Source organism: Stegostoma tigrinum, chromosome 1, assembly GCF_030684315.1.
Source record: "Stegostoma tigrinum isolate sSteTig4 chromosome 1, sSteTig4.hap1, whole genome shotgun sequence".
Lineage (NCBI taxonomy): Eukaryota > Metazoa > Chordata > Chondrichthyes > Orectolobiformes > Stegostomatidae > Stegostoma > Stegostoma tigrinum.
Window position 1 is genome coordinate 35,828,218 of NC_081354.1, and position 144,179 is coordinate 35,972,396.

Below are 144,179 nucleotides of genomic sequence, written 5' to 3' on the forward strand. Positions count from 1 at the left end.
AGCTCCTCTACTTCTACACTGGCACATGGTACTGGGAGGAATCCAGTGATTTTTTTTATTGAGATTCTGCTTATTGATCTCCTTTCTTGCTCTCCAAAATCTATCCTCTGGATCTCAAACCTCTTCCTACCTATATCATTAGTACAGATACGGAACATCCTCAGAGTATGTTAAAACTGCTTATGACAGCCTTGACCATGCAAGCAATAGGATATCCTGGATTCACACAGGCTGCAAAAAACGTTGGTCCGTTCCACTATCACTTACCCAGTGTTCTTCTTACTTCTCCTCACTATGCAGTTGAACTACTTATGATGTTCTGGATGTGGCTCTGGCTGGATCCCCACCCCTCCCAACATGTGGGTCATCATCCTTATCTGATTCAGAACTGAATTCTGGTTAACAGTAAGTTAATCAGAGATGCACTATCTGCTTGGTTCTCTTAGACTGCTTCAAGGTCACCCATTCCCTTACCGCTAACATACAATCAAATTGTGGGATGACTATGCCCAAAAATGAGCTATTCATGGAATTTTCAGTGTTAAGAATGCAATGCTGTGATACCACATGCTGGTAAGATCAGAAGCCTGGAGCTCGAGCTATTCCAGCTGGTACAACCATAGATGAGGCGCATACATTTAAAAGGCATCGGGATAGCTATATGAATAGGAAGGGTTTAGAGGAATATGGGCCAAATGCTCACAAATAGGACTAGATTGAATTGGGATGTCTGGTCAGTGCAGATGAGTTGGACTGAAGGGTCTGTTTCCATGGTGTACAGTTCTTTAAGCTGGAATACAGGAGCTGCTTTTGTTACATTCTCAGCACGGTGGCTCATTGGTTAGCACTGCTGCTTCAGAGCACCAGACACCTGGATTTGATCCCACCCTTGGGCGACTGTCCACGGAGTTTGCACATTATCCCCATGGCTGTGTAGGTTCCTGCCAGGTGCTCCAGTTTTGTCCTCCAGTCCAAAGATGTGCAAGCTTGGTTGATTGACTATATTAAATTACCCATTGTATTCAGGGGTGTAGGTGGGGAAGGGTCGGGTCAGGTCGGCTCTTCGAAGGGTTGGTGTGGACCTGTTTGGCTGACTGGCCTGTTTCTACATTTTGTATGCTGCAATTTTCAAATTCAAATTTGAAAAGCTGAAGTATTGTTTTAATTGCTATGCTGGTCATACCAATATTGGTATCATTATGATCATTCAAGCACTAATATGAATAAATAGTGCATATGAAAATTTGAGATTCTACTTTGAATCATGCAAAGGACACCTATCTCAATGTATAACATTGCTCAGAATAGAAAGTTGAACACTGCCATTATATGATCTCTTCTTCAGATTCCTCAATATTTTTAGAAGACCTGTAACAGGTATTCTAAATTAATCCTTTTGAAAGGTTCCACCAGATTGAATAGAGCATGACAATTCATGCAGCCTTACTTCAATCCATTTGAATGCTTGGTTCCGGGGAGTAGTTTTAGTGAGTAGTCCATGTACCCAAACTCATGTTTGAATGTGAAGTTTAGTTTTACACTTGCAATGAAACAGAAAATATTCCTCAAGTCTGAAATCCATAAGAATCAGGTAAGCGTATGGCAACTCAAGCAACCTGAAGAGCTGTGTCATCAGTTAAGATTATAATCACCATACTCAGTCCAAGTTACACCTTTCTATGGAGACATACTCAACCGCACTCTGATATCGAACATCTCAAACATGCCTTTATTCATCTGCTTCAAATGCTGTAAGATGTAGAAGCAGAATTAGGCCATTTGGCTCAGCACGTCTGATCTGCCATCCAATCATGGCTGAACTGTACTTTATTTTCCCCCCCTCACGTTGAAAAGAATTTAGGCCAAATAGCATTTTATTTTAAGAAAAGGGAATGAATGGAGTGCTTTAAGCTAAAATCTTTCACCACGTCTTCCTTCACTTTAGGTCTTTTAAAACTGAAATTCCGTGGTGAATTACTAGGAAACATACAAAACAAAGCTAATGCAATGAGGGATAGCAAGAACTGTAGACGCTGGAATCGGAATCAATACAGCGTGGAGTAGGCCAGCCAAAGTTTCGGGCCTAGACCTTAAACATCGACTCTCCTACTCCTCTGATGCTGCCTGACCTGCTGTGTTCCTCCAGCTCCACAGTGTATCGAATAATGCAATGGGATATTCATTAGGGAGTCACACAACTGCAGAGGGAAGTGCAGCAATGCATGTAGAATAAAGTAAACCCTTTACTTCACAGCAAATTACATTTTCAATATCAATGGAAAAATTGCAGACTACTACAAAAAGCTTAAAAATGACTAATGTTGAAACTGCAGAAACCCAAAGAAAAGTCCATACGCAAGACCACTTTTAAGGAAAAAAACCTGTTGATTAGACACACATTCTAGTTCTAACATTAGAAGCTAGGAATATCAGGTACTGTTCTGGTGATAATGGGAACTGCAGATGCTGGAGAATCCAAGATAACAAAGTGTGAAGCTGGATGAACACAGCAGGCCAAGCAGCATCTCAGGAGCACCAAAGCCAACGTTTCGGACCTAGACCCTTCATCAGAAAGGGGGATGGGGAGAAGGAGCTGGAATAAATAGGGAGAGAGGGGGAGGTGGACTGAAGATGGAGAGAAAAGAAGATAGGTAGAGAGGAGAGTATAGGTGAGGAGGTAGGGAGGGGGCAGGTCAAGGAGGCAGGATGAGGTAGTAGGTAGGAAATGGAGGTGCAACTTGAGGTGCGAGGAAGGGATGGGCGAGAGGAAGAACAGGTTAGGGAAGCAGAGACAGGCTGGGCTGGTTTTGGGATGCAGTGGGGGGAGGGGATGAACTGGGCTAGTTTTGGGATGCAGTGGGGGAAGGGGAGATTTTGAAGCTTGTGAAGTCCACATTGATACCATTGGGCTGCAGGGTTCCCAAGCAGAATGAGTTGCTGTTCTTGCAACCTTCGGGTGGCATCATTGTGGCACTGCAGGAGGCCCATGATGGACATGTCGTCTAAGGAATAGGAGGGGGAGTTAAAATGGTTCACGACTGGGAGGTGCAGTTGTTTATTGTGAACCGAGCAGAGGTGTTCTGCAAAGCGGTCCCCAAGCCTCCGCTTGGTTTCCCCAATGTAGTGGAAGCCACACAGGGTACAATGGATACAACATACCTCATTAGCAGATGTGCAGGTGAACATCTGCTTAGTATGGAAGGTCATCTTGGGGCCTGGGATGGGGGTGAGGGAGGTGGTGTGGGGCAAGTGTAGCACTTCCTGCGGTTGCAGGGAAAGGTGCCAGGTGTGGTGGGGTTGGAGGGGAGTGTGGAGCAGACAAAGGAGTCACGGAGAGAGTGGTCTCTCCGGAAGGCAGACAAGGGTGGGGATGGAAAATGGCTTGGGGGGTGGGGGTCGGATTGTAGATGGTGGAAGTATTGGAGGATGATGCGTTGTATCCGGAGGTTGGTGGGGTGGTGTGTGAGAACAAGGGGAATCCTCTTGGGACGGTTGTGGCGGGGGCAGGGTGTGAGGAATGTGTTGCGGGAAATGCAGGAGACGCGGTCAAGGGCGTTCTCGACCACTGCGGGGGGAAAAGGTGCGGTCCTTGAAGAACATGGACATCTGGGATGTGCGGGAGTGGAATGCCTCATCCTGCGAGCAGATGCGGCAGAGGCCGAGGAATTGGGAATAGGGGATGGAATTTTTGCAGGAGGGTGGGTGGGAGAAGGTGTATTCCAGGTAGCTGTGGGTGTCAGTGGGCTTGAAATGGACATCAGTTTCTGTTCTGTCAGCTTGATGCCTTCCTTGTATGGGTAAACATTTTTAAACATTATTCAACAATTCTGAATCTAGGCCAATAAAAAAAACTGTGTGCAACTTAGTTTTGTGTTCTGCAAGAAATAACATGCATAGAAATTTAGTGTTCAAAATGCAATCTGGTCTTTCTGCACCTCCTGGTGGTCAGTTCAGAATGTGTCATGTCAGTACAGCACACCAATCATCACAAAATCTGAAGTGCACAGGTTGAAGTCAATTTACAATATGAACTAATACATAAATGCTGAAACAAAACAACACAAAGTATACACAGAATGAAATGTTGTCAACTGTTTATTTTTGAAAACTAACAAAACAAACATTAACAAATTACTAGAATAAACAAAGTCCTCCAATTACCATATCGTCCTCCTCTCTAAGGTAGGACAATAAGAGGGCATAATTATTTTTGTCATTCATGGCAAATCTGATAAATTTACAGAAGTACTTTTTGCACATTTTAAAGGCTCACAAAATTCTGTGAATGTAACGTAGTTACTGCAAAGTTGCTCATGTTAGACCTCAAGTACCTTGAATAAATTCAGTGACTATGACTAAAACAAACCATAGTCTTACAGTAATGAAGTGTTCAAATGTTAGAAACATCTTTGCTTAACAGAAAATGTGTAACAAAAAATTAAAGATTTACAAAATGTAAATCTTAAAATTAAAATTTCTGCTTACAACCCCCAATCCTAATGTTGCTTAATTTTATTTCTCTTCAATTTCCTATTTCAATACTGCCTTGTGGTGACTATTTATTCATACAAACAGACAGGACCCTGTAGGTTACTACTGAATTTAGTGACCTAGTGGCAACTAAGCCTGATTGAAAAATGCATCCAATGTGCCAAGGATAAATCTACTTGTTTAATCAATGTGACCACATCTTTACACACTAGATTTTAAATTGCCTTTGCAAAAAAAAAAATCCTTGATAGCCAGTGTTCAAAAATTATACTTTTTTGGAAGATGTCTTACAGCCCTATGAAGCACAAAACATTGAAAAGAAAAAGATGTTCTGAGAAAGACTTATTGTTGTTTCGGTGTGGAGTTTGGGGAGCAATACTAGAATTGATTTAAATAAAAATCAAAAAAATAGTAGGAAAGAGAAAGTGGACAATAATGATTAAGAGGGCAGTACACAGTATCTGTTAATCTGGTAGCTGCAGTCTTTGCTTTCGAGTGCACAAAACTGCCAAAAGAATTACTGATTCAGACAGACAGATTTTTTAGGAAATAAGACCTGCAAGGAGGAAAGTATATCCCCAGTTATCATCCAAAACAAGAAGATAATTGCACAAGCTTTGACATTATATTTCAGCATTAAACTTGCAAGCGCAAGTATTGGATGTTGTGGCATTATGGTTATCAAAATTGTGTTCGAACTAATTTAGCCACAGAGTATTAAGACAATCGGATCACAACTCAATTCTTTTCATGTAGACTTCTGCAACCCTGCTGTATTTAGTTTTAGTTTTAGAGTTCTATTATGCTCAAACATAACAATTACATCTCCCTCACAATTCAAATACCTTGTTTCTTCTTCCTAGGATTAGGTTCTCCTAATCCTAGGAAGAAGAAACAAGGCATTTGAATTGTGAAGATGGACTTTCACATAGTCCATCTATGTGAAAGAGATAGAAGGTTGCTTAAACCTGGAATTCTTTTCCTAGATACAATAAGTGGGCTGCGTAGATTTCCTCCTCTCCTTCCTACTGCCATCTAATTTAGTGTGAAAAACTGATTTCCCACCTTCTAAGACCTAGTAGTGTGCAAGGGTACATTCATTCACTGTAGTTTTGACATTTCTTCACTGTAAAACAGTTGAGATCATGGGTTCAAGTGAATCTTCAGATTATGTATCTATAATCCATAGCAGAAATAATATAATGTTCAATTTCATGACAAGCAATCCAATTAATTTCTCAGTTGGACTACCTGTCAGAAAGGCAGGGATGGCAAAAACTGCATGTTTTTTTTTAAAATGTTCATGAGAATTATTACTGGGCTGACTTGTACTCACTCGTAATCGAGAGCTAGATCAGTAATGGCTTGACTGCACAGCTGGCTGTGTTTGTGAAGATAGGGAAATGGTGACTTGTACAGGAACTTTTGAAGGAAGATTGGATGGATAAGATGATTAATGCCAAGTTGAGGGATCAAAATCTCAATAACACACACTTAGTCTGTATCAAGGTCACAATTATGAAGAAAAACTAACTGGCCTCCATATTGCATGGACATATCTCACTATATTCTAAACAATACATTTTAATTGTACACAACATAACATAGTGGGTTAAAGCTGATTCATCAGATTAGTGTAAGATGCTCTACATCAACCAGTTGGATTTACTGCTTTCAAATCTGAAAATATCTCAACATATACAAGTTACAGCAGTTCTAACAACCTAACAAATCATGAGTTAGGATTCTCATATGATGATTTCTGGAATCATTCTCTTTTCCAACAGCCTGGGGATCAAATAAAATACATTAGCATAAGGCAGATGTTTTTTTAAAAAGTGAAGGGCTGTTCAATATTCTACCAAATTGAATATATCAGTAGGATTTGTACTAGTACTTGGTATTTTCTACAATTATAATGGTGAAAGCTAGGCACTTCCCTACAGGAATGCATCACCAACTAGCCACTGGATTCCTAGTGTACACAGTCACAAATTGGACAAATTTAACCATGTGTATACTTTTGAAGCATGGTATATTCTTGTTTCTGAGGTCAAAACAGTTGTGCACTATACTCCTACATGCTATAATAATGGAAAAAATAAACTTCATGTCTAACTCTGTGACAAAAGCTTCACATCTACTTTGCACCATACACATTTTCAATCATACTCATTTCCAAGTACAGAATTGCCTCTGGTGCAAACAATGCAAATTGTTTTAATTTAGGCAGGGTAATTAAATACTTAGAAGCTTCTTTTGTCAGATAATCAAAGCATGGTGTGTAACACTAACCACTCCAATGCTATACGAATGAACCAAATATAATATTACATAAGAATTGTCTATTTCACAATAAGGTAGTTTGAATTTTGGCCAGTTATTCAGTGCGCTGTTATTTTTCAGTTTAGAACCTTTACAGAAAAATCTCAGTAACAAACTGCTAATCATCACCTCACTGCTTTTGTAGACCTTATGAGTGAGCAAGGAATCCAAGAAGGGTATTTTTTCTTTAAAGTCAAATCTAAAGCAATTTATTTAGGTACAAACATTTCTATGGTGGAACGGTAATCTAGAATGAATTAAAGCAACAGACATTCCAAAGTTTAATTTGCACTTTGCCTACTATTCACACTAATATATCTCAGCCTTTAGATGTGAAAATACGAACAGTGCGTGATTGAGTTTACAGTTCAAGATCTTCTTAGTATTTTCCCTCATTGCATTTGGAATACTTCAGCATTTGGATTCTTCATCAGCCAGGTACCAAAACCATGATGTACCAGCGATGATTTCAGCAAAACCTTTGCTTCTTGATATGACTTGGCCATCATCTGGAAGAAATGGCAAATCAAAGAGGTATAAAATTTGAGTTTGAAGTAAAAACAAAATGCTAAAAAAAATGTGCAATCATTCAACAGCTAATATGAAGAGATTATTCCCTCAGAATTGTTTTTTTAATTCCTTTGTGGGATGTGGCCGTCACTGGCTGGGTCAACTTTTATTGCCTATGACTGGTTGCATTTGAGATGGTGGTCGTCAGCTGCCTTCTTGATCAGCTCCAGTCCATTTGGGGTATGTAGACCCTCAATGATATTAGGAAGGGACTTCCTGAATTTCGACTCAGTGACAGTGAAAGAACCGATATACATACACATGAAGAAGAGAACAAAGAACCAAGAGAATTACAATACAGAAACAGGCCCTTCGGCCTTCCGAGCCTGCACCGACATGCTGCCCATCACAACTAAAACCACCTACCCTTCTAGAGACTGTATCCCTCTATTCCCATCCTATTCACATATTTGTCAAGACGCACTAAGTCACTATAGTATCTGCTTCCACCAACTCCCCCTGGCAGTGAACTCCAGGCACCCATCACCTGCAGTGTAAAAAAAACTGGCCTCATACATCATCTTTAAACATTGCCTCTTAAACCCATGGCCCCTGCTTACTGACTCTTCGACCCTGGGGAAAAAAAAAGTCTGACTATCTAGTCTGTCCAAGCCCTTCATAATCTTGTAGGCCTTTATCAGGTCAACCCTCAAGCTTCGTTGTTCCAGGGAGAACAACCGAAGCTTCTCCAACTTCTCCTCATAGCCAACACCCTCCATACCAGGCAAAATCCTGCTATATCTTTTCTATATCATCTCCAAAGCCACCACATCCTTCTGGTGGTGTGGGGACCAGAACTGAACATAATATTCCAAATGTGGGCCTAACTAAGGTTCTGTAAAGCTGCGACATCACCTGCCAATTTTTAAACTCAATGTTCCGGCTGACGAAGGCAAGCATACCGTATGCCTTGTTGACTACCTTTCCCACCTGTACTCCCAGATCCCTCTGCCTATCAGTACTCCTAAGCATTGTCATTTACTGTATATTTTCTATCTGGATTAGATCTGCCAAAATGCATTGCCTCACATTTTTCTGGATTAAACTCCATCTGTCATCTCTCTGCCCAAGACACCAACTGATCTATATCCTGTACATCCTTTGATGGTCCTCATCATAATCCGCAATTCCACCAACCTTCGAGCCATCAGCAAACTTGCTAGTCAGGCCAGTTACATTTCTCCTCCAAATCATTTATATATATTACAAATAGAAAAGGTCCCAATACTGATCCCTGATGAATGCCACTAGTCACATCCCTCCATTCAGAAACGCACCCTTCCACTGCTACCCTATCTTCTTAAGACCGAGTCAGTTTTTAATCCATCTCGCAAGCTCATCTCTGACTCCGTGTGACTTAACTTTCTGCATCAGCCCGCCATGAGGGACGTTGTCAAAGGCCTTAATGAAGTCCAAGTAGACAACATCCACTGCCCTACCATCATCAATCATCTTCATTACTTTCACAAAAAAACTCAACCAAGTTAGTGAAACACAACCTCCCCTTCACAAAACTGCATTGCCTCTCACTAATGCCTGCATTGATTTCCAGGTGAGAGTAAATTCTGCCTCGAAGAATCCTCTCCAATAAGTTTCCCTACCACTGATGTAAGGCTCACCAGCCTGTTGGATTATCCCTGCCACTTCTTAAACAAAGGAACAACACTGGCTTTTCGCCAATCCTCTGGGACCTCCCCTGTAGCCAGTGAGGATACAAAGATTTGCCACAAGGCCTGAGCAATTTCCTCCCTTGCCTTTCTCAGTATTCTGAGGTATATCCCATCAGGCCCTGGGGACTTGTCTACCTTAAACTGTTTTTCAAGACCCCAAATACCTACTCCCTTTTGATCTCAACAAGACTCAAAACTACCTATATACCCTTGCCCAGACTTACCATCTGCCAAGTCCTTCTCTATAGTGAATACTGATGCAAAGTACTCATTTAATACCTCGCCCATTTCCTCCGGCTCCACACATAAATTTCCTTTCCTGTCCTTGAGTGGGCCAACCCTCTGCCTGACTACCTTCTTGCTCTTTATGTATAAAAAGCCTTGGGACTTTTTTTAATCCTGTTGGCCAATGACTTTTCATGACCCCTTTCAGACCTCCTGATTCCTTGCTTAAGTTTTTTTCTAATTTCCTTGTATTCCACCCTTGATTCGTGTGTTCCCAGCTTCCTAGCCTTGAAAAATGCTTCTTTTTCTTTTTGATTAGGCTCACAATATCTCTAGTTATCCAAGGTTCCCTAAACTTGTCATACGTATCCTTCATCCTTAAAAGAACGTACTAGTCCTGAGTTTCCAGTAACTTACACATGAATGATGATATTTCTAAATCATTTATGAAGCAGCTGAAGAAAACTGGGTACAGGACACTACCATGAGGAACTCCTATAGAGGTGTCCTGGACTCAAGATGATTGACTTCCAACAACTATAACCATCTTCCAATATGCTAGATATTACTCTAACATTAGAGAGAGATTCCCCCAATTCCCACCGACTCTAATTTTGCTTGGTCTCTTTGATGTCATACTCGGTAAAAGCATAGCCTTGATGTCAAGGACTGTGGCTCTCACCTTACTTCTGAAATTCATCTCTTTGTCCATATTTGAACCAAGGTTGTAACGAAATCAGAAGCTGACTGTCCGTAAAAATCAAAGAATCCTTACAGAGTCAATGGCAGGGGGAAGATGGTATATGGAAATCAACAGGACCTTTCTCAGTCTGTTTTGCCTGCTGCCATGAAACTTCATGATGTCTGAAGTCAATATTGGGGACGCACACTACACCATAGCATCTGGTGCACCTGTCCAGATAGTAGGACAGGACATATCCAGGGATTGTGATGGTGGTGTCTAAGACAGTCATTCTTGGAATCAAACAAGCTATTGCTTGACAAGTAGGGCATGCAGCGTAGTTTGATCTTAGTAGGATAATAGGTCAGCACAACACTGTGGGGCAAAGGGCCTGTACTGTGCTATATGTTCTATGTTCTAGTCTATGAGGGAGCTCTCCCAATTTTGGCACTAGTAAGGAGGACTTTGGCAAGGCTGTTTTTGCCTTTGCAGCTACCTGTGCCAAGGTTGATGATAGCTGGTCCATCCGATGGCAATTTTTTTTTGAGACTTTACAGTGATTGATAAAACTGAGTGTCTTGCGAGACCATTTGAGACAGCAGTTGACCGTCATCTAGATGGCTGAGAGTCTGCGGTCACATGTAGGCCACACCAGGTAAGGATGACAGAGATAATGGGAACTGCAGATGCTGGAGAATCCAAGATAACAAAGTGTGGAGCTGGATGAACACACAAACCTGCCTGCCCTGGGCGACATATTGTCTTCACCTGCTCCTGTCCCACCGAACTCATCTCCACCTATCTGGACTCCATTTTCTCTCCCTTGGTCCAGGAACTCCCCACCTACGTCCATGACACCACCCATGCCCTCCATCTCCTCCAGAACTTCCAATTCCTTGGCCCCAACACCTCATTTTCACCATGGATGTCCAGTCCTTATACACCTGCATTCTTTATGCAGATGGCCTTAAGGCCCTCTGCTTCTTCCTATCCCGTAGGCCCGTCCAGTCCCCCTCCACCGACACCCTCATCCGCCTAGCCGAACTCGTCCTCACCCTCAACAACTTCTCTTTCCTACAGACATAGGGGGTGGCCATGGGTACCCGCATGGGCCCAAGCTATGCCTGCCTCCTTGTAGGCTACGTGGAACAGTCCCTCTTCCGCACTGACACTGGCCCTAAATCCCATCTCTTCCTCCGTTACATTGATGACTCTATCGGCGCCGCCTCATGCTCTCAAGAGGAGCTCAAACAGTTCATCCACTTCACCAACACCTTCCACCCCAACATCAAGTTCACCTGGGCCATCTCCAACACATCCCTCATCTTCCTGGACCCCTGTGTCTCCATCTCAGGCAACCAGCGCGAAACTGACGTCCACTTCAAGCCCACCGACTCCCACAGCTACCTAGAATATACCTCCTCCCACCCACCCTCCTGCAAAAATTCCATCCCTTTTTCCTAATTCCTTCGCCTCTGCCCCCAGGATGATTCACTCCACTCCCGCACATCCCAGATGTCCACGTTCTTCAAGGACCGCAACTTCTCTCCCGCAGTGAGTCGAGAACACTCTTGACAGTGTCTTCCGCATTTCCTGCAACACATCCTTCACACCCCGCCCCCGCAATAACCACCCTAAGAGAATCCCCCTCGTCCTCACATACCACCCCACCAACCTCCAGATACAACGCATCGTCCTCTGACACTTCCACCATCTACAATCCGATCCCACCACCCAAGACATTTTTCCATCCCCACCCTTGTTTGCCTTCCGGAGAGACCACTCTCTCCGTGACTCCCTTGTCCGTTCCACACTCCCCTCCAACCCCACCACACCCAGCACCTTCCCCTGCAACCACAGGAAGTGCTACAATTGCCCCCATACCAGGCCCCAAGATGACTTTCCATATTAAGCGGATATTCACCTATACATCTGCCAATGTAGTATATTGTATCCACTGTACCTGGTGTTGCTTCTACTACATTGGGGAAACCAAGCGGAGGCTGGGGGACTGCTTTGCAGAACACCTCCGCTCGGTTCGCAATAAACAACTGCACCTCCCAGTCGTGAACCATTTTAACTCCCCCTCCTATTCCTTAGACGACATGTCCATCATGGGCCTCCTGCAGTGCCACAATGAAGCCACCCGAAGGTTGCAGGAACAGCAACTCATATTCCGCTTGGGAACCCTGCAGCCCAATGGTATCAATGTGGACTTCACAAGCTTCAAAATCTCCCCCTCTCCCACTGCATCACAAAACCAGCCCATCTCGTCCCCGCCTCCCTAACCTGTTCTTCCTCTCACCCATCCCTTCCTCCCACCTCAAGCTGCACCTCCATTTCCCACCTACCAACCTCATCCCGTCTCCTTGACCTGTCCGTCCTCCCCAGACTGACCTATCACCTCCCCACCTGTACTTCCCTCTCCACCTATCTTCTCCTCTATCCATCTTCGGTCCGCCTCCCCCTCTCTCCCTACTTATTTCAGAACCCTCTCCCCATCCCCCTCTCTGTTGAAGGGTCTAGGCCCGAAACTCCAGCTTTTGTGCTCCCGAGATGCTGCTTGACCTGCTGTGTCCCTCCAGCTCCACACTGTTATCCAGGTAAGGATGAGAGATTTCCCTCATGATGGGTTTTTCCAACAATTGACAGTGATTTCACAACCATCATTAAATTCTTAGTTCCAGACATTAATTGAATTCTAATTCCATTTATCACAGTGTAATTACAAAACAGTACTTGAGCTTTTGGATTAATAGTCTAGCAATAATACAAGGCCATCGCGTCCCCCATTGTATATTCTTGATATCTCTGATGAGGAATTGACAAATGCAGGAGTAGCAGACATGCTTTTATTAAGCAATTAAACATTTTACAATTAAGGAAATGAAGATTTTCATGTGTCAAAATCCAGTATAATGTACTGTTAGTAAATCTACAATGAAATCCATATGAACGGACAGTGTCCTCACCCCAAAAAAAGATCGGCAAAAATCAGACACTTACTATCCCAAATAAGCTGTATTGCAAAGGATACAAACTTAAACTGAAAACAGTGACACGAAGGCCAAGCAAAATACAACTTATAGAGAACATCTGACGTATCAAGTGTGCCATTGACTGTAAGAGGGAGTAGGTGAGAAAACATCTTTGTGCAATGGAGATAATGGGAACTGCAGATGCTGGAGATTCCAAGATAATAAAATGTGAGGCTGGATGAACACAGCAGGCCAAGCAGCATCTCAGGAGCACAAAAGCTGACGTTTCGGGCCTAGACCCTTCATCAGAGAGGGGGATGGGGGGAGGGAACTGGAATAAATAGGGAGAGAGGGGGAGGCGGACCGAAGATGTAGAGTAAAGAAGATAGGTGGAGAGGGTGTAGGTGGGGAGGTAGGGAGGGGATAGGTCAATCCAGGGAAGACGGACAGGTCAAGGAGGTGGGATGAGGTTAGTAGGTAGCTGGGGGTGCGGCTTGGGGTGGGAGGAAGGGATGGGTGAGAGGAAGAACCGGTTAGGGAGGCAGAGACAGGTTGGACTGGTTTTGGGATGCGGTGGGTGGGGGGGAAGAGCTGGGCTGGTTGTGTGGTGCAGTGGGGGGAGGGGATGCACTGGGCTGGTTTAGGGATGCAGTAGGGGAAGGGGAGATTTTGAAACTGGTGAAGTCCACATTGATACCATATGGCTGCAGGGTTCCCAGGCGGAATATGAGTTGCTGTTCCTGCAACCTTCGGGTGGCATCATTGTGGCAGTGCAGGAGGCCCATGATGGACATGTCATCAAGAGAATGGGAGGGGGAGTGGAAATGGTTTGCGACTGGGAGGTGCAGTTGTTTGTTGCGAACTGAGCGGAGGTGTTCTGCAAAGCGGTCCCCAAGCCTCCGCTTGGTTTCCCCAATGTAGAGGAAGCCGCACCGGGTACAGTGGATGCAGTATACCACATTGGCAGATGTGCAGGTGAATCTCTGCTTAATGTGGAATGTCATCTTGGGGCCAGGGATGGGGGTGAGGGAGGAGGTGTGGGGACAAGTGTAGCATTTCCTGCGGTTGCAGGGGAAGGTGCCGGGTGTGGTGGGGTTGGAGGGCAGTGTGGAGCGAACAAGGGAGTCACGGAGAGAGTGGTCTCTCCGGAAAGCAGACAGGGGAGGGGATGGAAAAATGTCTTGGGTGGTGGGGTCGGATTGTAAATGGCGGAAGTGTCGGAGGATAATGCGTTGTATCCGGAGGTTGGTGGGGTGGTGTGTGAGAACGAGGGGGATCCTCTTGGGGCGGTTGTGGCGGGGGCGGGGTGTGAGGGATGTGTCGCGGGAAATGCGGGAGACGCGGTCAAGGGCGTTCTCAATCACCGTGGGGGGAAAGTTGCGGTCCTTAAAGAACTTGGACATCTGGGATGTGCGGGAGTGGAATGTCTTATCGTGGGAGCAGATGCGGCGGAGGCGGAGGAATTGGGAATAGGGGATGGAATTTTTGCAGGAGGGTGGGTGGGAGGAGGTGTATTCTAGGTAGCTGTGGGAGTCGGTGGGCTTGAAATGGACATCAGTTACAAGCTGGTTGCCTGAGATGGAGACTGAGAGGTCCAGGAAGGTGAGGGATGTGCTGGAGATGGCCCAGGTGAACTGAAGGTTGGGGTGGAAGGTACTCATATTCCGCCTGGGAACCCTGCAGCCATATGGTATCAATGTGGACTTCACCAGTTTCAAAATCTCCCCTTCCCCTACTGCATCCCTAAACCAGCCCAGTGCATCCCCTCCCCCCACTGCACCACACAACCAGCCCAGCTCTTCCCCCCCACCCACCGCATCCCAAAACCAGTCCAACCTGTCTCTGCCTCCCTAACCGGTTCTTCCTCTCACCCATCCCTTCCTCCCACCCCAAGCCGCACCCCCAGCTACCTACTAACCTCATCCCACCTCCTTGACCTGTCCGTCTTCCCTGGACTGACCTATCCCCTCCCTACCTCCCCACCTACACCCTCTCCACCTATCTTCTTTACTCTACATCTTCGGTCCGCCTCCCCCTCTCTCCCTATTTATTCCAGTTCCCTCCCCCCATCCCCCTCTCTGATGAAGGGTCTAGGCCCGAAACGTCAGCTTTTGTGCTCCTGAGATGCTGCTTGGCCTGCTGTGTTCATCCAGCCTCACATTTTATTATCTTTGTGCAATGGATATCTTTTTAGCCAGCTTGATAGTAGCAGAAAAAAATGCTCTCTTTTTGCAAGCGAACAGGCAAATGCTGTGAACTGTCAGTCACAGGCACTGAAATTGCAAAGAGAGGGGAGGTGGAAATAGACTACATCATGGCATGAATGAGGCTGCAAGCTCATCTTTGGTCAAATATGCCACTTAGGTTTTGAACAAACTGTTGCCAGGGAGAAAAACAAAGACTACAGTGAGGACCTAAATCAATGTAATAGAATGGAACTTTTCTGAACACAAATTACAGCTACTAAAACTTTTACTGGGATAATATTTAAAGCTGAAAGTAACTTTACCTTTGCTGCATGATATGTTGGAACTGTAGATAAATCTTCTCTATTTGCTTCTTTTGCAACAAGATAGAAACGACTCAGCATGGCAGCTTTGCACAAGCGACTGGTCATGGAAGTACCACTTTTAAATGGTGAGCTTAAATAAAAATAAATACCAGTTTTGAAAAAGGCCAATAAGAAGCACTTCCAAATTTAATATTCTAACATATTTATTTCAGTAGATAAACTCATCATGAAGGAAGTTAATCATATCGATATAAATTTCACAAGTGAAAATCTTCAAATAATGGCACAGACTGGAATGGTGAATTTCAGAGTAAGCGAGGTGAACTGACTTTTTAAGCTTTGTTCTTCAGAAGGCACTGCAAATGTAACTTTATGGCAGGTACATCAGAACCTCCCAAACACATTGATTAGGACATTGATCATTGGGCACAATGAAGCAAAGAAAGAAACAAAATGAATGAGAATGAGTCAAATGCAGCCAAGAAAGGGAAAAAAACGAGGGGTAAATGAATGGAGTGAAAATGACAAAAGGAAATTTAAGAAAACAATTGAAAACAACAAGATGACAACAACACTGGAAATCAGATTGTTGTGGAAATGTATTTGTCTTAAAATGTATAAAAATGATTACCTAACATTAACACGAATGTCAGAATACTCAGATAATTTGAAGAGTTAAGATCAAATTAGAGTGCAGAATCTCAAAGGCTTTGGACTGGCAGTCTTTTTAATATTAACCAATTGATACAGATTTTAAAGTTAAACAGAATAGGAAGAAAAAGCTATTTCAATACATAAGATACTATTATAAAAACTATTAATTGTAAAGATCCATCTGCTGTATTTCAGGGAAGCAAAACTCAATGTCTTTATCAGTTCACCCTACATGCAAATCCTGACCAACAGCAATGCAGCCAACTCTCAACTGCCCTCAAAATTGGCCTAGCATGCCACTCATTTCAGTTGTGTCAAAACTGCTAAAATGTTACTCTTGAATGAAACTAGATAACACATCAGCCTAGGGACCAGAAATGACTGGCAAACTCAGACCTGTCAATCCTGCAAAGTCCTCCTTTTCAATGTTAAGGAACTGGTGCCTAAATTGCGAAAGATGTCTCACAGACTAATGAAACATCAGCTCGACAATAGGTGCACCTACAGAATCGTACCCTTTACTGTTCCAAACTCCATCATCACTTGAATATGTCCTGTCCCACCAAAAGGACGCACAAGGAATGGCACAAAATGGTATACCATCAGGAAGGAGCTGCCTTAGGATGGTCAGCATTGCCTCTGGACCAAATGAAGTCCACAGCACCAAGTCAAAGACAGCTACAAAACCTTCCGCTGATTACCATCTACTATCCAGCTTCCAATAAGAATTAGTATACATTAAACACCACTTGAAAGAAGCACTGAAGGTGGCAAGGACACAGAATGCATACTAGCTTCAATGTCCACTACCAAGAGTAACTTGGCATCACTAGTATTAACTGTCAGCAGCAGGTTGTGAAGCATCCAATAAGAGGGATAAACATCAGTGACTTCATCCTGTTGAGTCTGCCTGCTGCAGATGCATCTATCTTTGAATACATCAGTAGGAGAGACCACCAACTGTCTTCATACTGAGGATACCCTTCACCATATTCTGTGGTACTCCCATGCAAAATGGACAGATTTCAACTAGATTCAGCATCTCATTAATGAGCATCTATGAAGTGCTATGCACTATCAGAATTTTGTTCAACCGCACTCTGCAATCTTATGGCTCAGCATAACCCCATGCTACTGTTAACTCAAGGTGTGGGATCAAACCTGGTACAGTGAAGATCGCTGGAGGGCATGCCAGGAGCAGCACCAAGGATACCTGAAAATGTGTGTTCAGCTGGTGAAGCTACAAAACAAAACCATTTGCATGCCAAACAGCAAAAGCAGCAAATGACAGCCAGAGCGAAGCAATTCCACAACAAGAGATCAGATGTGAGCTCTGGAATCCTGCCAGATCCAATTGAGGTTGGTGACATATAACTAAAGAATTCACTGGAGGAAATGGCTCTATTAATATCCCATCTTCAATTCTGGGGAAACCCCGCACATTAGAACAAGATAAGACTGGAGCACTGGCAACGATCTTCTGTCAGAAATTTTGAGTAGATAATCAATCCAATTTCCTCCTGAGGAGCCCAACAGAAGAGATGCAAGTCTTCAGCCAATATGATTCACCCATGTGGCCTCAAGAAATAGATGATACTGCAAAAGCTCCATAGCAATATCAGCATAGCACTGAAGAATTCCACAGCACAACAGTACTCCAAAAGGGTTAGAGACAAATAAAAACTGTAGACGCTGGAATCCAAGGTAGACAAACAGGAGGCTGGAAGAACACAGCACGCCAGGCGGCATCTGAAGGAAAGGAGAAGTCAACATTTTGAGTATTTCCCTTCTTCAAGGCTCCAGAACTAGAGCACGCTAAAAAACTTACTAGTCAAGCTGTTTTAGTTAACTACAATATAGGCATCTATCTAGCAATACGGAGAATTGCCAAAGTATATTCTTTTCCTTTCTTCATTCACGGGATCTGGGCATCACTAGCTCAACCAGCTTTTATTGCCCATCCTTAATTGCCCAAAGAGCATTTCAGTGCTAGCCACATTGCTGAGAGTCTGGAATCACATTTAGGTAGTCAGGTCAGAATAGCAGATTTCATTCTCCAAGAGTCATAAGTGAACTAGATGAGTTATTCCTGACAATGGGTAATGGTTTCACAACATTATTAGACCCTTATTTCCAGACTATTATTGAATTCAAACTTCATCTACTATGGCGGGATTCAAACCCAGGTCCCTAGAACACTACCTGGGTTCCTGGATTAACAGTCTAGTCATAATACCGTTGGGCCATTGCCTCCCCTGTCTCCTATACATATATAGGGCCAATCCAACCCAGCCAAATATTGTCCACATCAATCTATTCTTGATCATCAGTACTGCTATCAAGCAGCACCTGCACAACAATAACATTTTCACTGACTATGAATTGAATTGGGTTGGGTTCTGCCTGGGTCATGACGCTCCAGACCTCATTACAGCATTGGTTCATGCATGGGCAGAAACAGCTGAATTCCAGAAGTGAGGTGAGATTGATGTTAAAAGGTATTCAAAACTACATTTGACCAAACGTAGCATTAAGGAGCCTTAGAAAAAGTGGAGTAAATGGGAATCAGGAGTAAAAGTCTGCTTGAAGTCATATCTAGTACAGAGGAGGATGGTTATGGTTACTTGAGGTGACTTGCCTCAGCTCCAGGACATCTGCATAAGTTTCTGAAGAAGGGTCGAGGCTCAAAATGTCAGCTTTCCTGCTCCTCTGATGCCGTTTGGTCTGCTGCGTTCACCCAGCTTTGCACCTTGTTAGGTCAGTTGCTTCCACAATGTTCCAGCCTATCCAGCCTTTCCTTATAACTCAAACCTTCCACACCCAGCAACAACCTGGTAAATCTCTTCTGAACCCTTTCCAGCTTGACAATATCATTCCTATAAAGGGGCAACCAGAACTGGACACAATATTCCAGAAGAGGCCTCATCAACGCCCTGTACAACCTCAACATGACTTCCCGACTCCTATACTCGAAAGGACTGAGAAATGAAGGCAAGCGTGCCAAATGTCTTTTTAACCATCCTGTCTGCATGTGACAAAAACGTTAAAGAATTAGGTCCCTCTGTTCTACAACAAAACCAAGGCCCCATCATTAACTGTATAAGCCCTATCCTCGTTTGTTGTACCAAAATGCAATACCTTGCATTTATCCAAACTGAACTCCATCTGCCATTTTTCAGCCCATTGACCCATTGGGCCAAGGTGTCTCTTTAATCTTAGAAAACCTGCTTCACTGTCTACTATACCACCAACTTTGGTGTCATCTGCAAACTTACTAACCATGCCTTCTATATTCTCATCCGAATCATTTATGTAAAATGACAAACAAAACAGGACCCAGAATCGATCCCTGTGGAACACTGCTGGTCACAAGCCTCCTGTCTGAAAAGCAAAATCTTCAGCATTACTTATGTCCTGCTGTTGAGCCAATTATGTATCCAACTGGAAAGCTCACCCTGAATCCCATGTGACCTAACTTTACAAATTAGTCTTCCACGTGTCAAAGGCTTTAGTAAAATCCAAGTAAACAACATCTACTGCTCGGCCATCACCAACCTTTTTCGTAACACCTTCAAAAAAAAAACTCCATTAAATTTGAGAGACAGGTCTTACCTCACACAAAACCATGCTGATTATCCCTAATCAATTTCTGCCTCTCTAAATGTCCATAAATCCCATCTTTTATAATCACCTCCAACAGTTTACCCACAACCGAAGCCAGGCTCACAGGTCTATAGTTTCGCAGTTTCTCAATACAACTTCCCTAAAGGAAAAGGTACAATACTAGCCAACTTTCAGTCATCAGGCGTCCCACCTAATGCTATAGGTGATGCAAATATTTCTGCAAAGTGTCTCGTAATTTCCTCCTTTACTTCCCACAACATTCTGAGATACATTAGATCCAGTGCTGGAGATTTATCCACTTTCATATTCTCTAAGACCTCCTGAACTTCCTCTTCTGTAATGTGAACTATTTTTAAAACATCAACGTCTGTTTCTTTGCATTCTCTGGACTCCATCTCTTTCTCCACTGTAAAAACCAATACAAAATATTCACTTATTATCTCTCCCATCTCCTGGAGTTCAACACAATTACAACTGCCTTGATCTATGAGAGACCCTATCCTCTCTCTAGTTACCCTCTTGCTCAATGTATTTGTACAATCTCTCTGGATTAGCTTTAACCTTATCTGCCAATGCTATTTTATATCCCCTCTTTGGCTTCCTGGTTTCTCTCAATCAATATAAACAATGTAGGGGCATAGTTAAGAGATTCAATTGAACCAAGTTGTCCATTTTTGTCCGTAAAATTCCCTTTTATTCTTGACTAGAACCTCAATATCATTATTCATCTGTTGTTCCTTAATCTTACCAGCCTTACCATTCACTCTAACACTTCTGAACTCTGATCATCACACTCTTCTACACCTCCCACTTGTCAGACGTCCTTTTACCTGCAAACATTCTACTCCAATCATTTTTTGGACATTCTTGTCTCATATCATTAGAATTTGCCTTACTCCAATTAAAAACTTTAACTTTTATGGAAGACTTATCCTTTTCCACAGCCATTTTGAAACTAATAGAATTATGATCGCTAGACCCAAAGTGCTCCCCCACTTCCCTTCAGTCACCTGCCCTGCCTTATTGCCCCAAAGGAGGTCTAGTTTTGCTCCTTTTTAAATAGGAGCATCCACATATTGATTTTAAAAAAATTCTTGAATGCTCTTGACACCACGGTAGTCTCAGTCAATGTTTGGAAAATTAATATCCCTCATTATTACAACCTCACTATGCTTACATATAATGGGAGATTTCCCGACATACTTGTTTCTCAATTTCTCTTACGATTGGGGGTTGGGGGGCCTATAATACAATCCCAAAGTGATGCAATTTCTATCCGTATATTTTCACTGGATAATTCTTCAGAAATGTCTTCCCTAGTTACAGCTGTAATGTATTGCTTAATCATGTAGGATGTTAACAGGAGAAACAGCTGGAGCACTGCAGGAGAGGGTTTCCAAACCGATGGAGCATGCTTGGGGAGGTGGGGGGGTGCAGGCAGGATCACATGGCTGTGACCAAGGTGGGGAGCCTGAGGGGTCAAGAACCCCAACTCTGCCGAGGATGGAATCTGCAGGGGCTAGGACTGTGTGGGGGGGTGGGGGTTATGGGGGCGGCGGCAGAGTTTCCCCTATAAGTTGGGAGTCTACGTGTTAATGAACGTGTTGCCGTTGAAAATTGCGTTCTCTTCTTTCAATCAGGTGGTTCTCAGATCTTTATTTGTTTGTTTTCATTCACCCGTTTATTGTCCATATCTGTTCTCTCCCCCTCCAAGGGCAGGCCAGAGCTGACCACAAGTGTGAGGTGATGCACTTTGGTAGGAGTAACCGGAAGGCAAAGTACAGGGCTAATGGTAAAATTTTGGTAGTGTAGATGAGCAGAGAGATCATGTACACATCCTTGAAAGTTGCCACCCAGGTTGACAGGGCTGTTAAGAAGGCATACAGTGTTTTAGCTTTTATTAATAGAGGGATCGAGTTCGGAACCAAGAGGCTATGGTGAAGCTGTACAAAACTCTGGTGCGGCTGCACTTGGAGTATTGTGTGCAGTTCTGATCACCGCATTATAAGAAGGATGTGGAAGCTTTGGAAAGGGTGCAGAGGAGATTTACTAGGATGTTGCCTGGTATGGAGGGAAGGTCTTACGAGGAAAGGCTGAGGGACTTGAGGCTGTTTTCATTAGAGAGAAGGTTGAGAGGTGACTTAATTGAGACATATAAAATAATCAGAGGGTTAGATAGGGTGGATAGGGAGAGCCTTTTTCCTAGGATGGTGACAGCGAGCACGAGGGGGCATAGCTTTAAATTGAGGGGTGAAAGATATAGGACAGATGTCAGAGGTAGTTTCTTTACTCAGAGAGTAGTAAGGGAATGGAACGCTTTACCTGCAACGGTAGTAGATTCGCCAACTTTAGGTACATTTAAGTCGTCATTGGATAAGCATATGTACGTACATGGAATAGTAGGTTAGATGGGCTTGAGATCGGTAGGACGGGTCGGCACAACAGAGGGCCGAAGGGCCTGTACTGTGCTGTAATGTTCTATGTTCTATGATACCAAACTCCTCACATTTCTTGCCTCCCTTTCTATCCTTCCTATAGCATCTAAAATCTGGGACACTGAGCTGCCAGTCTTGTCCATCTCACAGCCAAGTTTCTGTAAAAACAATGACACCCCAATCCCTAAATCCTAAAAATGCCTTGATCATTACTCTTGTATGAATGTAATTTAGTTCTTCAGTTACTACATACTCTGGCTCTCTTGTCTTTCTTCTCTAACTGACATGCACTCCTCACAGTCAGATCCTACCCCATCAATCCTTCCACTAATGATAATGGGAGCTGCAGATGCTGGAGAATCCAAGATAATAAAATGTGAGGCTGGATGAACACAGCAGGCCCAGCAGCATCTCAGGAGCACAAAAGCTGACGTTTCAGGCCTAGACTCTCTCTGATGAAGGGTCTAGGCCCGAAATGTCAGCTTTTGTGCTCCTGAGATGCTGCTGGGCCTGCTGTGTTCACCCAGCCTCACATTTTATTATCTTGAATCCTTCCACTAACACTACTACTAATAACTCCTCCACTTGCCTTCACTATCAATATAAAGTCTCCCTTAACAGAATGAGGGAATCTCCCTGCTAAGATGTTGGTCCCTTCCCAGTTTAGGTTTGACCCATCCTTTTTGAACAGGTCTTTTCTATGCCAAAAGGCATTCCAATTGTCCAAAAACCACAATCCCTGAACAATACACCAGGTCTTCAGCCATCGATTTATCTCCTTTAACCCTTTGTTCCTTCCCTCGTTTGAGTTTGGCATTAGGAATAGACCAGAAATTCTCTCTTCAGGATTTTAAAAAATATTCTACCGAACCTCAAATTCACTCTGTACTGCCTTAATCTTTTCCCTAAAAATGTCATTCCTACCAATGTGTACAATAATTTCTGGTTCTCAATTTCAAAACTTTCCTAAACCTAGGACCAGGAAAGCAACAAACCATCCTAAATTTACACTCATTGCCAAAGAATCACCTAAGTTATACAACTAGGTTGGTAGAGAGGGTTCTAAACTAGTGGGGGAAAAAGTGTCACATGAAGGAAATTCCAATAGTTTAATGAGAAAGACCATGGCAATAAAGCAATGTAGCAATATAGATAACAATAATCAGAACGACTGGAAGGGATAAAGCAACAAAATTAAGAGTGCCAGTGACTAAGGCCAGGAGTTAGCAAAAGTGAGAAACACAACTAAAATCTGTGTCTGAGCTCGCAAGATGTGAAGCTGGATGAACACAGCAGGCCAAGCAGCAGAGGAAAGTTTGACGTTTCGGGTCGAGACCCTTGTTCAGAAATGGGAGAGGGGAATTCTGAAATAAATAGGGAGACAGGAAGGAAGCGGAAAGAAGATGGATAAAGGAGAAGGTAGGGTGAGAGAGACAGTCATGTCAAAGAGGTGAGGTTAGAGCCAGTGAAGGTGAATGTAGGTGGGGAGTTAGGGAGGGGATAGGTCAGTCCAGGGAGGACAGACAGGTCAAGGAGGTGGGATGAGGTTAGTGGGTAGAAGATGGGGGTGGGGCTTAAGATGGGAGGCATGGTTAGGGAGGCAGGGACTATCTGGACTGGTTTTGGAATGTGGTCGGAGGAGGGGAGGTTGTGAAGCTAGTGAACTCCACATTGATACTCTTGGGCTGCAGGGTTCCCAAGAGAAATATGAGATGCCGTTCCTGCATCTTTCAGGTGGCAGCATCGTGGCAATGCAGGAGGCCCAGGATGGACATGTTCCCTGGGGGGGGGAGAATGAAATGGTCGGGAGGTGCAGTCATTTGTTGCGAACTGAGTGTAGGTGTTCCGCAAAGCAGTCCCCAAGCCTCCGCTTGGTCTCCCCGACGTGTCTGACCGTTTGTAGTGTTTGTACAAAAGAAAGCTCTAATAGAAAAAATATCTATGATCTGAAAACCCTGTCAGAGACATGGCAAGGTGACCAGAGCTGGGATCTGATTATTCAAGACATTTCAACATTTTGTAAGTACGAATACCTAGAAAAATAGGTTTTCTTTGAGGTAGCTTCATTAGTTAAGGAAGACATTTAGTTCCAAAGATCAAGCTGTAGGATCAATTTGAGTGAAATTAAGAAACGGCAAAGGCAGGAAGTCAGAGTCAATATAGTGTGGAGCTGGAGGAACAAAAACTGACGTTAGCGGTGGAAGTGACTGTCAGCAGTGGTTCCGCTGCTGTCACTTTTGGTCTACCTACATGGCCATCCCCATACACACATCCACTGCTAGCTCCAACTCTACACCTAGTCCTAACCTCAAGCCCAATCGGGTAGTCACTACAACCCCAGACCTCCCCTTCACTGAGGTCAAATGGTCAGTCCTCAGCAATAGACTATTCTTCATTCCCCAGCGCCCACAATGAATTCTGTTGGCCTCTGAATGTTGAATTTTTCTGCCTCTTCCATCTCTGCAGCTATTTGTTTGACAGGGAGCGTAACCCATTCTCTGCCGATGCCTTCGCCCTCTTCCAGCAAACTTCATCCTCCTGGACACTACCCCATGGCCTCCTACCCTACCTTGACTTCTTCATTCCAACTAATGTCATGACATCAATTGCCTTAATCTCTCCACTCCTCTCATTCACTCCAACCTCTCCTCAACGGAATGTACAACCCTCCGCTGTAACCCCAACCTCACCATCAAATCTGCAGATAAGGGGGTTAGGGGAAGGAGCAGTTGTGGTATGGTGCACAGATCTCTACATCATGGGGGCCAGGTGCCAACTGTGACACCTCCTCCTACCGCCCCCTTGATCACCTCCCACCCACAGCTTCCAAGCTCATCGTTCCTAACCTTGCATCGCCCGGTTCCAGCTTCTTCCCAAAATCCACCAACTTGACCTTCCCGATTGACCCATTGTTTCTGTCTCTGCCTATTCCTGTTTCACGGAACTCATCTTTGCGTACCTTGATTCTGTCTTCATCCCCCACCCACCCCATCTGCTTTTTGTAGGGACTGCTCGTTCCGCAACTGCTCACATCCACTCCATGCCAACCACGACACACCTGGCACCTTTCCTTGACACCGCAGGAGGTGCTATACATGCCCCTACACCTCCCCTCTCAACTTTATCCGAGGCCCAAGACAAACTTTCCATATCTGACAGGGCTCACCTGTACATCCTCCAACCTGGTCTACTGTTTCTGATGTTCCCGATGTGGCCTTCTCTAGATTCGGTGACAGATTTGTGGAGCACCTGCGCTCCATATGCCATAATCACCACCACCTCCTGGGTGGTGGGCATTTTAACTCTCCCTTCCACTCCCTGGGTAACATGTCCATCCTGGGCCTCTTCCAGTGCCACAATGCCACCACATACAAACTGGAAGAACACCACCTCATTGTGTCTTGGGAGCCTAAGGCCTGATGGCCTAAACATAGAATTCACCAGTTTAAAATCTCCCCACCCCTGGCCTCATTCCAAGTCCAACCTGTCCTCTCATCCCTGCCTCCTTGACCGGACATATCCTGTCCATCTCCTTCCCGACCTGTCTGCCCACCTTTCCCACTGGCCAATCCCCACTACCCCTACCTGCATCCACCTATCGCCATCCCATCTACCTACCCCCAGCCTCACCCCTTTTTCCTCTATTTATTTCCCAGCTCGTTCCACGTCTCCAGTCTTGAAGGGTCAAAGCCTGAAACATGGACTCCCCTACACCTTGCTGATGTTGCCTGACCCACTGTGTTCCTCCAGCTCCACACTGTACTGACTGACTCCAGCATCTGCAGTTCTTGCTATATCCTAAGGCAAGAAGTCATGCGGAAACTGTTTAAAGAGCTCCTAAAATTAAAGATATGGTATACAGCAAGAAACGAGAGGCTTGAAAAAAATAATAGGCAATCTTAATCTACATAAGATTGGATGAATCAGAGTGGCAATCAGACAGGAAGTGGAGTTTGTAAACAATTTTGGATGGTTTCTTGGAGCAGCAGATTCTAGTGCCAGAGTGTAAATTATTCTAGACCCAGCAGTGTACAATGAGATAACCTCCATTATGAAATTATAGAATTTTACATTCAAGATTGCGAGAAGAAAAGTAAGGCCAACACTAATGTTTTAAACTTTAATAAAAGCAATTATAAAAAGGTATAAAAGATAGAGCTGGCCAAAGTACATTTGGAAATTAGGTTAAGAAATGGGTCAACAGAGATGAAGTGGCAGACATCCAGGGAGATATTTCCTAACATTCAAAGATGCACTCAAAACAAGGAAGTATTCAGGAAAGGACACATTTTGTTGAAGACTTTCATTTTGCATTCATGAGCAACAATGAAGAAACAGCAAAACAGTACAAAGTGAGGACTGTTTGAGCCCATGCTGATTTCTCTTTTTTTAATTCTTATTCATCTATCAATTTTGAATTGCGAGCTGGAATTGACTGTAGACTTTGGGCAGCTTGTGGTAAAAGCAAAAGAATAGATCAGCCTAGCTTTGGTTATTTGAGAGGTCAGGCCTGGAGGCTAAACTTGGGCTGATTTTTGATTAAGGGGCTTAAGGAGACATAGCAACTTCAGGAACAGTATTGCATTCAAATAGATAGCAGAAGTTGGCAATTAGCAAGGTCTGTACTTGAGAACTGGTTTCAGCAACTCGAAAAAATCCTCTGTTTAAGCAGATGGCAGTTTTTGGATGGTAATTGAGGCCTCAGGAAGAGACAATTAGCTTAAGTTTTTTTAAACTATTTTTTCTGAGATGATCTTGGCTGCCAACAGGACAGAATGAAGATTTAAAATCTCCCTGCCCAATCTGCTACACTGGCTTGCAGAAGTTAAAAGTATTTAAAAATTTAGATGTATTTAAAATTTTACCAAAGATTTGTAGGTCAGAGTGTGGGTGAGGTTGTTGACTTGCTCACCAAGCTGGCTTGTTTTCGTTGACATTTTGTCACCATGCTAGGTGACATCATCAGTGAGGCCTCCGACGAAGCAGTGTCGTTCTACTCTGCTTGGAGTTTATACTGTTTGGTCCATAATGGTGAGTAGTGTCATTTCTGGTTTTGAGCTGTATGGGTTTGTATCTGGGGTCCAATTATATTGGTGAGGCCTCAACGATGATGTCACCTAGTATGGTGACAAAACGTCTGAACAGAAACAAGCCAACTCCGTCAGCAAGACAACAACCTCAATTAAAAATATTGCTGCCTTTGCCTGAGTAAATTGAGAAGGTGGCCCAAATTTGCAGTTCTGGTAAAGCAACCAAGCAGTCCACACTTATGCCTGTGAAACGATGCAATGTGAAAGCCATTTAAGTTAAGTTATCCCACTTCCTACAGACTAAGGGGGTGGCCATGGGCACCCGCATGGGCCCCAGCTATGCCTGCCTCTTTGTAGGTTACGTGGAACAGTCCCTCTTCCGCACCTACACAGGCCCCAAACCCCACCTCTTCCTCCGGTACATTGATGACTGTATCGGCGCCGCCTCTTGCTCCCCAGAGGAGCTCGAACAGTTCATCCACTTCACCAACACCTTATACCCCAACCTTCAGTTCACCTGGGCCATCTCCAGCACATCCCTCACCTTCCTGGACCTCTCAGTCTCCATCTCAGGCAACCAGCTTGTAACTGATGTCCATTTCAAGCCCACCGACTCCCACAGCTACCTAGAATACACCTCCTCCCACCCACCCTCCTGCAAAAATTCCATCCCCTATTCCCAATTCCTCCGCCTCCGCCGCATCTGCTCCCACGACAAGACATTCCACTCCCGCACATCCCAGATGTCCAAGTTCTTTAAGGACCACAACTTTCCCCCCACGGTGATTGAGAACGCCCTTGACCGCATCTCCCGCATTTCCCGCGACACATCCCTCACACCCCGCCCCCGCCACAACCGCCCCAAGAGGATCCCCCTCGTTCTCACACACCACCCTACCAACCTCCGGATACAACGCATTATCCTCCGACACTTCCGCCATTTACAATCCGACCCCACCACCCAAGACATTTTTCCATCCCCTCCCCTGTCTGCTTTCCGGAGAGACCACTCTCTCCGTGACTCCCTTGTTCGCTCCACACTGCCCTCCAACCCCACCACACCCGGCACCTTCCCCTGCAACCGCAGGAAATGCTACACTTGTCCCCACACCTCCTCCCTCACCCCCATCCCAGGCCCCAAGATGACATTCCACATCAAGCAGAGGTTCACCTGCACATCTGCCAATGTGGTATACTGCATCCACTGTACCCGGTGCGGCTTCCTCTACATTGGGGAAACCAAGCGGAGGCTTGGGGACCGCTTTGCAGAACACCTCCGCTCAGTTCGCAAAAAACAACTGCACCTCCCAGTCGCAAACCATTTCCACTCCCCCTCCCATTCTCTTGATGACATGTCCATCATGGGCCTCCTGCACTGCCACAATGATGCCACCCGAAGGTTGCAGGAACAGCAACTCATATTCCGCCTGGGAACCCTGCAGCCATATGGTATCAATGTGGACTTCACCAGTTTCAAAATCTCCCCTTCCCCTACTGCATCCCTCAACCAGCCCAGTTCGTCTCCTCCCCCCACTGCACCACACAACCAGCCCAGCTCTTCCCCCCCACCCACTGCATCCCAAAACCAGTCCAACCTGTCTCTGCCTCCCTAACCGGTTCTTCCTCTCACCCATCCCTTCCTCCCACCCCAAACCGCACCCCCCGCTACCTACTAACCTCATCCCACCTCCTTGACCTGTCCGTCTTCCCTGGACTGACCTATCCCCTCCCTACCTCCCCACCTACACTCTCTCCACCTATCTTCTTTACTCTCCATCTTCGGTCCGCCTCCCCCTCTCTCCCTAATTATTCCAGTTCCCTCCCCCCATCCCCCTCTCTGATGAAGGGTCTAGGCCCGAAACGTCAGCTTTTGTGCTCCTGAGATGCTGCTTGGCCTGCTGTGTTCGTCCAGCCCCACATTTTATTATCTTGGAATCTCCAGCATCTGCAGTTCCCATTATCTCTAAGTTAAGTTATCTGGCCAGTTTTGTTACTTTTTTTAAAATCCCTTAACTGTGTTTGTCTGTTTTGTGTGAATGGGGGCTTGAAACAAATGTTTCTGGTTTATAGCATAGATATTAATTAACTTATCCTGTTTGATTTTTCCTTTGCTACAGTTAATATGCATTTATTAAAATCATTAAATACAAAATTGGTGTGTGGAACTAATTATTCAAAGTCCAGAATTGGTTATTCAAAAGTCTGGTTAGGAACTATTAGAGTAATTTTTGGGGGTCTTTGATAGTTTAGTTTCTTTGTGTTGTGAAAACAGAGATAGATGGTACTCACTGCTGTCAATGTGTATCAGTTAAGGAAGTGAAGGCGCTAATCAAACAAGGCGCTAAATCCAGAAATGGTGTTGAGCTTGACTGCTGTTGGTGGGCTTGAATCTCTCAAGAGTCAATTGGAAATTGAGGAACAAATATGTAGAAGGCCTCAGAATAATTGGGTTTTAACAGTAGGGGATTTTAATTTTCCAAACAGACTGGGAATGCCATACTGTAGAAGAGCTTGGATGGAGAGGAATTTAAGCATGTTCAGGAAAATTTTCTTATTCAATATGTGGACTTATCACGAGAGAAAGATCAAAACTCGACTTACTCTTCAATATAAATCAGAGGAAGTGACAGACGTGCTCATGGGGGAGCACTTTTGGACCAGCGGTCATAATTCATAGTTGAGAGGCAGAGGCCGAGTAGTATTATCACAGGACTGTCAATCCAGGAACCCAGATAATGTTTTGGGGACGTGGGTTTGAATCCTGCCACAACAAATGGTGGAATTTGAATTCAATAAATAGCTGGAATAAGAGTCTAATGATGGCCGAATCCATTGTCATTTGTTGGAATACCACACCAGTTGACTAATGTCCTTTAGAGAAAGTAACCGTCATCCTTACCCGGTCTGGCCTACATGTAACTCTAGACACGCAACAATGTGGTTGACTCTTAACTGCCTTTTGGGCAATTAGGGATGGGCAATAAATGCAGCCTAGCCAGCGATGCCCTTATCCTGTGAATGAATAAAGGAATTCCATCAGTTTTTAAATAGCTACATAAAAGAATAGGACTTTAACTTTCAGATCAGGCTTAAATTACAGTAAGGCCAATTTTGATGGGATGACTCAGGAGCTTTCAGAAGCTGATTGGAGGATGCTGTCGCAAGTAAAAGGATGTCTGGCATGTGGGAAGGATTCAAAAATGACGGGTTCAGAAACAGTAGTTCCTGTTAGTGTGAAAGGCAAGGCTAGGAGAATGTAGGAGATGCTGGATGACTAGAGATATCGATGTTCTGGTCAAGAAAAAGGAGACATATGTCAAGTATAAAAGGTGGGATCAAGTGATTCCCTTCAGGAGTATAAGAGGAGTAAGAGTACACTTAAGAGGGAAGTCAGGAAGGTGAAAAGGGAAGAGGGAAATCAGGAAGGTGAAAAGGGAAAATGAGATAGCTTTGGCAAATAAGGTCAAGAAGAATCTCAAGAGATTCTACAAGTACAAGTACATTAAGGGCAAGGGTTACCAGGGGGAGACAAGGGCCCCTTAAAGATCAATGAGGCTGTGAAATCAAAGGAAATGAGTGAGATACTAAGTGAATATCTCGCCTCAGTATTTACTGTGGAGAAAGACAGGTCAGAGAGGTAATTTGGGGAAATGAACAGCAACGTCTTGAAAAAAATCCACATTAGAGGATGAGATGCTGGAGGTCATAAAATAGGTAAAAAGGTAGATAAATCCTTAGGACCTGATCGGGTCTATCCCATAACATTGTGGGAACCTAGGGAAGAGATTGTGGGGATTCTTGCAGAGATGTTTGCATCATGAACAGCCACAGATGAGGTGCTGAATAACTGAAGGGTGGCTAATGTTGTGCTACTGCTTAAACAAGGAAAAGCCAGGCAACTGTATACTGGCGAGCCTAATGTCAGTGGTGGGTAAATTGTTGGTGAGGTTTCTGAGAGATAGGATTTGCATGCACTGGAAAGGCAAGGACTGACTCGGAATAGTCAACATGGCTGTGTGTGGGGGAAAATGTGTCTCAGAAACTGGACTTATTTTAATGAGGATACTAAGGAGATGGATAAGCACAGAGTGGTAGGTGTTGTCTATATGGTCTTTAGCAAAGCCTTTGACAAGGTCCCACATGGTCAATTGGTTAGTAAAGATAGATCACATCAGAGCCAGGAAGCGATAATGAATTGGATACAAAATTAGTTCGATGGTTGATGACAAAGAATGGTGGCAGAGGGTTTTTATTTAGATTGGAGGCCTGTAACCAGCAGGGTCCTGTGAAGATTAGTTCTGGGTCCACTGGATGGTTAGTAAGTTTGTAGCAAGAAGGTTATCTAAGAGTACAAAGAGATCTTGATCAGATGGGCCGATGGGGTGAGAAGTGGCAGATGGAGTTTAATCTAAATAAATGCGAGGTGTTAAATTTTGGTAAGGCAAACTAGGGCAGGACTTACACAATTAATGGCAGGGCCTTGGAGACTGTTGTTGAACAAAGGGGCCTAGGGGTGCAAGTAGGTAAGGACACTTTCTCCTCAAAAGTATCGTCCGAGGTAGAAAGGGTGGTGAGGAAGGCGTTTGCCTTCATTGCTCACAGCAATGATTACAGGAATTGGGTTTTACGTTGCAGCTATACAAGACATTGGGAATACTGCATACAATCTGATTACTTTGCTACAACAAGGATATTGTTAAACTAGGAAGGGTGTAGGAAATGTTTACAAGAATGTTGTTGAGACTGGAGGGTTTGAGTTGTAAGGATAGGCTGGCTGGGCTTGGGCTTTTTCACTGGAGCGTAGGCAGTTGACGGGGGTGACGTTGTAGAGGTTTATAAAATAATGAGGGGCATAGATGAGATGAATAGCCAAGATCTTTTATTCAAGTGTAGGGGAGTCTAAAGCTAAAGGGTATAGGATTGAGGTAAGTGGAGAAAGATTTAAAAAGGGGCCTCATGGGCAACTTTTTCCACACAGAAGTTGGTGCGTGTATAGAATGAACTGCCAGAGGAAGAGGTAGAGGCAGGTACAATTATACGATTTAAAACATATTAAGACAGGTACATGAATACCAAAAGAGGGAAATGGACCAAATGCAGTAAATAGAACTAGTTAAGTCTGGGATACCTAGTCAGTATGGGCGAGTTAGACGAAGTCCATGCTGTATGAATCTATGCTGCTGCACCAATCTACAAAAGTGAAGAGTATTATAAACACATTGCTGACATGAGACTTGTAAATGTACGACACTGGGGAGATGTACTGGTTGTAATTATCTAAAATTCCCTAGACTATGGAAGTGTCCCATCAGACTAAAAAATAGTGAATGTAATTTCTCTATTCAACAAAGGAGGGAAGCAGAAAGCAGGAAAAGAGATTTTGATTTGACCGATTTGTCAGTGAACATTGTGGTACACAGTGGTAAAATATAAATTTAGCTGCTTTAGCTGGATGAATTATATAATGCATGCTATATAAATGGAAAGCAATTGCAGAACACTGCAGTGGAGACGGTGATTACAAGTTAGTAAACAGGCAAATGGAATATTGCTGATAACTCCAAAGAGAATTAAGTATAAAAACAGGGAATTTTCAATACAGATGTACAGAGTCGAACATCAAGAATTGCAGGAGCAGAAATAGGTTAATAGGTCCATCGAGTCTGTTTCACCATTCAAATGGGAACATCGCTGATCTGAAACCCTTCAAATTCACTTTTCTGCATTTTCCCGATACCCCTCAATTCATTTACTGATTAAGAATTTGAGTCTTTAATATTAACCCAACCTCAGCAGTACAAAATGTAACAGATTCACTATCCTCCAAGAAAGGCAATCCTCCTCACCATCTCTGCCTTAAATGACAAATTCTTAGCCGATGTTATCTGGTTCTAGATACTCCCCACAAGCGGAAATAACCACTCCACACCACACCTACCCTGTTAAGCGTCCCGAGACTTTTGTATCTTTCAATGAGTTCTCCTCTCCAAGTCTAGGCTTAACTTACTCAATCTCTGCTCAAAATCCTTCCATATCTGAATCAACCTCATGAACTTGTCTGGAATTCCTCCAATATCAGCATCTTTCCTTAGATAAGGGGGATCAAAACTGTTCACAGTATTCAAGATGTGGTCATGACTACTGCTTTTTTACAGTTTCAGAGAGACCATATTTGAGACATTTTGGATAGTTTGGGTCTTCTTACTTAAAGGAAGGATACATTTGCATTAGAAGTTCACTCAATTGATTCCAGAGATCAAGGAGTCATTTTAAGAGGAAAGGGGCATGTTGGGACTGCAAATATTGGAGTTCAGGAGAACAAAAGATGATTTTGTCAAGTGCTAAGACTTGGCAGAATGGATGCTGAAAGGACACTTTCTCTTCTGAGCTGAAGGGTGCAAGTTGAAAGACAGGGTCTCCCATTTAAGATTGGCAGTAAAGAGAAATTATATTCTTTCAAGTTTGTTAGTATGTGGAATGCCCTTCCTAGTGGAGCGTAGGCAGGGTTATTGAACATTTTTAAAGCAAAATTTAAGGCAAAAGTCAATCGATTCTTGAGCAAGAAAGTAGGTTGACTGCAAAGTATAGCAATGTCTCTATCAATTCTGCTATGATCACATACAGAACAGTCTGAAAAGGGACAAAAACCCTTCTCCTTCTCATTGCTATTTTTGCAACCTGTTTGTACAGTACAGTGTACCAAAATGTTGCTAATATATTGCCATAGAAATTGCACAAAACTGCTAAAATCACCAAAATAGCTACCAAAGGCATCTTCTGTATGTTCTGATATTTGCCCTCCACATACGTAAATGAACTGAAGTCCATTCAAGCACTATTTGGTTGGATTTTCCTCGTCTTGGCAGAGATCATGAGTCAGGAGCCTTCCCAAATTAGCAATCTCACCACCTAGCTAGCAGTGACACTCACACTATTTTCATAGCATTGTTAGTGCCATCATTTCTGAAGAAGGCCCAAAGCCAGGTGATTAAAAGACACGCTTCCATTTCCCGGAACACTGAGCTAGTACTGTGAATGTTAGCGTGAAGAATCACCTCCCGATAACTCCTAAACCACTTACCATGTTTCCACTATGGATAAAATAATGATAGTGGAATCAATTAGAATGAACAGATGGCCACCTCTTCCACTGGTTTAAAGCTTCACTGGTTGGCTAAATTGTCAAACAACAATAAATCAAAGCACAAACACAACTGGGTACTTATTCTAAAAGAAATTGTTTGTGGGATTTATGCATTGTTGATAATTCATAGAATCCCTACAGTGTGGAAACAGGCCCTTCGGCCCAACAAATTCGCACCACCCTCACAGCACTCACCCAAACCCATCCCACTATAACCCACCTAATGTACAATTCCCTGAACACTACAGGCAATTTAGCATGGCCAATCCACCTAGCCTGCACATCTTTGGACTGTAGGAGGAAACCCGAGCACCCGGAGGAAACACGGGGAGAATATGCAAACTCCACAGACAGTCGCCAGAGGATGGAATTGAAACCGGGTCTCCGGCACTGTGTGGCAGTAGTGCTAACCACTGTGCCACCATGCCACCCCTACTAAGGCAACTACTTATCAGCTTGCTGGACTACTTCACAGTGCAGTTAAGAGTCAAACACATTGCTCAAGTCTGGAGTCACAGTAGGTCAAAAGGTAAGGAAGGCAGATTTCCTTACCCGAAAAGGAAATCGTTCCAGATTTATTAATTCAATTTAAATTTTTCTCTGTTGTTGTAGGATTTGAACTCATGTCCCCACAGAATTAACCTGGGCCCTGAATTTTGAGACTCAATACTGTGCAATGTTGAGAGCATTTCATCCACCAGAAGTATTCTTACGTATATGAACACTTTCATGTCTAACTACAACAACTTTTAAGAACAATGCCCTGCCAACAACTGCATTAAAATATTAGTAAATTGGCATACATCTAATTATTACAATATGCAACATTGGCAATTCCCATTGACAAAGAAAGTTTTCCGACTCCAGAACAGGTCACAAATAGCAGGAGAAAGGACTGAAGTGTAAAATTAGAGATATTAAAACACAATGAAAGCTTGAGGTCATAGAATTCATCTAAATACCAGAGCAGAACAGTGATATGATTCTTTTCACCTCCACTCCCCCCAACCCCTGCCGCCAAAAGTAGGAGACTGTGCAGAAATATGACACTGACAATTGAAAAATTAATCGCAGAGCAGGGTAACCACACTGACATTGCTCAAGTGTTGGCATTTACTTGAACTTGGCATAAAGATCATAAAGGGACAATATTGTACATGGCCTTTTCCCGCATTGTGGATAGTAGTTTGTTACCTGCGGCTTTAATGTAACTGGAAGAATTTACACTTTGTATCTGTAAAACTCTTCCAAGAACTATTCCTCCTACAGAAGAGACTATTTTGATGCTGTTGCATATATAATTAAAATAAAGTGTGACAATCTGAATGGTGTTACTAGAAGTCTGGAAACTTATTAGTACTAATAGGTACTGAAAAGGATAGCCTTGATCAAAAACAACAAAGCAAAAACTTTAACAATTTAAACACCTGAAGCTGAGTGACAGGTATTTTTAGAGGATGAGAGATACCAGGATGCAGCAATTCAGTTAATGAGAAATTGGAATTTAAGAAATCAAAGGCAGAGATGTATTCATCATAGATGATAGTTTATCAACATCCATAATTAAATCTGCCAACTAATGGAATAGAACAAACTAATCAAGAAACTTATCTAATAAAAGATTTTTGGTAATACAATAGTTTAGACAAAAAGTAACAAGTAGTACTTTTATTACACTAATAGATAATCTGCACAGAAATATTAACAAAGTTACTCAAATAACATAGCTTGTAACAGTTTTTGTTTTACCTTTCAGCAATCCTTCCAGTTGTACCACTCACCACTTCTACCAAAGAATCTGACTGAGACCAGTTCAGACTGAGGGTTTTATGAACAGAATTTGTTAGACAGGGGTAGGCAGTTTCTGTAAGACATATTTGTGGTTTGCTGACAATGTAGAAATTTGGAAGCTTTGAAGTCAGTGAGTCATCTACACGCTGTTTAATTGCAACCTCTACTCCACGTGTATCTATGCAGTTGGCATCACCTGGAGGGCCAAATGAAAAGGTGATTTTATAAGCATTTGAACTGATAGGCTTCATTCTTAATTTAGATGTAGGAGAAGGAGGTGAGAAGCATGACACACAGTAAGGTAAGATTTGACACAAGTTGCAGGACAAATCATGAGGAAGACTTGTAATAATCTGAAACAGAGAAATTACTGGAAAAACCCAGCAGGTTCAGCAGCATCAGTGGAGAGAAATTAGAGTTAACATACAACGTCCAGTGATCCTCCTTCTGAATCCTTTTTCCATTGTGGAGAGGGAAAAACATCATATTTAAACAATAAAAATTCAAGCAATTGTGTTTCTAAGGTTTAATAAGCAGAGAATTTTCTAATAAACATTTTACTTTGCAAGCAATTTAATCACCACAGCCAGCTTTATGGATAGCAGGCTATAAGCCCAGTCATTCAAAAGCTTTTGCCTCAAAGTATCCTGTATTTTCATAACTTCCATTTAAAATCAGAAAAGATAATTTGCACTTGAACACTTGGCTAAAAATGATTAAAACCTAGAAAGATCAAAATTAGTGAGAGTTCAGAGGATTTCAGACATTTAAAAACAACACAAGAGTTCACAGGGGACCCTGGGGCTAGCCACCACTGTTGTTGGGTTCAGAATCATAATTGCAAAATTAAAATTGAGATGGGGCATCAAATGAAGTTTCTAAGTTGATTGGCTAGGGATTCTGTCTAAACAATTGGCAGATTAATACAGAATTTATATTTGTTGTTTTGAATTAAAAATTAATACCAAGGTTATGAACTAAAGTCTGATATATGGTGTTAGGTTATACCCATAATCTCACTGAAAATAGTGGCTCATGTTTCTTATATTCTCAGTCACTGTCTGCTGCTGACACTCAAGGGCTTCAAAATTGTATGCATGTCTGGATGCTAATATCAAGTATTTTGCTTAACAGATTCACCCCACTGCTTTGACATTGTTCCCTGGAGAGCTCTCTTAAGAGTCACAGATGCCTACAGCATGGAAACAGGCCCTTTCACCCAAGCCACCCAATTTTCACAGCTTAATCTAGTCCCATTTGCCTGCCTTTGGTTCATATTCCTCCATAACTATCCCATCCATGCACCTGTCTAAATTTTTTTTTTGAATGACAAAATTGTATTCACTTCCACCACTACCTCTGGAACTACTGCTCCAGACACTCACCACTATGAAAAAATTGTCTCTCTGGACTCTCTTGTATCTCTCCCTTTAAGCCTATGTCCTTTAGTTTGGACTCCCCTACTATAGGGAAAAGCTGTTGACCATCTACCTTTTCAACGCTGCTTGTGATTTTATATCACCAAATGCCCATAGTGTGGGAACAGGCCATCCAGTTCATACTAAACCTCCAAACAGCATCCCACCCAGGATCATCGCCCTACATTATCCCTGCAATCTTGCAATTCCCATGGCTAATGCACCTAACCAACATGTCCCTGAATACTATGGGAAGTTTAGCATGGCCAATCCACTTAACTTGTACATCTTTGGACTGTGGGAGGAAATCAGAGCACCCAGAGAAAGCTCATGCAGACACAGGGAGAGCGTGCAAACTCCACACTGATAGCTGCCCAAGATTGGAATCGAACTTGGGTCCCTGACACTGAGGTAGCAGTGCTAACCATAAGCCTTTATACTTCAACAAGGTCACCCCTCAGCCTTCCACCCCCCCGTAAAAAACAAAAAAAGAAATCCCAGCCTATCCAATGCCTTCTTATAACTCAAGCCTTCCAGTCCAGGTTGCATCCTAGTAAATATTTTCTGCTCTCCTTTTTAAATTATTAATATCCTTTCACTAGGGCGACCAGAATTGCACGCAATACTCCAAATGTGGCTTCACCAACTTGTACAGCTGAAATAAGATGTCCCAACTCAATGCTCTGACCAATGAAAGCTAGCATGCTGAAAGCCACCTTCACCATTCTTATTCCCCCTCAACTTTTTTCGCCCCCTCATGATCACAATTAGAATATACCTTTCAAATTGAACCAGAGTCAGAGTCATTTTTTCAGGAATTTTGAGGAGAGCTTCTTTCTGTAAGCTCAAGCAGATTATCTGATGAAATTTTCTACTTCTCACCCAAGTCTGAATGCAACATGACTCCAGGGCAATCAAAAGGTAGAGCCAATTGTCACTGGATGTGAGTTTGCTCGCTGAGCTGGAAGGTTAGTTTTCAGACGTTGCGTCACCATTCTAGGTAACATCATCAGTGAGCCTCCGATGAAGCACTGGTGTTATGAAATGCTTTCTATTTATCTGCTTAGGTTTCCTTGGGTTGGTGATGTCATTTCCTGTTCCTTTTCTCAGAGGATGGTAGATTGGCTCCAAATCAACGTATTTGTTGATGGAGTTCCGGTTGGAATGCCATGCTTCTAGGAATTCTTGTGCGTGTCTCTGTTTGGCTTGTCCTAGGACGGATGTGTTGTCCCAAAGTGGTGACCTTGCTCATCTGTATGTAAGGATACTAGAGGTAGTGGGTCATGTTTTGTGGCTAGTTGATGTTCATGTATCCTGGTGGCTAGCTTTCTGCCAGTTTGTCCAATGTAGTGTTTGTCACAGTTCTTGTAAGGTATATTCTAGATGACGTTCGTTTTGCTTGTTGTCTGTATAGGGTCTTTTAAGTTCATTAGCTGCTGTTTTAGTGAGTTGGTGGGTTTGTGGGCTAGCCACAAAACGACATGACCCATTACCTCTAGTATCCTTACATACAGATGAGCAAGGACACCACTTTGATTGGGACAACACATCCATCCTAGGACAAGCCAAACAGAGACACCACGAGAATTCCTAGAAGCATGGCATTCCAACCGGAACTCCATCAACAAACACATTGATTTGGAGCTAATCTACCATCCCCTGAGAAAAAGAACAGGAAATGACATCACCAATGCAAGAAACGATATCACCAACCCAAGGAAACCCAAACAGATAAATAGAAACTGGGCCATAACACCAGTGCTTCGTCGGAGGCTCACTGTTGATGTTACCTAGAATGGTGACTGATTGTCTGGGAACAAAACTTCCAGCTCAGTGAACCAGCTTACATCTGCAGCAAAATAAAGACTCACTCTTGTGGACTGAGAGGAGGAGAGCGCTGTGTTGGAGGTAAAAGGAAGACGTCGGGTTGGCTGTGCACCCTTGCAACCGGTGGATCTCAAAGCTGGCTTCCACCTAACGCTGCTTCAGGGGAGCAGCCAACCTGCAACGATGGCTGCGGCGAGTGCTCGTGCCCCAGGTCAGGGGGTCCGGAACACCAGCTGTGTTTCCGTGAAGAAGGTGGATGAAGGTGCACCTGTGGACCGCACCTTCTTCGTGAAGAGGGTCCTGTTGGACTGTTGTGAGTTCGCTGCTGTGGACATTTACTGCCTGCAGGGTTTCCCTGGAGGAGGTTTTTACGATGTAACCTTAAGGAGTGCCAAGCTTTGAGAGTGCTTCCTGGAGGTTTTCAAGGAGAAAGGTGGTGAGGGCCCCCTCTCTGTATTGACCGCTGTCCCGCTGTTCGTGATGCCAGCGCAGAGGAGCCGTATGGTGAATGTACACACGTACAACCCGCATCTGCCAGCAGTTGATGTCCTGACCTTCCTTGGAAGGTATGTGAAGGTGGAAGGGGACCTAACCGACATCATGGACCCCTTTGGCATCTGGACCATTAAGAGGCAGGTCAAGGGGACGCTGAGGATGGCCGTGGACGGGAACATTGTACACCCACCATCCAGCTTCGCGATCAGCGGGAGCAAGGGCTACCTGACCTATGCAGAGCAACCTAAAGTCTGCCATGCCTGCGGTAAGTCATGTCACGCGGCGGCTGACTGCAAAGCCACCATCTGCAGGAACTGCAAGGAGGAGGGACACCTTGCAAAGGATTGCCCACAAGAAAAAAGCTGCAACCTTTGCAGGGAAGCGGGCCAGCTCTATAGGACATGCCCATGGCGGGGGACCACCTATGCCCAGGTCGCCGGCAGGGGCCAGCGCCCCCCCCCCGCCCCCCCACCGAGGAGAGGGAGGCACCAGGGCCCTGCAAGGACCCCACTAATGTGCAGGAGGGCCAGGTCGTGCAGGAGGGCCCAGCCCCGCAGGATGGGCCTGAGGCCAGCAAAGCTCCCCTCCAGGTTCCGTTACCCACCCCCACCCGCCCCCCAACAACCCGGAGTCGATGGAGGCGGCAACAGGCGACCCAGGGGAGTGGACGACGGTCCGGAGAGCAAGGAGGAAGGCGCGTCGACGGGCCCAGGAACCACAACCATCAGGCCGGAAGAGGCAGCTACGGGGGGCTATAAGAGCTCCTCTGACGAGGGAGTTTCGGAGGGGGCCCACCCAAAGCAGAAGCCAAAGATCTCAAGGGAGACGGAAAGCAGCATCCTGCTTCCGGGTGATGGGAGGCGTCCTGAGGCTCCCGCCGACACCCAGTCACGTGCCGCTGGACTTCCAGGCAGAAGGAGGAAACAGCGCGTCCCCAGCCTGACCCAGAGCCGGACTCTTCCGCCTCCGTACCCCCGACCGGGGTGGGGGGAGGGGAATGCCACCCGGAAGGCAGCACGGACGGTTTCCTGAGCCCGGAGAACGTCCAGCAGTTAGCCTGGGCAATGGGCATGAAGGGACAGATGGAGGGGCTGGATCTTGGACTTTGGGAGGGTACTGCGGTCACTGCCCACGATGGGGGTACGAGTTGCGAGCATTAATGTGCGCAGCGTCAAGTCCACCGCAAGATGCGTGTCCACAGTGGCCTACCTGACCACCATCAAGGCGGACCACCTGTTTCTGCAGGAGTGGAGTGCGGGATACGCACCTCAGCACATACAGGAAATGGTCCGGAGCCTGGACCTGTGGGCCTTCGATCTGGTCGGGGGGGTAGCGACTGTCGCTCCTCGGGCCTGGCTATTCTGCTGCGGGGGCGCAACTTCATCTCTCAAGTTCAGCACGTGGTTGGGGGGGGGGGGCGCCTCCTAGTGGCTGAAGTCACCTACAGGAACGCTCCCCCGAGGCTGATCGTGTACGCCCCAGCAGTACGGAGTGAACGGTTGGCCGTCCTGCAGCGGTTTTCACCCCTGCTGGCTACGTCCAGGCCGGTCATCCTAGGTGGAGACTTCAACTGCATCATCGATGCAGATGGAAGATCCGGCGTGGGGGACAGCGGGTGGTGGGAGTCAACTGGACGTCACGTCCAGATTCCTGATGGGCACGGTGAAGGACGCCAAGCTGCTCGACGTCTTCAGCACCCTTGCAGACGGAGCGCAGCGGAGATACAGCTGGTCGCGGCCAGACGGGTCTATTCGCTCAAGGATAGACTTCCCGTTTGTGTCACGGGCATCGAGCTGGTGTTCTTCTCTGACCACTGCCTCCTGCTGGCCGACTGTCACTTACAGGACGACCAGCCGGCCGGCAAGGGGACGGGGAAGCTTAACATGACTGTTGACCCCAGAGAACGTCGAGGGGCTTAAAAGGGAGTACGCCGGTTGGAGAACCGTGAAACCCCTCAGTCTCTGGGCGACTGGTGGGAGACGGTGAAGGAGAACATCAAGAGGTTCTCTCTGTTTGGAAGGCGAGAGAGGGGTGGGGAAAGCTGTCGCGACTCCAGAAAAGGGTGCAGAACCTGCTCCTTCTGCAGTTGATGGGGGTCGATGTCACTGAGGACCTCCGTGAGGTGAGGGGCCAGCAAGCCTCGCTCTTCACCGCGGAGGCCTCCAGGATAATCTTCTGGTCCAGGGTCCGCTTCGTGGAGCGGGATGAGACGTGCTCGCATTTCTTCTTTCAGAAGGTGCACAAAGAGAGCTCTGTGCTTAGCTGGCTGAAGGAGGACGACGGCTCGGTGACGTCGTCTCGGCCCAACATTTTGAGGATCAGCAGATCCTTCTATGCCAGACTGTACGACACAAAGTCCACGGACAGCACAGCCTCCGAGTCATTCCTGTCATCTATCACGGAGGTCTTAGATGACGGCACGAGGGAGTGGCTGGACTGGCCGATATCCCTGGACGAGCTGACCAGAGCCCTCAAGTCCTTGGAGAGGAATAGGACTCCCGGGAGCAACGGCTTGCTGGTCGAGCTGTATTCCACTCTGTGGGACCTGGTCGGCCAGGACCTGCTGGAGGTGTACGATAGTGTGCTTTGGGCGGGGGAAATGTGCAAGTTCATGAAGAAGGGCATCATCACTCTCATTTACAAGAGGAAGGAGAAGAGGGAAGAAATTAAGAATTGCCGTCCCATTTCACTATTGAACGTGGACTACAAAATCCTGGCCAACGTCATAGCCAACTGGGTCAGGTCTGTCCTGGAGTCTGTGATTCACCCTTACCAAACCTGTGCTGTGCCGGGCAGGAAGATCACCGAGAGCCTCGTGCTCATCAGGGATACGATTGCCTACGTGCAGGACAGGTGGGTGGACACACCTCGTCAGCCTGGACCAGGAGAAGGCCTTCGACAGGGTCTCTCACGCTTACATGAGGGATGTCCTCTCCAAATTGGGGTTCGGGGAGGGCATCTGCAATTGGATCTGGCTGCTCTACACCAACATCGTTAGTGCAGTCTCGATCAACGGGTGGGAATCGGACAGTTTTCCCGTCAGATCTGGAGTCAGGCAGGGCTGCCCGTGCTCTCCTGCCTTGTTCGTGTGCTGTGTGGAGCCCTTCACCGCATCCATCAGGAAGGACGTGAGCCTGAAGGGCACAGCTATCCCAGGCAGCGGAGGCCTTCAGGTCAAGACCTCTCTGTACATGGATGACATCGCCGTCTTCTGCACCGATCGTCGGTCGGTGAGTAGGCTGTTGGACATCCGCGGCCAGTTTGAACTGGCCTCGGGTGCCAAAGTCAATAGGAGTAAGAGCGAGGTCATGTTCTTTGGGAACTGGGACGACCGCTCCTTCATCCCCTTCACCGTCAGGACAGGCTACCTGAAGGTGCTGGATGTTTGGTTCGGTGGAGCTGGGGCGTGCACTAAGACTTAGGAGGAGCGTATCACCAAACTGAAGCAGAGGCTGGGCAGGTGGACGCTCCGGTCCCCCTCGATCACGGTTAAGAACCTGGTTGTCAGGTGCGAGGGGCTTTCAGTACTGTTGTATGTGGTGCAGGCCTGGCCTATTCCCTGGACCTGCGTCGCTGCGGTCACCCGGGCCATCTTCAACTTCATTTTTTTTTGGGGGGGGGGGGGGGTCGAGGATGGACCGGATCCGCAGAGACACCATGTACAAAGACCTGGAAAATGGGGGGAAAAGGGCGTACCAAACACCACCCTCGCCCTGACGGCTACCTTTGTGTGCGTCTGCATCAAGCTGTGTGTAGATCCTCAGTACGCAAACACCAAGTGTCACTACTTACTGAGGTTCTACCTGTCCCCGGTGTTGCGAAGGATGGGCCTGGCCTCATTGCCGCGGAACGCTCCGAGTAGTTGGACCGTCCCGTACCACCTGTCCTTCATGGAGAAATTTTTGAAGGGAAACACCTTTGACTACAAGGCCGTCAGGCAGTGGTCAGCACGTAGTATCCTCGAGACCCTTTGAAAAAAGGAGAGGGTGAATCCCGTTGTGTGGTTCCCCACGCAGACTGCCAAAGTCGTTTGGCAGAATGCCTCATCGCCAGAAGTTTCAAACAAGCACAAGGACATTGCTTGGCTGGCGGTGAGAGGGGCTCTGCCAGTGAGATCCTTTATGCATGCCCGGAATCTCTGCCCCACCCCACACTGCCCTCGAGGCGGCTGCGGGGTGGACGAGACTGTCGATCACCTCCTTCTGGAGTGTGCCTATGCGCAGGTGGTCTGGAGGGGGATACAGTGGTATTTGTCGAGGTTAGTCCCGAGCAGCTCCGTGACACGGGACTCCGTGCTCTACGGGCTGTTTCCCGGGAAGCACACTGAGACCAACATCAACTGCGCCTGGAGGGCCATCAATGCGGTGAAAGACGCTCTTTGGTCTGCCTGCAACTTGCTGGTCTGCCAGCTGCAAGAACTGACCCCGACTGAGTGTTGCAGACTGGCGCACTCCAAGGTCCAGGACTACGTGCTGAGGGACGCGCTAAAGCTTGGGGCAGGCCGCCGCCAAGGCGCGGTGGGGAAAGACCACCGTATGAAACCCCTCATTCAGAACGGAAAAAAGGGCCCTACCTGCTAACTGAGCCCAGCTGCCGCCCTCCCCAACTGGTCAGGGGGCCAACGGGGACTGTGCGGGGTGACGACTGCCGGGGTATTTTCTTTGCCTTGTTTTTTTTTCCCTTTAGTTGGTGTACATACCCCCGGGTAACCTGGAGCGGCTTGCATGACTGGGTAGGTGTATAAATGTTTTATTTTTTGTACATCTTATGAATAAAGTATATATTTTTTTTAAATAAAAAAAAGTGACGAAACGTCTGAAAACGAACCTTCCAGCTCAGTGAGCAAATTCACATCCAGAACCTCAACCTGAGCTACAAATCTTCTCAAAACTCACTACCAAATTGTCACTGTTAGAGCTTGCCAGGTTTCTCACTGTCTAGGCCATATTTAAATCCCAGCCATGCAATAGCTCAAATGCTGCAAGTCAGGAATTGCTCTTTACCATGCACATAATGGGAAGAATGACCATAGAGATAGCAGATAGAACAGTTGATACCCACTTCACTGAGGGGGATCTGGATACTCTGGTGGATGCTGCAGGGGAAAGGAGTGCCTTTTTCCTCAAGACCATTAGAGGAAACAATGGGGCCAGACCCTACCAGCCAGGTGTGAAGCAGCCATCTGAGTCACTGTAGTGTCCACTGTCTGAAAAGCGTCAGATCATAAGGCATTGGAGCTAAAGTAGGCTATTAGGCCCATCGAGATGGATATGGGCCAGCATAGGAAAGTGGGACTGCTTTAGTTGGGAAACCTGGTTGGGATCAACAACTTGGGCCCAAGAGGCTATTTCTGTGCTGCATGATGATGACTAAGTCTGCTCTCATTCAATGAGATTGTTGCTAAGACAGAGACAATGGATAATAATTTGGATAGAACAAATGTGCAGTGATAAATGAAAAAGGTAGGAGGTTGGCATTAGGTAGAAGAACTGGTGGAGGTACAATGGGCCAAATAGCTGTCTTCTGCGCTGTAAGAATTGTGGTTCTGTGATGATAATTTTCAACTCCTTTCCTGCCTTTTCCTCGTAACGCTTGAAGCCCTTACAGATTAAAAAAATCTATTTACTCAACCTTAAGAATGCTGCAAAACCCAGGCTCATCAGCATTTGAGAATTCTACAGATAAACTACTCTGAGAATCAATTCCTCTGCACCTGTGTTAAATGAGTGATCCCTTATTCTAAGATCTTCCCTCCCTCGCTCACAAGAAGGAGCAACAATACTCCAAGGAGGTTAACAACCTTCTACACGCCACAAGAGTTAACTGCCACCATCTTCTCTCTGCTCCTACTCTCAGCTAAAACTCTGCTCTTGCACATACTAATCACCAAAGCTCATGGTGTACCACTCCAATTGTTATATCCCTTTGTGGCTCTCACCCAGCTCAATATTTTCCTGGCCACTGTTTCCTTCACAGTCAAACGGGGTACCTTTATCCCACCTACAACACCACTAACAGCTTTCATCTTACTCAATCCCACCTTTTGATTTACTGGTTAAGAAAATGGCTGACAATAGGTCATAAAAGGCCAACATGGGTGTCGAGGTGCCTGACACTAGTTTTTCTTTCCTCTATGCAGGGAGAAATCTATACAAATTTAGCTGGGAAAGTGTGCTGATAAGCTTGCCCCACTGTTGCACATGTAATCACAAAACGTGTAGATACATAAAACAAAATTCCAATGAAGCCACCAAAATGGCCAACTTACCAGACTGCTATCCAGAACAGAAGCAACCAAGATACTTCAGTTCCAGTAAAAACAGTTTATTGTAACAAGTGAAAAAGTTATTTTTAAGTCATACAGTTTAAAATATACTCCTTCAAACCCCAAACACGTAATTATAATTCAGAAAAACAGAAGACAGAGTTATACACATATACTAATAGGTAGAAATTAGACAGAGGAAACAAAATTTCCAAGATGGCAGGTCCAGACCACAACTGGAAAGTTCTTTTTGTCTCAGTCCTTTTGTATGCAATGTATGGTGTTGACTGCTGTTTGACTTAATAATTGACTAGGTAGGTTTAGGCCTTTTGTTTGCAGAGTTCTTTTAAGTTTTGTTGGATATTCTGTCCAGGTTCCTCAGAGGACAGGTTACAGGTGGAGGGAGAGGCGCACACAGACAGAGAGGCGCACACAGACAGAGAGGCGCACACAGACAGAGAGGCGCACACAGACAGAGAGGCGCACACAGACAGAGAGGCGCACACAGACAGAGAGGCGCACACAGACAGAGAGGCGCACACAGACAGAGAGGCGCACACAGACAGAGAGGCGCACACAGACAGAGAGGCGCACACAGACAGAGAGGCGCACACAGACAGAGAGGCGCACACAGACAGAGAGGCGCACACAGACAGAGAGGCGCACGGGGGTGGATGTTTTCACCTCTCCGCTGCGCTTGTACGTAGTCATTTTTAATATCGTAGTTCAGCCAATCAAAAAGCTGTAAATTGACAAAATTTCTCTAACTCAATAGATTCTTGGCACCATTCAGTCTCAAATTTTCCATTCTTTTGTATCTTAAAGGCAACAACTTATGCAGCACTTAACAATACGTATCTTGACTTTCAACTTGCAAAATTTTCCAGTTTTTATCCACATACTGCAAACCAATTTCAATTCAAGTTTACAAGTTCCCAAAAAAATGAAAAATATCTGGTCCCTTTCAGATCCCAGAGTTTGGTGAAGACTGCGACCATTCACAGGGAAACAGATATCGCTCCCAAGTGACTTACCGCTAGTCCTGGGACAAGCTACTTTGGCAGTGCAGGGCCACTCATGGCCTATTCTCCAACTGTAATAAAATAGGGTCCCTGACCCTGAACACCTCAGGCAGCCAACTGGCCATGTCCAGGCCCCTGGACTGATATCACAATGCCCTTAATTGACTTGAATGGGACTCTGTAGCTAATGACAGTCTGTCCACTATTGCCCAGGGTCTCAATAACTCTAGTCATCCAAGTTCCCCTATACCTTCCAACATTACCCTTCACTACAACAGGAACACACTGGCCACGAACCCTCAAACTCACTTTTGAAAGCCTCCCACTTATCAGATATACCTTTACCTGCAAACAGCACCCCTCAATACCTTTTTAAGGTTCCGATCTAAGACCATCAAAATTAGCCTTGCCCCAATTTAGAACTTTAACTTGTGGACTAGATCTATCCTTTTCCATGGCTATTTTGAAACTAATGGAAGTATGGTAACTGGCCCCAAAGTGCTCCCCTACTAACAGTTCTGTCACTTGCCCTACTATATTTCCCAGGAGGCGGTCAAGTTTTTCCCCTTTAACAGAGCCACAAAGATGATTCTCGATAGGAGTGAGAGAGACAAGGTAGTTGTCATGGGGGACTTGAACTTTCCAAATATTGACTGGGAACACTATGGTTAGAGTACTACAGATGGGTCAGTTTTTGTCCAGTGTGTGCAGGAGGGCTTCCTGACACAGTATGTAGATAGGCCAACAAGGGGCGAAGCCACATTAGATTTGGTACTGGGTAATGAGCCTGGCCAGGTGTTAGATTTGGAAGCAGGTGAGCACTTTGGTGATAGCGATCACAATTCTGTTACGTTTACTTTAGTGATGGAAAGGGATAGGTGTATACCACTGGGCAAGAGTCATAGCTGGGGGAAAGGCAATTACAATGAGATTAGGCAAGATTTAGGGAGCATAGAATGGGGAAGGAAACTGCAGGGGATGGGCACATTAGAAACGTGGAGCTTATTCAAGGAAAAGCTCCTGTGTGTCCTAGATAAATATGTACCCGTCAGGCAGGGAGGAAGCTGTAGACTGCGGGAGCCGTGGTTTACGAAGGAGGTGGAATCTCTGGTCAAGAGGAAGAAGGCTTATGTTAGGATGAGATGTGAAGGCTCAGTTAGGGCACTTGAGGGCTACGAGGTAGCCAGGAAAGACCTAAAGAGAGAGCTCAGAAGAGCCAGGAGGACACACGAGAAGTTGTTGGCGGATAGGATCAGGGTAAACCCTAAAGCTTTCTATAGGTATTTAAGGAATAAAAGAATGATGAAAGTAAGATTAGGCCCAATCAAGGATAGTAGTGGTAAGTTGTGTGTGGAGTCAGATGAGATAGGGGAAGCGCTAAATGAATATTTTTCAACAGTATTCACTCTAGAAAACGACAATGTTGTCAAGGAGAATACTGAGATACAGGCTACTAGACTAGGTGGGATTGAGGTTCAGAAGGAAGAGGTATTAGAAATCCTTCAGAAGGTGAAGATAGATAAGTCCCCTGGGCCGGATGGGATTTATCCTCGGATCCTCTGGGAAGCCAGGGAGGAGATTGCCGAGCCTTTGGCCTCGATCTTTAACTCGTCGTTGTCTACAGGAATAGTGCCAGATGACTGGAGGATAGCAAATGTAGTTCCCCTGTTCAAGAAGGGGAGTAGAAACAACCCTGGTAATTATAGTCCAGTGAGCCTTACCTCAGTTGTTGGTAAAGTGTTAGAAAAGGTTATAAGGGATAGGATTTATAATCATCTAGAAAAGAATAAATTGATTAGGGATAGTCAGCATGGTTTTGTGAAGGGAAGGTCGTGCCTCACAAACCTTATTGAGTTCTTTGAGAAGGTGACCAAACAGGTAGATGAGTGTAAACTGGTTGATGTGGTGTATATGGATTTCAGCAAGGCATTCGATAAGGTTCCCCACAATAGGCTCTTGTACAAAATGCGGAGGAATGGAATTGTGGGAGATATAGCAGTTTGGGTCGGAAATTGGCTTGCTGAAAGAAGACAGAGGGTGGTAGTTGATGGGAAATGTTCATCCTGAAGACCAGTTACTAGTGGTGTACCGCAAGGGTCAGTGTTGGGTCCACTGCTGTTTGTCATTTTTATAAATGACCTGGATGAGGGCGTAGAAAGGATGGGTTAGTAAGTTTGCAGACGACACTAAGGTCGGTGGAGTTGTGGATAGTGACGAAGGATGCTGTAGGTTGCAGAGAGACATAGATAAGCTGCAGAGCTGGGCTGAGAGGTGGCAAATGGAGTTTAATGCAGACAAGTGTGAGGTGATGCACTTTGGTAGGAGTAACCGGAAGGCGAAGTACTGGGCTAATGGTAAGATTCTTAGCAGTGTAGATGAGCAAAGAGATCTCGGTGTCCATGTACACAGATCCTTGAAAGTTGCCACCCAGGTTGACAGGGCTGTTAAGAAGGCATAGTGTTTTAGCTTTTATTAATAGAGGGATCGAGTTCCGCAACCAAGAGGTTATGGTGAAGCTGTACAAAACTCTGGTGCGGCCGCACTTGGAGTATTGTGTACAGTTCTGGTCACCGCATTGTAAGAAGGATGTGGAAGCTTTGGAAAGGGTGCAGAGGAGATTTACTAGGATGTTGCCTGGTATGAAGGGAAGGTCTTACGAGGAAAGGCTGAGGGGCTTGAGGCTGTTTTCATTAGTGAGAAGGTGGTTGAGAGGTGACTTAATTGAAACATATAAAATAATCAGAGCGTTAGATAGGGAGAGCCTTTTTCCTAGGATGGTGACGGCAAGCACGAGGGGGCATAGCTTTAAATTGAGGGGGTGAAAGATATAGGACAGATGTCAGAGGTAGTTTCTTTACTCAGAGTAGTAAGGGAATGGAACGCTTTGCCTGCAACGGTAGTAGATTCACCAACTTTAGGTACATTTAAGTCGTCATTGGACAAGCATATGGACGTACATGGAACAGTGTAGGTTAGATCGGCTTCAGATCAGTATGACAGGTCGGCACAACATCGAGGGCCGAAGGGCCTGTACTGTGCTGTAATGTTCTATGTTCAATGCACTGAATGTGAAATTCTTCCTGAAGACTAAAATTTCTCTCCATTCAAGTCCTTAACACCATGGCAATCCCAGTCAATGTTAGGAAAATTAAAATCCCCTATTACAATTCTAATATTCTTGTAACCATCAACAATCCCCTCATATACTTGCACCTCAATCTCGCTGACGACTGGGAGGTCTATAGTGCAATGCTATCAACATGATCTCCTCATATAGACTTATACTCAAGGATGTCCCCTCTCGGCACTGCTGTGATGTTCTCCCCAATCAAAAACACAACTTCACTTCCCCTTCTGTCCTTCACATAACGTCTGTACCTTTGACCATTGGGCTGCCAGTCCTCTCTCTCCCTCAGCCACATTTCTGTAAGAGCTATAATATCCCAGTCCTGTGTACCCAACCATGCCAGAGTTCATTTGCCTTACCTGTGAGGCCTCTTGCATTGAAATAAATGCAGTTTGACGCAGGTTTCCCTTGTTTCCTGCCTTGCTCTTGCCTGCCCTGTTAGTGCTAGATTATCAATACTACATTTGCTATTTAACTTGCCTTCATTAACTTCTGTTTTGTCCTCAAACTTCTTTTTTGATCCAGAACCCACTCCCCATTACAGTCTAGTTTAAACCTTCAAGTGGCTCTAGCAAATCTCCCCACAAGGACATCAGTTTTTTTTCCCCAGTTCAGGTGTAACTTGTCCCTCTTGTACAGATATCCTCTATCCCAGAAAAGACCCCAAATTATCCATGAACCTGAATCCCTGCCCCAGCTCTCAACCCACACATTCATCTCCCAAATCCTCCTATCCTCTCACTAACATGTGGCACCAGCAGTAATCCGGGAATGACTACATTTTAAAATTCTGCCTAACTCCCTATAATCACTTTCAGGACCTCATCCCTTTTTCTACCTATGTCACTGGTACTATTGTGTATAATGGCTCTGGTTGCTCACTCATCCCCTCAAGAATTTCATGCAACCACTCAGACATCCTCGGCCCTGGCACCAGGAAGGCGATACACCATCCGAGAGTCTTGATCACTGCCACAGAAATGCCCATCTGTGCTGACTAGAGTCAGCACCCACTTGGACTTTGCCCGACCCTAGTCTAAGCACAGCCAGTCATGGTGCCACAGGCCTGGCTGCTGTCGGACTCCCCTGAGAGGCTATCCCCTCAACAGTATCCAAAACAGTATTGTTGTTTGAAAAGGGAATAGGTACAGGAGACTCCTTTACTACCTGCTTGCCTCTCCAGGCTATCACCCATCTGCCTCACAGAACCTATGGTGTCATTACTGTCACACTGTAATTAGTGTCTACCTCACTCTGGGCCTTGTAAGTCTGTCAATGTGTCTAAATGCTGCTCCAAACCATGTGGTATGTGAGCAGCTGCAGCTGGTCACACTTCCTTGCAGACATATTTCTCAGGGACACTAGACAGTTCCCTGATCTCCCACATCTGACAGGAGCAGCATACCACTGCCCCAACTGCTATCTCTGACCCTTCAAAGTATAACAGATCAGAATCTTACCTTGAGCTTACCTCAAATGTTGATCATACTCCTCATGGAACCATTCACCAAAACCCATACTTAAACCCCCATGAGCACCACTCAAAATGGCCACTCAGCTAGAAGTTGGGCCTTCTTTTTATTCACTCCCATGCAGCTGCTAGTGACTAAGCTGACTCCTCCCAGAATCCTCCTCAGCACCACCCTCTGTTGAATACTCTTGCACCATTCGGACACCAGCTCTGTGCTCTTCTCCTTAGTCGCGGTGACTGAGCAGACTCCTCCCAGAATCATCCTTAGCTGCTTCTCAGCAGTTCCTGCTAGTGGATGCTCTTGCAATCTGTGGCACGGGCTCTTCTGTGACTCCCTCCCTAGTTGCAGTGACTGAGCCAACTCCTCACCAAATCCTCCAGAGGTACTTCTCAGCAGCACCCTCTGTTGGAAGGGCAAAACAGTGACTAGGGAGAGAATTGGGCCTCCTAAAAGGGGCAAGTTCACCTAAGTGCAAAGCCACATCAGATGGTTGAGATCTTAAACGAATATGTTGTGTCAGTATTTACTGTCGAGAAAGGCATGGATGATAAGGAACTTGGGAAATAGTGATGTCTTGAAGAGAGTCCACATTAAAGAAGTGGTGATGCTGCAAGTCTTAAAACAGATTAAGATAGATAAATTTCTAGGACATGAAGAAGTGTATCCCAGGACTTTGTGGGAGGCTAGACAGGAAATTTTGATATTTGTATTATAAACAGCCATGTGTGACACGCCTGAAGATTGGAAGATCGCTAATGTTGTGCTAAGAAAGGCTGCAAGGAAATGCCTCTGACCTACAGACTGGTGAGCCTAACATCTATGGTGGGTAAATTGTTAGAAGGCATTCTGAGTCAGGCATTTGGAGAGGCACGTGATAATGGGAACTGCAGATGCTGGAGAATCCAAGATAACAAAGTGTGGAGCTGGATGAACACAGCAGGACAAGCAGCGTCTCAGGAGCACAAAAGCTGAAGTTTTGGGCCTAGATCGTTCATCAGAGAGGGGGGATGGGGAGAGGGAACTGGAATAAACAGGGAGAGACAGGGAGGTGGACCGAAGATGGAGAGAAAAGATGATAGGTGGAGAGGAGAGTATAGGTGAGGAGTGATAGGTCAGTTCAGGGAAGATGGACAGGGCAAGGAAGCAGATGGAGGTGGTAGGTAGGAAGTGGAGGTGCAGCTTGAGGTGGGAGCAAGGGATGGGTGAGAGGAAGAACAGGTTAGGGAAGCAGAGACAGGCTAGACTGGTTTTAGGATGCAGTAGGGGAAGGGGAGATTTTGAAGCTTGTGAAGTCCACATTGATACCTTTGGGCTGCAGGGTTCCCAAGTGGAATATGAGTTGCTGTTCTTGCAACCTTTGGGTGGCATCATTGTGGCACTGCAGGAGGCCTATGATGGACATGTCATCTGAGGAATGGGAGGGGGAGTTGAAATGGTTCGCGACTCGGAGGTGCAATTGTTTGTTGCGAACCGAGCGGAGGTATTCTGCAAAGCAGTCCCCAAGCCTCCGCTTGGTTTCCCCAATGTAGAGGAAGCCACACCGGGTGCAATGGATACAATATACCACATTTGCAGATGTGCAGGTGAACATCTGCTTGATACAGAAGGTTATCTTGGGGCCTGGGATAGGGGTGAGGGGGCAAGTGCAGCACTTCCTGTGGTTGCAGGGGAAGGTGCCGGGTGTGGTGGGGTTGGAGGGGAGTGTGGAGCGGACAAGGGGTCGCAGAGAGAGCGGTCTCTCCGGAAGGCAGACCAGGGTGGGGATGGAACAATGTCTTGAGTGGTGGGGTCGGATTGTAGACGGCACAAGTGTCGGAGGATGATACATTGTATGGGTGGTTGTGGTACGAGAGAATGAGGGGGATCCTCTGGGGGTGGTTGTGACGGGGGCGGGGTGTCAGGGATGTGTTGTGGGAAATGCGGGAGACGAGATCAAGGGCGTTCTCGACCACTGCAAGGGGATGTTGCGGTCCTTGAAGAACGTGGACATCTGGGATGTGCGGGAGTGGAATGCCTCATCTTGGGAGCAGATGCGGCGGAGGAATTGGGAATGGAATTTTTGCAGGAGGGTCGGTGGGAGGTGGTGTATTCTTGGTAGCTGTGGGCGTCAGTGGGCTTGAAATGGACATCAGTTTCTAGCTGGTTACCTCAGATGGAGACTGAGGTGTCCAGGAAGGTGAGGGATGGTTTGGAGATGGCCCAGGTGAACTTGAGGTTGGGATGGAAGGTGTTGGTGAAGTGGATGAATTGTTCGATGAACAGTTGGAGAGGCACAGACTGATTAGGGATAACCAATGTAGCTATGTGCGTGGGAAATAGTGTCTCACAAATTTGACTGAGTTTTTTGAAGGGTTGTCCAAGAAAGTAGATGGGTGGTGCAACAGATGTTGTCTACATGAACTTTAGCAAGGCCTTCGACAAGGTACCACAGGGTGGGCTGTTGAGAAAACTTAAATCTCACAGGATCCAGGGACAGCTAGACAACCGGACACAAAATTGGCTTGAAGGTAGAAGATGGAGGGCAATTGAAAGAGGGTTGTGTTTCAGGGATCAATGTCTGTGTCTACTGTTATTTGTAATTTATATGAATGATTTGGATAAAAATTTAGAAGGTACGGTTAATAAATTTGCAGATGACACCATGATTGCTGGTATACTGAAGTTTATTCGGGAATAGAGTGAGATCTTGATCAACTGGGCCAGTGGGCTGAAAAATGGCAAATAAAGTTTAGGTAAATACAAGGTGTTGCATTTTTGATAGGTCAAACCAAGGCAGGACTTACACGGTCAATGGGGAGAGTGTTAAGAAATCTAGAGAGAGGTTCATATCTCCTTGAAAATGGAATCACAGAAAGGATGGTGAAGGTGGCTTTTGGCAAGCTTGCTTTCGTTGGTCACCGAATCGGGTATAGGAGTTAGAATATCTTATTACAGCTGTACAAGATGTTGGTAAGGCTGCATCTGGAGTACTGCCTGCAGGTCTGATCGCCCTACTACAGAAGGCATATTAAACTCGAAACAGTGCAGAAAAGATTTACTAAGATGCAACCTAGACTGGAAGGTCTAGGTTATAAGGAGAGCTTGGATAGGCCAGGACTTTGTTTCCCCTCTGAAGTCTAGGAAACTGAGAGGTGACCTTATTGAAGTCCATAAAATCATGGGGCATCAACTAGGTAGATAGCCAACTGCTTTTCCCCATCGTAAAGTTGTCTAAAACTAGAGTGCATAGGTTTAAGGTGACAGGGGACAGATATAAAAGAATCCAAAAGGGCAATTTTTTCACAGAGGGTGGTGAGTATCTAGAACAGGATGCCAGAGGTAGTGGTGGTGGAGAATACAATTTCATCATGTAAGAAAACATTCAGACACACAAATAGGTGGGGTATAGGTATGGGAAATATAGATCAAACTCAGGCAAATGGGACTAGTTGATTTGTGAAAATTGGGCAGTATGGACAAGTTGGGCTAAAGGGCCTTTAGCTATGCTGTAAAAACCCTACAACTCCACTGAAGATTACATTCCTTTCGCCTTGAGACATGGCCATGTGGTTGCAGTGCATGCAGTTGTTTGCCACATAAGTCGCTGCCATATACTGATGTGCCACATGTCTACTGTAACCAATCATCACTGGCAAAAAATGACAAGCTGCCTGGCTTTATGGCTGGGCTAAAAGGCAAGTTAGAAGTACCATAAGCCTGTTAAATTCTGAGTGAAACAGCAATGCACTAAAAAGGTCAGACAGTGATCCTGAGTATTCAAATAGGCTCAAAGTGACTAGGTGCCAAGAAAGGAAGCTAAAGGCCCAGGAACCTGTTCTGATGCATGAGATGGGTGCCAGTTCCTGTGTGCAAAGTAGTGTGACACCTGCACAGTGGTGAAATGGTAAATTGCACAATAAAACGAGTCAGTGATGTGTTATGATGTGGTGAGGTTGATGCAGGGGCAGGCAGTTGCTGCTGCCAGGTACCGTTCAGGCTGATAATTGTGGCTGTCTAGTCTCACTAGTTATTAATGCATGCATATAGGTCCCTCACTGCTCACTAGTGAGATCTCACCTCACTTAAACCTTGGCAGAAAATGACTTTCTTTGCTCTATTTCTTCTCGATCTTGCCACATTTTACTGACTTGCCATTGTCCGGTGTTGTTCCATGGCTTAGAAAATTCCACCCCATGACTTTATTCTCAACTTACATCAGTTATGATCTGTTTTAATAATTAATTCATTGTAATCCATTTGCTGGTAAACAACTGAGATGCCCATTATAAATGCCAGATTGGTAAAGTTGAGGTAAAAGCAGGTTGTTTAGATTCCTCCAGGAAAAAAATCCAGTAGAAGTTGCACTAACTATTCAAAATCTAGTTTATTTCCCCTTCAGGAAACTACTGATAATGTATCCAGTGATTCTACTTTGTTACCTTTTGAGACCTTATATTTCAGATTTTCTACTTCACGCTCCTTGTAAAGGTTAGAGGAAATAGGTGACAAGACTACAATATGATGTCAAAGTTTGAAGGTTTTTCTCACTTTGATGCAATTAAAAACTCTTCTGATTTGTCCTTATTCAGGGCTCAGCCAATGAAATGTGTGTGTCCAGCAAGGTTGGCATTCAAGATTGCTACTAAGAGTCATCTGTGCACGTCCCACTTAGTAACATCAGTTTCCAGCAACAGGAATCTTGGGAATGTCAGAATGCCTCTCCAAATGTGCGGATGACCATCTGACTGGCACACAGAATTTTCAGACTGGCTTCCAATATGAAAGAGCTTATCACAATACCACCTTAGGTTTTCAGAAAATGTATGACATGATGGTACCAGGCAGGCTAAAGTGAACAGGATGCATTTGAGGTGCTGAGCTGCAATGAATGGCCAGCACCATCAACTTCCAATTTGTCAACTAGCTTCAAATTCCATACTGTAATTTATAAGACACTCAATTTGTCCCACGTTTTGACCTCAAAATAAAAAAGAAAGGTCTATTTGGCTGGGTATGTTGTTTTGAAAAAGCAGTTACAACTGATTGACCAGGAATCTTAGTTGCACCAGAGTAAACATTAGGAAGTAAAATTTGCCCCAATGATTGCCCATATTTTGCATTCTATAACTATTTTAATAGTCTGTTCTTTGCAACCTATTACAACCATCTATTTTTCTTGGCTCTGCCTTTGCATTTGTTCTCAACCTGTTGCACGTGTGACATTTCTACCTCTGATGCAGAACTTCAATTCTCACTCATTCAGGCAGAGCTACTTTGATTTTACACCAATGTTTATTTATGCCCTGTGAATATATAGGCAGTGCCAGCTTTATAACAGGCAGCTGCCACTCAGTGGCTTGACCACGATGTAGTGCTCAGTGCTACTGTTTCAATACAGGCGCACTTGGTGCTCTATCCAATTACAGGCATTGCCCCTGAACACAGCCATCAAACCAAGTTGTGTTCAGTGCTGTCCTAAGTTATTGATATTCTGAGCATTCACAAGGGGAGGAGACAAAAAAAAGTAATTGCTGGAAAAGCTCAGCAGGTCTGGTAACTTGGAGAGAAATCAGAGTTAACATTTTGGGTCAAATAACTCTTCCTCAGAACCGATGAGGTAGGGTCACTTGACCTAAAACGATAACTCTGATTTCCCATCACAGATGCTGCCAGACCTCCTGAGCTTTTCCAGCAATTTCTATTTTTGTCTCTGATTTACAGCATCTGTAGTTCTTTCAGTTTTTATCCGCAAGAGGATAATTAATTTTTTGATTGTTCAAACAATCTAACTGATCTACAACTTTTAATTCATGGCACTTATTGACAAAGTTATTGAAATTACACCTTTAAGCTGTGCATCTGATTATTGTAAGGCATGCATGTATGTCTTCTACTTCAAAACACTTTTAAGCTCAGATTTTAATGTAGGTAAAATGGTAGGCTTTACCTGATTCTCAGACATGAAATTAAAGCTATTTAAAAACTTTTCTGCCCAATTAATATATTCCACGAATAACCTCCAGTCATTCTGACAGAAAATGAAAATGACATGATTTGGAGTCAAAAGTCACTTGACACCAGGTCATAGTTGAACAGATTTATTTGAAATCACAAGCTTTCGGAGCTTAGTCCCTTCATCAGATGAAGTGACAGTGAAGCCCACAGACAGAATTTACAGGCAGGGAGGTCAAAAGATAATACAAATGGTGCGAGTGGAATGGTCACATAAGTCTCTGAAGGGATCAAAAATGTCAGACGTGTGTGTAATGTGTCAAAAGCTGAATAACAAGTGAAAGGATGGCCTATAATCTGATTAAATGAAGTTCAGAGATAATTACAAAAAATTTTAAAAAATTAAAAAGTGTTGCAGCAGACAAACCAAATCACTAGAATAGCATGATAGGTATAAGAGTCACATGCCAAGGGTCTAACCAAAGTTAAAAGTAATCGAAAACTGTACAAACTAATTAAGGTAGAGTGATCATAACATTTATCAAGGAGATAGTGTTAAAAATAGGACAGTAAGGAAGATTTTACAGAATTTCAAGGACATTCAACCTCTGCTCTTCAGGCAATCATCCTCTTGAGAGACACAATGACAGAATCATCCAGCAGAAGCTGATAGCCAACTTCTGTACCCATGAAGACAGCCTCAACTGTGATCTTGGGTTCATGTTGCGCTAGATATGACCTCACCACAATGTTCTGTATCTGTAAAATTTTCCTTTACTTTCCTGTTTTGACACAATCACCTTGATAAATTGTTATGATCTCCCTACTTTAATTTACTTGTACAGTTCTGGATTACTTATTACTTTCATTGGACCCTCAGCATGCGACTCTTATACCTATCATGTTATTCCAGTCATTTGGTTGGTCTCCACCACCACTTCAGTTTTTTTTCTGTAATTGTCTCTCTGCCTCATTTAATCACATTATAGGTCATTCCTTTGTTTGCTATTCAGTTGTTGATATTGTACTCACACTGTCTGACACTTTTGATCACCTATGGAGACTTATTACTTGACACTCCACTCACACCATTAGTATGATCTTTTGATCTCTCTCTTCCTATAAATTCCATGTTGGTGTGCTTCTCTGACTTCACCTGACGAAGGGGCTATGCTCCAAAACCTTGTGATTTCAAATAAACCTGTTGGACTATAACTTGATGTCGTGTGACTTCTGACTTTGGCCACCCCAGTCCGACATTGACATCTCCACATGAAGATTTAGAGCATGACAAAACAAAACACCTTTAGTGCATATGGGAATAAATTATAATAAATGTTTATGAAATTTAACAAAAAGCAAAAAAAATTCATTATCTTTTGACAAGGTGCAAAATACCTATTGGGCCAAAATGCTAAAATGCATAAGTTAAAATGCATTAATATTTTAATTCATCATGGCTAAAGCAAGTGTACTTCAGCAGATTAATAATTTTTGATATTGAAAGATCCCACTTACCAATAAGAATACTGTTGATGTAGATGGGTTCAATGAAGTGACTAAGTAGAGCACCCTGAACTCCAAGTACTTCCCAACGAGTAAGCTTATCACTTGCCGACATGCTACACACTCTAGAAGCAGTTATGTCAGGACTGCAGTGACTAATTGCAAACACCTTCCCATCCAAAATAACGTGAAGTTCCATCTCCTTATTAGTATGAAAGGTAGATATCGAGTGAGGAGCCAGATGCCTGTACAAGGAAAGGTTACACACTGCCCTTACAAATAAAAATTCCAAGTAGACGGGAGGGAGTTAAAAAAAAGGTCAGTAAGCAACCTTAAAAGCGAAGCTATAAGTTAACATTTTGACTTTAATCTTTCGAAGTTTTTTTTCCCAAAAGCACATTCAACAAAAAGGCCAAGGGAAAAAAGACAAAAATTCAAGTCACAGAAAATAACTTAATGATTTGAATAGCTGAAATTTGCTAATTGGAAAATTATTAGATGTAACAAGTTTGATTTAAGTTAAATCATAATTTAACGTGTTTCTGAGTATCCATAGTATAGTAGCAGCAAGGCTCCTTAGGAGCCATGAGATGTCAGAAAATCATCCCGACATGTTAACATGCTGTTTTCTTTGCACATTCCAAATGTTTTAATTCATGTTTATAGCAAACTATTAATTTCACTTGCAATAATTTACTTTGGGTACCAGATTATTATTAAATAATGTTAAGTACTTCCTTGAGATTTTTTTGTTTAAAAGTTCACTGAAATATCATTTTGGAATAAATCACGTGGTGTATATGTCCAAGATATCTGATCAGGGTGAATTAATGCCTCTAGTTTTACTTTTGTTAAACTTCTGATCTTAATACTTTTTCTACCAGAGAAGAGAATGACCGGCTATTCCTAAAATTGACTTTGCATTGCATAATATCAGAGTAATAATCATGTCAGTTGAACGAATTTTGCAGTGAGGGTTCAAGAAACAGGCTTCATCATGGAGCGAAGATCACTTGACTCTTCCCTACTGTCCATTCTGTTGGATGAGGTGCAGCCAGGTTTATGGTTCTAATGAATGGAGGAAGAGGCCTTGCATGCTTTGAAGTGTTACATAATTAATTAGGTAACAGTTGTTTACTTCCTAGTTGGCCAGATCTACCTCACAAACTGCAGCTACATTTGACAAAAAAAAGGTTCCATCGCACTTCAGTTCCAATGACAAAGGACCAGATTTTCCAATGACCAGATAGCCATTTCTGCAACGTAGTTAGCAGTTGTTCATTGGAATCTTGTAGAATCCCTGACAGAGCACTTGGGAGCAAACTGCCCAAGAAAATGAAGATTCCAATCAGCAATACGCCTGCACTTGGCATCTTCATTTAGTCTATTTAAACCAGAGAATTTGATAGGTTCTGTTCTAATAGCTACCAAGGGCAGGTCAGGAGATTTAAAACTTAGTCTAACTCCTGGGTAACTATTAAATTGACCCAACTGACCATACACTCCCAACTACATCTCCCTAGAACCCTTATTCAACTAGATCCTAACCCAAAGGTCCAGCTACAAAATCTAAGTGATCACTCCTCTTTCCCATATGGCTAAACCACCCTTTTCCATCTACTGCGGGATTGATCAAGTCTCTCTTTCTCCCTCACTCCCCAACCCACTAACCAGCATGCTGGCTTCAACACTCCCTCTCCAGCGAAGGATCCAATATCAACCTTAAATATTCCACTTACCTACATGAAACAGAAGTACTACAGATGCCGAATGCCTGAAATCAAAACAAGTTCTGGAGGAACTCAGCAGGTCTGGCAACAATCAGGAAGTAAGGTTAACATTGCCAGTCCAATATAAAGAGTCATCTTAGACTTGAATGTTAATTTTGTTTCACTATCCATAAATGCTGCCAGATGCGATGAGTTTCTCCAGCATGGTTTTTGTATCTGATTGCTATACTTGTATTACATATTTTCCCTTTCACCAAGAGCTGGCAAAGTCGCTGTCTGTGCTGCTGGACATTTAAAACAAAACAGGGCAACTACTGCTGTGAAAAACTGAGCATCAATTGACTTCTCCCAGTTCTCCTGAACTGCAAGCATTAAACTGGATTTAAGGAAAGCACAATATTTCTGAAGGAGTTGTGATTGGAATGTCCAGCCAGAAGTGTAAAGCTCTGTCTTAAAGCAAAACAAGTAGGAGTGGAGTGACAATATAACTATAATTACTAGTCATCAGAAAATCAAAATGACTATTCTACTGTCAAGGATAGGTAATGCTATAACATCAAATTGAAAGAAAGCAATTGGTTGAGGTCACTGACATAAAGTAGAGTAACACAGAGCATTAATATATAATTAGAAGCAACTTTTAGAGATTTTATTAACAACAGGAATTACACATGGTCTGAAGTAAAGTCAGCAAACAATTCACAAACAATGCCTATCATCAATTGATTAAAGGAGGCTTTAATCAATGTAAAACAGGGATGTGAACTTTTAAGCTCATATTTATATTCGAGCAGTAGAAGCATGCAGCTACAGGCATTGCTAGGGAATTAGGGCACAAATTAGCTTCTTATTTAAGAATGAGAATCATATTGCAGTATGCCCTGGATGTGAGGCAGAATTGTGATCAGGCACACGAAGCATAAAAAGCAAATTAAACAGATGTGTGCTGAATATAGTCTAATTTGCTGTCAGATTTGAAAACTTTATATTATGAAATTATCAGCACCTTAGTATTAGAAAGAGAATATGAAGAATGTAAAATATTCAAAATATTATACTTTTTTTACATTCATTGCACATGTTCTAAATGTAGGCAAATAAAACTGTTATATGGTGTTTTAGGAAATGACACCCACTCCCTCAAGCAAGTCACTGTTTTAAACCTCGACTTCAAAAAACAAATATTCTTCTTATACAATGTGCAGTACTTTATGCATGTATTCACACCAACTCAACATTAGACTAACTCAAAACACCACCTTGCTAACTTACAACTGTTTTATCTGTGCAGCTCCTTTTGGCAGTTGATTCAGATAAAGGTGAAAATTAGTGCGATCCTTTACAGTAATAACTTTCCTTCCAGAGTCGATACAAAAAATAGACTGGTTCACCACATCAGGATTTTTGTTGTAGAACATAAGAAGGTGCCTGTAAAGATACCTAGAAAGTACATGGATGCATATAAATACCCTATTCACACATGTAAAAAAATTCCAATGCAATAAAATCTGCCTGTACTTTGGTCACTTAAAAAAAACACAAGTTAAATTAGTGGGTTATAGAAACCATGAAATAACGTCCTACCAACAAACTGCTGCAAAAGTACAAATACACTTGCCACAAAAACAAGTGCTGTGCGTTATAATAATTTATATCACATTAACTGGAACATGAATCGCCTTCCAAGGTTCTCTTCTGAGGGACATCTTTCACACACTGGAATGCCTCAATACAGGGCTGCCAGAGGAAGCAAATAAAATTCATCTCAGACAGTGGAATTCCTCATTTGATCAAACACTTCTGCATCAGCAAGAGAGCTATTTTGGGATCAAAAAGCAGAATACAGTGTATGATAGAAATTTGAAATAAAAACAGAAAATATCAGCCATTCAGGTCAGGCAGCTTCTGTTGGGAAGGAAGCAGAATTAACATCTCAGGCTTCTGAATAACCCTTTTCAAAGACTATGCAAAGTTAGAAATAGAACAGTTTTTGAGTAAGGAATGGCTGGAAAGAAAAAATGGTCTGTTCTAGAAAGGAAGATGGGAGAAATTGAATAATAGAAGAGTTAATGTTACCAGGTTCAAAAGGATTTGTGGTGGGGCTAAAGTAAACGATATGCTTAGAGCAGATGTGCTGCTGACTGAAAGCAAAAATAAAAGGCAAACTATAGAGATTCACCTCTGAAATTATTAAGCATGCAATTGGAAGATGATACACTGTAGTATACTGGTGTTTCAGTGGTACAGTAGGCCAAGGAAATTGGATGTCAGCATGGATAGCAAGGACACTGGAAGCTCAAAGACATGTTTATGGACAGAAGTTCTGCAAAAGTGATTGCCAATTCTGTATTTGGCACTCTCAAATGAATAATGTACCACATTCTAAAGCAGCAGAAAACCTTGGAAGTCATCAAGTAACTGTAGTATTTGGGGCTTGGACAGCAGGGAGTGTGTTTCACATGGCACTTGAAAGGAAGATTGCATTGGTGCTTGAGGGGTCTTCAGTTTTTTTTAAACCGAGGACTGGCAGGGCTCTCAACTATCACATTTCCAACATCAATGCTCTCTCTCTCCCCCATCCCCAAGCCACAGAATCAGAGCACGGAAACAGACCCTTCAGTCCAACCAGTCCATGCTGAACTAAACTGGGTCCACCTGCCTGTTCCTGGCCCGTATCCCTCTAATTAAGTACTTCATGTACTTATCCAAATGACTTTTAAACATTTGCAACTGTACCACATCCACCACTTCCTGAGGAATTTCATTCCACACGCGAACCACCATCTGTGTAAAAAAAAACTTTCCCCCATGTCTTTTTCAAATTTCTCTCCTCTCACCTTAATGTGCTCCTTAGTCTTGAAATCCCCCATCTTCGTTGTCTTTTTCCTATTAACCGTCTCTATAACGTTCATTATTTTCTAAACTTTTATCAGGTCACCTATCAATCTCTTACATTCCAGTGAAGAAGTCCCAGCCTATCCAGCCTTCCTCTATAACTCAAGCCTTCTGTATCTGGCAACATCCTGGTCAGTTTCTTCTGAATCCTCTCCAACTTAATAGTAGCCTCCCTATAACTGAGCAACCGAAACTGGACAATATTCCAGAACAGGCCTCACCGAAGTTCTATACAACCTCAACATGGCTTCATAGCTCCTATATTCAAAGGACTGTGCAATTAAAGCTAGTGTGCCAAATGCCTTTTTACCAGTCAATATGCCACATAAATTTCAAAGAATTATGTACCTGCACCCCTAGGTCTCTCTGTTCGACAATACTACCCAAGGCCCTAGCATTAATTGTATAGGCCCTATTCTTATTTGTTGTACTAAAATGCAATACCTTGCATTTATCCAGATTGAACTGTTCCTGCCATTTTTCAGCCCATTGACCCATTTAATCAAGATCCCTTTGTAATCTTGAAAAACCTTCTTCACGGTCTACTATGCCACCAATTTTGGTGTCATCTGCAAATTTACTTACTATGCCTCTATACTTTCAGCCAAATTATTTATATAAATTATAAACAAAAAAAGAGGACCTAGAACCAATCCCTGTGAAACATCAAAGTTACTGGAAAAGCGCAGCAGGTCTGGCAGCATCTGTGAAGGAAAAAGACAGTTAATGTTTCAGGTCCAGTGACCCTTCCTCAGACCCTGTGGAATACTGGTGGTGACAGGCCTCCAGTCCGAAAAGCAACCCTCCACCACCACTGTCTCCTGCAATTAAGCCAGACAGGACACATGTCTTCTCACTGATTGCTGTTCAATGGATCATAATTTGTCAGCTCCCAACAGATCTTCCACTCCTCTTTTAGGATTCTGAAGGGGTCACTCCACCCACAACACCCAATTTCACTTCCCTTACGACAAAAGAACATTGACAGCCCAAAGCACCTTTCTGTTCAAACTCAGGAGGTGAAACAGCTGTGTTTTCAACTCATCCCAAGGCTTTAAGCAAACCTTTTGGAGCGGTACTACTTACAATTTAGCTTATTGTATTTGCTATTTTGTTCACTGTGGTCTCCTCTATATTGGAGCTCAAATGCAGAGTAGATTACGACTTTGAAACAGCTCCATTCAGTCCACAAGCATCAGAATTCAGCAGCCTGTCCACCATACTCTTATGCTAAGATCTTTAGAATGGTGAAGCAGGGCAATGGCAGTGAAGCTCAATACCAGCTTGAGGAACAACATCATATCATTATTAGCAATTTACAGCCTTCTGGATTCAACAATTTGTTATAACTCTACCCTCTATTTTGTTTCCTTTGCATATTTTGGTTCTCATTGTTTTGCTTTCTGACAGCAGCACAACTGCACTCAGCACATTTGTTGTTTCTTTTTCTGCACGATTACCATTTTATTTGGCACTATAGGAGTCTTGTGTTCAAACTCTCCTGTTCACCTCTGTATCATAGACCTGCCTGTCATTCTGTGTTATCCACTATTACATCTTTGACTTTTCTCAGGTCTGTTGAAAGGGCACCAAGTTAAAATGTTTCTCTCCCCAGAGGCTGTCAGACTTGCCAAGTATTCCCACTTAGGGTCATCAGTTTGTTTTGCTACAAAGTATTTGAAAAAAGTTTATTACTCACACACCCCTTAAGGATTCATGAAGGAAATGAGATAGGTGACAAATGCTCTTTAAGATTACGGAAGCTCTGCAAATGCAGCTGATACATTATGTTCAATTGCAGGCAGCTTAAGAAAAAGGAGCAAGAGGGGCCTTTTGGCAAGTAAACTTGCTCGAATGCTTAAAAACATCACGAGTGATATTCTGCTTTAACTCAAAGTTTCTGTCCAATCTGAAGAACACAAGTAATATGAGCAAGAGTAGATGATACAGCTCATCAAGCCTACTCTGCTATTCAAATACACTCTGGGTTAACCTCAGCCTTCCATTCCTCATTTCTGGTCAGTCTCCTTGTCCCTTAATTACCAGAGGTCCCAAAACTATGTTCAGCATGCTCTTAAATGTATTTGAGAATGGAACATCCAGAAGTTCACCACTTCGACAACCCCTTCCAAAACATGAGAATGCATGAGAATGCTACTTCCTGCAAGTTCCCCTCCAAGCCACATACCATCCTGATTTGGAAATATATCACCATACCTTTAACGTCACTGGGTCAAAATCCTCAAACACAGCTCATTACCACTGTCTCAAGGGCAATTAGGGATGGAAAATAAGTGCTGGTTTATGTAGCAACACCCACATTTCCCAGAAGAATGAGGGGGGATAAAGCCTCTGAGGATAAAAAATTCCAAAGACTTACAATCTTTTGAATAAGGTGATTCCTCCTCAATTCAGCTTTTAAAGGTTTGTCTCCTTATCCTGAGAATCTGTCCTTATGATTTAGATTTCCTGACCTGTGCAAATATCTCTCAGAATCTACCCTCATTCTTTCAAACCTCAGAGAATAAAGGCCCAATTTTCTTGAGCCTCTCAACATAGGACATCATCCTCACTCCAGGGACCAAACATGTAAATCTTCATTTTGGTACCATTTATTGACCATCCCAAATTACACAAGTTGGAAATTAGATTGCTGTGGGACTGCAGTCATATGTAGGCCACACCGGTTAAGGGCGGCAGTTTCTTTCCTTAAAAGGACAATGGTGAACCAGATGGGTTTTCTGACAATCGACAGTCGTATCAAGGTCATCATTAGTCTCTTAATTCCAGACTTGTTTGAACATGCCTTGGCACAATTTGAACACAGGACATTTCCTGAATCTCTGGATTAATGGTCTAGCAGTAATATCACTAAGCCATCATCTTCCAAAACGTGTTACCAAGACAGTGTACAACTGCAGCAGGACATTTGTTCTGGTGCTCTTAGTACTCCTGCAGTAAAGGCCAAAATGCCTTTTGCCTTCCTAATTGTTTGCTGTACTTGTAATTTTTTTTACATTTTGTGTACAAATACATCCAAATCACATCAGACTTAAAAGAAAATTTACTTTTCTAGTCTAATGACAAAAATCTCACTTACCCAGGATATACTTCATCTAATTACTTGTTGTCTATTGGGTTTATGCACCTAAATCTCCTCTTCATGGCTTATATTATTCCCTAGCTTTGTATCATCAAAACTGGTCAAAATACCAGTCATCTCAAAATTATTTATATAAGCCATTATTAGCTGAAATTCCAGGAGTCCAGTCATCTCAGCCTATTAACTTGAACATGTCTTGTCTTACATACTCCTTGCTTCCTGACTATTAAAGAATTCCTTATGCATGGTAATATAGTACCCCTAACCCCACATCTTGTTGAATTCACCTCTTGTACGGTCCTTTAGCAAATGTGTTTTGGAAATCTAGGTGTAAAACTTTCATTGATTCTCTTATCTACTCCACTAGTTATATCCTCAAAAAACTCTCATTTCCCTTTTATAAAAGCATGTAAACTTAGAAAGGCACTGATTAGTTCAAACAAGTGCAGAGTTAAAACTGCCCCAGTAACAGATTCCAGGATTTCCCAACGACTCATGTCAGGCCAACTAGCGTGTTGTCCTTTGTCTTCTATCCCTATTTCCTTGAAAAGCACATCCTCGACCTCAGCAGTTTTCTCTTGTATCCCTATGATAAGGTTACCAGGACCCTGGGAATTAGTTAGGTTTTAGTTTCTTAAAATTCCTCCAACGTTTTTCCTCTGCTTATACCAATTTATATTCTTAAGTTTTAAGCGTCTATGTTATCTTATTTTTGGCATGCAACTTGTTCTGTCTCAGTGAGGACAGACACAAAGGCTAGTTCCATGATGTTGGGCTTGGAGGCAGGGTGGGTATTTAGTCATGCAGACTTGTGGTATGTAGGAAGCCCTTCATATTCCCACCTCGACCTCCAAGTTTATGTATGGCTTTTTCACTATACCATAAACTGAAGGTAAGAGGTCTGACACAGATACTTTTGGAGACAAGGGGAGTATGAGAGATGAGGGCGGGGGCTTTACACTAATCTGCACCAATCAGATGAATCTGCAAACAGGGAAGGCATTTAATCTGGATGCTTCAGTAATAGCCAGACTCCACTTCCTGGCAGGTGTGACTCCAGACCGGACAAAAATTAAGCCAAAATTAAGGAAGGAGGTAGTAATTGCAAGGTCAGAAACATGTCTGACTCTCATCTGCATGATGAAATGCCGGCCACAAACTTACATAATGATATGAATGACCAACCCTAAACAACTGAGGAGAGGTTTATTCATATTAATGATGACAATGCAGCATTATCAGGATTGCATCTGGTAACAAGTCATACTCTGCAGGCAAATAATAAAATGTGAGGCTGGATGAACACAGCAGGCCAAGCAGCATCTCAGGAGCACAAAAGCTGACGTTTCGGGCCTAGACCCTTCATCAGAGAGGGGGATGGGGGGAGGGAACTGGAATAAATAGGGAGAGAGGGGGAGGCGGACCGAAGATGGAGAGTAAAGAAGATAGGTGGAGAGGGTGTAGGTGGGGAGGTAGGGAGGGGATAGGTCAGTCCAGGGAAGACGGACAGGTCAAGGAGGTGGGATGAGGTTAGTAGGTAGCTGGGGGTGCGGCTTGGGGTGGGAGGAAGGGATGGGTGAGAGGAAGAACCGGTTAGGGAGGCAGAGACAGGTTGGACTGGTTTTGGGATGCAGTGGGTAGAGGGGAAGAGCTGGGCTGGTTGTGTGGTGCAGTGGGGGGAGGGGATGAACTGGGCTGGTTGAGGGATGCAGTGGGGGAAGGGGAGATTTTGAAACTGGTGAAGTCCACATTGATACCATATGGCTGCAGGGTTCCCAGGCGGAATATGAGTTGCTGTTCCTGCAACCTTCGGGTGGCATCATTGTGGCAGTGCAGGAGGCCCATGATGGACATGTCATCAAGAGAATGGGAGGGGGAGTGGAAATGGTTTGCGACTGGGAGGTGCAGTTGTTTGTTGCGAACTGAGCGGAGGTGTTCTGCAAAGCGGTCCCCAAGCCTCCGCTTGGTTTCCCCAATGTAGAGAAAGCCGCACCGGGTACAGTGGATGCAGTATACCACATTGGCAGATGTGCAGGTGAACCTCTGCTTAATGTGGAATGTCATCTTGGGGCCTGGGATGGGGGTGAGGGAGGAGGTGTGGGGACAAGTGTAGCATTTCCTGCGGTTGCAGGGGAAGGTGCCGGGTGTGGTGGGGTTGGAGGGCAGTGTGGAGCGAACAAGGGAGTCACGGAGAGAGTGGTCTCTCCGGAAAGCAGACAGGGGTGGGGATGGAAAAATGTCTTGGGTGGTGGGGTCGGATTGTAAATGGCGGAAGTGTCGGAGGATAATGCGTTGTATCCGGAGGTTGGTAGGGTGGTGTGTGAGAACGAGGGGGATCCTCTTGGGGCGGTTGTGGCGGGGGCGGGGTGTGAGGGATGTGTCGCGGGAAATGCGGGAGACACGGTCAAGGGCGTTCTCAATCACCGTGGGGGGGAAGTTGCGGTCCTTAAAGAACTTGGACATCTGGGATGTGCGGGAGTGGAATGTCTTATCGTGGGAGCAGATGCGGCGGAGGCGGAGGAATTGGGAATAGGGGATGGAATTTTTGCAGGAGGGTGGGTGGGAGGAGGTGTATTCTAGGTAGCTGTGGGAGTCGGTGGGCTTGTAATGGACATCAGTTACAAGCTGATTGCCTGAGATGGAGACTGAGAGGTCCAGGAAGGTGAGGGATGTGCTGGAGATGGCCCAGGTGAACTGAAGGTTGGGGTGGAAGGTGTTGGTGAAGTGGATGAACTGTTCGAGCTCCTCTGGGGAGCAAGAGGCGGCGCCGATACAGTCATCAATGTACCGGAGGAAGAGGTGGGGTTTGGGGCCTGTGTAGGTGCGGAAGATGGACTGTTCCACGTAACCTACAAAGAGGCAGGCATAGCTGGGGCCCATGCGGGTGCCCATGGCCACCCCCTTAGTCTGTAGGAAGTGGGAGGAGTCAAAGAGAAACTACAAATCAAGTTAACGTTTTAAGTACAACCTCTTTACTAATACTAATTTATTTCAGTTCCAGTAGTCTCTTGGTTGCCTAGTATTTCTGAGAAGTTTTCTGTAACTTCTTCGGTGAAAATAAAAACAAAGCAATTGCTCAGTTTCTTTGCCATTTCTTTCTTCCCCACTATAAATTATCCAGTTTCCGTTACATGTTTGTGTTACCTTGTCTCTTATTCTTATACATATTAAAAGCAGCTTTTGTACACTGCCTTCTGATTGCATTCATATTCTCTTTTCAAGTTCTTGACCAGTCTTTACTGGATTTTAACTTGCTCAAAAACATCAGGTAACTATTTTTTCTGCATTCTAAGCCATTATTTTTGATTTAATGCGGTCTTTAACTTCTGTTATACATAGCGAGTTTTGAGAAGATTCTGTTATCCATTGTTGATTCATGTTTCTCCATTGAGTGTTTCAGTCATAGAGGTATGTACATCTATTGTTGATCACATGATACTTCTTTTTTAAAAGATGCAATACACCTTTTATTGTCTGTCTACTTTCAAAACATTTTAAAATAAACTTTCCCAATTCATCACCGCTTACTTGACCCTCATAACTTCATAATTTCTTTCGTTCCAATTCAAGATCAAAGTTTCTGAATGAATTAACAGGAAACTTTATCCTATTATGGTCACAGTTTCCCAAAGCCTCCTTCACAATAAAGTTATTAATTAGTCTTTTCTCGTTTCATAATATAACACTAAATCGAAAATAGCCAATCCCTAGTTGATTCTTCAATTCCAAAAATTCATGCTCCACAATATTGGTGCTAATTAGGTTTACCCAGTGCACCTGTAAAATCAATGTCACCAATTATTTCTGTAACTACAAATTACACCTCCAACTGACTTATAATCAGCTCAATATCACCATAACTGCTTGATGGCCTATAAACAACTCCCATTAATGTTTACTGCCCTTTTCTGCTCCTATTTCCTAAATAGGAAATATTCTTGAATTTTCTGTGGCCAAATCACTGTATAGGCAAAAAAATCAGGCCCATTGTCTTAAATTGAAAGGAAAAAATGAATTATATTTAAATAACCGTCGTGACCCAAAGATATTCTAAAATAATGTGCAGCCAATCAAGTGCTACTTTTTAAAACTGTAGTCAATTATAGTATAGAAAATACAGTATCCATTTGCATACAGCAAGATCTGACAAACAGTAATAATCTAATAACAAGAACACCCATTTTGTGATGTCAGTTTTGAAAAAAATATTGAACTGGGTATCTAGGGAGAATTTTTTGCACATTCAAAAAACATACCATTGGCTCTTAACTTAAGTTGAACAGGGTGATCAGCCACTGTTCAAGGACTCATTCAAAAGACAATACCGCCAACAGTGTAGCACTTTCTCGGTACTGTGTGCAAGCACTCTTTCAGGAGTGTGACTCAAGGTTGCGGAATTTGTAATAAAAATAAGTGGTTTCTGGATGTCAATGACACACCAGATTGACTGTTTTATAATCTTTTGCAACCATTAGACACTAAAAGACGGCAATTTTTATTTTTATGTTCCGTACTACTTCCAACAATAAAATGGTCTACATTCAATTTTCTGAATTTAGGAAGACAGATACTATACCTCAACAACGAGCGTCTTGCAGTAACTACAGCATGGGAGTCATGCACGATTCGGCCTTCAGAATACAAAGGATCGTTGCAGTTCATCTCTCCTGTTCCAATTGCAACAACTTCATAAGGTTGTCCATCTAAAGATTAAGAAGTTACTGTTATTCTCAGCAAAATATTACAAGAATGTATAGCACACAAAAAAAGCAATTGGGCCTAACCGATTTTTGGCAAGACTGATGCTTCATACAGGCCATCCCATACACCTCATCATCAAACCTCACTAATATAATGTATTCAGTTCTCCTTAATATCTTCATCTTGCTTCCTGTTAAATGCATTTATGCTATTTACCTCATCTACTCATTCTGACAGCAAGTTCTATAGTCTAAACATTCTCCAAGCAGATGTTTCTTCCAAACTGCCTACTATTTTTTACTAACCATGTTGTATTTACAGCTCCTGGTTTTGGTTTCATCCACAAGTGGAAATATTTATTTTTTCAAGCAAAACTTTAATAATCTCAAGATCACCACAGATCACCCCTCGCCCTTTAAACTTCTAGAGGTAAGTATCATAATCTGCTCAATCCTTTTCGGCAGCTACAATCTCAGTTCTAGCATCATACTTGAAAGCAGGTTTTATACCTTCTTCAGTGTCTTTCTGCTCTTTTAATCATTAAAAAGGCCATAATGCTTCATTGTAGTCTAAGTATGTGCAAACTAAGGTTCTATAAAGTAACATAATTTCCCTGCTTTTCAATTATCAATCTCCAGAAATGAACTCCAATTATCTATGTGGCTTTGTAAACAGAAATCCATACTTTGTGATTTATCAATCTTTTGGCAATCTTTGCCCTGGAAGCAGTACAGTAAGGAAAACTAGCAATTTCTTTATAAGATTTGTAAATCTAATTGGTTTCCAGAACGTTTCCAAGTAAATCCAAGAGTTTGTATTAATTGTAAAGAGCCCAGTTGTGAAAGCTTTTCATTGTGGAGTGAGTTTATTGACTTGCTCGGTCCTACAGTTCTCATCCTACAACCTCCAGTCTTCCAGTTGTCAAATACTCATACATACATAAAGGCACTCCATTCCCACCAGCTGTATACTCTTAACCATAATTATATAAACCTCAACAATATGACTTACTAGACATTAACACATGACCTAGTGATCCTGACCTGGAAGGAGTATCAACAGGAAGGAAATTAAGAAAATACCATATGCCTGACAGATACAAAGTGTAAACAAACAGATGGAAAGAGGATCTCGTTAAACTCCTGAATACAAGAAGTAAATCTCTTTCAGGCAGAGGTCAGTATTGTCAGATTAGATGACAGGAGCTCTAGGAATACTGTGTGATTTGAATAAAGAGGTCTAAAAGATGAGTAACTGGGTGAATAGTTCAAAATCACTAAAGTCAGATTTTTTCCTGAAGTAGCCAAACTGTGAACCAAAGTGTTATTTGTTGACAATTTGAAAAGCTACACCATCAGGACTATCTTGTTCCTGTGATACTCAAATGCATGTCCTTGTTGGATAAGATTCATGACTTACCCTGCGTGAATAAACAAAAAAGCATGTGGTGAAACCGTTAACTACATAATGCCATATGTGCTGAAGATCAAAGCTTGCTGTTAAATGTATGCACCAAGGAACAGTCAATCTCACTTAAAAGTTAACCCAAGTTTTGGCGAAAAAAAATCTAATTTCGTGGCACTTACCATCTACTCACTGTTGAAGTTTAAACTGCCCTGGTGCAAATCCATTCATTGACAGATTTTTGACACAGCACATAATGTAGGCAGCAGGTCTTCAGTTAAGAACTGCTTCATTACCACAATCGCAAGATTCAAATTTCTCATCCCTCATCTGCATTTCTGATAGGTGCATGCACCTATCTCTCTTTCTAATCATCCTGTATCCCCAAGCATGATCTGCAAACTCTCCCCTCCTCTGACTCATGTTATTTAGGTACTTCTCTACTACCTTAATTCATCACAAGCAATCAAGGCCTTCAACTGTTCGGTTTTCAGTATCCCGCCCCCTGCCAAAAACACACCCGAACCAACTTCTCCTAACTCCTAAAAGCTCTGACCATGATTATTTACTCTTGTTATTGGGGTGTTTTTTTTGGTTCAGTACTTTTGTTTCTGAATTATTTGTCTTATGCCTTAGGCCACTCTTGCATTAAAAGCAATGAATAAATGCAATTTGTTACTGTAATCTCCTCGGCAGTTAGACGTTATTTGATCCAATATAGTGGCTTGTAACTCTTCAGTCAAAAACTAATTTACAACATTTGAATAGCACCTACATTCATAGTTCAACGTCAAAATTGCCAATCATAATACATTTACTTCTAAAAGGCTTCAGCTTCTCCCTGCATTTGTGTGCCATTTCCTCTACATTGAGAAGAGCTTAGACAACAATAATCACCATTCTAATAACGTATCAAAATGCCCAACCCATAAATCTCTACTTAATAACTGATTATAACATCCCTTTTCTTTAAGATGTCTCTTAACCTGGTTTCATTAAGCTATCACATTGTTTCTCCTGTGCAACACTCCCGATGACTAAAAATTCAATTTGTTACTTTTACTGTACTCTTCTATTCCTTCTGGTCATCTTACTGTCTTATCTAACTGTAATCCACTTAAAATACATATAAGTGTGCGCTGAAGCTACTTAAGCAGCACATACTTTAAGCAAGATGCAATTCAAAGCTTAAAGTCTGTAATTGTTTAGAATTGGGGGCAACACAATAGGATTATTTGCTTAATACTATTACCTTAAGAAATTAATCTCACCACATTTTGGCTTAGAAATTGTATCAAGCAGCACAAAACAGCCTCCCAAGTCTTAACAATGGCAGTCAGCAAGAACATGCCCATTAAAAGCTGAAAACCAGCTTATCTGCCATAAAATGTAAGCAACTCTGATGGCACAAGAAGTGTCCAAAAGGTTATGCTGAAGGTTGAAACAATAAATTTAACTTAATAGTCCTGTACTTCTTCCAGGATCAATTTTTCAGGTTGGCATATCAAATGTTTCTCTCACCACATGCGTAACTTTACTTGAAAAAAGTGATGATAACCAGTGGAAGGTTATTAAAGTTACTTAACATAAGTTAAGGCATCACACGTGTTCTTCTAATTCTGGCCTCAACAGCATCCTAAATTTTAACTGTTTCCCACTGATACTTTCTCTTCATTTGTTGAAGATTTGGAATTCTTGCCTAAACGTTTATGCCTTGCTCATGTCCTTTAGGTTTGAGTTTTGAAACTTACTGAGAGAGTCAAAGCCAGCATGTGTGCATTTCTGGGAATGTGGAGGCAATGGGAATTGAATGGGTCTTTCTTCTTTAAAAAAAAAAGAAAAAAGGTCAGGACCCTTATTACAAGGTTAATAATGTAGCTGACTTAGATAACAGTTAATTATCATTCATCTAGAACCTGAATAGGGCCTCAATAGGTGTTCACTGAAAGAACCAGTCTGAGTATGCGCTCATCAGGGATTTGGTGCATAGAAGAGTTTTTTTTTTGCTTTTTGTGTTTACAGTTAGTAAGTTTTTTTTTAAAATAGTGATTGCCCTTGAGGATTACATTGGATAGTAACAAGGACCAAGGAATGACAGCCTTAGACTAACTGATAAATTTGATCTTAAACCTCTTCCAAAGGTTTCAATTTAAAAGGGGTAAATCATTGTAGGAGACCTCAAAGCCACAGTGAGCTCTTTCTGTTCTCTGTGGAAAGCTGGGAAGATTCCCAGTACCCATGGCTATGCTGGACGTGTCTGCAGCTACAGCTCCTGACAGCACAGATTGTGGAGCTGGAGTACCGTGGAGCATCAGCAAGGTGCAGAGTATCATGCATAGCACGCATAGAGAGGTGATTATACTGCAGGTTAAGACTCCACAAGTAAGGGAACAGGTGACCACCAGGCATAACAAGAGCAACAGGCCAGTAGTGCAGGGTTCTCCTGCAAACTAGACACTTTTGAGGGGAATGGTCTTCCAGGGAAAGCAGCAGCAGCCGCCAAATTTGTTGTTTCACTTTAGATCTGCTGCACAGGAGAAGAGGAGAAAGTTTGGGAATGTAATAGTTATGGGGCATTCAACTGAAAAAAGATACACAGGTGTTTTTGTGGCCGTAAATGAGACTCCAGGAAGTTGTGTTGCCTCCCTGGCCCGAGGTTCAACGATGGCTTACAGCAGCTATAGGGCATTATGGATGGGGTGGGTGAACAGCCAATGGTCGTGGTGCACAGTGGTACAAATGATATCAGGTTTAAATTAAAGGAGGCAGTCCTAAAAGCAGAACATAGGGAGTTAGCAAGTAAGTTGAGAAATAAGGCTTCGACAAAAGCAAAAAAGGTAATGATCACAGGATTACTATCAGCACCATGCCCTTGTCAGAGTAGAAATAGCAAGATATAACATAACTATGTGGCTGAAGAGACAGTACGAGGGGGGAGGATTTCAGATTTCTGGGCATGGAGGGGTGGGCTGGAGCCAGTTCAGGCGGAATAGGGCAGGACATACATCCTAAGAACAAGTGTGTTTGCTACAATGTTTGGATGGGTTTTAAACTAAAATGGCAGGAGGATGGGAACCTATGCACAAAGTCATAGGAAGACAGGGAGGAATGAGAGAAGTGATAGACAGAAATTAAGGAATAAGATCAAACGGGGCCATAGTGAAAAATAATGGGAACAGGACAAGTAACATTAAAAAGACAAGCCTTAAGGCTTTTTGCCTTACTGTATTGAGCATTTGCAATAAAGTGGACAAATTAGTTGCACAATAGATGAAAACAGGTAAGGTATAGTTGGGATCATAGAGACATGGCTGTAGGGTGACCAGGGGTTGGAAGTGAACATCTAGAGTATTCAGCATCAAGATGGAGAGAAAAAGGAAAAGGCAGTAGAGTTATATTGCTAGTTAACTGAGAAATTAATGCAACAGTCAGGAAGGAAATTAGCTTTGACAACGTGGAAACTGTATAGGTAGAAGTGAGAAACACAAGTGGCAAAAAACATCTGTACAGGTTATATACAGACCCCAAACTGTAAGGGCAATCTAGCTGGGAGGCCCTTTGGGGATGAATGACCATAATATGATGGAATTCTTCATTAAAGATAGAGAGTGACATGGTTGATTCTGAGATAAGGGCCCCCAATCCAAACAGAGGAAACTATCATGGCCTGAGGCACAAGTTGGCTATGTTAGATTTGGGAAACATTACTTAAAAGGGACAATGGAGAAAATGGCAAACATTCAAAGAGTGCATGGGTAAACTACAACAACTGCAATTACCTCTCCGGTGAAACAAAATTGGAGAAGTGACCAACCATGGTTTGTAGAAGAAATTAGAAATAGTATTAGATCCTAGGAAAAGAAAAATATAAAGTGGGCAGAAAAACAACAGGCCTGAGGAGTTGGAACTATTTAGAATTCAGCAAAGATGAGCAAATGGATTCATTGATTGGCAAAGGGAAAATACGGTATGAGAATAAGTTTCAGGGATCAAGCAAACAGACAGAAACTTCTGTAAGTACGTAAAGAGAAAAAAGGTTTGGTGAAGACAAATGTAGGTCCCTTAACAGTCAGAAACAGAGGAATTTACAATGGGATACAAGGAAGTGACAGACTCATTAATATTTTGTTTACAAAGGAGAACACAATAACATATGAATTTTTAGGGAATACAGGATTAAAGTTGGATTAAAGACTGAAATCCCCAGAGCCTAATAGTTACACAGAATAATTAAGGAAATGGCCCTAGAAATAGTGGATGCATTGATAGTCACTTTCCAAGTTTATACAGAATCTGTTACAGTATCTAGAGTTTGAAGGATAGCTGATGTAACCCCTCCCTTAAAAAAGGGCAGGGAGGGAGGGGAAAATAGGTAGATAGAAAACCAGAAAATATAGACGGGTTAGTTTGAAACTGGTAGTGTGAAAATTGCTAGACTCCATTATACAATTCAATAGCAGAGCACATGGAAAACAGGGGCACGATCAGACAGCATCAGCAAGGAATTATGAAAGGGAAATCATGTTTGACAAATCTACCGGAAGGCTTTCAAAAAAGCCCCACATGTAAAATTAAGCTGCATGATGTAGTATACAGAGATGGGTAGAAAATGTGTGGTCATTAATTTTGGGAGCAAAACAGGAAGGCAGATTATTATAAGGCCTGGTGTTGTTGTACACCAGTCACTGAAAGTAAGCATGCAGGTACAGCAGATGAAGGCTGCAATTTGGTACTTGGCCTTCATAGCGAGAGAATGAGTGTTCAGGAGCTGGGATGCCTTGCAATTGTACAGGGCCTAAATTCTAAAGGACCGAACAAGGTGTTCCTGATGATGGTAGAGTCAGAACCAAGTGTCACAGTCCAGGTCTAGCTTGGCTACGTGTTAGGCCAAAAGGCTGCTATCGCACAGAAAAGTCATCAGGTAGTTTTTCAATTACAGTACTCCTATGCCATTCGAGCAAATACAATACAGAAGTAAAGTAAAACTCTATCAAACCTGATATTAAAACAATACGACAGCTGTCTGTGCTTTAACAGCAGCTGAAAAAAGTTTGTATGAGGGTCTCGATGACAGGTTCTGCCTCATGGTGTTTTTGGACCTGGCCATTCGGTTCACGTTTGATACATGGCTTCAAATTTTATTGCGTAAAGTCTTGTCACAGATGGAGCTGAACACTGGTGTTCTGTGACTTGGTCCACAGTCTCAAAAGCAAGAACCCTGCAGCCCAATGGTATCAATGTGGACTTCACAAGCTTCAAAATCTCCCCTTCCCCCACTGCATCCCAAAACCAGCCCAGCCTGTCTCCGCCTCCCTAACCTGTTCTTCCTCTCACCCATCCCTTCCTGCCACCTCAAGCCACACCTCCATTTCCTACCTCCTAATCTCATCCCACCTCCTTGACCTGTCAGTCTTCCCTGGACTGACCTATGCCCTCCCTACCTATCTTCTTTTCTCTCCATCTTTGGTCCGCCTCCCCCTCCCTCCCTATTTATTTCAGAACCCTCTCCCCATCTCCGTCTCTGATGAAGGGTCGAGGCCTGAAACGTCAGCTTTTGTGCTCCTGAGATGCTGCTTGGCCTGCTGTGTTCATCCAGCTTCACACTTTGTTATCACAAGGACACCTGGTGTTTTCTGGTATAGGTCATCAACACCGTGTCAGCTTGAGCCCTTAAATCAGCATCTAAGTCCGCTGCCACAAAATCACTTTTTCATGGATGGGCTTGCAATTAATGGAATCCTATTCCCCTTCAGAAGCTCCAAACTTGTGTTTAGTGGTTTATCTAAAATCTGTTCTAAGACATGGTACTAGCGACCCCACTGCAGCCTGTAAATGTGAGATTGCGTGACAACACACTTCCAGGGGCATTGGACTTTTCTCTAATACATAAGTTAAATACATTCCAGTTAAATAAAATAAAGAAACAAGGGTCAGATTGAGTTACAACAGGACAGCAGAAAGAGGTATTCAGGCAGGTAGACAATGAAAGCACCTGTTGTTTATTGTGCAGTTTTTAGGGCGAGATAGAAGTAGTAATGGCCACAGCAGGGAGGCAAGAGCAAGACTGGAAGCAGATATAGTCAGAAACAGCAAGTTGAAGAGATAGGTCAGGCTGGAAAGTGACGGAATGCCTAGTGGATTAAACAGCATTGATTTCAATGCAAGAGGGCTGACAGGTAAGCCGATGGACTTGGGACGTGGATAGGTACATGGGACTAGGATATTATAGCCATTTCAGAATCATGGCTAAGGGAGGGACAGGACTGGCAGTTTAATGTGGCACAGTGAAGGTCTTTAGGCAGGACAGAGGAGGAGGAAAGAAGGGTGGGGATGTTGCATTTTTGATTAAGGGCAGTATCATGGCATTAGTCAGAGATGTAATAACTGATGGATCATCAGTGAGGCTTTGTGGGTGCAGCTAACAAATAAGAAGGGGATGGTTACATTATTGGGGGTTGTACTACAGGCCACCAAACAGTCAACGGGAATTAGATGAACAATTATGCTGTGAGACCGGGGAGATTTGCAGGAGCAATAGGGTTGTTAAGTAGGGGATTTTAATTTTCCTATCAGATTGGGACTGCTAGTGTTAAGGGCTCGGATGGAGTGGAATTTGTTAAACGTGTTCAAGAAAGCTTCGTCAAGCAATATAGTGAGGGCCCTACCTGGGAAGGGGCAAAACCTGACCTACCTTTGGGAAATAGGGTAGGACCAGTGATCACAGTTCTTTTAATTTTACAATAGCTACACAGAGGGACAAAACTGGTCCACGGGATCAAGTCCTAAACTGGGGCAAGGCGAATTTTGAAGGAATTACAAGAGTTTGCAGGTGTTGATTTTACGAGTTTGTTTGCAGGCAAAGGGAGGCCGTTAGAAGTGTGATAGCTAGAGTTTAGGTCTATAAATTTGTGAGGGCTAAGAGCAAGGTTGGCAGGAGTAGGGAACATTGGATGACAGATAATGAGGCTTTGATAAAGTGGCAAAGAAGGTTGATGAGGGCAAGGCAGGGGGCAGTCTATATGGATTTCAGTAAGGCCTTTGATAAGGCTCCATACAGTAAGCTGGTCTTGAGGATCAGATTGCATGGAATCCAGGGAGACCTGGCCAACTGGATAGACAATTGAGTTCTTGTTAGGAAGCAGAGAACAATAGTGGAAGGATGCTTGTCATTCGTAGTCTGCCTCAGGGGTCAGTGCTGGAATCACTGCTGTATGTTATCTAGATCAATGATTTGGATGAGAACACACAAGGTATGCTTCATAGGTTTGTGGATGACACGAAAATTTGTGGTGGTATTGCAGACAATAAGGAAAGTTATCAGAAATTGCAGCAGGATCAGGATCAGCTGCACAAGTGGGCCGAGAAATGGCAAATGGAGTTTAATATAGAAAAGGGCGAGGTATTGCATTTTGGAAAATCAAATCCAGGTAGGAGTTTCATGATGAACAGTAGGGCCTTAGAGTGCAATGGAACAGAGACCGTGCAGTACTGGTGCAAGGTTCTCTGAAAGTAGAGTCACAGGTAGACAGCACAATGAAGGTGGCTTTTGGAACACTGGACTTCAGTCAGGGCACCGAGTACAGAAGTTGGGAAGTTATGTTGCAGTTGTAAAGGACGTTGGCGAGGCCACACTTGGAGCAGTGTGTTCCATTTTGGTCATCTTGCTACAGGAAGGATGTTATTAAACAGGAAAGGGTGCAGAAGAAATTTACAAGGATGTTGCCAGGACTCAAGTGACTGAATTATAGGGAGAGGTTGAAAAAGCTAGGACTTTTCTCTTAGAGCTTAGGAGACTGAGGGGGAGGGATCTCACAGATGTGTACAAGATCATGGCAGGCACAGACAGGGTGAATGCACTCTGTTTTTCTTCCCCAGGGTTGGGGAATTGAGGACTAGAGGGCATCAGTTTAAGCTTAGACAGGAAAGAATACATGGAAACCCAAAGGGCAACTTTTTTTAAAAAAAGGCCCAAGGGTGGTACGCATATGGAATGAGCTGCCAGTGGAAGTGGTTGAGGCAGGTACATTAACAACATTTAAAGAGGCATTTGGATGAATACATGGATAGGGAAGGTTTAGAAAGATATGGGCCATGTGCAGGAAAATGGGATTAGCATGGGTGGACATTTTGGTCGGCATGCACCAGTCTGGGCTAAAAGGACCTGCCTCCGTCCTTTAGGACTCTGCGATAAAAAGCAGAAAGTCATGATGAAATTTTGTACAATGCCACCAGTCATTGACTCATACAAAGCAACCAATACTCTATTCTACTTGCCAAAGTGGATTGTATAAGTGCATGAGGACATGGAGATGAATTTGTTCTCTTCTGTTGGCAGAATAAGGAGGGAATAAATTGTTACTGACATTTTGGAGTGAGTTTAAAGAATACACATTTGATCACACAAGCACAGTGCGTGTCAGATAACAGGAATGGAGAAGTGAGGGTTGGGGTAGAGGTTAATATATCAGGAGATACTGCAGGAAAGTACGGTACAGCATTTGTTGGCAATCAAGAGAAAAAGGGCAGCGAAGCATAGAGTAGCAAGGCTATGAGCAATTTTTTTTAAATTCACCCCGGAACGTGGACGAAGTTTACTGTGTCAGCATTTACTGTCTGACCCTTCTCAATAAATAAATGAATTTTATTCATTTTTATAAGTAAATTTTTAAAAAGGAAGTGTTATTATCTTGAGATAGCAGGAACTGCAGATGCTGGAGAATCTGAGATAACAAGGTGCAGAGCTGGATGAACACAGCAGGCCAAGCGGCATCAGGAGGAGCAGGAAGGCTCCTCTGGGGCTGCTTGGCCTGCTGTGTTCATCCAGCTCTGCACCTTGTTATTGCTTATTATCTTGACAACTGTGGTTAGGTTACTCAGCTTTTTGGAGTATGAAAAATAAACTAGGAATATTTACATGGCCTGCCAACTTATCCTGCTGTGATTGGAAGTTGATGCCTGGAAGGATGTGAATGGTAGTAGAATCTGCCTCTTCCGTTCAATTCCATAACAGAATCTGAGAACACATGGGCAAAACCTGCTATTCCAGGGGTAATTCCTTTGCTTCCTGTGGGACCAACTTTTACCTTTTGTTGAAAGAGTAGCACGATACCTTTAAAAAAATGGCCAAACAGTGAAGATCCATAGAATGCAGTGTACGCAATGAGTTTTGCGAGTAGTAATGGCTGCACACTTGAGTGATCATAATTAGCAGATGACACTAATATTGCACCATCCTTGTCCAACTATATTTGATTTAATCCAGTTTCTGGACCTTTTGAGTTACAGGCTGAAACAAAATTCTACTTACATCTTTCAACCACAAAAGCAGCTAAAGAGCTGCTACAGTTCTGGAGCTCAGGTAGGTTAGCAGTCAACTTGCTGAAAACATCTCTGCAGGCTGCAGAAACAGCTTTATAATAAGAATTCCTTCCTTCTGTAAAAAGACAAAAATTATTTATATACGATCAATGGGTAAGCACTTCATATATACGTTATTGAGCTATAATAAAACAGTAAAATACAAGACTAGGTACAGCAGGAAAATAACTAGTGTTAAAAAATTACAGCATATAAATTACTAAAGCAAAATGAAATGTAAGTAAGTTATATTCCATAAGCCATTGCTTAAGACCAAGGGTGAAATTTATACCTAGCCTTCATCACTATAAAAAAAAATTGAGGCATTAAAAATGATTCAAAAAATGGCAAGTAGTTATATTAGTTCTTAACAATGAATGTTCTTGGATATTTTTCAATTCTCATAAATCTGTTTGGAAACAAGATGAAAGGGAAACATTGTAAAGGTTGTTAAAATGGATCTCTGCTGAAGTGAAGAAGGTAAGGTAGAAAGATACATAGAAATTAAGGTAAAGAAGCGTGTTTACGACACGTGTCAGAGAGAATATACAACTGAGAACCAAAAGGATACATAAGCTTCATAGGGAAGGTGAAAAAAAAATCACAGAAAAACAAAGATGTACGAGAAATGACTCGTAGCCAACAAAGAGAAATCCCAAAGTCTTGTAATAGCATATAATTAGTAACAGGACAAGTAGGGTCAATTAGGCCTCAAAATTAATAAGGTGAAATGTCAGATAGACCACCGGTACTTAAAAGGTGACATCGTACCAGGATAGATGCATCCAAGGATATTGGAATCATGAGTAGAAATTGCACGGGCAGTGGCCATAATTTTTCAGTCTTCCCAAGACTCGGGGAGATACCAAACAGCTGTAGAATTGCAAATATCACACCTTCGTTCAAAAAGTGATAAACCCAATCACAGATCAGTCCGTTTAACTTCAGTGGTGGGAAAAGCTTCTAGAAACAATTATCCAGGATAGAATTAGTGGTCACATGGTTAAAAACTGGGCCAATAGTTGGAGGAGACATGATGAGGAACCTGCAAGGGATATAGATAGGTCTAGTGAGTAAGTAAACACTTGATAGAGTTCAATATAGCAACGTGAGGGGTTGCGCACTTTGATGGGAAGTAACAAATGGCAGACTTATTTAAATGGAGAGGGACTCCAAAAACAGGCAATACAGAGAGATCTAGGTGCTGTTATGCATGAAACAAATCATTAGTACACAAAGATCAAGAATGCAAATGGAATTTTAGCCTCTCAATAGGGGTTGGAGTTTAAAAGTCTTGTTATAGAGTGTTGATGACAGACATGTAGAGAACTGTGTACAGTTATGGTCACAGCATTTAAGAAAAGATATATTGCCACTGGAGGTAGTTCAAACAAAGAATCAAATGGCTATTTCCTGGGATGAAGGAGCTGATTTGTCAAGGAAAGCTGAATACATGAAACCTTTAGTCATTATAGTTAAAACAGTAAGTGGTGATCTTAACGAAACATATAGGATTCTGAAAGAGCTTGACAAGTTAGACATTGAGAAGATGTTTCTTTTAGTGGTGAAATCTGGCGCTAAGGGACATAGTTAAAGAAAAAAAGCAAATTCTCACTTAAAACTGACGCACAAAGGAATTTTTTCCTCCTTAAGGGTACTGAATGTCTGGAGCTCTCTACCTCAAGAGCTATGGAGGCTAAATCACAAAGTATTTAAAGAGAATGAAGACTGATTTTTGAAAGAGCAGTTGAGGGCTGGGGCAAATCAGCCATGTTCATTAGATTAGATTAGATTCCCTACAGTGTGGAAACAGGCCCTCTGGCCCAACAAGTCCACACCGCCCCTTGCAGCATCCCACCCAGACCCAACCCCTTATAACCTACACACCCCTGAACACTACGGGCAATTTAGCATGGCCGATCCACCTAGCCTGCACATCTTTGGACTGTGGGAGGAAACCGGAGCACCCAGAGGAAACCCAAGCAGACACGGGGAGAATGTGCAAACTCCGCACAGATAGTTACCCGAGGCTGGATTCGAACCCGGGTCCCTAGCGCTGTGAGGCTGCAGTGCTAACCACTGAGCCACTGTGCTGCCCTATTTTTGAAGTTCTTCACTGTCCTTCTCAGGTTTGTAGTGCTTCCAAGATTCATATTGATCACAAACCTTGTAGTCGCTTCCTGTACACTGCCCTTCATATAGAAACGTACGGCAGACTTGATGGTGTGAATGGCCTACTCCGGCTGCACTTATGTTTTTATACTGGTCTTCCCAAAGGAAATGAGTTGTTCTTTCTTTAAAAGCAGTGATTGACGGATGGAGCACAGTTGTGTACATGATCTTCCAGAAGGCATCTACTACCATGCCACACATCAAACTTGTGAGCAAAGTTACAGCTCATGGAATGGAAGAGGCAGCAGCAACAGTAATACAAATTATTGCCGAGTAATAAGAAACAGAGAAATGGTCAGAGTCATAAATATCTACAGCACAGAAAAAGGCCCTTCAGGCTGTTCTGTGTGCATCACTCTAAAACATCTACCAAGTTATTTCAGGTTAGAGGAAGGTTAATACTGCGAGTTTCACTACGAGTTGATATTGGGACACTCCCTTTTCCTGAAACATAATGATCTAGATTTTGGTGTACAGGCTGTGGCTACAAGGTTTGTGATCAATACAAATCTTGGAAGCACTATAAACTGTGAGAAGGACAGTGAAGGACTTCAAAAATGACAGACATGTTGGGGAACGCATGGATGAGAGGGAAAATGAGTTCCAATACAATGAAACATGTAATACATTTTGGTAGAAAGAACTCAAATGGACAACATAAAAGGGGTACAATTTTCAAAATGATGCAGGAGCAGGAGGACCTGGGTGCACATGTGTTTATCAATGTGGTAGGACAGGTGGAGATGGCAGTTGGAGTACAAGAATAATGAGGTTATTCTGAATTTATACAAGACACTCACTGGATCTCAGCTGGTGTATTTTGTATGGTCTAGGTACCACATTTTAGGAAGGATATGCACATTCTGGAGAGTGCAGAAGAAATTGTCAAGAATGGTTCAAGTGATAAGAAACTTCTTTTATGCGGATAGATTGGACAACTTGTGACTACTGTCCGTGGACAGAAGGTGGCTAAAGGGAGATATAATAGAAGTTGTCAAAATCACGATTGGGTTGGAAAAAGTTCAGCAGAAATTGTCCCTCTTTGTAAAAAGATCATGAACGAGAGGGCACAAAATTAAAGCGATTTTCAGAAGAAGCAAATGTGAAGTCAGAGGAAAAAAAATTTCATGAGTGATTTTACTTCTGGAATGCACTTCCTGGAAAGTCTAGGAGAAGCTGATTTAACTAAGGTCAAGAGTGCATTAAGATGATTATTTAAAATAGAAACAATACACAACAGACTGGAGAAAATGGCACTAAGTCACAGTGGTCATTTGGAGAGCCAATGCAGATACTGGCTTCCTTCTGCAGTCTAACATTGGTGAATTGGATGTTCTCCAAAGCCATTCCACCATCTGCCGGTCACAAGTCAGAAGTGAAAGGGTGGCATGGTGGCTCAGTGGTTTGCACTGCTGCCTTACAGCACCAGGGACTCGTGGGTTTGATTCCAGCCTTGGATAAATATCTGTGGACTCCCCCAACCGCAACCCACCAGGTCTGCGTGTTTCCTCCAGGAGCTCTGGTTTCCTCCCATAATCCAAAGCTGTGCAAAGTAGGTGAACCGATGATGCTATATTTCCCTGTAGTGCACAGGCTATGTGGATTAACTGTGGTAAGTGTGGTGTTATGGGGATAGGGTAGATGCACTCTGGAGGGTCAATGCCAACATGATTGGCAAAATAGCCTTTATCTGCATCATGGGATTCTATGAATACTCTTCATTTGTCTGGAGGAGTGCAACTCCAGTGTAACTCAAGCACTCAAAATCATACAGGACATTTAACTGTTATCTCATCCATTATTTAAAATGATCACACAGTTTACTGCTCTTGTAAATGGAAATCACTGTAGCCAGGTTGCAAGATACAAATCAGCAGCTCAGCTCCAAACCGCATGACTTCAACCACCTGGAAAGAACCAGGTGTATGGAAACTTCAAAGATAATCACATCACATCACATCTTGGAAGTATATTGTCATTCGAACGTTTGCATAGATCAAATGCTGAAACTCCTCTCCTTAACAGTAATTTGAGATTATCTTCATCATAAACTCCAGAATTCAACCAACTTCAAGAGCAAAATGTGGTTAGGTATTAAATGCTGGTCTTGCCAGCTACATTCACATCCCATGTCCCAGTTAAAAAAACTTTGAAGAAGTTTTATCCCATCTCCATTATAAGAAATATTGATGAGTTTCTCTTTGACTGTAGGTAAACAGACAGTTATCACTACACTTACAGTAAAAGATAAAAAAGGATTTTGCTGAGCAAAATAGCTTGGGTCAATTTGGCATTCTGGCCCAAACTGACATTTTACCAGCCTCTTTTATAACTCTCCTGTAACTGGAACACTACCACCTTCAAGTTCCCCTCCAAGTCACTCAAGATCCTGGCTTGGAAATATATGGCTATTCCTCAACTGTCACTGGGTCAAAATCCTGGAATTCCCTCCCTAAGGGCATTTTGGACCTTCCTACAGCATGAGTGCTGCAGTAGTGCAAGAAGGCAGTTCACAACCACCCACCTTCTGGGTTAGTAAGTTTGCAGATGACACTAAAGTCAGTGGAGTGGTGGACAGTGTGGAAGAATGTTGCAGGGAGACTTGGATAAACTGTAGAATTGCGCTGAAAGGTGGCAAATGGAGTTCAATGCGGATTAATGTGAGGTGATTCACTTTGGGAAGAATAATAGGAAGGCAGAATACAGAGTCAAGGGAAAGATTATTGGTAGTGAGGATGTGCACAGGGATCTTGGTGTCCATGTACATAGATCCCTGAAAGTTGCCACCCAGGTTGATAGTGCTGTGAAGGCATACAGTGTGTTCGATTTTATTGGTAGAGGGATTGAGTTCTGGAGCTGCGACATCATGCTGCAACTGTACACAACACTAGTACAAAAATGTCAGGATTCTATTTCAAAGTCAAACATATAGTTCTTAACATTTGGAATACGGTGTGCAGTTCTGGCCACCCCATTAGAGGAAGGATGTGCAAGCATTGGAAAAGGTGCAGAGGAGATTTACCAGGATGTTGCCTGGTCTGGAGAGAAGGCCTTATGAAGAAAGGCTGAGGGACTTAGCCGCCTTCTCTCCAATGAGAACAGACCCAAGAGGGGATTTAATAGAGATGTACAAGATGTTCAGAGAATTAGACAGGGTGGGCAGTGAGAGTCTTTTTCCAAGGATGACGACGTCAGCTTGTACAAGGGTGCATAGCTACAAACTGAGGGGCTATAGATTTAAGACATATGTCAGAGGCAGGTTCTTTACTCAGAGTGGTAAGGGCGTGGAATGCCCTGCCTGCCAATGTAGCTAACTCAGTCACATTAGGGGCATTTAAACAGTCCTTGGATAAACATATGGATGATAATGGGGTAGCGTAGGGGGATGGGCTTAGATTGGTTCATAGGTTGGCACAACATCGAGGGCCGAAGGGCCTGTTCTGTCTTGTACTGTTCTAATTATCTTAATACGCTGCCAAAACTACTTCATAAGTATTTAAAACTAGTTCTCCTTTTTAATCTGACCTATTTGCCAGGGTGGGGGAAGGCAGACCTAGCTCAGATCTGCAAACTTGCAACAGCCATTCATTTCTGCCAAAACTGTTAAAATAGCAGCTGCTAAAAGTAGCACCAGAGAAAAAGAAATCAGCATTTTGTTTTGTCTGCATGTAAAAACTATATCTTTACTCCCACAGAATAAATGGAGGCACACCTCTGGGCCAAAGTACCATACATTAACAAGTTAATAGTTATTACAATTGACCTATCAGAATAAAATATGAAAAAGTTCATTTTCAAAGAGTGTGTTTTTTTCTTGGAGGAACACAAAGTTTCCCTTTCAGATGTTAAAAAAGGTGAAAAAACACATTAGCAATAACATGTAACGCAGTTTTTAAATAAAAGTGTTCCTCTTTAACTACTGAAATATTAATTGTAGAATTCATGAAATTGAAATTTACTGGCTTTTGTTTCAAAAATGTCAGAATTCTATTTCAAAATCAAACATATAGTTATTAATACAGAACCTTTTTTTGAAAACAGGTCAACTGAAATGATATTCAAGCTAAACAATGACTACTTGCTCACCATAACCTAACTTTGTTGGTTGGTTTCTTGAAGGCAAACACGGTGCAGGTATTACTCTTCGTTCAGCAGGTATTGGTGCAGGACCTGTAGCTGAAATTAAACACTTAGAATGCTGCTGTGAACAATTACATTTATCTTTGAATGAAAGTCACTGGTCATAACTAAAATAGCATGGCCTTTGAAATACAATTGTCTTTATTACACCAGTGACATGAACCTAAAGGATGCGTTACACTGAAGATGCTACTGAAAGTAGGCATTAATTATTGTGACCCCTTTCCCAGGTTCTACCAGCAACCATCCAAGTTTTTCATTCTGTCTGACCCACCAAAATGCATATATTTCTGTGCAACAAAAAAAAGTGTTTTTTGTATTGGTAGCTAAACTAAAACCATAAGAGATGAGGAAAGAAGTCACAGCGTGCAGCGGGAGATTCATAAAATAGCAATGATACTCATGGGGCAGTAACACATGGAATTCTTCAGTGTTTCAGAGTTTCAATGTTTAAACAGCACAGAAAGAGGCCCTTTCTGGTCACTGTCTGTGCCAATCAAAGTTTCTATCCATTCTAATCCTACTTTCCAGTGCTTGGCCATAGCCTTGTATGGTATAGCATTTCAAGTGCTCATTTCAATATTTCTTTCAAATGTCTTGCAAGTGGGCACCTGTCTCTATCACCCTGAGGTAGCGAGTTCCAAATGGCTACAGCCCTCCATGTGAAAAAAAATCTTCAAATCCTCTTTAAAATCGCTTGCTCCTTGGTTATTGACTCTCAAGGGTTAGGTTTTTCCATCTCTATCTTGTTTATGACCCTCAGAACTTTGTACACCTTAACCAAATATCTGCTCTACTGAAATCAGTTACAGCCTATCTGGTATCTCTTCATAGCGAAATTGCTCCAGCCCAGGTAATACTCTGGTTAATCACTAGCCAAGTTGTTCCAGTACAGATACAACACTGGTATCTACCCACCAGTGTGGAAAATTGCCCAAGTATGTCCTGTACACAAAAAGCAGGACAAATCCTACCCAGCCAATTACCACCCCATCAGTCTACTCTCGATCATCAGTAAAGTGATGGAAGGTATCAACAGTGCTATCAAGCAGCACCTGCTCAATGATGCCTAGTTTGGGTTCCGCAAGGGCCACTCAGTTCCTGAGCTTATTACAACCTTGGTTCAAATATGGACAAAGCTGAATTCCAGAGGTAAGGAGAGAGTGACAGCCTTTGATATCAAGGCTGCTTTCAACCAAGCGTGGCAACAAGGAGCCCTAGCATAACTGGAATCAATGAGTATCGGGGCAAATGTTCCGGTAGTTGGAGTCATACTTGACACATAGGAAGATGGTCATGGTTGTGGGAGGTCAATCATCTAAGCTCCAGGACATCTTGGCAGAAGTTCCACAGGGTAGTGCCCTAGGCCCAATCATCTGCAACTGCTTCGTCAATGACCTTCCCATCATCATAAAGGTCAGAAGTGGGGATGTTCACTGATGATTGCACAATGTTCAGCACCATTCATGACTCCACAAATATTGAAGCAGTCCATGGTCACTGTGGCGATTAACTTACCTCCTGACTTCTCAAAGCATTTCCGCCATCTGCAAGGCACAGGTCAGGAGTGTGATGGAATATTCCCCATTTGCCTGGATGAGTGCAGCCCCAACAACACTCAAGAAGCTTGACACCATCTAGGAAAAAGCAGCCCACTTGACTGCCGCTATACCCACAATCATACACTCTGTCCCCCACTGACGCTCAGTAGCAGCAATTTGTACTATCTACAAGATACACTGCAGAAATTCACCAAAGATCTTCATCCAGCACTTTCCAGACCCATGACCACGTCTTTCTAGAAGGACAAGGGCATCACACATATGGGAACACCACCACCGCCAAGCTCCCCTCCAAGTCACTTACCATCCAGTTGGAAATATATCACAGTTCCTTCACTATTGCTGGATCAAACTCCTGGAATTCCCTGCTGAAGAGTATTGTGGGTCAACCCACAGCAGGAGGGCTGTAGCAGTTCAAAGCAGCAACTCACCACCACCTTTTCAAGGGCAACTAGGGACGGATAAGAAATGCTGGCCAGCCAGCAATGTCCACATTCTACAAATGAATAGTGGAAAAAAAAAACTTTCCCGTAGTGCAGTAACTGCAACTACACACAGCACTCTAGCTGTTGCTTAATAAATAATGCACGCAGATCCATCATGACCTCCTTGCTCTTTTACTCAATGCCTTGGCTAATAAAGGCAAATGTCCCATATGCCTTCTTAAACACTTATTTAACTGACCTGCCTCCAAGGACCTATGGGAATGCACAAAGTCTCTTTGATCCTCTGTACTTCTTAAGGTCCTACCATTCAACATGTACTCAGAGTCAAAAACAAACTGCAGATGCTGGAATCCAAGGTAGACAAACAGGAGGCTGGAAGAATACAGGTCAGGCAGCATCTGGAGGAAAGGAACAGTCAACATTTTGGTATTACCCTTCTTAAATGTCCAAAATGTTGACTGCTCCTTTCCTCCTGATGTTGCCTGGCCTGCTGTAGTCTTCCAGCCTCCTGTTTGTCCAACATGTACTCCCTTGCCTGTTTAGTCCTCCTAACATGCATCACCTCACACTTTTCAGAATTAAATTCCATTTGCCGCTGTTAAGCTTAACTGACCAACCCATCTATATTGTCCTGTATTCTAAGGTTTTCCTCCTTGTTAGCACCACACTAATTTTTTTGATCACACCTCTAGATGTCTGGATCATTAACGTACACAATTAACAGTAATGACACATAGCACTGAATGCTGTGGTATGCCATTGGATACAAGCTTCCAGAATGAAAGCTGCTGATCATCACCCTCTGCTTCCCGCCACTAAACCAATTCTACTTCCAATTTGCCAAACTGTCCTCTATCCCATCTCCTCTTAGTTTCTTAACTAGTCTTGGTTAAGACCTTGTCATAAGTCTTACTGAAATCCACATAGGCTTCATCACTCAATACCCTCAAGTACACACTTAGTCACTTTCTCGAAAAATACAAATTTGTCTGATTTCCCATTTTCAAAGTCATATTGGCCATCCTTGATTAATCCTCGATTCTGCGATTGAATTCTGTCCCTCAGAACATTTTCCAAATCTTTTCCAAGCACAGACATTAAATTCACTGGCCTGTTAGTTTCCTGGTTTAGCCCTACCACCGTTCTCGAATAATGGTACCACATAAGCTCTTCTTCAGTCCTGTGACAACCTTTTTGTGGCCGGAGAGCATTTTGAAATTAATGTCTGGGGCTCTGCAGTCTTATCCTTGCCTCCCAGTTCACCGCACTTTGCCATTTTACTCAACACAGGGAGTGGGATAGGATGCAAAATAAAAGGCATTTCAGTATGACTTTATAGCCAGGAGAGAGATTCAGATATTTAGCAGTAAAAGCCTCCATTATCACTTTAGGTTACAACCTTAGACTAACATCTGTACAGATTCTACAAATGAAGATGACACAGCAGATAATTTAGATTGTTAAGTTTGAGTTAAAAATCACAGATAATAGGTGAGACTTTAAAGTCTCAAATATTCCAGTCAGCATAAAACATGACCAACTTATTAACCCCATTTGTTTCAGGGCAGATATTCTAATGGAAGATCCTTCCAAACTCAATCAGCACCAGGTATCAGATGTAACAGTACAGAAGCCATATCCGCTTCATACAACATTAGCTGCTGTACTCTGTTAGGTATTTATTCAACAATGCACTGAAATGCTTTGGGATCTTCAAATTGCTTCTCAGCAGGTTTGTGTGACACTGGGTTGGGAAACAAGTCGGAAATGGCAGTCTAATGGAATGGGAGCTAGACAAGAGAGATCTGAGGATTGGGGAATTTAAGAGTCTGGGGTTCAATGTTTCATTACACAGTGCACAGGAATTAGACACTGTTTCAATCTTACATTTCATGTGTAACTAAACAGACAAGTTAGTCAGATCTCACCAGAGTTCAGTGCTGTGTTTAAAAAAAACCCTTCTCACCATCTTATTTGGTTTTGGCCAGAAAACATTCCCACAGCATCAGAAAGACTTCTTTTTAAAAAACTTACTTGAAGTTTTGCTCAGTTCTGTGTCCAAAAGTTCATCAAGAGCTAATTGTGCAGCATTAGCTTTTGCTTCCTTCTTGTTTTGGCCCATTCCGGTTTTATATTCAACCCCATCAACTACAGCACAGAATGCAAAATATTGTCCAAAAACATTACCTAAAAAACAAAATTTTAACATTCTCAGCTAAATGAAGACTAAATAATTGATAATAGGGTATTTGCTGTAGAAAAACAAATTCCACCCACCTGTCGTTACTGTCTCTTTTAAAATTAGTTGCATTCGCAACATTTGTGCATACTGATGCAAGGCTGAAACTGGGTTGATCTCACCACGTCTATATTTATCAATAAATTCCCTGGATACTTTCTTTGGTGGTAATGCAGTGTTTGAGAGTGGTTTCGTATATTCAACAAATTGTGACTTTGGGTATTGACCTGAAAAAGAACGTTTGTGTAAAATTCTATTCAATTGGTTATGAAAAAAGCCTTGGTGAAAACAATATATTTGATGAGACAATTAAAGATGGTGCACTAGAATATGGCAAATGCATGCAAATTTTCTCTTATGTAACACTCAACCATAATGTAGCAATAATGTAGCATAATGGTGCTTCAACAAGAACATTATCCACAAAAATATTTTTCACACCAAGCCACGTCATGAGACAAGAGAGTGTAGATGCTCAAGAAGTTTAGTTTTAAGGAGTGTCTTAAAAGGGAGACACTAGTAGGGACAGTATGGAATGAATTCCGTAGGTTGGGGCCTTGGCACGTGAAATTGTCACCAATGGTGCATCAGATAAGATTGGGAATGCTCAACATCCCAGAATTGAGCCAACAAAAAAACAAAATCAGAGCATTTGTAGGGCATGAAAAGGTTATAGAGATCAAGAGGAACAAAGCCATTTAAAGGAGGGTCACTGAACCTGGCTCTCTCCATAAATGTGATAATGGGAACTGCAGATGCTGGAGAATCCAAGATACAGTGTGGAGCTGGATGAACACAGCAGGCCAAGCAGCATCTCAGAAGCACAAAAGCTGACGTTTCAGGCCTAGACCCTTCATCAGAGAGCTCTCTGATGAAGGGTCTAGGCCCAAAATGTCAGCTTTTGTGCTCCTGAGATGCTGCTTGGCCTGCTGTGTTCATCCAGCTCCACACTTTGTTATCTCTCTCCATAGCTGCTACCAAACCTCAGTTTCTCCAACAATTTGTGTGTTTGTTTCAGATTTCCACTATCTGTAGTTCTCTAATTTTTTGTTAGGATACAGGCAGCACAAGTTATGCAGGGTGCAAAGGTAGGAGGCCACTGGTAATCATCAAGTCCAAAGTTAACAAAGGTGCCCTTCAGGGTTTCAACAGATGTCAGGCAAGGTGGTGGGATCTTATGCCTTCTCATGGAGAGCAAAGTAAGAGGGTTATTTAAATTGGTGGGAGATTGGAAAATAGTGGGATGCCTATCTCCACCCTAATGAGGTCTGTCAAGGGAAATCCTGCAGATGGCTATCCCAGCCTGGCATTATTGACTCCAATTAATTAGAAAGAACTCATCCCACTGCAGTAGAGGGCTTGCCATGCAGGAGAATAACAAGCGGAGCATGGCATGCTTGAACAAATAGAAGGCACGATTCAAAGGTTTTGAGCAATGGGGAGGCATGGCTTATGGTATTATCATTATTAATGCAGTGGCTCAATGATGTTTTGAGAACCCAGGTTTGAACTGACGGCGAGTATAGACGGTGGAGTTTGTATTCAATAAAAACCCGGAATGGTCTGAATCACGATCCAGAACGATAGCCGCAAAACCATTTTTGACTGCCAGGAAAAAAAATCTCTCACTCACTATCATTTAGGGAAGGAAATCTGCTGTCTTTACCTGGGCTGGTCTACTGCCTCACTGTTATCTATTGTCTGAAATGTCCTAGTAAGCCACTCAGTTGTCACAAGTGCTAAAAAGTCTCAATGAAACGAAAATACCTAACAGGCCATTTGGAATTGACAACAGTACCAATGACAGCAAATACAGCCCTGTTGACTCTGCAAAGTCTTACCTTACTAACATAAGGAAGCTTTTGCCAAAATTAGGAGACATGGATTGCAACTAGATACACAGTCGTCAGGCTTCTCAGAAACATATCTTACAATGTCACCGAAACCACCACCATCATTCTTGGGTCTGTCATGTCCAACAACAACGATCAGATTCAGAAGTTGCAGCACAGCAATATGCAGTTAGGAGGGAATTGCCCGCAACATTGAGACCGGATCCCCTTAAATCTCATGGGATCTTGTCAAACATGGCTAAAAGAAACTTCATGTAATATCCCTCTCCCACACAAATAAATCAGCACTCTTCCATCCTGAAAGAAGCACAGAGGGTGGCAAGAGTGCAAAATGTACTCCCCATGGTGGATTTCAATGTCCATTACCAAAAAAGGCCTGTTAGCAACACTACTGATCGAGATGGTTGAGCTATATAAGACACTGCTACAGCAATTGGCACGGAACCAAAAGACAGCAAAACATACTTGGCCTCATCCCTACCAATCTGCATGCTACAGATGAATCTGTCTGTGATGGCACTGATAACAGTAACGACCACACAGTCCTTGAAGAAACAAAGCTTTGCATTCTCAGTACAAATATCTTGCATCATATCAAGCAGAATGAGACAGATTTTGAACAGGTCAAGCAACTTAAGACTGAACATAGATGGAGGTGCTGTGGGCCATAATGAGCAACAGAATCGTATTTGAAGACAATTTGCAACCTCATTGCTCAACACAGCCCCTACTCTACCATTACCATCAAACCAGGGGTTAACCTTGATTCAACAAAAAGTGCAAGTGCTGGGAGTAGTACCAGTTATGATGTGTCAATCTTGTGAAGTTATAAAACTGGGCTACTTATATGCCGAGCAGCATAAGCAGTAAGTGACAGACAGGGCTAAGCAATTTAAAACCAGAGAAGATTCAAGCTCTGCAGTTCTACACATCCAGACATGAATGGTGGTGGACGATTAAACAACTCACTGGAGAAGTAGGCTCTGTTAACATCTCCATCCACAATAATGGTAAAGTCCATCACCTTAAAGTAATTTAAGGGTTTAACCTAATTCAGTAGGGGAATGGGAACCTGAATTGTAGCTCCAGCGTACAGGAGGTTGAGAGTAGCGGGGTCGTGAATAAGGTTTCAAGGTCACAGGAGTGTACCAGCAGGCAGGAAGGTGGTTTGAAGTGTGTCGACTTCAGCGTCAGGAGCATCTGGAATAAAATGGGTGAACTTGCAGCATGGATTGATACCTCAGACTTCGATGTTGTGGCCATTTCAGAGACATGGCTAGAGCAGGGACAAAGGAAAGGTTGTTGTAGGTTCCAGGGTTTAGATGCTTCAGTAAGATCAGGGAAGGTGGTAAAAAAGGGGGAGGTGTGGCACTGTTGGTCAAGGACAGTATTACGATGGCAGAAAGGGCGTTTGATGAGGACGAGTCTACTGAGGTAGTATGGGCTGAGGTTAGAAACAGGAAAGGAGAGGTCACCCTGTTGAGAGTTTTCTATAGGCCTCCGAAAAATTCCAGAGATGTAGAGGAAAGGATTGCAAAGATGATTCTGGGCAGGAGCAAAAACTAACAGGATAGTTGTTACAGGTGACTTTTACTGTCCAAATATTAACCGGAAACACTATAGTTCGAGTACTTTAGATAGGTCACTTTATGACCAGTGTGTGCAGGATGGTTTCCTGACACAGTATGTAGTCAGGCCAACAAAAAGGAGGCCACATTGGATTTGGTACTAGGTAATGAACCAGGCCAGGTGTTCGATTAGGAGGTAGGTGAGCACTTTGGTGATAGCGACCACAATTCGGTTACGTTTACTTTAGCAATGGAAAGGGATAGGTGTATCCCACAGGGCAAGAGTTATAGCTGGAGGAGAAAGGCAATTATGAGATGATTAGGCAAGACTTAGGATGCACAGGATGTGGAAGGAAGCTGCTGAGCCTGGCCACAATTGAAATGTGGAGCTTGTTCAAGGAACAGCTACTGCGTGTCCTTGATAAGTTTGTACCTGTCAGGCAGGGAGGAAGTGGTCGAGCGAGGAAACCGTGGTTTACTAAAGAAGTTGAATCCCTTGTCAAGAGAAAGAAGGAAGCTTATGTAAAGATGAGGTGTGAAGGCTCAATTAGGGCGCTTGAGAGTTACATGTTAGCCAGGAAGGATGTAAAGAGAGAGCTAAGAAGAGAACATGTTAAGTCTTTGGCAGGTAGGATCAAGGAAAACCCTAAAGCTATCTGTAGGTATGTCAGGAATAAAAGAATGACTAGGGTAAGATTAGGGCCAGTCAAGGACAATAGTGGGAGGTTGTGCATGGAGTCCGAAGAGATAGGAGAGGCACAAAATGAATATTTTTTGTCAGTATTTACAGAGGAAAAAGACAGTGATGTTGAAGAGAATACTGAGATACAGGCTATTAGTCTAGACGGGATTGAAGTTCATGAGGAGGAAGTGCTAGAAAATGTGAAAATAGATAAGTCCCCTGGGCCAGATGGGATTTATACCCGGATTCTCTGGGAAGCTATGGGGGAGATTGCAGAGCCTTTGGCTTTGATTTTTATGTCATCATTGTCTATAGGAATTGTGCCAAAAGACTGGAGGATAGCAAAAGTTGTCCTGTTGTTCAAGAAGGAGAGGAGGGACAACCCTGCTAATTGTAGACCAGTGAGCCTTATTTCGGTTGTGGGTAAAGTACTGGGAAGGATTATAAGAGATAGGATTTATCATCATCTAGAAAAGGAATAATTTGATTAGGGATAGTCAACACGGTTTTGAGAAGGGTAGGTTATGCCTCACAACCTTATTGAGCACTTTCAGAAGGTGACCTAACATGTGGGTGAGGGTGAAGTGTTTGGTATGATGTATATGGGTTTCAGTAAAGCGTTTCATAAGATTCCCCACGGTAGGCTATTGCAGAAAATATGGAGGCACGGGATTGAGGGTGATTTAACGGTTTGGATCAGAAATTGGCTAGCTGTAAGAAGACAGAGGGTGGTGGTTGATGGGGAAATGCTCTTCCTGGAGTTCAGTTACTAGTGGTGTACCGCAAGGATCTGTTTTGGGGCCACTGCTGTTTGTCAGTTTTATAAATGACCTGGATGAGGGTGTAGAAGGATGGGTTAGTAAATTTGCAGACGACACTAAAGTCGGAGTTGTGGAGAGTGATGAAGGATGCTGTAGGTTGCAGAGAGACATAGATAAGCTGCAGAAATGGGCTGAGGGGTGGCAAATGGAGTTTACTGCGGAAAAGAGAGAGGTGATTCACTTTGGGAGGAGTAACAGGAATACAGAGCACTGGACTAATGGTAAGATTCTTCATAGTGTGGATGAGCAGGCAGATCTCGGCATCCACATACACAGATCCCTGAAAGTTGCCACCCAGGTTGATAGGGCTGTTAAGGAGGTGTACAATGTGTTAGGTTTTATTAGTAGAGGGGCTGAGTTTTGGAGCCATGAGGTCATATTGCAGCTGTACAAAACTCTAGTGCGAGTGCACTCGAAGTATTGCGTAGAGTTCTGGTCACTGCATTATAGGAAGGATGTGGAAGCACTTGAAAGGGTGCAGAGGAGATTTACCAGGATGTTGCCTGGTATGGAGGAAAGACTGAGGGACTGGAGGCTGTTTTTGTTAGAGAGAAGGTTAAGAGGCGACTTAATAGAGACATACAAGATGGTCAGAGAATTAGATAGGGTGGACAGTGAGCCTTTTCCCACGGATGGTGATGGCTAGCATGAGGGGGCATAGTTTAAATTCAGGGCTGATAGAAATAGGACAGATGTCAGAGGTAGATTCTTCACTCAAATAAAGAGTTGTAAGGGCGTGGAATGCCCTGCCTGCAAAAGTAGTAGACTTGCCAACTTTAAGGGCATGTAAATGGTCATTTGTTAAACATGCAGATGATAATGGAATAGCGTGGGTTAGATGGGCTTCAGATTGTTGCACCGACCTGTGAAACCATCGAGGGCCGAAGGGCCTGTACTGCGTCGTAACGTTCTATGTTCCTTCAGATGTCTGCAGGAGCACAGGTGCTAATCTCCAGTCAATTCAATCAATGCCATGAGATATTTGAAAAAAAATGGCTGGAGGCACTGGATACTGCAAAAGCTGTGGACCCTGACAACATCCCAGTAGTAGTACTGAAGAGAAACTCCAGACACGCTGCATCCCTCATTCCAATACAACAACACTACTAGCATCTATTTGACAATGGGAAAACTTGCCCACGCATTCTGTACAGATAAAGCAGAACAAATCTAACCTGGCCATCCTATCAGTCCATTCTCATCACCAGTAAAGTGATGGGAGGTGTCAATCACAGTGCTATTAAGCAGCATGTAAGACTATATGCCATTTATCCCAGAGTCAGCTCTGCCATTCAACGTAGTCATGAATGATGTGATAATCCTCAACTCCACTTTCCTGCCTTTCCACCGTATACATTTTTAATCAATAAGTGAATCAAGTGTTGAGGTTTAAATATGTTTTATGCTTGAGCCTTGATAGTCCTCTGAAGTAAGTAATTCCACAGATTCATTAACCTCAGTGAAGAACGCCTCCTCACCTTGTTTTAAATGTGCAATCTCTTATTCTGAGGTTATGCTCTACAGTGCTAGACTCTCCCATAAAGAAGGGGAAATAATCTTTCCATGTCTATCCTGTGATGTCCCCCAAGAATGTGGCTTGCTTCCATTATGTCCCCGCTCACTCCTTTATATTTCAATGAGTACAGGCCCAAATCAACTTAACTCTCCTCATAACAGTCCTCACAAACCTAGCTATCAGCCTAGTGAACTTTATCTGGTGTGCCCCCAAAGTCAGTATATCTTTTATGGATAATGGGCACAAAACTGTTCACAGTATTCCCTTTGAAAAAGTGGCCAACATTCTATTTGCCTTCTCTATCAGCCACTGAAGTTCAACGTCAGCTTTTGAGATTGATGGACAAGGACTTCCAAATCACCTTTCCCGGCAGCCCTCTGCAATCTTTCTCCATTTAAACGATACTCGGCTCCTAAACTCTTCCTGCCAAAGTGTACAACTGTAGAATAACATTGTGAAAAAATTTTATCTGCCATGTCTTTTCCTAATCATATAATCTGTCTATATCTCCCAGTGACCATTTGTGTTATCCTGACCACTTGCCTTCTCACATTTTTAGACATAGACATAGAACAATACAGCGCAGAACAGGCCCTTCAGCCCTCGATGTTGCGCCAACCTGTGAACTAATCTAATCCTCCCCCTACACTATCCCATCATCATCCATATGCTTATCCAGGGACTGTTTAAACATGGCTATGGCACAATCACTTTCCTAATTAGAATCGTTTGTACTGTACCGGCCCCAGCAATTATTCCAGTAGCGCTTGAGTTACAGATTGCCATTGTGAAAATCACAACTGTTTTCCATCGGCATGGTGGCTCAGTGGTTAGCACTGCAGCCTCACAGCACCAGGGACCCGGGTTCGATTCCAGCGTCGGGTGACTGTCTGTGTGGCGTCTGCACATTCTCCCTGGTTTCCTCCGGGTGCTCTGGTTTCTTCCCACAGTCCAGAGATGTGCAGGTTAGGTGGATTGGCCATGCTAAATTGCCCATAGTGTTCAGGATGTGTACCTTAGGTAGGTTATAGGGGGAAATGGGTCTGGGTGGGATGCTTCAAGGGGCAGTGTGGACTCGTTGGGCCAAAGGGCCTGTTTCCACATTGTAGGGAATCTAGTCCATCAGTTATCTATGTTAATATGCTACTTCCAACACCATGGGCTCTTACTTTGTCAAGTGGCCTAATGTGTGCTGCCTATTGGGATAGTGATAGGATAGTGTAGAGGGAAGGGCTTAGATTAGATCACAGGTCGGCGCAACATAGAGGGCCGAAGGGCCTGTTCTGCCCTGTATTGTTCTATTGAACGCCTTCTGAAAATCCAAATATATTACATTCACTACTTCCGTTTTATCTATCCTGTCTGTTATCAGGTAAGCAAGGGCAGTTGTCATTGGTGACAATAAAGTTATTAGTACAAATGTTTCTGATTCAAATATAGAAATGCACAATGTTTCTCTTTTAGTACTGCTACCCAAAATAAGAGATTTTCACCAGGTTTCCTTGACTGACCTTAAAAATTTAACATTCTAAAACAAAACTCATTTTTAAAATACATAGCAAAAACTGGTTCACATCTAAACTATAATCAGAAATGGATAGAGGTTGAAAAAGAGGTATAAAGTGGTCTGCTCCCAGCCATTAAAGTAAACAGCTTGTGAGGCCTTGGCAATGTTTTATTAAAAGGTGGGAATGATAGAAGCAGCTCGAATGGGTGAAGAAAAGCTCCCACAAAACCAAAACTTCAGTTTTACCTTTCAATAGGTGTTGGGGTCTCACAGCTGAATGTGGAAACTGTTATTCCTCTCTCTATTACAGCTAAAAGCTTGGGCTCTCTTGCTGCTGCTAGAACTGCATTCAAACCTCGTAGTTTGACCAACTGTTTTGTATTCGGAATGCAACACCTTACACTTGTCTTTATAAAAACTTGAAAAAGTTGCGGTCTAGGCTATCTTGTTAATATATTTTGATGGGGTCTGATCTGATCCAGAAACGATCAAAACCAAAAGTAGCAAATTAGATTCAGAAATTAGATCAGTCAAAGACTGAAGTGTAACAACTGGTGGGTGTTTTTGTGACCTGAAAGCTGTTTCCTATGGAAATCTGCAGGGCTCAAAAACTTAAATTTCTTAAAAGTTCTTTAAATGTTTTTGACTTTAAAAGGAATAGAGTTTTAATGCAAGGGGTATAATAAAGAGGTGCACAGACAATATCTAAAAATTGACTGCATGGCTGAAGGTGTAGACTCCAGAAAGATATCAGTGAGCTAGTAGTTACGACAGCACTTAATTTCAAGAAGCATTAACAATTGAAATGGCAAGTCTAACAAAGCACAGGGACATACAATGACTTTAACAAGGTCTTTATACTGATTAACTGGTACATTCATTAATCTGAAGATAAAAAAGATAGTTGTGTAGGTATATGGGACACGACTTTATTAGCTGAGGCATAGAAGATGTAGGAGATTATGCTGGAACTTTTTAAAACACTTAGCTCCCAGATAGAGTGCTACGTAAAAGTCTGCTCACGAAATTTCAGGAAAGATGTGGTTGCACAAAAGAATGGCAGAGAGTTATGAAGATGTTGCCTGCACTGGAGAATTTTAGTTATGGGAAATACTAGTCAGGTGAGGCTGGTTTCCTTTGGTACAGAGAAGACATAACAGAAGCGCATGAATTGATGAGAGTTTGGGATAAAATAAAAAGGATAACTATTTTCTTTGGTCATAAATTTAAGGTGAGAGGTAACTACTTCTAGGGGATTTACTGCATAGGAGCAGAAAATATCAACATTCAAGAAGTAAAATATACACAAAAAATGTTTTGGTCTGTGGCTCTGAACATGGAAAGTGGAATAAGGGCAAATGACAATTTACTGGCTAAGGAGGATACGATGTGTCTGCTGGCCACATCCTATGCTGCGCATTTGTATGATTTAACAATGATAATGCCCATAGAATAATAGAATTTATAGTAACAGATTTCAACTTTCTTGCATGACAATATTTCCTAATTGTCATTTTTACCCTTTTTCTGAAAACAGATTACATATTTCCTATGGACTTTTCTGAATCTTTTCCAAATTGTTATTCTTGAATATAACTGACATTGGCCAAGTAAACTAATAGACACTGACCAGAACCCCAAGTGGACCAGCCACATAAACGTCATAAATTATACAGGAAGTCCAAGAACAGGTAAGTGCATACTTTCCAACTCCAAAAAGCCTTTTCCAGCATGAGCAGTGCACAAATCAGGAACCGAATGGGGTAGGTGCCAATTGTTTGGGGAACTGCAGCTACAACATTTGAGATTTGAGAGCCATCCGGGACAGGCAGTTTGCTGGATTGTCAGCACATACAGATGCAAAATTCTACAGGGTACTTTACAACAAATCACTAAGTACCCTCTGACAACACCTCGCAAACCTCAACACAATAGGTAGTCAATAGCAACAAACACACAGAAAGATCTCCTTCCAATCACAATGACTTGAACACTTAACTGTCAATCACTGGGTCAAAGTCCATGAACTCCTGAATCAATAACCATAAGCATCCCATTGTCACAGTGACTCTATTAATTAAATGAACAACATTTAAAGGCAAGAGAAAAGGTAAATAAACAAACATGATTTTGCTGGTTACAGATATAATGAAGAATGATTTTTAAGAAAACAAATGCTGAAATGAAATATCGGAGCGAAACGATAAGAATTTGGGTTCAGGTGAATTGTAGATTATGATTTTCCCATGCCTTGCTTGGTCAAAAAATAAATAAAATTAAAACCACTATACTGGAAATAAAGAGATAGTAAGAACTGCCGATGCTGGAGTCAGAGATAATACAGCGAGGAGCTGGAGGAAAACAGCAGGCCAGGCAGCAGAGGAGCAGGAAAGCTGACGTTTCGGGTTGGGACCCTTCTTCAGAAATGGGGGAGGGGGAAAGGGAGCCTTGAAATAAATAAGAGAGGCGAGTGGGGCTGGGAAAGGTAGGTGAGATGGTGATAGGTGAGTGCAGGTAGGCAGTGGTGGGGATTGGTCAGTGAGGTGGGAGGAGCGGATAGGTGGGAGTGAAGACGGACAGATCAGGGAGGCGATGGCCTAGTGGTATTATCACTGGACTGTTAATCCGGAGACCCAGACAATGTTCTGGGGACCCACGTTCGAATCCCACAAGGCAGATGAATTTGAATTCAATAAACACCTGGAATTAACAACCTAATGATGGCTGTGAATCCATTGTCGATTGTCAGGAAAAATCGATCTGGTTCACTAATGTCTTTTAGGGAAGGAAACTGCCATCCTTACTTGGTCTGGCCTACATGTGACTCCAGACTCTCAGCAATGTGGTTGACTCTTAACTGTCCTCTGGGCAATAAATCCTGCCTGGTCGGCGACACCCTTGTCCTGCGAATAAAAAGAGGAGAAAAAAAAAAGAGGGGGGCTGGGGAAGGTAGTGGGATGATGATAGGTGAGCGCAGGTATCAATAGTGGGGACTGACCACTGCCTACCTGCACTCACCTATTGTCATCCCTCCTGCTTCCCCCAACCTCACTCCTTCTCTCTATTGACTTCAGAGCTCCCTCCCACCTCCCCAATTTCTGAAGAAGGGTCCTGACCCGAAAAATCAGCTTTCCTGCTCCTCTGATGCTGTCTGGCCCAATGGAAATAAAGAATGTCTCATTCAGACTTGAAACATTACAGTTCTTCTATAGTTTTTCTACAGTTCTCCGAGAACCCACACTTTTAACTACTTTAAAAAACACCCTTCAAAATTTCCTGAACATAGGAGCAAGAAACTTTTCAGGTGCTATGCTCGTGCACAAAAAGACGAATGATTTCCATTTAAACTGAAGGAAAACTGTCCAAAACACAAGAAAATGAAAACTAATTCTTTTACCACACCTGAAATTTGAATTACTCTGGATACACCAGAATCCAAATCTTCTGCAGTTCCGCCCTGTGATGTAAAAGTTACGTTTAGTGCTTGTTGTGGTAGTTTTGGAGGGATATTCTTTTTCAATATTTGAGCAAAGCTAGGTTCTCCTGAACCCTTACGCCAGGCACTGTCACCAGACATTCTGAAATAAAAGAAAACAACATGAATAGCATAAATACAAAGATTTGTAAATAGTGTTTGCACATAACTTACCGAAAAGGAAACTGAAGTTCACAATCTTTCCTCATTTAGGCATGCCTACATTATCGTCTGTGTTGGAAACATTTAAGCACGCTGGATGTATTAGGCCAAGGGAACATATTGTCAACTACGACAATTAAGAACTTAAAAAGAAGCTTCTCCGATGTCTCAGCTAGTTTATCCCGTAAATTGGTAATGTTGTTATTCCAAACATGAGCTCTCTTTTATGTTCAAATGCAATGCTTTGAAAGAGTAGATTACACATTGAGAAAACGAGGCAATTTTCATAGCAGATTAAATGGAAAATTTAAAAATTGCACTTCTTCCATTCCATGGCTGGAACAGCATTCTGTACTATGATCAAAACAGACTACTACAGCTCTGAGGAAGAAATTTAGCTTTTGTTCCTGTGCTCGCTCTTTGAAAGTACAGTCCAATTTAATCCCACATTCCAGATATTTTCTAATAACCTTGTAAATTAGTTCTTAAGTACATATTTCAATTTTTTTGCAAGTTCTGATGGTACCTAGCTCCACCACACCTTCAGCTACTGTGCTCCAAATCATGAAAAATTTTTCATTTCCCCACAAATTCTTTTGGCAATAATTTTCAAATCAGTGCACTCTGTTAACCTTACCATTTGCCAGAGAAAGTAGTTTCTTTTCAGAAGCCCTCAATTTTGAATAATGCTATAGAAACCCCTTTAAGCCTCTCTGCTTCAGTTTATCCAATTCTCCTCATTACTGAACAGCTTCTTCCCTGCCGTAAACCTGATAAACCTCCTTTGACTCCACTACAGGGTCTTGATAACTCTACAGAAGTGTGGCTGCCAGAATTTTGGGCAGTTGAGGCCTAACCAGTTGATGTATAAACATTTTCTATGTCTTCCTTATTTTTGGATACAATAATTTGTGTTTACATGCCCAAGTATTCCATGCACTCGAGTAATTTATCAATCTGCCCTGCCACCTTCAAGGATTTGAGAATATGTATCCACTATTCCTTCTGATCTGGCACACCCCACAACAACAAACATCAAGTTTATTAGAATATATTACCTTCACATATTGCATCAAAGAACATCACTTTACCCTTTAAACAAGTGCATTGTCCTGTTCTGCACAATGAACAATCTTTGAAATTGTACTTCATATAAACAAGCCTACATCATTTCAATATTCCAGGAAAATCAATGGTCCTAATACGGATTCTTGCATTTTTCAGATGAAAAAAAAAGTTAACTTCCATACTTTTGTATTTTATTCTACCGTGGTGGACTTTGTTCAGTAGGATCTATCTGTAGCATGTAAAACAACACTTTTTACTGTATCTTGGTACATGTGACAAAAAACCCAAACAATCAGTAGCCAATTTCATTGACTGGTCAGATAACGATGACAGCGCCAACAAGGTAGGGTGTGTTGGAGCTCTTAAGCTTGTATGCTCCAGGCTGATTGCTTCCTTCTCTTTCTCTCTCCTTTTCTGTTTATTCGCCCTCCCTTCTTTCCTCTTCTTCCATTCTCTGATGTCATTGGGTAACCAGAATGGTGTTGGAGGGTTGTCAGCAGCAGCAGTGGTTGGAACGAGGACTCCTGGCTTCAGTAGGCATGCAGTCTGGACTCAGGAACTCAGTGGGCTGTCTGCTGCAGCATAGCTTGGGGCCTGGAGCAGGGTTGTGGTATGCCCACGTGGGGACTTGATGTGTCATGGAGGTGAGACCCAGTGCAGTCTGCTTTAAGGACTGTACTGTTAGAGGTTTTTATTTTCTTTATTTCTAACTTGTTTCTAAGATTCTGTACCAAGCTATCTTTTTACATAAGACGGTGCTGTGATAACTCTTCACTGCACTCATGTCAGTATTTGATACTAAAGCTAATTCTAATTCTGTTACTTGAATACCACATTTCCATTTCAAAAGGAAGTTTTTTTATATCAAATACCATACGCGGCTAACGTTGTAAGTCTGTTACTTCAGAAAATTCAATTAGTTTAGTCCCCATTTACCATCACACAGGTAAATCTTGGCTACCTTTTACTTGCTATGCTACCCATGCCACTTGACTTTGAACTCGACAATAGACAACACCCCCCCACCAAACCACTAATGTTACATTAATTAACCTGTAGTTATTCTTCTCTGGTCTCTGAAGAGAATGTAACATCTGCAATCTGGGGTGGCAATTTGTAATCCTGAGAGATGCGGATCAAGTTCTCAGCACAGCAGATGATGGAATTCAAATATCTGCAAACAAAAGTCAGATTCTAATGAAAATCATGAAACGGTGTCAACTGTCGTGAAGCTCCACTTGGTTCATCCTTACCTAGTCTGGCCTACATGTAAATCCAAACTACTGTAATGTGGTTGATTTTTAACTGCCCTCTGAGATGGCAGTCGTACAGAGTTGTCTCAGGCATCAATGTAGCAACAGCCTTGCTGTGGACTTGTTTGGATCAATGGCCTGTTTACACACTGTAGGCATTCTATATATAGCCTTATGTAAACACTTTATACATTATAACAAAGTATGGAGCTGGATGAACACAGCAGGCCAAGCAGCATCTTAGGAGCACAAAAGCTGACGTTTCGGGCCGAGACCCGTCAGTGAGGGGGATGGGGAGAGGGTTCTGAAATAAATGGGCGGGGGGGGGGGGGGGGGCAGGTGGACCAAAGATGGAGAGAAAAGAAGAAGATGATAGAGTACAGGTGGGGAGGTAGGGAGAGGATAAGTCAGTCCAGGGAGGACAGACTGGTCAAGGAGGCGGGATGAGGTTAGCAGGTAGAAAGTGGAGATGCGGCTTGAGGTGGGAGGAGGGTATAGGTGGGCGGAAGAACAGGTTAGGGAGGCGGGGACAAGCTGGGCTGGTTTTGGGATGCAGTGGGGGAGGGGGAGATTTTGAAGCTTGTGAAGTTCACATTGATACCATTGGGCTGCAGGGTTCCCAAGCGGAATATGAGTTGCTGTTCCTGCAACCTTCTCATGGCATAAATTGTGGCACTGCAGGAAGCCCATGATGGACACCTGCCTGCCCTGGTCGACCTATCGTCTCAGCCTACTCGTGCCCCACCGAACTCATCTCCACCTACCTGGACTCCATTTTCTCCTGCTTGGTCCAGGAACTCCCCACCTATGTCTGTGACACCACCCACGCACTCCATCTCCTCCAGAACTTCCAATTCCCCGGTCCCCAACACCTCATTTTCACCAATGACATCCAGTCCCTATACACCTGCATTCCTCATGCAGATAGTCTCAAGGCCCTCCGCCTCTTCCTGTCCCGCAGGCCTGGCCAGTCACCCTCCACCGACACCCTCATCCGCCGAGCCGAACTCGTCCTCACCCTCAACTTCTCTTCCAATTCCTCCCACTTCCTACAGACAAAAGGGGGTGACCGTAGATACCCGCATGGGCCCAAGCTATGACTGCCTCTTTGTAGGTTACATGGAACAGTCCCTCTTCCACACCTACACGGGCCCCAAACCCCACCTCTTCCTCTGTTACATTGATGACTGTATCAGTGCTACATCTTGGCCCCAAGAAGAGCTCGAACAGTTCAGCCACTTCAACACCTTCCACCCCAACCTCAAGTTCACCTGGGCCATCTCCAACACATCCCTCACCTTCCTGGACCTCTCAGTCTCTATCTCAGGTAACCAACTAGAAACTGATGACCATTTCAAGCCCACCGACTCCCACAGCTACCTAGAATACACCTGCTCCGACCCAAGTTCCTGCAAAAATTCCATCCCCTATTCCCACATCCTCCGCCTCCGCTGCATCTGCTCTCAGGATGAGGCATTCCACTCCTGCACATCCCAGATGTCCACGTTCTTCAAGGACCGCAACTTGCCCCCTCGCAGTGGTCGAGAACACCCTTGACCACGTCTCCCGCAACACATCCCTTACACCCTGGCCCCGCAATAACCACCCTAAGAGGATCCCCCTCATCCTCACATACCACCCCACCAACCTCCGGATACAACGCATCATCCTCCGACACTTCTACCATCTACAATCCGACCCCACCACCCAAGACATTTTTCCATCACCACCCTTGTCCGCCTTCCGGAGAAACCACTCTCTCCGTGACTCCCTTGTCCGCGCCACACTGCCCTCCAACCCCACCACACCCGGCACCTTCCCCTGCAACCGCAGGAAGTGCTACACTTGCCCCCACACCTCCTCCCTCACCCCTATCCCAGGCCCCAAGATGACTTTCCGTATTAAGCAGCTGTTCACCTGCACATCTGCCAATGTGGTATACTGTATCCACTGTACCTGGTGTGCCCTCCTCTACACTGGTGAAACAAAGCGGAGGCTTGGGGATCGCTTTGCAGAACACCTCCGCTCGGTTCGCAGTAAACAACTGCAGCTCCCAGTCGCGAACCATTTTAACTCCCCCCTCCCATTCCTCTGACGACATGTCCATCATGGGCCTTCTGCAGTGCCACAATGATGCCACCGAAGGTTGCAGGAACAGCAACTCATATTCCTCTTGGGAATCTTGCAGGCCAATGGTATCAACGTGGACTCCACAAGCTTCAAAAATCTCCCCCTCCCCCACTGTATCCCAAAACCAGCCCAGCTCGTCCCCTCCCCCCACTGCATCCCTAAACCAGCTCAGCTTCTCCCCGCCTCCCTAACCTGTTCTTTCTCTCACCTATCCCCTCCTCCCACCTCAAGCCGCATCTCCATTTGCTACCTATAACCTCATCCCGCCTCCTTGACCTGTCTGTCCTCCCTGGACTGACCTATCCCCTCCCTACCTCCTCACCGCCTATCTTTACTCTCCATCTACGGTCCGCCTCCCCCTCTCCCTATTTATTCCAGAACCCTCTCCCTATCCCCCTCTCTGATGAAGGGTCTAGGCCCAGAATGTCAGCTTTTGTGCTCCTGAGATGCTGCTTGGCCTGCTGTGTTCATCCAGCTCCACACTTTGTTATCTTGGATTCTTCGGCATTTGCAGTTCCCATTATCTCTGATCACAACCTCATACATTATTCAATTTCTCAGACAACACCGTCATCTTCCTGTCAGCAAGACAGACCAGACCCAGCAAAGGTGACGGCAGAGGCATACAGTTGGAAGGGAATTGCCTTAGAAGTCCTCAACATTGATTCCAGACCTCTCCCATGGTATCAGGTTGAACATGGGCAAGGGAACCTGTCCGATTACCAAATATTGCACCAGGTGGAATGGAGCCCGACGAGAGGGATTTGGATGAGAATTTAAGAGGCATGGTTAGAAAGTCTGGGAATGACACCAAAATTGATGGTATACTCGACAATGAAAAAGTAAAATTAAATCTAAAAGATTACATAGGGATCTTGAACATTTGGGTTAACGGGCTTAAGTGTGTTTGATGGATTTTAATTTGAGTCAGGGGGCGGGCTTTTATAGGTAACGGTAGGGCCCTGCGTGGTCTTGTTAAAAACACTTAGGGATTCTTTGAAAGTTGCATCACAATAGACAGGGTGGTTAAGAAGGCATTTAGTACGCTTGCCCTCATTGCTTAGACCAGTGTATAGGAGGTGGGACATTATGTGGAGGTTGTATAGATGTTTGTGAAGCCACTCTTAGAGTACTGCATACAATTCTGGTCACCCTGATAACAGGAAGATTATTAAATCAGAGGGCATTCAGAAAAGATTTACCAAGTTGTTGCCAGGCCTAAAGGGTTTGAGTAGTAAGGGGAGGCTGGGCAGGCAGGGACCTTTTTGACTAGAGTGTAGGAGCTTGTGGGGTGATCTTTACACAGGTTTGTAAAATCATGAGGGGAATGGATAAGGGAACTAGCAAAGGTCTTTTCCTAGGGTGGGATCACTCAAAACTAGGGGTATATGTTTAAGCTAAGGAGGAGAAAGATTTAAAAGGGACCTGCTAGGCAATTTTGTCACAGAGAGTCGTTCATTTGTGGAATGAACTGCCAGAAGAAGCGGTGGATGCAGGTACAGTTACAACATTTAAGAGACATTTGGACAGATACATGATTACGAAAGCTTAAAAGGGGATCTGGGACAAATGCAGGCATGCGAGACTAGATGAGTTTGGGAAACTTGGTCAGCATAGATGAGTTGGACTGAAGGGTCTATTTTCATGCTGTATGATTCTAGGAGAGAAAATCATATTTGACATCAGTGCATAAATCTGTCTTCCAAAGATTCTTCTGTTCATAACAATATTGATAGGAGTGATCAATGCACAATCCTTGTTGAGACAAAGTCCTATCTTCGCATTAAGAAAACACTCCACATCCTGTGGCACTATCACTGTACTAAATGGGATCGACTGATCAGATCTAGCAACTCACGACTGGCCAATTCAAGAGGCACTGCAGGTCAACACAATCTGCAACTTCAAGGCCTGGCATAATCCCCCTCTCTACCATTAACCACCAAGCCAAAGGGTCAATCCCGGCTCAACAAAGAGTATAGAATGGCATGCCAGGAGTGGGGGGTGACTCCTCAAACAGCCTCAAAATGGAGGAGCCCAGCACATCAGCACAAAACATATGGCTCAACAACAATCACAGATAGTGCAGCGATTGGAGGTCAGTCATCTCAGCTTCAGGACACCTTTACAGGAATTCTTCAGGATAGTGCCCTTGGTCCAAGCATCTTTAGCTCCTTCAATTGTCTTCCCTTCATAAGGTCAGAAGAGGGATGGCACCATTTGCAGCTCCTCAAATACTAAAGCAGTCCATGTAGAAAAGCAGCAAAACCTGATAGCTCAACTCCATCCAAAACAAAGTGGCTTATTGATTAGAACACATCCACAAACATTCACCTGTCCACAAATCATCAGTGGCAGCTGTATTCAACATCGACAAAATGAATGAAGAAATTCACCAAGGCTACTTAGCACATTTCCAAACTAATAACTATTACCATCTGGGATAACAGCAGCAAATGCATGGGAACACCTCTACCTGCAGTTTCCCCTCCAGGCAACTCGCCACACTGGCTTCTCGATATAAATCACCATTCCTTCAGGTGTTGTGACAAAATCTTGGAACTCCCTCCACAAACAGTACTGCATGCACACCTACCCCTGCTGGACTGTCGCAATTAAGAAAGGCAACTCACGCCAACACCTCAAGGGCAACTAGGAATGGGCAACAAATGTTGGCTTTGCCAGTGATGCCCAAAGCAATCCTCCAGTCCTCAGGCAACAGCCTGCATTTAAGAAGGATCATGGATCATAGAATCCTGACAATATGGAAACAGGCCCTTTGGCCCAACAAGTCCACAACAACACTCAGGGCACCCCACCCAGAACTATCACCCTACATAACCCACCTAATTTAGACATCCCTTAACACAACAGGCAACTTAGCATGGCTAATCCACCTAGCAGGCACATCTTTGGACTGCGGGAGGAAACCGGAGCACCAGGAGAAACCTGCAGACACAGGGAGAATGTGCAAACTCCACACAGTCATCCAAGGATGGAATTGAACCTGGGTTCCTGGCCCTGAGAGGCAGCAGTGCTAACCACCGAGCAACCATGCTGCCCAAAAGATTGTGTTCAGAGATCTTCTACTTTTACCCGAGCTTCTACCAGCGATCTGGTATAATTCCCACCTAGGCAAAGCAACATGACTTAGTACACTTATATTTTAAACTGAAAAATGTATTTTGAAACAATTCCTTACATTTCTAGTGATGGCTGTGAGGATATTATGGCTTTAGGAGGTATACTTTATCCTATTTTTGATAAAGACAGGTACCAAGTGGTCTGTTCCCAGCTAATAAACAGTTTGAGACTTTTTTGTTTGAAGTTGCAACAATCGAAGCAGCACAAGGTATGTGGTCAAGCTCCCACAGATCGAGATTTCAATTTAACTTGCTGGGGGTCTTGAAATTGAATGCGGAAGCTATCATTCCTCTGTTACAGCTAGAAGCTTAAGTTTTCTTCCTGCTGTTAGAAGTGCTTTGAGACAACCTATTCACTGAATTTGCCTTTGCCAAGGATGCATTTATGGGATGTTACTCTATTTAACTTCTAAATAACAACTGTTACAATAATCTGTTATTCTGAGAAGTCTTCTAAGAGTTAATTATTCCAAGTCTTCATTCTTTTGTTTGTATTTTGCCTATAGAGTAAGAATGAAGTGTGTTTTGATTCAAACCTTTGAACAATTGAATTATATCTGGAACATAATGCTTTACACTCACCTTTAAAAATAAGAAAGCATTGGGGTCTGGGCTGTCTTCTTAACATATGTTGAGTGGGTTTAGTCTGGTCCATTACACAGCTGTTAAATTTTAAAGTATCAGTGAGCAGAAAAGAATTCTCAACTTTTTTTGCCTCAACTTTCTAGCATTCACTTTCAAAAATACATCTGCACATTAGAATAAACTCAAAATAAGTCGATATTATAAAACACAGAACACACTCAGCAAAGACAAATATAGTCACTATATCTAAACATATTTTCACAGTTATACTTTAAATCACCCAATTGGCTCATGATTGTTTCTTCAATTGCTGAGCAGTACAAATGATTCTTGCTTAATAATGTAGACGATAGAATGGACTTCAAATAAGGAACCACTTCTAAACCAATGTAAAACTTGAGTTTCACAGGCCCATGACATGGATTTGGCTCCAACCAAAAGAATCATCTAAAAATCATAGCATTCATGAAGATGACATAACGGAGTAGTAGCAGGAGAGTTTATTATTCCAGGAAAATAATTGAGACTAGGGAAAGGTATCAGAAAATAAAAATGCTGAAAAATAAACGCCCGCCACTTAGGGAAAAAAAATCAAGCAAGTGACCTCACTGAAGAACTGTGATTTTGAAGGATTTTAACCTGAAGTGTTGAAAATGATTTCTGAAACTGTGTTTTGTGATGTACTGAGTGAATTTAAGAACCTGATGCTAATTTGTCACAGAGCACGTCACAATTTATACTGCATTATTTATATCTCGTTTGCAATGTCACAACTTCTTAAACTGTTGTTCACAATTTCATGCTATCACTAATGGTCCCTACAGTGTACTTAATGTTGTTTCCATTTTTACACCAATGATGCTAAGAGAGTTAATTATATCAGTGTCCACCAAATCTTTGCAAAGATAATTAAAAACCAATTTTCAGTAGGGCTTTTTAAAGGACAGCAAGCCTTATGGCCACATCATGGGTGTGAATGACCAAAGATGGAAATTTTTTTTTCCCCAAAGTTTTTAAAAATAATTTACATTCAAAATATTTCAGAGGAAGCGTCTCATTCAAGATTTTGTTTTGCTCTTTCCTTTATTCCGTGTGGCTTCAATTAAGCACAATTGCAATCCATCGACAATACTATTCATGTAAAAGTTGGCTCTTCAAGTGTTGTCTAAAAAAATTACTGCTATGCAAGTATACGTACCAATATATTGATATACCAAGTGTTTTAATTTGCACCCATATTTTCTCAAGCATTGAATCTCATTTCTACTTACGATTATTTGCTGAATTTATGCCTGGCTAAAATTTTGTTCCAATGTTTTGACAACAGGGTAGCAAAGAGGTGTCGATTCTTTCGGGTAAATAAAATCAGATAACTAAAAATTACTTTTTTCCTCCAAATAATTACTATTTAACATCAAATGTAAAATACAATAACTTGATTAAACTAAACAAAACTAAATTTCTTGACTTAATGAGCTGTAAATCATAAAACTAAAAGGCAAAAGCTAACAAATAAAACCTCAAGGAACCGATTTAAGCAGGAAAAGTAAATGCAAAATGTCATTTGAAGGCAAATCAACAAAAGTTAATTCCAGGACTGATTTCAATCTGTTCCCAGAAGGGTAATCCAGAAGTTTTAAAACATGAACTACAATGAAAACACTAAAATTTAAAGGAGCATTGGGTAGTTAGGCTGAGAATTTCATAGCTTTCTGGTTAGAATAATCAATTTTCACAAAATGGTGACCCTTTCGGTGCAAAATTGCTGTGCAGCATAGGACAAATAGCTTTGATTTACAAAAGCTGAATATTCAATTCAATCATGAATTTTGTATATTCCACCTTCCACTATAACATGAATAAAGAACTTATTATGACTATTAGTTAGTCAAAACTAGGTTGTAAAGGATTGGCAATTCTTGATTTTTCAAAGGACACTTTTAAGAGTGCAGAATTTCAAAAAGCTAAAAAGAGGTACCAGAATAAAAACGTTTTACAAAAGTCAAAGTGCAAGACAGTGAAAATAAACTTTCAGGAGCAGAAAGACAGCAGTCAGGATCAGTACTTATTTTTTAGTGGTTCAGTGCATTATTTTAGTCATTTGCGTCGAGCATTTTAGAAGAAATAATCCCAGTTTTATTTACATCATAAATATTTTTAGATTCTTAAAAATTAAGTGCAAAACAAATTTCCCAAAAAAAAACTACCAAATTTAATGCCAAAAATGCTTTCATTCATGAAAATCGTATCGCCTTAACGAAAATCTGGTTTGCGAAGTCCGTCATTGCTGTTTCTAAACGTGACATTAGATGACCATTTTAACGATTTTATTTCTGACCAATACATCCCCTAGACTCCGACCCTAAGACACAACTTGCCAGGCTCACGGCATAAAATGCAGATTCAGAACGTGGTATGAAGTCATAACTACTGCTCCGTAGCATAACGGTATCTCTACAAAGGACTCTAAAGTTTCAACGACAATAAGGTTTTGCTCTAAAGGTGCAGTGTACCTGATATACGACCGAAGCTGCCTTACTCAGAACGCACATGTCACACTCACACACCCAGCTACATTACGATTCACATTTCTCGAAAGCTGTTGTTACTCACTTAGCCGTTGCTCTCACTCTCGCGCTCCCACCGTTACAAAAGACCGTTATCCCGAAAAGCTCGAGAGATTGATACGCATGTGCGATCCACATCCAGCTCTTGCAGTCGCTTCCACGTGATAGTTGAAGAGGAGCGCGTGGCAGTGTGCGACTGTGTCGGAATGGCGAGAATATTTTTCTTCTGACTTCAGAAGACAGAAATTATATGCGAGTGTAATCCATTTTGAGGAATTTAACAAAAAAGGAACAATTCAAGGGATTATAATCGAACAAATTTCTAAGGAATAAGTATGACGGTTTGAGAAGCTATAACTACAGAATAGTAGATGATCTGTGTATGATTTTGCAAAGTTTCCTAGATGCTAGAAAGGTCCCAACAGATTGTAGGTTTGGAATTGTTTATTGACGAAAGGATAGAGAGAGGTGATGGGAAACCAGAGACCAGTTAGTCTAATATAAGTTTTCAGGAAAGAAATGGAATTTACTGGCTGGTATTACTAATGAAGGTATCAATTATATTTCCCTTATAACCAACAGGTGATATAACTCACTATCAGTAAGTAATGTGTGTAATATTGTTATCTTACTAATAATAGCATCCCTGTAGTACACTCTTAATTCTGAAACCAATTCCCTTGCATTACCTAAGGTTTGGTCAGGCTCCCCAATGGATACCACATTTAATAGGCATATCTCATTCTTTGCCCTTTGATGTATTTTATACCTAGTCAGAGTAGGTCTGTTTTGAATTGCATTTCAAAATAGCCCTGAACCAAATGAAGAAGTTACCCAAAGAACAGAGAACATTCAGTTCCTCAAGCTGATTCCACTGTGATAATGTTGTGGCTTTAAGATGTTGTTTTGAACAGTTATTTAGTAATAATCACTGTGTCTTTTATTCTGTTGTTTTCCAGTAGAATTAGTTGTTCCAATTCCTTCTATCTTTTTATGTATTTTAACTACAGTGGATGAATATCTTTAAATCCGGTAGTGATGGATTTAATGATGAATCAAATTGCACATGGATGCAATACCTACATTTACCTTTTAAAATAAGAAAAGCTTACAGCCTAGACTGTCTTCTGAATATTTTGAGGGGGCTTTGGTCTGGTCTGCAATATCTACCATTCAGGGAGACCATGGCTGATCGGTGGCCTAATTCCATATGCATATTTTTGGCCCATATCCCTTAATGCTTTTGCTTAACAAAAAAATTAACTTATTTCAGATTGAAAATTAACAAGTGATCTAGCATCCACTGCCATTTGAGGAAGCAAATTCCAAACATCTGACCACCTTTGTGTGTAGAAGTGCTTCCTAACATCTTCCCTGAATGGTCTAGGCCCTAATTTTCAGACTACATGTCCTAATTCTAAAATCACCAACCAGAGGAAATAGTCAATCTACCCTGTTTTTCCCCTCTTATTATCTCTCGAAGACTTCAATTAGATCACCCCTTAACCTTCTAAACTCAATAGAAAACAGGTGCAGTTTGTATAATATCCCTTTATAACCTGCAAAGTGCAGGTATCATTCTTGTAAATCTATGTTGTACTCCCTTCAGAGCTAATATGTGCATCCTAAGGTGTGGTCTGCTCAAGTGGGATCTAAACAGCATCCTTGTACTTCAGTTCTCTGGATATAATAGCCAGTGTTCAATTAGCTTTCTTGATTATTTCCTGCACCTGTACCCCAAGTTTCCTTGAACATCCACTGTATTTAACATCATACCATCTAGAAAGCATCTTTATCTATCCTTTTTCTGTGCAAAATGGATAACGTACACTTGCTTGTATTGAATATGCCATAGTTTTACCCATTCACCTAGGCTATCAATATCCCTTTATAATTTTATACTATCATCTACATGACTACAATGCTGCCTAACTTTGTATCATCAGTAAATTTGGATAAATGACTTTCTATTCTATTATCCAAATCATTAATAAATAATTTGAACAGTTGAGGCCCTTACACAGATCCTTGCAGGACACCACAAGTCACATCTTGCCAATTTGAGTATCTGCTCATTATCCCTACTTTCTGTCACCTGCCACTCAACTGATTTCATATCCATGTCAATAATTTGCCTCTATTCCGTGGGCTTTTACCTTAGTTGACAGTCTCTTACGTGGAACTTTATCAAATGCTTTCACAAGTCCATATAACCAACATAGACATACCCCTCAACAACACAAACAAAGTTTCTGGAAAAGCTCAGCAGATCTGGCAGAACTGTTCTGAGGAAGGGTCACAGGACCCGAAATGTTAACTCTGTTCTTTTTTCCTTCAGATGTTGCCAGACCTGTTGAGTTTTTCCAGCAACTTTGTTTTTGTTCTTGATCTACAGCATCTGCAGTTCTTTCATTTTTTATTTAGAAATACCCCTGTCTGTTACTTTAGTCATCGTTTCAAAGAATTTGATGTTTATCAGTCATGAGCTACCTATCTTGAATCCATGTTGGCTATCCCTCATTAACTGAAAATTTTTGAGGTGTTCAGTTGCTCCATCCTAGACTATTGGGCAGTTGGATTACTGTTGAGGTACTTTTCATAAGGGTCATGGCCCTTAACTCAATTTTACACAACCTTTCTAAGAAACTCATTCTCCTTCTTTCAATCTGCCCATTTTTCCAATCCTTTTCTCACTCACCTCCCATCTTCTGATCCATATTAGCCAGCATCCCCCTTTCCCATTTCTCTTAGTCTCCATGTCTCTTGAATTCCTTGTTTTAGACTGGGAAGGTGGGAGGAACCTTTTTCAGGAAGTCTAAAATTGTCTTGATCTTTTAGAACAAAAGGAGTTGTGGAACATGGGACTTATAGTATGCCTCTAATTTAGTAGTTCTGGTTAAAGTTCCAGTTCAAGACCTGTTTCCTGAGGTATGTTCCTTACACAGTCAAACAGGTTAAGTATCAACTATAAATCCTTCCAACATATGTTAATAATGAGTGTTGAGTTGGAGAGGTTCTGTTTGGACACGTGATGGAAAAGATTGGATCCCATCATGTCATTATACAGAAGGCAATGCCAAATCAGTGTAATAGCTTGCCAAACATGACGTAGACTACAATAATCGCTCAGCCTCTCTGAAGGCATGGTACCTGAAATGTGTCAGGCTACAAGATGCAACACTTGGGTGAGGAATTGCTGGTTTCATTGCCAATCTTCCAGGTTTTTTTTCCCATAAGTCTGGAGGATCAGCAAAGCGACACACTAGCCGTTAGTACAATTCCGAGTGCTTTCAAATTCCTTTTGTCAGCAGCAAGTATTCTTCTGTATTCAAAGTTTATTGTGCGCAATTTTGGTCTCTGTGCCTGAGGAATGATGTTCTGGCAGTGGAGCGAGTTCAGCAAAGATTTTACCTGATTGATCCCTGGGATGGTAGGACTGTTGTATGAAGAGATATTAGATTGGTTAAAACTATATTCACTGGAGTTTGGAAGAATGAGTGGGGAATTACATAGAGACTTGTAAAATCTGACAGAATTAGGTAGGGTAAATGCAGAGGGAATATTTGCTATGGCAGATGAGTCCAGCATTAGGAATCACAGTTTAAGGCTAGCTGTTTAGGACTGAAATGAGGAGAAATATCTTCACCAAGAGTGGTGAGTTTGTGGAAGTCTCTACAACATAATGCTTTTGAGGGCAAAACATTGTAAGTTTCCAAGGAGAATAGCTCTTAGGGCTAAAGGGATCAGTGGGTATGGGAAGAAAGCAGCAACAGAGTACTGAGATAGAGGATCGGCAGTGATCATATTGAATGGTGAAGCATGCTAGAAGGGCTGAAAGACTTATTCCTGCTCCTATTTTCTATATTTTTATGTTTAAGTTTAGAGTTCCAGATGATTTTTCAGGTAAAATGACTCAATTTTATCCCATCAAAATGCAGCATGGAGGTGCATATTTATTAGCAGTTCAAGGTCAATCAATTATGCTGTTGCCTTAATTTTTAAATTTATACAGACAGTACCTCTTCATAGCCCTTTCTAACCATGATGGAATTGTTCCGAAACTCAGACCTTTCCATTACACAATCACAGCTGACAATGGGACAGATGTATGGTTGGGCTATGGGAAGCAAAAGAATATATGTTGATTGCATATGTACTGAGTATTGACTGCTGCAGGCATTTGAAGAGGACTGAACGCATTCATAGTTATGGCTAACTACGTGTAGAATTATGACCTGCTGGTCACCATTTTCTGGAACTTGTTTGATCAATTTTGTGAATTGGAAATAAATGTTCCTGAATGTTTTTCTGATGTTTGTTAATGGTATTGTCACCTTTCCAAATAAGTTATATGGCTGATGGACTATTGTGAATGTGAGGCAATTGGATCCATGGTGAATTGGACTAATTATTCTTGACCTGTATTTCATTTTGTAAATTGAGGGTGAAGTTATGACATAATTTGCCACAAATATTATGTTTTTCTTATTTATTCACACTATGTAGGTGTTACTGGCTAGCCCAGTATTTATTGCCCATTCCTAAAAGCCTGCAAGACACTGGCAGTGAGCTGCCTTCTTCAATTACTGCAGCCCATGGCGGGTAGAAAAGCCCATAGTGCTTTTAGGAAATGAGTTCCATGTTTTTACCTAACAGCAGTTAAGGAACTACAACATAATTCCAAATCTGAATAATTTCTGCCTTGGAGGGGAATCTGCATGTGTGGTGCCCCCATATTTTGAAGGTGTTGATTGGCAGTCTAGAAGCCCAGGTTATGCTTCTGGGTATATAAAGTCACACACACTTTGGCAGTTAATATAATTTAAACTAGAATTGATAAAATCTAGAAATTTTATTTTACCAATTAATAAAATCGAAAATTGTAATTTCAGTCATAGCGATCATGAAACTATCATTGAATGTCATGAAAAAAAATCCATCTGCTTAATTACTAATCTTTGTCTCATTCTGTTCACTTTCTGGTAAATGGTAACCCCTAAAATGTTGAAGTTAGAGATTCAGAGATGGTAATGCCATTAAATGTCAAAAAGAGGCGGTTAGATTCTGTTTTGTTGGACGTAGTCAATGCTTGGCACTTGTGTGATTTGAGTGTTAATTGCCACTTGTCAGCCCAATCGTTGATATTGTCCAGGTCGTACTGAAAAATATTATGTCCCGTTGCAGCATTTTGGAGTGGCAATAGTGCTGATCATTGTGCAATTATCAGAGAACATTGACAAATTATCAGGAAAAGAACATCATTGATGAAGCAGCTGCATGTGGTTGGAGATAACAAAGTGTGGAGCTGGATGAACCCAGCAGGCCAAGCAGCATCTTAGGAGCACAAAAGCTGATGTTATTTGCCTAGAACCTTCGTCTCATGAAGGGTCGAGGCCCGAAACGTCAGCTCTTGTGCTCCTGAGATGCTGCTTGGCCTGCTGTGTTCAACTGGTTGGCTATGACCTTGGCCAGGATTTTGTAGTCCACGTTCAATAGTGAAATGGGACGCCAATTCTTAATTTCTTCCCTCTTCCCCCTTCCTCTTGTAAATGAGAGTGATGATGTCCTTCCTCATGGACTTGCACATTTCCCCTGCCCGAAGCGCACTATCGTACACCTCCAGCAGGTCCTGGCTGACCAGGTCCCACAGAGCGGAATACAGCTCGACAGGTAAGCTGTCGCTCCCGGGAGTCTTATTTCTCTCCAAGGACTTGAGGGTTCTGGTCTGCTCGTCCAGGGATATCGGCCGGTCCAGCCACTCCCTTGTGCCGTCGTCTAAGACCTCCGTGATAGATGACAGGAACATCTCCAAGGCCGTGCTGTCCGTTGGATTCGCGTCGTACAGTCCATCCCAGAAGGATCTACTGATCCTCACAGTGTCGGGCTGACACGACGTCACCGAGCCGTCGTCCTCCTTCAGCCGGCTAAGCACAGAGCTCTCTTTGTACACCTTCTGAAAGAAAAAACGCAAGCATGTCTCGTGCTGCTCCACGGAGTGGACCCTGGACCGGAAGATTATCTTGGAGGCCTCTGTGGTGAAGAGCAAGGCCTGCTGGCCCCTCACCTCACGAAGGTCCTCCGTGACATTGACCCCCATCGACTGCAGAAGGACAGGTTCTGCACCCTTTTCTGGAGTCGCGACAGCCTTCCCTGCCTCTCTCTCGCCTTCCGAACACCCTTGAGGACAAAGAACCTCTTGATGTTCTCCTTCACCGTCTCCCACCAGTCGCCAGGAGACTCAAAGAGGGGTTTCACGATTCTCCAACCAGCGTACTCCCTCTTAAGCTCCTCGACGTTCTGTGGGGTCAACAGAGTCGTGTTGGGCTTCCACGTCCCCTTGCCGGCCTGCTGGTCGTCCTGTAAGTGACAGTCGGCCAGCAGGAAGCAGTGGTCAGAGAAGAACACCGGCTCAACGCCGGTGGACCTGACCGAGAATGCCCGTGACACAGACAGCAAGTCTATCCTTGAGCGGATAGACCCGTCTGGCCGCGACCAGGTGCATCTTCGCTGCGGTCCATCTGCAGGGGTGCTAAAAACGTCGAGCAGCTTGGCGTCCTTCACCGTGCCCATCAGGAGCTTGGATGTGACGTCCTGTTGACTCCCCCCACCCGCTGTCCCCACACTGGATCTTCCATCTGCATCGATGATGCAGTTGAAGTCTCCGCCTAGGATGACCGTCCTGAATGTAGCCAGCAGGGGTGGAAGCCGCTGCAGGACGGCCAACCGCTCACTCCATACCACTGGGGCATACACGTTGATCAGCCTCAGGGGACCGTTCCTGTAGGTGACATAAGCCACTAGGAGGCGCACCCCCCCACCACCTCCTGAACTTGAGAGATGATGAAGTTGCGCCCCCGCAGCAGAATAGCCAGGCCCGAGGAGCGACAGTCGTTACCCCCCGACCAGATCGAAGGCCCACAGGTCCAGGCGCCCGACCATTTCCCGTACCTGCTGAGGTGCGGTATCCCGCACTCCTGCAGAAACAGGAGGTCTGCCTTGACGGTGGTCAGGTAAGCCAATGTGGACACACAACTTGCGGTGGACTTGACGCTGCGCCCATTAACGCTCACAACCCGTACCCCCATTGTGGGCAGTGACCGCAGTACCCTCCCCGAGTCCGAGGTCCAGCCCCTCCATCTGTCCCTTCATGCCCCATTGCCCGGGCTAACTGCTGGACGCTATCCGGGCTCAGGAAACTGTCCGTGCTGCCTTCTGGGTGGCATCCCCCCGTCAGGGGTACGGAGGCAGAAGAATCCGGCTCTGGGTCAGGCTGGGGTCACGCTGTTTCCTCCTTCCCGCCTGAAAGTTCCGGGGGGCCTCCAGGGCCCCAGCGGCGCGTGGCTGGGTGTCAAAGGGAGCCTCAGGATGCCTCCCGTCACCTGGAATCGGGGTGCTGCTTTCCTTCTCCCTTGAGATCTTTAGCTTCTGCTTTGGCGGGCCGGTTCCGAATCTCCCTCGTCAGAGGAGCTCTCATAGCCCCCCTGTAGCTGGCTCTTCCCGCCTGATGGTTGCGGTGCCTGGGCCCGCCGACGCGCCTTCCTCCTCGCTTTCCGGACCGTTGTCCACTCCCCTGAGTCACCTGTCGCCTCCTCCATCGACTCCGGCTTGTCGGGGGGGAGCGGAGCCTGCAGGGGCGCTTTGCTGGCCTCGGGTCCATCCTGTGGGGCTGGGCCCTCCTGCACGACCTGGCCCTCCTGCACATTAGGGGGGTCCTTGCAGGGGCCTGGTGCCTTCCTCTCCTCCGGCGGTGGGGGGTTTGGCCAGCATTGCCCCTGCCGGCGACCTGGGCGTAGGTGGTCCCCCACTGCCAGCATGCCCTATAGAGGTGGCCCGCGTCCCCGCAAAGGTTGCAGCTTTTTTTCTTTTGGGCTATCCTTCGCAAGGTGTCCCTCCTCCCTGCAGTTCCTGCAGATGGTGGCTGTGTAGGTCAGGTAGCCCTTGCTCCCGCCAATCACGAAGCTGGACGGTGGGTGTGCGATGTTCCCGTCTGAGCCCGTCTTCAGCATCACCCTGACCTGCCTCTTACTGGTCCAGATCCCGAAGGGGTCCATGATGTTGGTTCGGTCCCCTTCCACCTTCACGTACCTTCCGAGGAAGGTTAGGACATCAACTGATGGCACATGCGGATTGTACATGCGTACAGTCACCATACGGCTCCTCTGCACTGGCATCACAGACAGCGGTCAGTACAGAGAGGGGGCCTTCACCTCCTTTCTCCTTGAAAACCTCCAGGAAGCGCTCGCAAAGCTTGGCACTCCTGAAGGTTACATCGTAAAAACCTCCTCCAGGGAAATCCTGCAGGCAGTAAATGTCCGCAGCAGCGAACCCACAACAGTCCAACAGGACCCTCTTCACGAAGAAGGTTCAGTCCACAAGTGCACCTTAATCCACCTTCTTCACGGAAACGCGGATGGTGCCCCGGGCCCCCTGACCCGGGGCACGAGCACTCGCCGCAGCCATCGTTGCAGGTTGGCTGCTCCCCTGAAGCAGTGTTAGGCCGAAGCCAGCATTAAGATCCACCGGATGCAAGGGTGCACAGCCAACCTGACGTCTTCTTTCCACCTCCAACACAGTCACGCTGTCCTCTTCTCGGTCCACAAAAGAGTGGGTCTTTATTTTATCAACTGGACGTCACGTCCAGATTTCTGATTGCCATCCTTCACCGTGCTTATCTGATTGACGTCTTCACCCCTGCAGACGGAGCGCAGCGGAGAAACACCTAGTCGCGGCCAGACGGGTCTATCCACTGAAGGATAGACTTCCTGCTTGTGTCATGGGCATTCTCGGTCAGGTCCACCGGCGTCACGCCGGTGTTCTTCTCTGATCACTGCCTCCTGCTGGCCGACTGTCTCTTACAGGACGACCAGCAGCCGGCAAGGGGACGTGGAAGCTCAACACGACTCTGTTGACCCCAGAGAACGTCGAGGAACTTAAGAGGGAGTACGCCGGTTGGAGAACCGTGAAACCCCTCTGACTCTCCTGGCGACTGGTGGGAGACGGTGAAGTTCTTTGCCCTCAAGGGTGTTCGGAAGGCAAGAGAGAGGCGGGGATAGCTGTCGTGACTCCAGAAAAGGATGCAGAGCCTGCTCCTTCTGCAGTCGATGGGGGTCAATGTCACGGAAGACCTCCGCAAGTTGAGGGGTCAGCAAGCCTTGCTCTTTGCCACGGAGGTCTCCAGCATAATCGTCCGGTCCAGGGTCCGCTCCGTGGAGCAGCACGAGACATGCTCGCGTTTCTTCTTTCAGAAAGTGCATAAAGAGAGCTCTGTGCTTAGCCGGCTGAAGGAGGATGATGGCTCAGTGATATCGACTCGCCCCGACATTTTGAGGATCAGCAGATCCTTCTATGCCGGACTGTACGACGCGAAGCCCACGGACAGCACAGCCTCAGAGTTGTTCCTGTCGTCTATCACGGAGGTCTTAGACGACGGCCCGAGGGAGTGGCTGGACTGGCCGATTATCCCTGGATGTGCAGACCAGAGCCCTCAAGTCCTTTGAGAGGAATAAGACTCATGGGAGCGACAGCTTACCGGTCGAGCTGTATTCCGCTCTGTGGGACCTGGTCGGCCAGGACCTACTGGAGGTGTATGATAGTGCACTTCAGGTAGGGGAAATGTGCAAGTCCATGAGGAAGGACATCATCACTCTCATTTACAAGAGGAAGGGGGAGAGGGAAGAAATTAAGAATTGGCGTCCCATTTCATTATTGAATGGGGACTCCAAAATCCTCACCAAGGTCATAGCCAATCGGGTCAGGTCTGTCCTGGAGTCGGTGATTCACCCTGACCATACCTGTGCTGTGCCAGGCAGGAAGATCGCTGAGAGCCTCACGCTCATCAGGGATACAATTGCCTACGTGCAGGACAGGCGGGTGGACACGTGCCTCGTCAGCCTGGACCCGAGAAGGCCTTTGACAGGGTCTCATACTTACATGAGGGACGTCCTCTCCAAATTGGGGTTCGGGGAGGGCATCTGCAATTGGATCTGGCTGCTCTACACCAACGTCGTTAGCGCAGTCTTGATCAACGGTGGGACTCGGACAGTTTTCCCGTCAGATCTGGAGTCAGGCAGGGCTGCCCGCTCTGTCCTGCCTTGTTTGTGTGCTGTATGGAGCCCTTCGCCGTATCCGTCAGGAAGGACGTGAGCCTGAAGGGCGTGACTATCCCAGGCAGCGGAGGCCTGCAGGTCAAGACCTCCCTGTACATGGACGACGTCGCCGTCTTCTGCACCGATTGTCGGTCGGTGAGTAGGCTGTTGGACATCTGTGGCCAGTTTGAACTGGCCTCTGGTGCCAAAGTCAATAGGGGTAAGAGCGAGGCCATGTTCTTTGGGAACTGGGACGACCGCTCCTTCATCCCCTTCACAGTCAGGACAGGCTACCTGAAGGTGCTGGGTGTTTGGTTTGGTGGAGCTGGGGTGTGCACTAAGACTTGGGATGAGCGTATCACCAAACTGAAGCAGAAGCTTGGCAGGTGGATGCTCCGGTCCCCCTCTATCACGGTTAAGAACCTGGTTGTCAGGTGCGAGGGGCTTTCGGTACTGTTGTATGTGGTGCAGGCCTGGCCTATTCCCTGGACCTGCGTCGCTGCGGTCACCCGGGCCATCTTCCACTTCATTTGGGGGTCGAGGATGGACCGGGTCCGCAGGGACACTGTGTACAAAGACCTGGAAAATGGGGGAAAGGACGTACCGAATGCCACCCTCGCCCTGATGGCTACCTTTGTGTGTGTGGCTGCATCAAGCTGTGCGTAGATCCTCAGTACACAAACACCAAGTGCCACTACTTACTGAGGTTCTACCTGTCCCCGGTGTTGCGAAGGGTGGGCCTGGCCCTGTTGCCACGGAACGCTCCGAGTAGTTGGACCGTCCCGTACCACCTGTCCTTCATGGAGAAATTTTTGAAAGGAAACACCTTTTGACCACAAGGCCGTCATGCAGTGGTCAGCACGTAGTATCCTCGAGACCCTTCAGGAAAAGGAGAGGGTGGATCCCGTCGTGTGGTTCCCCACGCAGACTGCCAAAGTCATTTGGCAGAATGCCTCATCGCCAGAGCTTTCAAACAAGCACAAGGACATTGCTTGGCTGGCGGTGAGAGGGACTCTGCCAGTGAGATCCTTTATGCATGCCCGGAATCTCTGCGCCATCGCACGCTGCCCTCGAGGCGGCCCCGGCGGGGGTGGACGAGACTGTTGAACACCTCCTTCTGGAGTGTGCCTATGCGCAGGAGGTCTGGAGGGGGATGCAGTGGTATTTGTCGAGGTTTGTCTCGAGCAGGTCCGTGACACGGGACTCCGTGCTCTACGGGCTGTTTCCCGGGACGCACTCCGAGACCAACATTAACTGCGCCTGGAGGACCATCAATGCGGTGAAAGATACTTTTTGGTCTGCCAGCTGAAAGAACTGACCCCGACCGAGTGTTGCAGACTGGCGCACTCCAAGGTCCAGGACTACGTGCTGAGGGACGCGCTAAAGCTTGGGGCAGCTGCTGCCAAGGCGCGGTGGGAAAAGACCACGGTATGAAACCCCTCGTCCAGAATAGAAAAAAGGACCATATCTCGTAACTGGGCCCAGCTGCCGCCTTCCCCAACTGGTCAGGGGGCCAACAAGGACTGTGCTGGGAGACGACTGCCGGGGTATTTTCTTTGCTTTGTTTTTTTTCTTCTTTGTTTTGTTTTTTCCTTTAGTTGGTGTACGTACCCCTTGGGTAACCCGGAGTGGCTTGCATGACTGTGTAGGTGTATAAATGTTTTATTTTGTGTATATTCTATGAATAAAGCATATTTTTTCAAAAAAAAAGTGACAAAACGTCTGAAAAGTAACCTTCCAGCTCAGCGAGCAAACTCACATGCAGAAACTCAGCCTGAGCTACAAATCTTCTCAAAACTTGCAAGCAGTGGTCTGCTAAACTAGTGGGCACTACTGTTGCATTATATGGTGCATGATATGTGACAGCTTGCAACTTGGTAGAAACAGTTAGGAGTTGTTTACCAAGTAAATTTAATTGGGATCAAATATTGTGATCCGATTTTAGTCAACTTATTGGTTGACTGCCAGAGAAGTTTGCGGAAGAGTGAGTACGTGGGATCAAGTTCGTAATACAAATGATTTTTCTGAAGTGAGCACTTGAGACCTACATTCACAATGTATGTGCCCTGAAGTTATTTTCAGAGAGACAAAGAATCATGAGGCAAGATTGAGGCAAAACAAAAGTTGGCAGCTTCACTCAAATCAGGGTTCTTTGTTTCAAGCCAAACTTATAAAAGTACAGTTCGATTCAATGTGAATTAAGTTAAAACAAATTAAAGTGAGGTCAAATAAAGTAAGTTAAAGTTAAAGTTAGATGAAATAAAAGGTAATGTTAAAACAAGTATATGTTTTAAATGAAATCTAAACAGTTCAATAAAGAAGAGTGTTTAATTAAATTATGATTGATTCCCTGTCTTTTGTCTATCACACAAGGGAAGAACACCTGGGAGAAGTTTCAAATACTCCTTTCGGGTAACATTTTTTGGGCATCCCTGGGTGGTCTCCCAAGTCAAACTCACCAGTTTTATATTTTCAAAAATCCAGCCTGGGCCTGATTTAAAAGGTGCCCCATGTGACAGCCAGAATTCAAGTGGATGCCTGAGGATAGAGGTAGATTGATCAGTAATTGTAAGTACATCAGGTGTTTGCTGACTGTAATAAGCAAACAGTAGGATTTGTGAAGTGAATTTACGTTAGTTTTGAGGTAAGAGTAAACTCTATATCTAGCCATGAGAAGGGCTAGGACCTATCGATTGGAGTGTCAGATGGTGCAGTATGCTTTTTGATACATTTTTAGCTTAGAGGGAACTGGCTTGGAATTTAATGAAATCTGGACCTTAATCTCCATCGCTTCCCATTGTATATGGAGGTTGGAAACCCCAAGGATTAACACTACCACTTCTTCCTCTATCTCCGTCATTTGTCCTCACCAGACCAGCATTGGGATATTTTATGGGACATATTTTCCCACTCTCACTCCCTTTGCCCTAAGCTACCTCTTAAATTTTCTTCTCTCAAGCTAGAACCATTCACTTTGCTGTCCATACCTCCTCATTTGTACCACCTATTCAGGCAAGTGGAAAATGTTTATTCGAGCAGAAACTCGATGCAGGGAGAGGGCCAAAGAATCTTCCCCAGATCAAAATAGAGACCTATGATACACTGATATTTCCAGTGAAAATACAGCATTTTATACCCTTTGTTAAAATGAATACAGCATAGTCACTGTCCTTCCCTGTTAACCCACACACCCAATCCATTGGCTCACCTAATCAATTGTGGGCATTTCTACAGACAGCCCCAAGCTCCCATGGACTTGTGGTGTTTGTAGTCTGTAGGCCTTTGGATCTTTCTATGCATTTTATTCATTCACATTCCAAACGTTTACTGGCTACACCTTCAGATCTCTCAGGTCTCTTATCTCCAAGGACAGTGTGAATTCTATTATTTGTTGTACCATGTACGTTTTAGTTTATCAAATTCAGCCATTCCTCTAATAATTCCCACTGTCCCAATTATATAACTAACTGACTTTTTATTTTAAAGTTTTAACTAATTGTTATAAAGTTAATTTCTGTTATAAAGTTAGCTATGAAGCGTGACATTGTACAACTACTTCTGGTAGCATTTATTAACTTATGGATTGTGAGCAATGGGTTGTTCAGGGCGTAAGAGAAGGCATCTCCTAAGGTTAGTTAACCTTCACGTATAGGCTTAAACGTTCTTTGATGCTTGTATTCTGGTTATGTATTGAAATCAACTTCTATGATTAAACCATTTTTTAATAGAAACTATTTAATATTGCAGGTCGCTTCAAAAAAGTAACTATTTACTACAAAATAACTTTAGCTGTTGTCCTTGCAGCTGCTTATGGACTTCATTTAGTGCCTGATGTTATTCATTTACTGGGACAATCATCCTTTCATTAATAAGGCTGGAAATGGTCATTTATCTGTTCTAAGATCCTTTTATCAGAACTGTCTCGGATGGGAACTTACAGCATTCTTTTACTAACCTTCTAGTAGTTCTGTTCAAAGGTATCATTCTATTTCATTGTGTGAGCAGGCTGCTTTGTTTTGCTTAGGTTCTGTCTGCCATCTTGTAAGCAGGCACGGACTGCTTAGTGTGGTCAGGTAGAGGTCACACCTACACAGGTTTTTGGAGATGTGGATCATACCAGATTAACTGGATGTGAGCATTCTAATTGGTTATGAACTTTAGTAGTGCAGATTTTGGCAGGGGAAAAGAAGGCGTGTGAGATGTTGACTCCATAGATGGTACACATGATGAGGTATGGGTAGTATGGCTCCAGTTTGAGAGAAGGAATTATTAGATTAGGTTCACCACAGTGTGGAAACAGGCCCTTTGGCCCAACAAGTCCATCCCACCCAGACCCATCCCACTGTAACCCACACACCTCTGAACACTACGGGTAATTTAACATAGCCAATCCACCTAGCCTGCACATGTTTGGACTGTGGGAGGAAACCGGAGCACCCGGAGGAAACCCACGCAGACATGGGGAGAATGTGCAAACTCCACACAGGCAATCATCTGAGGCTGGAATTGAACCCGGGTCCCTGGCGCTGTGAGGCTGCAGTGCTAACCGCTGAGCCACTGTGCCGCCTGTAGAAATTTAAGAGGTAGCTTAGGGCAAAGGGAGTAAGGGTGGGAAAATATCTCGCATAAAATATCCTAATGCTGATCTGGTGAGGACAAATGACGGAGTTAAAGGAAGAAGTGGTAGTGTTAATCCTTGGGGTTTCCCATTTCCATATGCAATGCACGTGGGTCAATGTAGAGGCCAGCTGCAAGGGGACATTAGACCTGTGGAAAATGACTCTGACTGTCTGTTACAATTGCAGCTGATTTAGTCACTTCTCTCGGGATTGTAGAACACTTCGCCGGTACAGACAGGAACAGGAATAGGAATCAGGACAGGGATACAGACATCAGCCATGAGAGGGACCAGTGTAACAGGCTCCTGTGAGGGAGGTAGAGGAGGCTACTTTCTTTTATCCACTGTTACAGGAAGCAAAACTGGAGGGCATAATTTTAAAATGAAAGGAGGAAGATTTAAAAGAGACCTGAGGGACAACCTTTTCAAATGTAGCATGGTTCGTATGTGAAGTAAACTGCCATAGGAGATGCTAGATACTGGTATAGTTGCAAGATTTAAAAACATTTGGACAGATGCATGAATAAGAAAAGTTTAGAGGGATAAATGCAGGCAAATGAGACTTGTTTAGTTTAGGAAACCTGGTTGGCATGGATAAGTCGGACCGAAGGGTCTATTTCCATGATGCATGTCTCGATGGCTCTATGTTGATAGTACTAGGCCTCTCCGGTATGTGGATGTATCCTAGGTGGCATAGTGTAGAGAGAACCATGGTAGAAGGCCACCCACTTGAACGTCCATGAGATACAGGGTTCCCATATCACTCTTATCACATACAGAGATATTTGTTTGTTTTGGGGCAAGAAAGGGGCAAGTATTTTGAGTGGATTTACTTGACGTTTACTGTGAAATGAATCTGATTGAGTTTAAGTTGGGCGATGTGGTTTGTTATCATCCAGCCATGTTAGTACAGCTTCCCTGAACACTAGATCAAGACTTGATTGTTTATTCCAGTATGTAGATGATCTTCTTCTCCAGACTGAAACCAGAGGAATATCTCTAATTATTGGCTGACATATTAACCCTCCTACTTCATTGAGAATTAAAATAAATCCTAAGAAGATGCAAATTATGAAGTCTCAGATGGTGTACGTAAGCACCATGGTACCCACAGGAGGTGCAAAATTGAAAAGAAGCATTTTACATTTGACCCTCCCTTAAAGATGTAAATTTGCTTCAAGCTTTATTGTGATTAGTGGGCTATTGTAGAAATGATATCGATGGTTTTGCTATGGAAGCATCGCCATTATCAAATCTTTTTAAGAGGGGAAGAATGTTCCATGGCAGTAGACTGAACAGTACACATAGACTTTTGGAATTGAAACCGGGTTTAGCTGAATGTACAGCTATGTCAGACCCAGAACACACTTTTGCGCTAGAGGTCACTGCAACAGATTAAACACTTGCTGCATTGCTTTTGAAGAAACACTGTAGGTCAGTAGGACCAGTGGCTTATGTTTCTAACCTTTTAACCCAGGACAGGAAGGATTTACAAAATGTGAAAGGCATCTTCTTGCAATTTTCTGAGATTTACATTACCGTTCCTACATAAATGGGCTTAATCCCATGACTTTCCTTACAGAACATAACTGATTCATTGTTTTTAAATAGACACATTAAAGATGATATGTAGAGGATGACCAAGGTAGACTGTTTGTTGCATTAGCTGTTAAATTACCTAGTGGGATGAGTGCTCCAGCAGTCAAATTAGCAGCTGTGGCTTCTGTAGTTAGTAATGTTGATAAGTTCCCATCACTAATAATACATATTCTGACAGTATTTATGTCTGCAATAATTTAACAAACTTCCTGCCATTGTGGGAAGCGAGAGGTTTTGTTTCAGCAAAACGAAAACCTCCCTCATATGCATCCTTGTTAAAGTATATTTTTCAAACTACGCAAGGGAGTATGAGATTATCACGATTTAGTCACAGCATATTTCCTCTCCAATTTGGAATTCTCGAGCAGATGAATTGGCAAAACAGGGTATTTGAGAGGGAGAACCACATGAAAAATAGATGCTGTTACTATTATTCAGGTTAAAGTGGGAGATCTCAAACAGACTTAGGATAGGGATGATGAGTTAAAGCGGTTACAGGTCAAAACATATCCAGCTTCCTATGACAAATGGTAAGATAAGTTACAACTCCAGGACGTGCTGTTCTTAATAATAGATTGTAGATGGTGCCAACATAAGACTATAATCCGGTCATCTGTCAATGTTATGATGCTCATCAGGGAGCAGAAACAACTGCTAATTGATTTAAAGGGCTATGTTGGTGGCCTAATTTAGATAAGGTTTTGAAGTGTTATGTGGACAATTGTTTAATATGTTCTCAAAATAGCCCTGGGTAGGTATGTGAGTAAAGGGGAATTGAGGCACTTGACACCAGTTGAAGGCACGTGGAGTAATTTGCAGATAGGTTATGTTGTTTCTTTGGCACCATATTAGGGAGGATACTGATATATCTTGGTAGTAACTGATACTTTTCATAAATGGGTTGAGGCATTCCTACCGAAAGCAACACAGCTAAACCAACAGCTGATATCCTGGAATAACAAATGTTTACTAGGTGGGGACTCCCACGTAGCATTGAATCAAGGCACTCATTTTACTGTTCAATAATGCAATTCTACATGAATATAGCACTACTGTTCTAATAGTGTGAAACACAGTCTCTAGTTCAATTACCCCACATGTTTTGAAGACGGGATGTCCCTTGAGAGGAATCAAATCTTTTAGGGTTGAACTTTTTAGGAATTTGAAATTGTTGCCCTTTGTCATGAGAGAACCATACAGCAATTGCTGGGCAACATTCAAGCAGCTCAGATGTCAGTAGCTATTAAATTGGAGACAAAGGGGAACAGAGCAAGGCTTATTTTGATGGTAAAGTGAATACTACAGAGTATAAGGTGAGACAACAGATTATGTTTTGAGTTCATCAACCAGGTATATTTTGTCACCTAAATATTATAGAACCCATTCTATGGTAAATAAAGTTCATCTGTGTATAAACTGGATTCTGGGAAAACTGGATGGTTTCATGTATAAACCAAATAAAGGCTTATATGATAGAGATAATGAGAACTGCAGATGCTGGAGAATCCGAGATAACAAAGTGTGGAGCTGAATGAACACAGCAGGCCAATCAGCATCTTAGGAGCACAAAAGTTGATGTTTCGGGCCAGACCCTTTTCTGGTGAAGGGTCTAGGCCCGAAACGTCAGCTTTTGTGCTCCTAAGATGCTGATTGGCCTGCTGTGTTCGTCCAGCTCCATACTTTGTTATCAAAGGCTTATATGTTGTTCAGTGTAATCATCAGTATCATGTTTTATGTTAGAAATATGTGATCCCTATACTATTATTTATAATATCCACCTAGATTCTTCTTTGTCTGATTCTTCGACACTGACTTTACAGGGAAAAAGTCAGATACGTAGTCATTCAGAAGCTTCTCTCAGGTTCATCTGATACTTTGTTAAATCAGCCACAAGGATCTAGGAGAGCATTTTAGTTATGATCAAAACTGTTTAATTCGATTCCTAGAGGTGAATGTGGGAAGAGACGATGAGTTGCTAGGTGCTCAGGTTGTAGAAGAGGGAAATTTGGTAAAGAATGGTACCGTTGAACGAGTTGGTGGGAAAATTCCACATGATGAGACAATTCTACTCACCAGAGTTCCAAATTAATTGTTTCTGATACATGCTCATACATACAACTGGTACATGCTCATACATACAACTGGTACCTATTACATTTGCACTTGATGGTTGTTTTTTTTAATGCTTTTCTGACTCGTAACTATCATCATAGTACGTGTATTTCCAGTGGTTTTGTGAAAATTTATTTTCCAATGGGTATTCTTCTTGAGGATACAACAGTATTAGTTTGATGGTTTGTCAGTGCTTTTTTTTGATATTTGCTAGTTTTGATATGACTTCTGCGTGTGAATCTCTGTGATCCAGGAGTTTAATAATTTGAGTGTATTCAGAGTTTAGTCTTCTAGGGATCTTACAGCAGTAGTATGCAGTCACAAACAAGGTCTGATCAACAGCAACTCCATACAGTACAATGGGCTCTAACCCAGCCAAACCCAAAGTCAGTCCCTAGACAAAGGATTTCTTCTGAACTCCTTTTATTTTCCCTTTCTTCCCACCTACCACTGCACCCAAAGGGGAAATTGGCAGTAGTGCTTATATTTTCCCCAAATTAACTGTGGCTGTGTGTTTATTGTGTCACCACACATTCAAAGATACTACTGTGCTACAACATTATTCTTTATTTTCCACCAGCCAGGAAAGCACCCATGTGGCTCATGAAACGTTTAACATTTGCTCTTCCAGGAAACCTTCTAATATCATTAAGGATGTTGTTATCCTAATCCCATTCATCATCCTTCTCATTCTTCATCAATATGAGGAAAATTCACGTTCATATATGTATTTGTAAAAGTTGTTTGTCAACTATTTCTGAAAATTTAAATAGGTTACATGATTGTAAACTGATCATAACATCAGTTACTATTTTGATTCAATTATATCGAAGATGGAGTTTGATATGGAAATGGTTTCAAAATAAGCTTATAGAAGATCAGATGGGAGAGCTAGAATTTAGTCCACAAAGTGTGAGACATTGTGAAGATGGGTGTTTATGGATTGAACTTGATGTGTCAATAATAATCAGGTGCGAATAATTGTTTCGTTAGGTAAAACAGTAGATCCTTTTGTGATATAGTTAAATTTCATCCTGACCCTGATCACAGTCATTTTGTCTTACCAGTGGAGAGAACTTGTGTGCAGAGTCAGAGGAAGTAGTGGAGGTCTTTTTTGAAGGTCTTATGAGGAAAGGTTGAAGGAACTAGGGCTTTTCTCATTGGAGTGAAGAAGGATGAGAGGTGACTTGATTGAAGTGTACAAGATCATGAGAGGCATAGATAGAGTGGATAGCCAGAGACTTTTTCACAGGGTGGAAATGACTATATGAAGGGGGATAATTTTAGGACAACTGGAGGAGATGTCAGAGGTAGGTTCTTCACACACAGAGTGGTGGGTGCATGGAATGCACTGCCGGCAGTGATAGTGAGTCAGATGCATTAGGGACATTCAAACAAACAACTCTTAGAAAGGCACATGGATAATAGGAAAATGTTGGGTATGCAGGGTAGTTTGATCTTAAGAGTAGGATAATAGGTTGGTACAACATAGTGGGCTGAAGGGCCTGCATTGTATTGTACTGTTCTATGTACTTGGATTTCACCACACGAAGAGACAGAGTTAAAATTAATTGTTTTGTTTTAAAATTCAGCAGTATTTTATTTGTGACAATTTCACAGATGAACTCATGACCATTTTTTCCATTTGCATTAAAAATGATCAAGTTTTAGCCAAAATTACAGCATGTTTGTTCTCAAAGTAACAGTGCACACAACATAAAGATTATCAACAAATGCATAACAGTAGGTATTTTTGATCAATGAAATGTAAGACAATTTTGTTGCTATTTATTTTAGTAATTATAATACAAAGACATTAAATACATAATCACAATAAAAATCGGAATGCCGAACAGCACTTGACACTTCACTGTACTTTCACATTGTATCTATACATACATACATGCACCAACATCACAGTAATTGTGTAATAATTAGCTAACCAGTTTAGAATGGTACCATATTCCACAGTAAAACAATCTTACTCACTTAGAAAGCGGTAGTGCAGAGTTTAATTTACAACATATAAAGACTTTCTCATTGAATTTTGCTAATAATAACTTTGCAAAAAGAATGAATTTAATGAATGACTACTGAAATATATATTTGTAATACAACAAAACCTGAAAATGACATGCAGTAGCAAAAACAAAAGTCACTGTACTCTTGCAATAAACTTATTTTTGATGTTCCTCCTTGTCTTTTCCTTTCTTTTCTTTCTCATCCTGCAGTGCCACTCCAAGCTTTTTAATAAGAACTGAGAGAACCTTATCTAGTGGATCCATAACACCACGTTGCACCCATTTTGGAATGGTGATTCTGGCATGATGGAATCCCAGTTTTTGAAGAATGTAATCCACACCTACTGGGTCAATCTTCCTTCCAGTCCAGGAAATTAATCTGTAAAAAACAAATCAACCAAAGCACATCATTGCTCAAGATCACATTTTTAAAATGTGAGTTACAGTCTTTAGTTACAGGTTGTGAAGAAAAGTATACAAGTGCTACTATGATTCATAGAAATGTTTGATCATCAAAAATATTTTGTATTGTTACTGTTATGCTCTGGTGGTAGGGGGATTCAAAGTGTGTAGTAGTGCTTTAACACTTGCATAATATCATTCCGACTTCAAAGACTCATTGTTTCCGATGACAAATTTTTAGTCACTGTCAATATAAAACTTCAGCAGTGTTGAATATATCAAAACTAATTATGAAGATTTTTCTAATATGATGAGAAATTTTGACATTGATACTTGTATTCAAGTTGCAGTGATGCCTTATCACCATTTCTCGGGAAAATCAATGTTATTAACAATTACTGAAGTTCTAAAGAACATAGGTAATGATTAAAACTAAAACTAAGATTAGAAATTTTTAACTATATTTCAAAAGGCAATTACTGGATGAAGGGACAACCAACTTTTCCATACATATCTTCATGCATATTTTGAAGGTACTGAAATATACTTGAAGCATCATTTATGTTACTTGCTACAAGTCTGTTCTTCATATAAGAGAAAAGAGGCTAGCTCTTTAAGCTTGGGAGAGGTCATGGGGCATGGTTACTAGTGCTGGAGAATCTCAACAAATTAGCAGCTTGAATCACAGTTTTGGCAAAGATCTGCAGCTCAGGTTGTGGGTCAGGTTGTTGACTTGTTCGCCGAGCTGACTTGTTCTTGTTCAGACATTTTGTCGCCATGCTAGGTGACATCATCACTGGAGCCTCCAATGAAGAGATGTTATTCTACTTCACACGGAATTTATACTGTTTGGTCCGTTATGGTGAGTAGTGTCATTTCTGATTTTGATCTGTATGGGTTTGTATATGGGATCCAATGCTATATGTTTGTTGATTGCATTACGGGTAGAGAACCGTGCTTCTAGGAATTCCTGTGCGTGTCTATATTTGGCTTGGGCTACTATGGTTACCTTGCCCCAGTTAAACTGATGGCCTTCATTGTCGGAGTGTACCAATATTAATGAGAGTTCATCATGCTGTTTTGCTGCTAGTTGATGTGCATATATTCTAATGGCTAGTTTCCTTCCTGTCTGTCTGATTGGAGGCAATCATATACTGAAAGACTCAAAGATTATTAAGAAAATATGCCAAGAAGTTTTAACGGGGATAAAGTGTAAGCTGGAATAATTTAATTTTAACTTTTGGGGGTCTACGTATTTAAAAGCTGGTTGGAGTTGGAAACTTGAGATCAGTCAGCCATTTTGTCTGGATGCTACCTTAATGTGGGTTCCAGATGCCAGGTATTACAAACAAACTCTCTCCAGTCGACAGTTGTATAGATCACCTCCTCTTTACTTTTATTTGTAGAGCTGTCGTCATGAGCCACAACAGGACTTTTTTGGCCTGGGCGTATGGCAAGAACTCGAGGAGGAAATATAGCTAGGAACAGACAAAAATAGACATATGTCAAAAGAACATTTGCCTCGTGCAATTATTCAGTGCATCTTAATTAGTGCATTATTACTGTACTACTGGAGAACCATTAATGTTTAATGACAAACTTGAATGCCTGGTGAGTAAATGAAAGAATTATGCCATATATTTATGTAAATCAAGTTTCACAACGTACACATACCACTAACTGAACACTACAGTTTAGAGTTTTTTTTATTTCTTTTCGTGAGACTATACCACAGTTCTCTGGAATTCACATTACTTCTCCTTGATATTCAGTCATTCTCTGAATTACAAGTTTTTTGGGGCTCCCTTAAATAACTTTTGGCTAACTGATTCTTCAATTTTACCTTAAGGCCACAAAACTGTTGACTTCTGGATTCAACCAAAGAACATAAGAAACAAATGCAGAATTAGGCTACTTGGCCCGTTTAAGTTCAGTCTGCCATTCAATGAGATCATAGCACATTTAATAATCCTCAAAACCAATTTGCTGCCATAATTCTATACCCTTTGATTCCCTTCCTGATTAAAAATCTATCACAACTAAGACACAGTTACGAATCCAGTTACAATCACCCTCTGCAGTAAAGAGCTCCAGACTCACCACTCTCAAAGTATAAAACCGGCCTCATCTCTGTCTTAAAGGGCAGCAAGGTGGCTCAATGATTAGCATTGCTGCCCCACAGAACCAGGGACCCAGGTTCGATTCCACCCTCGGGCGACTGTCTGTCTGGAGACTGCACATTCTCCTCGTGATTTCCTCCATGTATTCCAATTTCTGCCCAAAGATGTGCAGTTTACGTGGACTGGGTATGCTAAATTACCCATTGTGTCCTGGGATGTACAAGCTAGGTGGATTAGCTAGGGGAAATGCAGGGTTACAGGGACAGGGTAGAGGATGGGGCTGCGTGGGATGCTCTTTGGAGGGCCTGTGTGGACATGATGGGCTGAATGACCTGTTTCCACACTGTAGGAGTTCTTTGATTCTAAATGGATGATCCTTACTCAGGTTATGCCCTATGGAATAACTGTAGACATTGTTGCTCAATCCAAAACTCAATGATGGGTTATCATCCTTCAAGTGATCTTACGACCAACACTAACCCTTTTAATTAAAAAAGCATGCCTTTTAAGTATAATTAACCTAAGTTTGTTTAATTTGGACTTACGTCAGGGGATTAATTACTGTTTTTTCCATTTATCGTACCTTTAACACTAATTTTGAAAACTATATATTAAATTCTAAATTATGTTACCAGAGGATTGCAACATTGCACATGCATAGACATTACGGCAACAAGATGTCTTAGTGAAGATCTCTTACTATGGGCTGAGTCTTATATTGGTATGAACAACATGGTCCACAGCAAGAAATGCAGCAGAACCATGTCAGGAATCCAGTGAGGCCTACCGACATAAGGAGCAACATTTTGCATGTTTTAAAAAAGTTCTAGGCAATGGGGTGAGCTTTTCACAATGCAGCAGTGAGATGCCTTGTAAGGGGAATTATTGGTTATCAACAATCTTATTAGGATGCAGTCCCTTAGCCTGTTGTGAGCAAGGTGGACTTCACAAATTCTCAGAGCAGGTACCTGGGTTCCTTTAGATCTCCACTGAGTGTCAAGAAGTTCCACATTGCTTACCATGCAACAGCATGTCAGGGCATGATCCACAAACACCAAATACACACACCAGTCACTCAAGGGAATTGATCCGATATTTGCCAACCCTCAGGATCTTTATGGTACACCTGTTTTGGGATTTCAGCAAGTTTCAACCTGCATGGTCTTGATAAGGTAAACAAAAAATGTTGCTTGATGGCAAAGTGAGGCAGTGAGCCTAAAGAACTGATATTAACACTGAATGAAAAGCAGATCTGCCAGCTGGCTGAATAGCATCTCCAACATTAGCTCATATGGATCCTTGATGTGTTGAATAGATATAATTCAATGATCACTGTTCCACAGTCTTTTATTTACTCATTCAGTATTCCCTACTTTGGGCAAAGTAGTTCTCCTTTCCTGAGCAATTCTGAAATCAATCTATTTGAATTCAAAAATGTAATAAATTATAGAAATACTACTTATCTTGTGATTCTCAACACTATTGTAAGGAAACAATTCCTTGTTCTAAACTGAAATGGGAAATTAAGTTAAGGGGGAAGTTAAAAAAGTTGCAGTGGCAGATATAATTATATAATACGCAGAATATATAAATGCCAGAGAGAAAATAATAATATTCCCACTGGAGGACCTATCATTCAGGAATAACTAAAAAAGTTGAAAATACTAGGAAACTTAAAGAAAAAGCATATAACTACACAAAGATGGTTGAATGATCTAAAAACAAAAACAGCAAAATAACCTAAAAGAATAACATGGGGAGAAAGCTAACTAGAAATATAAAAACAGATTATCAGAGTTGATGTAGATTATTTAAAAACAAAAATAATTAAAGCAAGTCTGGAGAATTAATACAGAAGAATAAAGAAATGTCAGATGTATTCAACAGGTACTTTTTGCAATGGCCTTCACTATAAAGGAAAACAGTAACCACATCCCAGGAATAGCTGTAAATAAAGTCATGGAATGGGGATCACAAGGATATTAGAATAGGGAAGTGACTGAAAAATTATTGAATCTGCAGGCTGATAAGTATCTAGATCTTGATGGGCTTCATACCAGGGTCTTAAAAGACGTAGTGAGTGACTTAGTGATGTATAGTTTATACTTTACTAAAATTTCCTAGATTTGGGAAAAGTTGTATCAGGTTGGAAACAGCAAATGTAACTCTACTAAATGGAAGGGAGACAGAAGCAGAAGACAGAATCCAAGGGCCAGCTAGTCTAATACCATAATACCATAGCAAAAATGCCAGAAGTTACTTGAAACATTCAAGATAATCAGGTATAGCTTTGTGAAAAGGAAATCATATTTGACAAATTTATTAGAGATCTTCTGAAGTAGAACATGTTCTGTGAATGAAGGGGAACTAGGATATATTATACTTTGATTTCTAGTATATATTTGATGAGATACTACATTAAAAGTTATACTGGAAAATAGAAAGGTGAATGTAGTGGAGAACATATTGGCATGTGTAGAAAATTGATTCTCTGTTTCCTATCAGATAACAAGCTAATTGTGCCGTATTCTGGTTGGCACGATGTAACACGTCATAAGCTGTAGTGTTCAGTACTCGGTCTCAACATTTTAAAATTATACAATTTAAATTTTACAATCATCCAATAAACTAGCTTGTTCATAAATGTAAACTCCCATCTGATTCACTAATGTCCTGTAGAGAAAGAAATTTATCAGTTCCCTGTTCTGGTCTACATGTGGCTCCAGACCCATAGCAACGTGATTAACTGAAATGCACTCTGGGGAATTAAGGATGGGCAATAAATGTTGACTGAGCTAGTGATGTCCATTACTATGAGTGATTTATAAACCAAAAACCAGATATACAGGCTCTCCTTGAAACCACCGGTGAAGTACTGTGTATAGTATTGCTCAGCCTAGGTTTAAGTTCCACCTGCTCCAAAGGTGTCTAAGAACAGATTAGGAAACAGATTAGAAAATATTGATACAATTTACAAAACCTCTGTGGCACAGTCATAGTCACAACATGCCCCAAGAGATTGATTAAAATAACTACATAATTAACAACTATATTTGGAATACAATAGCTCGACACAAAATCTGGGATTCAAGGACATAACCAAGAGTCCTTGTGGTGCAGTGGTGCAGTGCTACTGTCCCAATACCTGCAGCAGAGGCCTGGGAACAAAAGTAAATGGATATGGGGTGATCTTTTGGTGCAGTGGCAGTGTTCCTACCTCAAAGTCATGAGGCCTGGGTTCAAGTCTCATCTGCTCAAGGTGTGTAATAACATCTCTGAAGAGGTTGATTAGGGGGGTAAAAAAAAAAGCAGACCTAGGGGGCCTGGTGGCATAGAGGTAGTGTTCCTACTACTAAGCCAGGAGACTGGGTTCAAATTCCACCTGCTCCAGAAGTGTGTCACCAACAACCCTGAACAGTTTGATTTTTAAAAAAACGTAAAGCAAACCCATATGGCCCTTGTGGCACATGGTAATGTCCCTACCTCTGGGCTATGGAGAAGTGGGTTCAAGTCCCTGAACATGTCTGAACAGGTTGATTAGAAAAATATCTCAATGGACATGGGGTTTGCAGTTCAACTGAACTAAAGAACAATTAACTTGTGCACCATCACATTCTATTTGTACAGATGATTGCAGCAAAAACATGACATTTGAGGGGAAATGAAGGTACCTTATATCTGATGTTGAGCATCTACATCCTAGCTCAGTTATAAATTGATTTTGAGAGGATAATCTAATAACAAAGGTCATGAAACTAAAAAGATGGAAATGGAGTGGTATATTGCTGATACTGTTGTAATCTCAGCTACTGGTTGGATCCCAGAACGAAATCTGGTTAGATAGATTGTGTGTTTTTGGAAGTTAGTTAGCATAGAAATTCATGTGAGACTGCAGATTTTTTAAACTAACAGTATCATGATGCTTATTACACAAGAAGATTAACAAAACAAGCTAATTTAAAACAGGCATGAAGAATACATAACAACAATAATAATGATCTTACAAACACATGGCACAAGTCTCTGCCTGGTTCCCAAACAATATATATTACGAAAATTCAAGTCCAGAGAAATCAGTCTTATCTCAACTCTTAGGTTTCTACTTCAGTGACTCCTTTCAGATTCTTTGCTATGGACTGTGGAGATAGTCATGCAGTTCCTTTTTTAGCTGACATTAACATTTCACAATCTCAGAACCTAGCTTTCTCAGTGCTAACAACCCGCAAATTTCTAACCAAACTCTCCTGGGCTTTGGAAGTTTCAGAAACCACACTCTAAGTGACTAATTCTCTGAACTGCCCTGAACTCCTCCTAGGAGAGAAACTAAACTTACTTTTATACACAATCGTGGTGTCTTCTGGATTGAATTAAAAATAACCTTGTTTAATCATTGATCTTCTGAACTGAAAACAAACCTGAAATGTTTACTTTATCTATTACAATCTCAATGATACAAATATCTTTCCACTAACACCACAGGAATTTGCAGCCATCAGCTCTCTGGCAAATTGCTGGATTTAATCGATGTTCCAACAGAATTCTCTGATTTTGTTTATTTTTAAAATGAAACTCTTCACAGACAAAACTAGCACCTCCATTTTGAAATCCAAATTCCAAAACTGATAAAAAAATTACACAATTTATTCACAACAGTCAAAACAAATGTATAATATCATAATAATACTAACTATAAATGAGGAATATGAAAGGATCAAGAAAAGCCTCTGGTAAACAAATTATGACCTTACAGATACAGGAGGAGAAGCGATGGTGGATGTGCTCACAATCTTCTTTTACCATTGTCTCATTAACGGAAGTCTCCAAGGCAGTGCAGAGTGGTATGTTGGCCATGTTAATTATTATGAATTCTTCAAGATGGGGTAACTCACCAGAGTCACACTGACACAGAAATTAATCAATCATGACTGTAACTAGGGCAATCACAATGCTCTGTGTATAACATAAATAAAACCAAAACTAATCAGACAAAGTGCTGATATAGTTAGATGGCAAGGTATATTCCAGACCAGACATATGATGTGGTTAGAGACAAATTGACAAGAAGTGTCATTGAGAAGACTTTTGAACAATAAAACAATCATGGCCGTTCTGAAAATAAAACACTAAAAAGAGTAATTGTTGATGTTGGCAAGCATTCCCTAGGAGGAGAATTGAGCAGTTAGGATCTGATTCCACAGATATCAAGACAGTTGATGGTCTCATGAAAGAGATTTGCAGATGAGGGTATAAAAAGTGGTCAGAAACGAGCAGGCACGTAGCATCTCAGGCAGTGCAATAGACGGTATCAGTTTTTAATACGTAAACACTGAATTATCATTAAGTTTATCTTACCTTTCTCTTTCTCTTTGAGGTAAGCAGATACGAGGTCATGCAAGAACATAATCAGCTCAGCATCCATGGTCACACAAATATGGTCAGTGAATTCTGTCACAACACTACATTCTACCTTTGGCTTACTGTTGGGATCTAATAGACAGGAAAAAAAAACTCCAGAGAACTGCTTTGAGTTGTGTATAATTTATATATGTTATTCATGTTTAAAAACAAAGTTGAATCCAGAATTCTGGTAATTTTTAAACAAATTTATTTAAAAATCAACTTCAACAACTTATGCATGTTATAATAATGTATTATGATAGATTACACATAAATACTCAGTACTGAAAACTTCTGTTTGAACATCTGATTAGCAGCAAGAAAAGGTTACTAAATTGAAGGAGTACCAATAGCTCAGTCATAGATTCTATTGTGACAGCTCTCCAGAGAAAGAAAGTGCTGCAAAGATCAACTACAAAAAGAATAAAGAATTCTACAGACTATTTACAACTATTCAAAAAGTCAATTGACATTGTGCAGTAAATCAGAAAAATTTCCTGCAGATTCAGAAAAGCTGAACTAAAATACTGTGAACACAGCATATGTTGAGAC

At 43.0% G+C, this 144,179-nt stretch overlaps 2 protein-coding genes across 12 annotated transcripts in view; both read right to left on the reverse strand.

The window, feature by feature from the left end:
• Positions 1-4,146: 4,146 nt before the first annotated feature.
• On the reverse strand, positions 4,147-115,426 carry adad1 (adenosine deaminase domain containing 1 (testis-specific)). 8 transcript variants are annotated; one of them, XM_048545548.1, is made up of 14 exons: positions 115,320-115,426; positions 112,704-112,783; positions 106,649-106,769; positions 104,293-104,468; positions 92,982-93,170; positions 92,739-92,891; positions 88,643-88,732; positions 82,335-82,460; positions 71,499-71,625; positions 62,197-62,364; positions 59,207-59,439; positions 36,090-36,327; positions 15,451-15,583; positions 4,147-7,325 (listed from the first exon to the last, which is right to left on the reverse strand). In XM_048545548.1, exons 3-14 carry the CDS (start codon positions 106,687-106,689, stop codon positions 7,209-7,211), a joined length of 1,791 nt encoding a protein of 596 aa, XP_048401505.1. In that variant the 5' UTR covers positions 106,690-106,769; positions 112,704-112,783; positions 115,320-115,426; the 3' UTR covers positions 4,147-7,208. The 8 variants fall into 8 exon arrangements, with proteins under 8 accessions (XP_048401505.1, XP_048401513.1, XP_048401542.1 ...); XM_048545556.1 differs by having other exon boundaries at positions 115,220-115,333; XM_048545585.1 differs by lacking the exon at positions 106,649-106,769.
• A 19,833-nt stretch (positions 115,427-135,259) lies between these two features.
• The window catches only part of kiaa1109 (KIAA1109 ortholog), a 438,508-nt gene continuing 429,588 nt past the window's right edge, over positions 135,260-144,179 (reverse strand). For all 4 annotated transcript variants that reach the window (XM_048546322.2, XM_048546500.2, XM_048546414.2 and 1 more), the window contains 3 exons: positions 143,583-143,717; positions 137,426-137,588; positions 135,260-136,087 (listed from right to left, as the gene is read on the reverse strand). In XM_048546322.2, the coding sequence (XP_048402279.2) occupies positions 135,865-136,087; positions 137,426-137,588; positions 143,583-143,717 (521 nt within the window). In that variant the 3' untranslated portion in view covers positions 135,260-135,864. The remainder of the gene's footprint in view (positions 136,088-137,425; positions 137,589-143,582; positions 143,718-144,179) is intronic.

Bases quoted from the DNA above. Each gene is read 5' to 3' on its own strand.
- adad1 (XM_048545548.1), bottom strand. From the start codon at position 106,689: ATGTTACATTCTCTTCAGAGACCAGAGAAGAATAACTACAG. The intron at 62,365-71,498 runs GTATAGTATCTG...TGTACTTTCTAG, and splicing joins GCAAGACGCTCGTTGTTGAG to GTATCTTTACAGGCACCTTC. The intron at 15,584-36,089 runs GTAAAACAAAAA...TTTTTATTTAAG, and splicing joins ACTGGAAGGATTGCTGAAAG to CTCACCATTTAAAAGTGGTA.